The following is a 144,179-nucleotide window of genomic DNA, read 5'->3' as shown; positions in this document are numbered from 1 at the left end:
TTATCCATTTTCTTACCTGTTCACCACTTTTGTTCCATTTCTTGCATTGTTGGGGGAGGGGTTTTAGTCATTTCAAATCTATTAGACGTATGACCACCGGTTAGCCCTTTTCTGCATGTTTACAATTGTCTTTTTGCATATGAAATTCCCCTTTTATCTGCAGGAATAACTCGTGTTTCTAGAGAAAAAATCCAAAGAACAAATTTGTCTAAATTTGTTAAAGGGATTCTATCATTAGAAGCCCTTTTTTCAGTACAACCACATCGGAATAACCTTAAGAAAGGCTATTCTTACCCTACCTTTAATACTCTGATTCGCGCTGCCGTTCCAATAATATTCCCAATTTTCTCCATATGCAAATGAGTCTCCATACATCACAGGGGGCAGTCCTATGTGCTGCCTGCAGAGTCTCCAGCGACGCCCTCCATCTTCTTCTCGACACCGTCTCTTCTCCGCGTCTTCATCCAAAAGTGCTGACTGTGCATGTCCATGGGCCATTTTTCTGTGGCTGAACAGACAAATGTGTAAGAGGTCATAGGGAAATGGCTGATGGACATGTGCAGTCGACACTTTCGGATGAAGACACGGAAAAGAGGCGGTCTTGAGAAGAAGATAGAGGGCGTCACTGGAGAGTCTTCAGGCAGCACAAGGGACACCCCATGTGCTGTTTTAGTGCAGGGGGACCTCCCCCAGTGCTGTCTGGAGACTCATTTGCATACAGAGAAAACTGGGAATATCACCAGAATGGCGGTGCGGAGAAGAATTCTTAAGGCAGAGGAAAAATACCCTTTCTTAAGGCTATTCAGAAGTGGTAGGCCTGAAAAAAGGAATTCTAATGATAGAATCCCTTAAATATAGTATGTAGAGTCAAATGTAAAGTCTGCTGGAGGAGGAATTATAATCTGGGGCTGTTGCACAATGAAAAAAATTAAGTGAATTATGTGTTTTCCACTTTTTGGCAGAATTTAGGGAAATCCTGTTTTAATATTACAATATACCCCCATGTACAATGTAAATTTAATGCCCAGAAAATGGTTAACAGGGTGGGTTGTGGAAGAAATATACTGAGTTGAACAAAGGACATCATATTTGAAGATATACTGCATATAGGAGACAACCAGGTCTGCTGTGACAGCTGTGGTAGATCCATTTTGAGGCCTTGACATATTCCATTGGCTTACAATAAGGTCTGTCAGCTTTTGGCCAAAGCTTTGGGTATTTTTGAAATAAAAAAAAAGAAAGTGCTGAGGACTGAATTAATATTGCTATAAAATATTCAGAGGCTTTTACCCATCACAATGCAGAGGTGAGCAGGCACTTTGAAAATTCTGCTTTGTGATATTGTAATATGTTATTGTATATACAAGGTTGCATTGTGTATCCTTAGACATTTATTGCAATACAATAAAAATACATGATAATAGCCTTCCAAAGAGTGTAATGGCAAATTTATTGTTGCAACATCTGTAAAATAAATGAGTTGGTGCCACAGTGTGTAAAACAAGCAGCCTGGGAATATCATGATGACTGCAACCATTAAAATAAAATTGCAGTGAAGTTCTTCTAGCCCTGGGTGTGTGGTCAAATGCTCCCAGTACAATGCTATTTAAGAACAATCCATGTGGAAGCCAGGGTAAGTATAAAAAAAATACAGAAGCCATTGTAAGAAATGCTGAAGAATGCAAGATCTATTTATCAAAGACGACAAATTTCTTATTATATTTCTGCAAAATTCAATTCTGCTCACTTTACTGCTTTTTGATAGATTGGAAGGTTGTTTTATTGCAAAACTTAAAACATCTTGATTCCACAATACTTTTCCTTGTCAAGATTATTAAAAAGTACTCTCTGTTCTCTATGCCTTAGTGAAGACAGAAGACAAATTCTAAGAAGTGACTAACTAGGGATGTTTTTATTTAAAGGAGACCTACACATTTCTGAATTGTAACTACTGTACTTAAATGGTCCCAACAAATGTGCAGTCACACCCCAGAAGGGGTTGGTATATCAAATGAAGAAACAGTACGTATGCAGATTAGCTATCCCCTATACAGATGAGTTAATTAAAAAAAACAACAGATGGATGAAGGAACACAAACATCTAGCACAAAAAGCTTCAGTTTATTTGTGTTTGTATGCTGCAAATGTATCCATCAATGTCAATAGAAAATATACACACATAATATTCTGTTCTGAAAATAAGGACAGAGATGTATATTTACTTTTTTTTACCATTAAAGAGATTGTCCAGTTTCAGACCAATATTGAAAGACAAATGTTATTGTTTGTATAATAAAAAAGTTGTACAATTTTCCAATATACTTTCTGTATCAATTCCTCACAGTTTTCTAGATTTCGGCTTGCTGTCATTCATTCTGTTACTTCTAGAGGATAAAACTCTGACCATGGTCATGTGATTTACGGTCCATGGTCATGTGATGAGCACACAGGTGCTGCTCGTTATAGTCACAGCACAATAATCAGACATCTGCCTGGTAATCAGCTGTGCACCTGTGTACATCACATGACCATGGACTGTAAATCACATGACCATGGTCAGAGCTTTATCCACTAGAAGTAACAGAATGAATGACGGCAAGCAGAGATCTAGAAACTGTGAGGAATTTATACAGAAAGTATATTGGAAAATTGTACAAACAATAACATTAATCTCTTAATATTGGTCTGAAAGTGTACAACCCCTTTAAGGTCTATGTAAAACAAATGCAAACATACAGTATGTTCTTTCTTTGGTAGTTGTTTGGATCCATTTTCTTGGCATATTTTTAATACAATGGAAGGATATTGTAAATCCAGTCTAAGCTGGACATGTACATATATGTGTGTTGTGAGAACAGCTTTACAAAACAACATACAGTATATTTTGTGATATTCTTCCACAAACAACATCCTATATGTGTCTATAGGTGGTCACCTAGTGGTTGTGTTGTAAATTGTAGTTGCATCATAATATTATATTGATTGAGTTTAACGAGAAATTTGAGTCCTTAAAGAATTTCCCATCTCAGTGTTTCACCTTTATCTGACTTCTCTACCCTTCACTTTCATTAACAATTGGTGGGTGGACTTTATACAGCTTAAGCTGAGACTAAGGCCACGACTCATGTGGGTTATGTGGAAACACCACTGCAAAAATGACAGCGTTTTAGAGTACCTGTAGGAAATCCTATCCACACATTGCAGAAAAATATGGACAATGGAAATGCGTAGCAGCTTATCAATTATACCTATGGAAACATAGGTGGTTTCCCTATAGGTATAATGGAAGCAGAAAGTCTGCAGAGGAAACCTTTAAGGGCTAGTTCACACATGGGCAAAGGGGTGGATTTTGACAGCGGATTTTGCTTCAAAATCCGCCCCTTACAATGGTGGTCTATGCAGACCGCCAGGCTTCTTTTTTCCGCTAGCTGCGGGCTGCCGCTAGCGGAGAAAAGAAGCGACCTGACCTATCTTCAGGCGGAAGCCACGCGAGCTCAGCCGCGTGGCTTCCGCCCCCGGCAGCACCCTCCTATGTCGGCTCATTCATTTGAGCTGACAGCGGAAGGGAAAGCCGCGACCGCGATGGTCGCGGCAGGCGGGTTTTGACCAGAGAGAGACGTGGCTCGCCGCGGCTCTCTCGGTGTCAAAACCCGCGCGGGCAGTTCACGTGTGAACTAGCCCTAAGGACTTTCAGTAAAATGCACTGTTTCTGCTGCTGTTTTCCTGCAGCGTTTTTTCAATGAGGCCCGCTATGTGGGGCCTTAACCTTTATCAGTACTCGACAGCTTAGAGCACTTTACACAGAGAGAGAATGAGAAGAGAATACAGTGGTGAGCAAAAGGGTAATAATGAGCCATAAACACTCAGGACACTTATTCAGTTGTTTCTGACAAACAGAGCAAGATAGATAAGGCGATGTATAAGGTAAAAGCTTAAAAGGATTCTACCACTAAATCACTTTTTTGTGTGTTTTAGACATCGGAATAGCCTTTAGAAAGGCTATATATCTCTTACCTTTAGACGTGATCTCCGTGGCGCTGTTCCTTAGAAATATCGGTTTTAACCAGTATGCAAATGAGTTCTCTGTAGCAATGGGGGCGGGCCTTAGCACTCAAACGGCGTCCCCACTGCTGCAAGAGAGCTCTCTCCAGCGACGCCTCCATCTTCAGTTGCAACCCCGCCTCTTCTGTCTTCCCTCTCGGTCCAACCTCCGACGCCTGTGCAGTACGCTCCTTGTAAGTCAATACAAGAGCGTACTGCCGCTGGCAGCCATTTTTGGGAGGCCGCTCTTGCTCTTGTAGTTCAATACAGGAGCGTACTGTGAAGGCGTCGGAGGTTAGACCGAGACGGCCCACCGCCATTGCTGCGGAGAACTCATTTGCATACCGGTTAAAACCGGTATTTATGAGGAACGGCACCGCGGAGACCACGTCTAAAGGTATGAGATGAATAGCCTTTCTAAAGGCTATTCTGACGTCTAAAGCACGAAAAAAAGCGATTTAGTGGTAGAATCCCTTTAAGCTATAAGTTTATAAATGATCCAAGAGATGGGAATATCCTTTTCTGAGCTAAACTGATCGCTGCAGTTTTATAAATCTTTGCAATAATTATTTAGACTCCTCGTAGGAAATAATGTATGATCCTCATGTAGGAAAATACAGCTAGAGGGGCATACAGGATCTGGAAGGTGGTATCTAGAAGGTAAGTAGTTAGAGGGGATTCCAGGAGTTTTTTGTTTTTTTTATAATTTATTTATAATTTAAATACAAATAGACAAATAATACAAAAATAGAACAGGCCGAAAGCATGAAGGATCAGTAAACATATCAAATAATTGAGAACAGCAGCAATGCAATGTAAAACATGTCCTTGAATTTTTTGAGTAATATGTAGTATGCCCATATATCAGTTAGATGACAACCTACTGTATACACCGCTATATGTCATTTCCATTGTAATGTCTGCTTCTTGAAAGTTACACAGCTGCATTGAGTTTTAGCTTACTTCCCCTCGCAAGGAAGCAAATCTATTACACCTACTGTACACATAAAATGTAGTTTTTCCTCAGCACGCAGATCTCATCATGCACAAATCTTCTGACTTAGTTGTAATACAAGAAATGTGTCTTATCTTCTCAGATGAATCTATCTAATACTAGCACTGCATGACACTCATACCTATATAACCAGAAATAAATGCCCAAGTCCTCTCCTGCTGGCATTCCATATCTTCCTGTTCTTTGCATTATTGAATTCTGTCACAAATGTTTGAAGTCTCCTGAATCTTTCTTATAATTCATTGCTACAAAGATTGTTTAATCTTTAATAGAGACAGAGTGAATGCAGACCTTTCCACTAGTTATATATTACAGTTATATTTCACTTGCTGAATATTCATCTGAAGTATTCCGGGGTCAATAAGAACCCATAGCAAAAAGTACATTTCTTATAGTTCTTTATAACTGTACTAAGAGAAACTTCATTCACTTTCTTGACTTAAAGGGGTTGTCCAAGATCATATATTGATGACCTATCCTTAGAACATGATTAAGAAAAAACAAAACACACATAGCACACTCGCAGATGGTTCCTTCCAGGCATAGTCCACTTCAAACTTCTGATGTACGGATGTACCTCCTCGATATGAGGCAATAATGGTATAGAAAAATCACTATGTACTCCAGCTACCAGGCGAGTCAAGAGGAAAAATAAAACTTAACTTTCAATCCATCCATAAAACAGAGAAAAAAAGATTACAAAAACCTTTATGGTACAGGTGCAAAAAAACCCAAAAAAAACGCTTACATGTTTTGGGGGTTTCAGCCCCTTAGTCACAGCTATTAGAGATGAGCGAACAGTAAAATGTTTGATATTTGATATTCGTTTCGAGTAGCCGCTCAATATTCGACTACTTGAATCGAATATCGAATCCTATTATAGTCTATGGGGGGAAAATGCTCGTTTCAGGGGTAGGCAATATTCGATCAAATTACACTTAACAAGTCCATGAACGAGGGTCGGGATGGATCCTCCGAGAAGTCTTCTCCGTGCAGCGTCCCCGCAGCATCTTCCGCCTATGAATTCACTATGCCAGGCATCGGGCCTGGGCAGAGACGACTGTGCATTTCCGCACTACAAGAAAATGGCCACTTACAGTCAAAGCGGCCATTTTCTTGTAGCGCGGGCATGCGCAGTCGGCTCTGCCCAGGCCCGATGCCTGGCAGAGTGAATGAAGAGCCGGAAGATGCCGTGGGGACGCTGCACGGAGAAGACTTCTAAAGGTAGGAGAAGAACCAGCGTTGATTGGCCGACTGTATAGCATTCGGCCAATCAATGCTGGTTCTACATCAAACTTTTCCATTCGAATAGCGAGTGGTACTCGATCGAGAACGAGTATATCGAATACCGTAATATTCGATCGAATACCTACTCGATCGAATACTACTTGCTCATCTCTAATAGCTATGCTTTGCATGTCATTTCCCTTTTTTGGTGATATTTATAACTTTTTCCTATATAATTGTGTATCATATTGGGATTGGGCAGCTGGGCTATTTGCTGGAGACCGCCCCTTGCCTATATAAGGGGGCTAGTCTGGACGCCCGGCGCTCTAAGATCAAATCCCAAATCTAATCTGAGACCTGAATTGATGTGTGTGTGTGTGCGCTTGGGTTCCAGCCTGTAATTACTCAGTGGCCCTAGTTAGAAATATCCCCAGAGACAGCAATGCCATTTGTAGTTGGGCAGCATGCTGCCTGCTGTGTCAGTCACTGTTCACACTGACAGGTTGCTGGCTGTAGTTGCTTTGGGGGGTTAGGTGGAACCAGTAGCACACAGGGTTTGTTGGTCTCTGGCTAGTCCAGGAGTTCTGGCTAGCCAGTTAGTTTATTTGTGCGGCTGCTCTGACTGCACAGGGCTCTGTGAATGGTAACAGAATACACCTGCTGATTTAATTTAGCTGGCAGTGACTTAAACTGTCAGACAGTATTCACACTTAGGTGTTAGCAGTCAGTAGCCCAGAGGGCTCCGTAGGGTTTAGTTGTTTTTTTTTTAAATAAACCCTGCTGACCATAACACTGGCACAGTGGGGTAGAGGGCCCTGCCCGCGAGGGCTTGAGGCCAGGTTCACATCTGCACCCCGGCCTCCGTTATACAGGTTTCCGTTTCCTACCCGAAACCGGCAGTCAGTTTTCAAACCCATTCATTTGAATGGGTTTGGAAAGTGTCCAGCCGTGAGCATCTGGGAGCGTTTTATGCTCTCCGTGGAGAAATGTTTTTTTGTTAAAAGGACACAAAGTCGGACATGCAGGACTTTGTGTCTGGTTAAAAAAAAAATGGTTTCACTGTGAAGAGCACAAAACGCTTCCCGGCGCTCACAGCCGGACTCCGTCTTTCGGATTTCCGGCTTCTGTCTGCAGAAGACGGAAACCCGACAGACAGAGATTGGGTGCAGATGTGAACGAGCCGTAAATATGAATAAATGTTGTTTTTCTATTCTATCACAGGTGTCCACATACTTATTGGTAGACAGTGTATAGGTCAAGGGGTCAAAGGGCAAGATGGGGACCCAAACAGGCCCTGTAGCCTATTTAGTCTGCCACTGCTGGGGAATACTAATAGAACTATAGAACATATACATGGCCTGTGATGAATTCCAATATATACTAACGGAAAAGGATTGAAATATAAGTGCTTATGGGAGTAAGTAAAAGTTATTATATCTCAAAGACTACTATTCATATTTATAATACCTTCACAACAGAAACCATACAAACTGTCTTCTAATTCTCCTTGTCTGCAGCTACAACCACTTACTAACTGCTAGACAGCAACAGGTTTAAACTTCTCAGGCACATATTACATAGCATCCTATCCTGTGGTAAATGCAGCTTTTATGCCAGACTCATCCAAAGAGATAACATGTGGCTATGCTCTTATGGTCTAAAGTTCTGTTATTACTGGAACATATACTGTCTACTAACCTGGCACTTCATAAAACCTAGAATGTGAACCTTAGAGTAAAACACAGAGGAGAGCAGAGGCTGTCTGTCCCACATGATAGGCCACATTAATTTGATAGATGGAAGTTTCTCATGAACCTTTCTCAAAATGATGGATGAAGTCCCAGAATATACATCTTTAATGCTCCTGTAGTTAATACTGATACAGTCATCCAATGTCACCTAACAACACCAAAGTGCATGACACAAGTGATGACAGCACTCCATAAAGATATATATATATATATATATATATATATATATATATATATATATTTATATATCCTATTAATATTATAAATGTGAAAGTTTGTGGGTTTGTGAGTTTGTGTGTTGGTTTGGATGTTCGGATGTTTGTTCCTCAATCACGCAAAACCAGCTCGACCTATTTGGCTGAAATTTTCCACAAACATAGTTAATACACCCGATTGCGCAATAGGCTACTTTTCGTCACAATAGCGCACATACGTTTGTGCCAGGAACCCCACAAAATCCAAACTCACACCACCATCTCTGCAATCTCACACACTTTGGACCATAGCAAGCCACAAAATTCATATTGCCCTCTACAGCCTCGCCCCTAACCCCACACAAACACATATACATATACTTTACCACTTTGCCCCTCACCTTAACGATACTCCAGGAGGCGCTCTATAACGCTCCGGAGCAGCCATGTTTGCCGACCCCCACCACTCTGACAATCCGCGACACCGCCCACCCATGTCAATACCCCTAGGCAGTCTAATAAATGCAAAAAAAAAGTTTAAAAAAAAGTAAAAAAAAAAAAAATAAAAAAAATAAAATGGATTACAAATTCAAATCATCCCCCTTTCCCTAGAACACATATAAAAGTAGTTAAAACCTGTGAAACACATACATGTTAGGTATCCCCACGTCCGAAATCGCCCACTCTACAAAGCTATACAAATATTTTTCCTGTTCGGTAAACGCCGTAGCGGGAAAAATGGTCAAAAGTGCCAAACCGCCGTTTTTTCACTGTTTTGATTCTGATAAAAATTTGAATAAAAAGTGATCAAAGCAATAACATTTCCCGAAAATGGTAGAACTACAAAGTACACCCAGTCCCGCAAAAAAAAAAGCCCTATACATCCCCGGACACGGACGTATAAAAAAGTTACGGCTGTCGGAATATGGCGACTTTTCAAAAAAAAAATTTTTAACACAGTTTTGGATTTTTTAAAAGGGTCAAAATGTAAATAAAACCATATAAATTTGGTATCCCCGGAATCATAACGAAACACAGAATACAGGGGACATGTCATTTTGGTTGCACAGTGAACGCCGTAAAACCAAAGCCCGTAAGAAAGTCGCAGAAATGCATTTTTTCTTTAAATCCACCCCATTCTGAATTTTTTCCCAGCTTCCCAGTACATTATATAGAATAAATAATGGTGGCATCATGAAGAAAAATTTGTCCCAGAAAAATTAAGACCTCATATGACTCTGGGAGCGGAGAAATAAAAAAGTTATGGGGTTTAGAAGGAGGGGAGTCAAAAACGAAAAACCAAAATCAAAAAATGCCATCGGCAGGAAGGGGTTAACTTCAAATACTTCTGTCCCAAAGTCACTATGTAAAGTTTCTCACAACACCGTATATATAGCAGCTCAAACACAAATTAACTTCAACATAAAAGTCTCACGTATTCTCTGAATTATAGCAAAAACAAGATACAAAGTTACATTTCATATCCCATACCTTATACACAGGGCCAGCTCCAGGTTTTTATGGGCCCTTGGGCGACAGAGTAAAGGAGGCGGGGGAGTCGAGACACTGTGCATCGCAGATGAAGCGAGTGACGTCATGCAGGAGTATGGCGTCACCAACGCCATACCTCCCAATTTTTAAAGAGAAGAAAGAGGAGCAAAATGTGCGGAGCGCTCTGCGCGCCGCAGCAAATTTGGCTCCACCCACTTTTGTTGATTCCACCCATTCTCATTCATTTATCATGTGCTCCCACACAGTATAATCCTCCTACAGTCACCCGTAAATTATATGCCCCCCCTCCATCTCTCCCCCAGTTTCATATAAACCCTTCCTTTGCCCCCAGTTTCATGTCCCCCCTCCATCTCTGTCCCCAGTTTCATCACGTTCTCCCCCTTCATCTGCCCACAGTTTCATGTCCCCCGTCTCTGCCTCAGTTTCATGCTGTTCTCTCCCCACCCCCTTCATCTGCCCCAGTGTCATGCCGTTCCCCCTCCCCTTCATTTGCCCCCCAGTTTCATTGGGCCCCCTCCATCTTTGTCCCCAGTTTCATGCCGTTCTCTCCCCACCCCCTTCCTCTTCCCCAGTGTCATGCCGTTCCCCCCGTCCCCTTCATTTGCCCCCCAGTTTCAATGGGCCCCCTCCATCTTTGTCACCAGTTTCATGCCGTTCTCTCCCCACCACCTTCATGTTCTCCAGTGTCATGCCATTCCTCCCCTCCCCTTCATTTGCCCCCCAGTTTCATGGGCCCCCTTCATTATGTTCCACCTTTATATTTAATACAAAACAAACACACTCACCTTCTATCACTCACCTTCCATCGATCCCCCGACGCTCCTCTCTCCAGTCACATACGCGATTAAAGCAGGAGCTGTGAGTTCAGCTCCTGCTTAGCTGCGGCCCGGCTTGCGTGTGTAGGCGTGATGACGTCATTGCGCCTACACACGCAAGCCGGGCCGGAGCTTTAAAGTAGGAGCTGAACTCACAGCTCCTGCTTTAATCGCGTATGTATTCCAGCTCATCGGCGGATGGACGCCGATGAGCTGAAATCGTGACAGGCAAGTGCCGGGGGGCCCCCAGAGGCTCTGTGGGCCCCGGCACTTGCCCGACTATGCCGTGCGCTGACGCCAGCCCTGCTTATACACAGTACAAAAACCTTACCCACGCCTGTATATACCCACTTCTACAATCACCGCAGACGAAGTCGCGGGTACCAGCTAGTATATATATATATATATATATATATATATATATATATATATATATATATTCTTGTGTATATACACTCATCACTCATTAACTAAAAAATATATTACCGAGAAGGAATTGTTGGAATCATTAAAGAGAAAGGATAAGTTTATTGGGGAAAATCATACACTGGGATGGAGACTCCAGTTCCCTGTTGGGCCACCTCTAGCCTTGATATAGGATGACATACTGTTGGCCATGGAGGCATGGAGGTTCCATATGGTATCCTGCAGAACATTTGCTCAACGATGTTGCAGCTGGGCCTGTAGATCCTGCACACCTGTAGGCTGATGAAGCTGGCATTCCACAAATGCTCAATTGGGAATAAATCTGGTGATAAAGCAGGTCATGGAAGTACTGCAATCTGGTGGAGATATTCCTAGCAATAGGCTAGAAATGCTAGTTGGAAGCCCTGCCATGACAGACAACATGTTGTCACAGGATGTCCTGAAAATATCTCTGAGCAGTTAGTTTCGCTCATATTAATTATAATATAACTGTAGTATGTAATGGCTCTCCAGATGATCACACCAGCAAGTGGGGCAACAATAGCAGGATTGATCACTCGCAAAAAGGATTGACTGCTCCATACTTGAACCTGCCATCGGATCCCAATCAGAATCTAGATTAATCACTGAAGACAATGCAGTTCCAGTCAATAACAGTCTAGATGTCTTATTCCTGAAATGACTGTAAATGGTAAGAATAGCTGGCCAGACACATAACAGGTGCAGTGACACCACATCTTCTACTAGGCACCTGGAAACTGTTTGGGCAGACACAGGGTTGTGTAATGAAGGTTCCACCTTTGTATGGGTGGTGGACTAGGAAATTATGGTGTCTACTCTTGCCAGCTGGCAGATTAAATCATCCTCTCTATTGGAGGTCTGCCTGGGCTGTCCATTGCCTGTTTGCTGTTTTTGCATGCCCTCAAGTAACCCCCCCACTCCCAACGTTTTCTAACAGCTAGGTCAGAACGACCTATATGGTGGACAATCCTTTGAAAGAACCATCATTCTTCTTTCATTCCAATGATGCACCTCAAAGTCTGTGAAGTGGGCAAAATGTCTTCAAGGACATCATTGAGATGTCTAGCATTCATTTATCTTTCACCAAGAGGTACGCTACCCAGGCAAGCCACAGTTTCTAAGCACTGTATTTTTGTATCATAGAGGCACAGCTAGTAAGGAACAGAAATTTGCAACATAACAAATTTTGTACGATAATTTAGATGTATTTTCCTAGAGAAAGATTCCTTTCTATTGATTTAAAATGTGAACATCCTGAAAAGGACTGGATGTGTGGAATGGAAAGAAAAGAGAAGATGCCATTCTGTTTTTAGGACAGTCCAGGGATTGGGAGGCTAAGGCGTCTCATAATCTGCAAGCTGTAAGGACTCATGAGGTGTGGACTTCTAACACATAGTTCCAAGCGTGTGAAAGAACTGGTGATGCTAGACCATGTGAGTTATTAGACTGGTATAGACAAGTATCTTTGTTTAGAGGTCCTGAGCCATAAACCTGTCACCTGTATAGCCAAAAAAACCTATGATATATAGTTAGTGTTGTGTTACTTTTATTTTACTTATTTTTATTCACATTTTGGCATATGTTGGACCAGTTATCTTCCATAGCTAGTTCACAACAGTTTTATTACAGCTTTGTCACAAGTCACATCAGGCTGTATGGCCCTCCAGCTGGTTTTCACTCTAGCAGAAAGATACTGATCTTGTTATTCAACGGCTCTTGCAGAGATCTATCATAATTGTCTGCCTACGGGAATGGTTTTGAATTGAAACAAATAACCAATTTCTAATGTATTTATGTACGAAGCCAAAGTAATACAGAAACTCTTTCTTACTGTTTAGTGACAACATTGTATTTAAATACTACATATTAGAGATGAGTGAACCAGTTCAGATCAAATCAGATTCGACCCAAACTTTTCAAAAGTTTTGGGCTCAGAAATGTTTGGGATTGGCACCCATCAAACACTGTTACACTTTGGAGTCTCTTTGGAGACCAAGAATATAATAAGTGGAGGCCCAAGGGAGGTACAGCAACATAACAAAAGGATGTTATGACATTGGCATGCCCCATGTGACCAATTAAGCCCAATCACAGGCCTCAAAGTGACCCTAGGGGGCATCACATCAGCCAGAGGCCAGAAAGGGACTTTGAGGGGATGTGAGGTGCTGACAGACACTGCAAAAATGCCTAGGAGAGGTGAGGCAGGTTGAGAAGAACCGTTATGTACCTTAGAGTATAATAATAATAGCACTTCTGCTTCATGCCAAAATAGTTAAATTTGAAATTATCTGAATAGCCAATTTTTTTTAAAAAAAAAAGCATACTCACATGTTCCAAGTGCTCCGGTGACTGCTGCAGTGTCTTTATGGGCTTGAGTCTGTGCATTGATGCTGGAAATCTTCAGCCTCATATATCCACTGATACCAATCAGCGGCCTCAGCAGTTGCTGAAGAATGACTAGTGACATCACTCATGTACTTCACCATTTTTTTTCCAGAGACCAGTCAGTGGTCTCTACTTCCCACAGATCTATCGCTAAATGCTGTCCATAACTCCAGACACCACTAACACAGACGGCCCTATCTAAAAGCCCTAATCTTCATTGCTTGTAAACCAGTACATACCTAGTGTTGCTTTTAGCTTAGATATGCTACATGTTCTGCAAAACTGTACAATATTGCATACACTGCACTAAGGGCTCGTTCACATCTGCGCCCGGTCTCCGTTCTGCAAGTTTCCATTTCCTGCACAAAAGAGAGGCAGGAGACGGAAACCTGCAGGACTCTTTCATACCCGTGCGCGCCGGTGAGCGTTTTATGCTCTCCGCCGCAAAACCATTTTTTTAAAACCGGACACAGAGTCGGACATGCAGTACTCTGTGTCCGATTTTAAAAAAATGGTTTCGCGGTGGAGAGCATAAAACGCTCACCTCCGCTCACGGCCAGACCCGATCTGACAGGTTTCCATCTTCTGCATGCAGAAGATGGAAATCACAGAATGGAGACCCGAATGCTAGTCTGAACATAGCGTAGGTTTGTTATTATTCACAACTCTGTAGATTTTTGTAATGTTATTTTTTTTTTGATCTTCAAGATCGAGAAAATAAGATCTTACTGTAGTACTTGGTAACCACAGCTTCTTAATACTGGAATATTAGGCATTGTGTAGGCCATGCAGTCCAGATTGTGGAGATCATTGGAATATCGGGTTCCTCAGTTCAATTGAAGGAATACAGGACAAAAACACTACCATCCTAAACTATAGAGATGGTTTGCTACATTTCGCTTAAAATGGGTGCTAATATAAATGAGGGTTAGGTATATTCATATCAATAGTCCTCAGCTTTTCAACCAGTTTTCTCATGGAATAGAATAAGTTGTCGAGATGATCTGGCAAATACATCTGTATCAAATGGAAAGCAAACCAAGGAAGATTTACTGCTTTCTTACATTTGATGCAAACATTAACTGATGTAATAAGAATTTTTTGATGCGCTGTAAGGCACACATTTCCTGAGCTAGAAACATAGCCTCCATTGTGCTTGCTGGGAAAATCCATAACTGTTCTGCATTCTATAATCTCTACTTTAGACAGAAACCATTCATCACACCAAATCTGACTGAAACCACAGAAGCTGTAAATGGTTGTATCCTCTTGACAATTCCTTTTCCACATACTATGGAAGTCATATTCACTTTCTTCTTAGATTTATTTTAAAAAGAACATGGTCGACTTGGCATCATTTTTCCATCAGTGTCAGTCATGAGAATACTGTTTGATCGTCGGTACCATCCACTTTTACGGATCCAACCTCTGTTTGTTGATGTCTAAATTTTAAAAACAAGTACTTTGTAGTTTTCTCAAATGTACTTCACAGATCTTACTTTCAACACTTTGTAATCTGACCATTATTTTAAAGGGATGTAGTATTTTATATCAATTTAGCTCTTGTAAATCATAATAATTGCTTTTACACATATACAGAAGGAATGATAGCATCTGAGTCCTTTGTGCTCATATGCAGCTGCCAAGCATTTTTGGCAGCCCTTAGGTTTCTATTGGCTATGAAATTAAAGGAAAACTCCAGTCAAAAAATAAGTCAAAAGGCTTTAAGTGTGTTTTTACCTGCATATCCTTAAGGCTTTGTATTTGCTCCATCCATAGCAGTGGTTTCTATATTTTCATTATTACCTAGTTTTCCCATCCCAGCCAATTTGTGACATACTGTCCCCATTTTATTATGTTCCATTACCTACCAAAGGCTTTAGCTACAAGAACTAGCAGTCATGTGACAGCCATGTATTAAAAAGGGAGGCCATCTGTACTAAAATATATGAAATCTTGTGTTTTCCATTGGAGTTGTTTATCTAAGTTTTATTGTTATATCCTGTATACAGGATAGGGAACATCATGCTGATCACAAAAACAGGGGTACCGCTTCCCAATCTGAATGGCACTGCAGGTTGGGTATACACACTGCCATTCTATTCACTCAATGGCTATGCCAGAAAAAGCCAAATGCAGTACTTGGCTATGTCCAGCAGTCCTATAGATAGTCCAAGGTGTGGCAGTGTATATGCTTGGTCTATCACTTCATTTGGATACTTCTGGTTTTGTGATTGGTGGGGCTCCCAGAAGTTATACCTTCACCACTCAGCATTGTATCCACTATTTTGCAGAAGGTGATAATATTAAAATGTGGGCCTTTAAGGACTTAAAAAAAAACCCTAAGAAATTTATTTTACCTTTATGGTACACAAAGAGTTGTGTTTAACAGGTAAAGCTGTATTGTTCCTGACTGCACAAACTAAGGCACATGATGCTGTGCTACAAAGTAAAACACATTCTATATACTGCATTATGCTGCTTTTGTAATATGGAAATTAAAGTATCATTATTTAATTTCTTACCTTACCTTAGCCCTTACCTCAGCCATCAGATCAGATAGCATGCAGATGCTTGTATAGAATAGACTCAGTGTTATCTGTGTGTTTACATAGAATGATAACAGACTCTATCAGCAAACTGCAATTAGTTGAACTGATTGTCATATGATGTCTTTTGCCCTATCTCCTAGGTCTGGGGTTATAGCAAAGCTCTGTAAATAATGGGAGGAATAAGTTCACATAGTAGGCAAACAACAGCATTTCTAAAGCAATATAATTAGGAAAAGTCTTCAATTTACATAAACTACCAGTATAGATAGGATCCTTGAGATGGGACAACCCATCTCAATTTCAAGTAATCTCAAGTAATCTACCCAGTATACTATACAGACACATAGAATAACATAGTTGCTGTACATTGAATATCTGTATAATGTACAATGATTGTATTGTACAGTGTGAGGGTGAACTAGGGGTGCAACTTGCAAATTCAATTAAAGGGTCATCCAAGCCCTGTTGTAGCTACTGAAAACAACTTGGAAAAGCCAATGGATTTAATAATACTACCAGTATAATAACATTACGAATGGTATTTTTCATCATACAATATTATCTGTTACATCAGGAAACTCAGAAACATTTTTTAAGATAATTTTTGTTTAAATGGCTCCTGGTACTGTTTTTATTCCTTCCTAATATGGCCAGTGCTGGTAAGAAGAAATCTCTAACTGGCAAGTATGCACAATACTAGGTATTACTTGTCCATCTATAAGAAGTAGAAGCAGCAGTTGCACTGATCTACTGAGCATGTGTGAGTACTAGAACTGGGCACATTTGGGAGACATTTTGAGTAGAGAATCAAAATACACCAAGAGTACTATAAAAATTATATAACAATTTTTTTTCATAAATTGCTCAAATTGAAAAAAGAAACAGTGGTCTGATATATATCGTTTTTGTCTCAGGCTATTGAAGAAAGTAAAATTTTCAGAATACAGTACATAGGTAGAAGTTGCATAACATCCCCACAAATGAATCAAATTTGACGATATACAGTTTTATGTTTGTGTAATGACAGGAACTCTATTACAAAATTGTCTGTCCACTGTATAAGCAATGCCGCCTCTGTTACCTCTTGTGTCACTCTCTCTACCTCATAGATTGTAAGCTCTTGCGAGCAGGGCCCTCAGTCCTATTATGTGAATTGAGTATTTTTCTGTAATACATCTTTTTGTCTGTACTTGAACCCTACAAATTGTACAGTGCTATGGAATATGTTGGCCCTATATAAATAACATGGATTATTATTATTATTATTAAAGTTACTGTATATGGACACTCATGTTGCTTGCGAATAGTGGTTTCAATTCTTTTACTTTTTAACCTTGAAATATTAGTTGAATGTTACAGCATAAAAGCAATACACACATGCACAATTTTCTTTTGCTTGAATGCTGTTAAATTCAGCATATTTATAAGAAAGTTCTTTATACTATGCCAAAAATGAGCCATATTTCTCCACACTTATGGTACCATCTGGATATCATTGAACCAGTAGAATTTTTCTTACCAAAGTACTGCCCAGAGTTCTATTCTGCTGTTTTTCTTTATATTGAGTTTTTATACTCTTATAACAATGCAGAATATTTCCTAAGTAAAAGCAGTCCAACTGAGCCTGGTTCACGTTCTTCATACTTCTCTCATTAAGTTCACATGCTTTTAATTATTTGTTTCTTCGCTGCCTGTTAAATCACAGTGCAAATACCAAATGACTGCTGGCCTAAGGGTCCACTCGGAAGCATAACAAACAAATCATTGTCTGCCCTATGGATTTCAATGGTTGGTGCTGTGAAGATTGCCCGAGGAGCACTTAGGTCTGTAGTGTGAAATACAGTATTAACATTTATTATAGTCAATATGCTTAAGTGATTGTTTTCACTTCCTTCTTTTAATTTTACATGGCATTTTCATAATTCACTGTAGGCAACTTTGTTAATATGGCTTGGCCTGAATATACAGAAGAAAGGGTTGATGTATAAAGGGGAGCTATAATACTAATCTGTAACACTGTATGAAACAAAGAAGAAACTTTAATCATTAAATATTTGTTTCCCTGTTAGACAATAAAGGGCTTTTCCTCCCACATCTGATTCTAAATATCTATCTATGTGATAGATGATAATTGTGGGATTACTGGAGGACCCCACCACTGGGAATCCCATCACACACCCCAAAACACTGAGGGCAGAAGAAGTTGAAGAAGTGGTCAAAAAAGTGGTGATGCTACATTCAACGTCTATTTAAATAAGAGGTGACGGATCCTAGGGCTAAATCGAATCACAGATAAGTGCATAGGTCTAAGTGAAAAAGATGTATCAAGAAAATGAATAAAAATTAACCTTTATTAATAGTGTTTAAAAATGTTTCAACATTGTTATCCCATAAAGGTATAGTAACCACAACGGGTGGTATAAAGTACTGGTGTCCACCACAAGGACACCAGGTACTCCAGATTTTACTGTATCTTTTATGAACTTCACCTTTTATCCATCTTCATCATCACTTTATGAACCCAATAGGGAGAAACACCTGGAGATAGAGTAAATTCAACAGATAAAATATATCTAATCCATAACAACATAAGAATGCATCAGCTATAGCTCTCTACTGAGTAATGCACTGCAAACAAAGTGAAAAAGCTTGTCTCTGTAAAATGTAAGTGGCTTTATGTGGGTCCAATCCACTAGCAAGGCTGGTGAATCATTCCGGCCATTTGTTAAGATTGGGATGGTGTTTGTACCCTTTTCTAATTTCAGGACACCAGCAGTGTTTTTCATTTGACTCATTGATTTAAAGGGATTCTATCACTAAATAGCTATTTTTTCTTCTTTAGACATTGGAATAGCCTTTAGAAAGGCTATTTGTCTCTTACCTTTAGACGTGGTCTCCGCGGTGCTGTTCCTTAGAAATCCCGGTTTTTACTGTTATGCAAATGAGTTATCTGACAGCAATGGGGGCGGGCCCCAGTGCTCAAACAGTGATTGGGGCATCCCCACTGCTGCCCGAGACCATGTCTAAAGGTAAGAAACGAATAGACTTTCTAAAGGCTATTCCAACGTGTAAAGCAGAAAAAAAATAGCTATTTAGTGGTAGAATCCCTTTAAAGGGAGTGCATCATTGGGAGAAGTGGTTTTGAGCTAAACACATGTCTGAATAGCCTTTAAAAACCTACTCCTTTTTAAACCACTTTATTTCTTTATGCTAATTAACCCATTTCTTTATGCTAATTCACCAGAGCTCATCAGAGGCTCTGATGAACATCTTTGGGGGGTCAAGTTTGGTGCAGTTCGGAGTGCGCAGGATGCTCAGCGCAGTTTTATGCCATTTGATAAGTCTTCCTGGTGCTAGGACTCACTATTTTGCTCGGTGCTGCATCTGTTTCCTCACAAATCTGCTCTATAATTGTCTCTCTTTCACACATCCCACCTTGCACACATGATGTCACAAGTGCTTTGAAGTACACAAACATACAGCTGCTCTACCAACACGTCAGAAGTTTCCGACTACCTTTGTTAGGGAAGGATAAAAAAAAGTTGGAGGAGCTGTATTTTTGTGTACTTGTGACATCATGTGTACTTGTGACATCATGTGTACTGGATGAGGCTATCTGGAAGAGTGCAGTTGAAGGATCCTGCTGGCCAAAGCACCTCCTTACTGTTTTTTACACAATGCGTGCGAAATAACTTATGTACAATTGGACTCCACTGGATAAATACCACTTTGAGCTGACTGTATTGGGAGAAGAGAAAATCTGACCAAATATAATGTTTATTCACACACTTTTAGTAAGCCAATTAATTAAACATTTTCATCCACTTTAAATTTCATAGAGAATACAATCTTTTTGATAGGCCTAGAGTAAATGTGATCAAAGCTGCATTGAAGTGAAAAAGGAATATGAACTATGTTATTTGAGCGCTGCAGTCGTAATACGGCCTCCACCCAGTTTTAATATCAGTCTATAAAAATTTGGACAATGTTCCTGCCAAAATTAGTTTCATTTTAAATTCAAATAACCATCTGTACAGCCTCTTAAATTTTTTAGCAATTGACTTGGATGAGAATTTCAGTAAATGACATATAACTTACACTACATTTATTGCATAAGTTGCAAAAATTATTAGCACTGTATGGTATTTTAGAGGTAAAAAAGTAAGGTTTTTTACAAGGAGCAAAGATCAGAACACCTGTGATTTGCCAGGTCTCAAAACCAGTGTATAAGTTTTCAAAAAAAAAAAAAAAAAAAGGTATATTTATTATATTAGCTCATAGCATTTATTTTGTAATGATTAACTTGAAATATTTTTTATATTACTGTACATATCTTGCAGACTAATAGCATAGTAAAACATTATGATCTTACAATGACCTTATGTAGAAAAGCAAGGGTTTAGTATAATATTGTTTGGCAGTTCTCTGGTTTACAAAGCGTGAATACCCATGTGTAATATATTCTTTCAATTACAGAACATTGGGGCTTTATACAGTATAAAAATAATTCATGTTCATGTTTGATGGTTTATTTTGATCTGCTGTTTAACAATGATTGTGTAAGGGAATTGCCAGTTGAGCAATTTCTAAGTGCTGATGCTGAAACCAGGTAGGAAGGTAAAGACAGAGACAGTGAGTCCTAAATTTGGCCCAGTCCCTTTCCCTACATACTTGTCTCACTGTCCTAATGACAGGGACTACTGGGTGGCAGTCCCTTCTCTAGGTAAGTGTAAACACAAAACGCAGACAAGACAACACACCACAGAAGAGGAGTCAGCAAGCCAAGGGTCAAAGCCCAAGAGACAAAGCAGTACCAAATCACAATCCAAAAGAGTAGTCACAAGAAAAGCCAAAGGTCAGAAGTCAGTAAATATAATGCAATAAAGAAAGTAGAAATGCTTAACAAGGACAGAGTCACAAGAGCCAGAAAATATGTGTAGGCTAATGACCTGTATATAGGAAGTCCAGAACAGAGGGAAACAAAGGTATAAGAGATGGGTGTGGTGGAAAATTAATACAGAGATGAGGGAATAGAGCAGTATTCAGACAAAGCAACAAGAACCAAAAGCAAGAAATCATCACTAAACACTCCTCCTGCACTGCAGCGTGCAAGCGGAGGGTGATGCAGAGACCCAAACAGGTTACAGATTGTTTTTGCCTTATGTTGTTAGGAGAAAAAAGAAGACCCATTTCTAATTGATATCCGCATTTATGTATTATTTGCTAGTTAATATACACCAGTGTACCAAAACATTTTTTGTGTCAGTCTAACAACACTCGCAACTCTCAAAATTTGTTTTGAAAAATATTAATGAAGTTCATCCCTCTGTTTTTTTTAGGGGAACTTCTTTGGCATATGATTGGGCCCATGACATCAGCCAAAGACCATAAGAGGCAAGAAAAAGATGCCAAGAGACTACCGGATGCTATAAGGTTGTTCAGGAGTGAATGAAGGTGAGTATAATAGTTTAATATTTTTACTCACCTCTCCTGGGCCTCCACATATTATACTCTGGGGGGCCTGAAGAGACCCTAGAGTATAATAGTAATTTATGGGTGACAAACCCCAACTGCTTCCCAACTATCAGAGGAACCTGAAGCTTTTGGAAAATTTGTGTTCATTAAGTTCTATCTGAATTGGATCGCTCATCCTATTCTTAACCCTACCTCCTGGATGGACATGTCCCTAATGCATTTTTTTGCAAGATATAACAAAGTGCAATGCTGTTTCAATTTGATATGTTACCTTGATATGCCTTCATGATTGTTTATTTTGTGCCTGCTATACTACTCTTGTCTTTTACCTTTCGATCCATTCCTATGTTCCTGCCTCCCCTGGCATGTTCTATTCTGTTTGGTCTCCTGGTGACAATCGTTGGCTCCAGTCCTGGCTATGCTTCTGTTTTGTGGCCTGTCACCTCCTGACCACTCTCCTGTTTTTGACTCTTGGCTCCATTTTTGAGTATGTTACTAAAACCTCAGCACTAGTGACATCAATTTGTTACTATTCTAGGTAACACGTGAATCTTGAGGATACCAAGTACCAGCAATGGGTTATGATTTAGAGAATATTTGGTATGTAACCATAACAAGTCTAGAACTCCTATTCATTGACTCTACATATATATTCTCTTATATTTTTTAAACTATTAAGAAAAATATAATCAAACCTCTATTCACACATACAGGTAGAGATGTGGTGCTGCCCTGAATCATCATAGGACTGTTAACATGGAATGAGTAACAAGAAAAAAGTAAATACAATATGCATACACCGGTGAGCAAAAGGGTAACAATGTTTTGAACTTGTGACTTTCAGGCTCCATATATCCCCATCCACTACAGCTTCAAACCTTAGACATTTCATTTTATAGACAATCATCTTAGATATCTCATATACAAATTTGACTTACAACTATGTCCAGCACTTTGTTCGTAACATGGCAGCATACCTTACACACTGCTTGATTCTGGGTTTTTGCTCCCACTTGGACATAAAAGGGACAGTTCCCCAACCATCGTATTCTCTGATGAGGATTCTCAGAAGGGATCTTTTTTAAGATACTTTCCTGACAATTTGCATTCTACAGTATATAAAAATGTATCAATGTTTTTTTTTTCATATTCACTTTCTTCTTTGCTGTAGTGAACACAACTTATTAGCTATTAGACTGTGATGTTATATTTTAGAACACGGTTTCTTGCTGAGAATTAATGGGATGTCTTTGAGGTATCAGTCTCATCTGGATTGGCCCTGGACTTTGTAATGAAGTGCTGTTTTGAAAGCTGTCAGTGCATAGAGAAAATACTATTTGGGTTAGCTGAGGATAATGTAATTTTGTGTATGTTAATCATCAGTTTTCTACCGGAGACATAAATAATTACATTTACAGCATCCACATAGAAATAGCTAATCTCCAGACTTGTATACATTATCACTACTAGGTCTCATTTAGAATATATTGTGTTACGGAACACCTCATATATCTGGGTGGCAGCTTATTACAAAATATTTATTTTCTTAAATGTGTGATGATGGGAAAGTTTAGAAAACAAGTTCAATACTTTAGGAAATAGCAGCATTTCCAATATCACGTTCCCAGGCATTAGGTATAATCTTCATATAAATTAAAATATACATGCGAAAGAGCATTGTAAGTAAACAATAGTAAAATGCTAAGTAGTACCCGCTATTTGTGTGTGAGGCCACACATATGTTTTCCATGCTGACTGATGTAACAATTCAGCTAATAACAGCAATGCTGTATCTAATGAAAAGATATTTATGAAGTACAATAAAAAAAACAACTACAGTCCCTTTGGTGCTATAGAAACTCATTGTAAGAACGGTAAACTGTTTTTGATAGAAATGAACCTCTGGCTCACGTCTTTTTAACCCCTATTAGGACATGAATACCAATGGTTACATAGTTAATAAGATTGAACAAAGAAGAAAGTTCTATCAAGTTCAACCTAAGAAACTACAGTACTGTGTCAATAAATTCTCAATGTTTTACATCTCCCTTATTCACTCTTTGTTTATAATTAGAGATGAGCGAATTGAAGCTGACGAAGTGGAATTTGATCCAAATTTCAGGAAATATTTGATTCATATCGAATCTGGATTTCTAGTAACAAATTGCATTTTTTCATAAAAATGGTTGCTGCCTGTTAGGACATAGAGCAAGGAACTCTGGGAACGCAGGATCACCCACAAATCTATGTACGCAGCCAATCAGCTGCCAGCTGGTCCTTTAACCCCTTTGTGACCGCCCACAGAATCAGGAGCGGGTATTATCTGTAACTAACAGCTAACACCCTGCTCCATAACCCATGGTCATAACATAGCTCCGATCGCAGCTTTTAACCCCTTGGATGCCGCAGTCAAACATGACTGCGGCATCCAAGGGGTTCCGTCATGCTACATGTTCCCCTTGGCACTCCCCGTGGCAAGATCGATGATTGCCAATATTCATCTTCTGATGCCAGGGGTCTGGCCAATGACCCTGGGCTGCTAGTACCTTTTAAACATATATGTAAATGAGCCCTCCATGCACCATGGGCGTTCCTGTGCACCCCTCATGTCATACTCTGTTCATGCCCTCTTCTCTTGGTTCTTCTATGTAAGTCCCTCCTCCTGCTTTCGATTCACTGCCTCACAACTGTCTCTTCTCTGCTTCTGGAAAAGGACCTGTGATGACGTCACTACTGCTCTGTGATTGGCTTGTCCTTGTGATGACGTCACTACAAGGCCATTCGTCGTCTTCTAAGTAGTGATCTAGGCAGAGCAGGGGCTGCAGCTCCCTGTGTCTATCATAGATCTTCATGTGCACAGTAGATCTATGCTATGATAGACACAGGGAGCTGCAGCCCCTGCTTTGCATAGATCACTACTTAGAAGCAGCGCCGCACCTCCCATGAGGTGACCTGAAGTGAGTGCTTCAGGCGACGCTATGTCAGGACCCCAGGGAGGGCGGCATTTTTGATTATCTAAGCCAGTCCAGGACAAGCTGTCCTGGACTGGCTTAGCACCGAGCGATGGTTTGGGGAGGCCACTGGAGCAGCCTCCCAGCTCCAGCAGCCTCCCCTCACGCTCAAGCAGAGAGCAGGTCTTCTTCGTGCCTGCTCTCTGCCTGCGAATGGTGCTAAGCCCCACCCCCTTCACGCTGCCACGCCCCCTTCGATCCACCCCCTCCTCCGGGGGGGGGGGGGGCGGCTTTCTGTAGTTTGCCTTGGGCGGCGAAAGGGGTAGGTTCACCCCTGCTTAGAAGACAACAAAGGACCTTGTAGTGACGTCATCACAGGGACAAGCCAATCACAGAACAGTAGTGACATCATGACAGGTCCTTTTCCAGAAGCAGAGAAGAGACAGTTGTGAGGCAGTGAATCGAAAGCAGGAGGAGGGACTTGCATAGCAGAACCAACAGAGGAGGGCGTGAACAGAGTATGATGTGAGGGGTGCACGGAAATACCCACGGTGCACGGAGGGCTCATTTAAATATACGTTTTAAAAGGTAATTCATTAAAACGGGGGGGGGAGTCTTTTAACAAAGATTAGCAGGACTTGAATAGCCTAGTAGGCTATTCAGGCATATGTTTATCTAAAATAGCGAAAATCCAGTAATAGAGCACCTTTAATTTTTGCTTGTTGCCTAATATTTTTTATCCTACCTATAGATGAGGACCTTTATTAAAAAATAATCAATGTTATTCACTTCATCTGTGGTTTCATGAAAAAACCCAGTTTGTTCTGAAGTGGTTTGCTCATCTCTAAGCTTTAATTCTTCTCCCATTTCTTCTGTGTAACTTGGCCCTATGTATAGGGCCAAGCTAATGTATAGTTTTAGTCTGGGATTGCTATAAATGCTAAAAATATAAATCTTATAGATTAAGCGAGAAGAGGAGACAGATTATGTTTTGTCCTTGATTGTTACATTTCTTAAAATGCCTTTGTGCTTACTTCAGTGTCATAAAATGAATAGGGATGTAAAAATAGGATTTTTCAGGGAAACAGTGCAGTAACTTCAGTAATAGACCGTAGTTGCGTGAAGAAAAGAAACCTAATACTTGAGCAGAGGTTTCTAAGTTGCTGGAAAATAGATTTACAAAGCAAACCTGCTAGCAAAACCAGTCGCCACCTGAAACCTAATTTTTCAAAAAGGAAGACCTGTGAAACTTCAACCCCTAATAAAACCTGACCCAAGGCAGAAGTAGCTGTTTTCTTTTACATGAGTTATTTCCACTTGAGTGTGGAAAGAAAGGTAAACACTGGGTGACATTTCTTTCTCTTTTTCATCTGGTATAAAATGTACATAAAGTATCATGCAACATTCCTGAACAATGGTGGGATCAGACATAGACCCGGACAGCAAGTGGGAAAAATTATGCAAGTATATAATGCCGTCTCTTGTACTGTGTATGACCAAACCAGCTATAATGTACTATAATCTCTGATCAAAGCCATCAGGATTTTTCTACAATGCATCTACTGTATTACACTGAGTATAGGAAAGTTTCTATAGTTAGAGTTTACTGTATTACATGGGTGTGCTATGGACATATGCTATACATATCTAAAAAGGTTAGTTGGGGAAATAAAACACACTGTATTCGCTATACTGCATTTACCGCACTGAGCATTGTGTTTTTTCTGAATGTCTTGAGTTTATTTCCAACCTTCATCAGATTCAATGTAACAATCACTTTATACATCTACTATTGTACAAGGAATTTCTGGCCTCAAACTAACTATTAAGAACAATTGTTTCTTAATCTTTACAGTACGAATACAGCCACAAACAACCTCCTTTATTTCACTCAGAAATAACTGTGGGAGAAATGTATTATTCCATCTATAGTAATTTTCTGGTGCAGATGTATAATATTGTGGTGCACGTTTGGCTCAAGGACCTTGAATGTACATTCTCTGTTGTGCACCCTGTTCAGAGCAGCCCAACTTATATATTGTAACTACAACTCCACCAGGTCTTGTCTGGCATAGATTACCATTCTGGCACACCGAGCCTTTTGATAAATCAGATGTGCTTTGCTCCTGCTGGACCTTCATTAAAATTAATGAGCAAAACTGTACCACTGTCTTTCTTTATTCTGCTTTTACTTTCTCAATAAGTCACAATGATCACAGTGTGGCCTATCTTTTTTCTAAGCATGGATATTATTGACAACAACCATGTGACCTCAGAGTCATCAAAGTTCCACTCCCTGTTCTTGTTCCCTACTTCTATCAAAATGTCTCCCTCTCCTCCTCTGTCTCAAATAATCTCTCCTTATACCCCCTCCTTTTCTAACACTCTGTTCGTAGTTCCTCATTTCGCATGGTCAGGTCACTTTGCTCCCATTGCTTACCCCAATGTTATCAGCAGTAGTAGGTGCAGCTTCCAGGACCATTGGTGATGTCATTATCATAGTCCTGGAAGGTGAATTTTAACACTAGACTACATATACAAATTGTTGATTAAAGAGCAGACATTTTCTCTCACTGAAGGAATCAGAAGCCGCATCTGTCTGTGGAAATTGTTTGTGCAAAATTGAATAACAGGCTGAATCCCCTCTATAAGGTATTAGGATTAGGTTTACTGCTAATACACTGTCTACCAATAAGTATTTGGACACCTGCGGTAGAATAGAAAAACAACATTTATTCATATTCAATAGTTGGTAGAACCCAGCAGATGATTCCTTACAGATGGTATTGATCGATACAATACTTCCAGATGCCTGTTGTAACTCCTGGTGTATGTGAGCCATGCGGTTGGGTGCGGTTTCTCTGTCCAGCACTCATCGGTCTCTATCTCCCAGTTTCAGGGGTCTGCCAACTTGGGGCACATTCCGACAATCTCCGTTCACCTTCCACTTCATAAGCACAAAGGCCACTGATTTTAGGTAATTCAGTTCGCTTGCTGTGTCCCTTAAGGATCAATCATTTCTGTGGTACTCCACAATTACCCCTTTCTCGAAATCGGACAACTCTGCACTTCGTGGCATCTTGCATGCGACTAATGCCAACGGTGTTTCTTATTCAACGGCGGAAGGCGTGACGTACATCATGACCATAGATACTGTATCTTCATTGCATGGGTGTCAAAATACGTTTTGGTAGACAGTTTTACGGTAGACAGTGTAGACTCCCTATAACCGGCTGGCAGGCCTGTCTCAGATGATTGTGATGAAAGTCATGTTTCATCCATACATCACTTCATTTCCACTGTAGGGTGATATGAAGTCACGTTGGGACTTTCAATCCATGTATTCTGTTTCTTTGTTTTTATATGTTTTAATCTGATTTATGGCTTTCTGGTGTTCTTCGATTACAGTGAAGATTTATATTCTTCTTATTTTGGTGTGCACAGTTTATGAACGTGAGGTTTGTTTCTTCTCACTGCAACAGTATACAATATATACGTAGCAGTCAACTCCTCATTTGTGCTAGAACCCTACTATCCGAAGAAACGCAGACAAGTACTTTAACAATAAACCCATAAGCTTTTACTATATAATCAGTCCTGATTTCGTCTATAATACCACTACAATAAATGTGTTTATGTCTAAGACTGGATCCTTCCTTTCTTTCCATATTTTGATTTCACCCAATTTCATTTTTTAAAGAGGACCTTTCACCATATCTGGGCACAGGCAGTGTTATATACTGCCAGAAAGCTGACAGTGCGCTGAATTCAGCGCACTGTCGGCTTTCCCGATCTGTGCCCGGTGTAAAGCGCTATCGGTCCCGGTACCGTAGCGCTTTACAGTCAGAAGGGCGTTTCTGACCATTAGCCAGGAACGTCCTTCTGCCTCGCGGCGCCTATCGCGCTGTGCTGTGGAGCAGGGAGGAACGCCCCCTCCCTCTCCTGATAATACTTGTCTATGGACGAGCTGTGTGAGCAGAGGGAGGGGGCGTTCCTCCCGGCTCCACAGCACAGCGCGATAGGCGCCGCGAGGCAGAAGGACGTCTCTGGCTAATGGTCAGAAACGCCCTTCTGACCATAGAAGAGCTACGGTACTGGGCCGTAAGCTCTTCACACCGGGCACAGATCGGGAAAGCCAGCAGTATATAACACTGCATGTGCCCAAAAGTGGTGAAAGGTCCTCTTTAAGTATGTTTTTCTCCTTTAGTATTGCCCTGGGCATCTGTAATATAAATGCAATAATCAGGAAGGTTCTGTCTGATTTTATGGTATAATACAATTAAAATAACATTTTAATGATATGCCTTTGTCATCTTTAGACATGTTTTCATTTTCCCATATTTCTGGGAACAATTACATTGTGTAAACTGAAAGTAATATGGAATGAAGCACAAGTCTGTCCAATAATAAAATAGTGTTTTACATAAGCCAGTGTAAATTATGTGAACAATGCTTCTCCTACTTGTAAGTGATCTGTTCTGCGCCACCCTGGAAGTTCTGCTTTATGTTCCATGTCACTTTAAGGAAAAATACAAATTTGTAATACATAAAAAGACCGGGGTCGTTCAAAATAACTAAATACAGTAAATTGCTCTTACTTATGGATTTAAGAAAAAGACTAGATTTTGATAGAAAAATTTATGGTCCAATGCCTTCCCATATGTCTGTATCCTTGGCAGAAGAGAAAAACTCAATAACTATATTAAATGCTTGATTTTTTTTTGTAAATCTATATATAGTTGCTACATATGTATGATATATACTGTACAGATTTATTTTTATGTTTTTTAAACAATCTATGGGGGAGGGGGGCAATTTAAACTTTACATAATTTTTTATTGCAGATTTTTTGTGGTCGACATACTGTTACAGGGAAAGTTTAGCTTTTGCAGAGCTGATCTAGGTCCACTGGTGCCAAACAGCTCCTGTAGGTACCAGACATGCAGTGATCATGTGATTCCTAGGACTCTGCTTCCTGAGGTGTATATACAAAGGTAGAGCATAGTTTCTGCGTCATCGTGACAGCAACAGTCTTTGATACTTGTGACTTGTGACTGTTTCTAAAGCCTGCATCATGACTCTGTGCAATGTTCAAGAACCGTACTTAGACTGTTAGAAGAGTCTGTGGGTACTCCCCTATCGTGGCAATTTTGTGACTCATCCTCATCTGCCTTACACTCAACTCACTCTTTTTAATAGGTAGCACAGAATATGCTAAAAGCATTGGAAGTGCTTTAATTTCATTTAAAGGGCACGTCCAGTTCCTATTTTTATTCTTTAATACTGCTGACAATGGACATATAAACATAACAAACACATAATCACCTCTTGGCGGACTTCCATTTTCACAATGAGTTCATTTGTATACAGTTCTCATGCTATTTGTGTGATGGGACCACTGCAGCCAATCACAGGGTGTCACAGCAGTCATGTGCCATTTATAAAGAAATGGCCACTGAAGTCTGTAGTTGACTACAGCAGTCCCTTTGCAAAAATGGAAAAACACGTAAAACACGTTCAAAATCAGCGGCGTATAAAGCAGTTCCCATTCATTTTTATGGGATCCGGCATACGAGCGCTCCCCATAGAAATGAATGGACTGCTTTTTTCACTATGAGCACTCCCATTGAAGTGAATGGGAAGTGCTTTATACGCCGTTGATTTTGAACGTGTTTTACATTCAGAATAAGCTGGCATATACTCAGTGTGAACTCACCCTAATACAGTATGTATGATGTCACTCCTTACATGCTATATTTATGGTCTGTTGTAGGAGCGTGTTATTATTTTCCCTGCATTCTTTTTCCTTTCCTGTATTTGAAAAAAAAATTCTCAATAAAAACTAAATTTTAAATAAATAAAAATACTTACTACACCCTTTGGATAAAGTCTTTGAGGGGTACAGTTTCCTAAATAGGGTCACATGTACGGCTGTATGAGCAGAGCTAGCCGTACACACAGGCACTTCCCATTCACTTCAATGGGAGTGCTCGTAGTGGAAAAAGTAGCCCATTCATTTCTATGGGGAGCGCTCGTATGCCGGCTCCCATAGAAATGAATGGGAACTGCTTTATACGTCGCTGATTCTGAAAGTGTTTTACGTTCAGAATAAGCTGGCGTATACTCGTTGTGAACTCACCCTTAAACAGATATACAATACCAGTGAACAGTTGAAGAATAAGAACAACCGCACACCACATGAGTAAGTACGACTCCTTCTGTCGACAAATCAAGGTCGCTTCAACTGGATCTGGGAGCCGGGCAAAAAGAAAGGGAGTGAAGAGAAGGAGGGGGCAGGGAGGATGTGAGAAAACAGTAAAATAACAACAACCGCAACAACATAATAGAAATAACACTTATCTACGTCCAACTCAGCTTCACAGCATATAAAATTTAAGTCTCAGTCAAGAGGATAAGGAGGTGCCCAGCGGTACAGTCACTACTAACTCAATTAAGAAAAGCTGCTATCAAGGAGCTACAGAGGAAGGAGGCAAAATCCGGGGTTGGGAGTCCCTTTTGTTCCTTACATAAAAAGACCAAAGGGTCCATTTGGTCTGAAATTTAGAAAAAGTGTGCCCTTTACTAGCCAGCATACGCTCTAGTAGAAAAGCTAGGTTGACATGATGGAACAACTCGTTTAAAGTCAAACATAATGCTGATTTCCATTGTCGGGCAATCATGGACCTAGCAGCTAGGATTATTTGGCCCAAGACAACCTGCATACCCATTGGAAAAGAGCCAGGACCCAAGAAACACAGTACTAACCATGGGGAGGGAGGAATAGGGACATGACATGAAACATTGCTACCCAAAATGCCTGAATTGGGGGACACTCCCACCACGTTTGAATAAATGAGCCTACACAACTGCAGCCCCGCCAAGATAGCCTTGAGGTAGAGGAATTCATATGATCCAATTGAACAGGAGTCCTATACCAGCGCAGCATAATTTTTTGCGCCATCTCCCAATGGGAAGCACCCCTGGACACCTTCTTAACAAATCCAAAGGCCTCATGCCACTCTGTCAGGGGAATCGTTCTGGCTAAATCAGTTTCCCAACGCAATAGGCAAAAGGGTCTGACCTGTGTAGATGGAGTCGAGAGAAAACTATAGAATGCAGAGGTGCCACCTCGGGCAGGAGGAGACTGTCTCCATAATAAAAAGGCTAGTCTTGGGAAAACAAGTCTCTAGGCTCCAAGAGTTTGTAGAAGGTGCCGAATTTGGAGGTACTTAAAAAAAATCATTGCTAGGGAGATTAAAAAAGATAAAAAAGATTTGATGCAGTCATTATCATATAATTGTGAAATCCTATAGAGACTAGAGATGAGCGAACAGTGTTCTATCGAACACATGTTCGATCGGATATCAGGGTGTTCGCCATGTTCGAATCGAATCGAACACCACGTGGTAAAGTGCGCCAAAATTCGATTCCCCTCCCACCTTCCCTGGCGCCTTTTTTGCACCAATAACAGCGCAGGGGAGGTGGGACAGGAACTACGACACTGGGGGCATTGAAAAAAATTGGAAAAAGTCATTGGCTGCCGAAATCAGGTGACCTCCATTTTAGACGAATAGTGGATTTCAAATCCGGGTCATATGAGAATGTGAACTTTGTGACTATGAGACAGGGATAGCTGTACAGGCAGGGATAGCTAGGGATAACCTTTATTTAGGGGGGAATGTTATTAAAAATAACTTTTTGGGGCTCTATCGGGTGTGTAATTGTGATTTTTGTGAGATAAACTTTTTCCCATAGGGATGCATTGGCCAGCGCTGATTGGCCGAATTCCGTACTCTGGCCAATCAGTGCTGGCCAATGCATTCTATTAGCTTGATGAAGCAGAGTGTGCACAAGGGTTCAAGCGCACCCTCGGCTCTGATGTAGGAGAGCCGAGGGTGCACTTGAACCCTTGTGCACCCTCAGCTCTGCTACATCAGAGCCGAGGGTGCGCTTGAACCCTTGTGCACACTCTGCTTCATCAAGCTAATAGAATGCATTGGCCAGCGCTGATTGGCCAATGTATTCTATTAGCCTGATGAAGTAGAGCTGAATGTGTGTGCTAAGCACACACATTCAGCTCTACTTCATCGGGCTAATAGAATGCATTGGCCAGCGCTGATTGGCCAGAGTACGGAACTCGACCAATCAGCGCTGGCTCTGCTGGAGGAGGCGGAGTCTAAGATCGCTCCACACCAGTCTCCATTCAGGTCCGACCTTAGACTCCGCCTCCTCCGGCAGAGCCAGCGCTGATTGGCCGAAGGCTGGCCAATGCATTCCTATGCGAATGCAGAGACTTAGCAGTGCTGAGTCAGTTTTGCTCAACTACACATCTGATGCACACTCGGCACTGCTACATCAGATGTAGCAATCTGATGTAGCAGAGCCGAGGGTGCACTAGAACCCCTGTGCAAACTCAGTTCACGCTAATAGAATGCATTGGCCAGCGCTGATTGGCCAATGCATTCTATTAGCCCGATGAAGTAGAGCTGAATGTGTGTGCTAAGCACACACATTCAGCACTGCTTCATCACGCCAATACAATGCATTAGCCAGTGCTGATTGGCCAGAGTACGGAATTCGGCCAATCAGCGCTGGCTCTGCTGGAGGAGGCGGAGTCTAAGATCGCTCCACACCAGTCTCCATTCAGGTCCGACCTTAGACTCCGCCTCCTCCAGCAGAGCCAGCGCTGATTGGCCGAATTCCGTACTCTGGCCAATCAGCACTGGCTAATGCATTGTATTGGCTTGATGAAGCAGTGCTGAATGTGTGTGCTTAGCACACACATTCAGCTCTACTTCATCGGGCTAATAGAATGCATTGGCCAGCGCTGATTGGCCGAATTCCGTACTCTGGCCAATCAGCACTGGCTAATGCATTGTATTGGCTTGATGAAGCAGTGCTGAATGTGTGTGCTTAGCACACACATTCAGCTCTACTTCATCGGGCTAATAGAATGCATTGGCCAATCAGCGCTGGCCAATGCATTCTATTAGCGTGAACTGAGTTTGCACAGGGGTTCTAGTGCACCCTCGGCTCTGCTACATCAGATTGCTACATCTGATGTAGCAGTGCCGAGTGTGCATCAGATGTGTAGTTGAGCAAAACTGACTCAGCACTGCTAAGTCTGCATTCGCATAGGAATGCATTGGCCAGCCTTCGGCCAATCAGCGCTGGCTCTGCCGGAGGAGGCGGAGTCTAAGGTCGGACCTGAATGGAGACTGGTGTGGAGCGATCTTAGACTCCGCCTCCTCCAGCAGAGCCAGCGCTGATTGGCCGAATTCCGTACTCTGGCCAATCAGCACTGGCTAATGCATTGTATTGGCTTGATGAAGCAGTGCTGAATGTGTGTGCTTAGCACACACATTCAGCTCTACTTCATCGGGCTAATAGAATGCATTGGCCAATCAGCGCTGGCCAATGCATTCTATTAGCGTGAACTGAGTTTGCACAGGGGTTCTAGTGCACCCTCGGCTCTGCTACATCAGATTGCTACATCTGATGTAGCAGTGCCGAGTGTGCATCAGATGTGTAGTTGAGCAAAACTGACTCAGCACTGCTAAGTCTGCATTCGCATAGGAATGCATTGGCCAGCCTTCGGCCAATCAGCGCTGGCTCTGCCGGAGGAGGCGGAGTCTAAGGTCGGACCTGAATGGAGACTGGTGTGGAGCTATCTTAGACTCCGCCTCCTCCAGCAGAGCCAGCGCTGATTGGTCGAGTTCCGTACTCTGGCCAATCAGCACTGGCCAATGCATTTCTATGGGGAAAAGTTAGCTTGCGAAAATCGCAAACTGACAGGGATTTCCATGAAATAAAGTGACTTTTATGCCCCCAGACATGCTTCCCCTGCTGTCCCAGTGTCATTCCAGGGTGTTGGTATCATTTCCTGGGGTGTCATAGTGGACTTGGTGACCCTCCAGACACGAATTTGGGTTTCCCCCTTAACGAGTTTATGTTCCCCATAGACTATAATGGGGTTCGAAACCCATTCGAACACTCGAACAGTGAGCGGCTGTTCGAATCGAATTTCGAACCTCGAACATTTTAGTGTTCGCTCATCTCTAATAGAGACCTCTATCAATCCAAACACGGACTTTCAGCTGGTGAAGGAATGCGGTCATGTAAAGCAGAGGCATTTTTATCAAGGGAACCAGGTCCTCAATGGCAGTGTGTGACAGGAGATATCTCCAAGCCCAAGTAGAGGCTTTAATGCTCAACAGAGGGGCCTGGATACAGGAAGGACTGGAGTCCCTGGAGTGAAGAAGACTCATGAGTGGGGCTTCCAACAACTTTTCCTCTATCTCTGCCCATCTCCAATCAGACGACTCAGTCCAGCTAACTTTAAGGACCGTTGCTGCACAATATTTTTTAAGATCCGGGACTCCCGCTCCACCACAAGACCAGAGCCTGTGCATGACATGGAGGTGGATTCTGGACCTTTTACCCTCCCAAATAAAGTGAGATAAAATACACTGGAGTTTCGTTAAGTAGGAGTCAGGAAGGGGGATTGCCACCGTTTGAAACATGTACAATATCAGGGGCAATACCATCATTTTGACAATGGCTATTCGGCTTGCCCAAGTCAACATGAGTTTGGAGAATGATGCCAGAAGGGAAGATACCTTATTCAAAAGTGGAACAAAATTCATAGAATATAAATGAGAGCTCGGGACAGTCAGAGCAATACCCAAATATGTGACACTGTCTCCTTTCCATTGACTGGGAAAGTCGCGGCGGAGGTCCTCCCGTAGGGAGGGGGGCACTACAATAGGCAGGATCTGGAATTTAGTGGGGTTCACCTTGTAATAGGATATTCTCCCAAAAAGTTCCAGGGCGTTCGTATCAACGCGCAGGGAGGGACCAGGAGAGGACAACGCTAAAATGACGTCATCCGCATACAAACCAATTTTGTGTTTTTGCGGCGAACAGAGACACCCTCAATGCGATTATCAGATCTAATATACTCACCCAGCGGTTCTATCACCAAAGTGAATATGATAGAAGATAGGGGGCAGCCCTGGCGAGTGCCATTAGAGATGAGGAAAAGGTCGGACAGGAACCCCGAGGAGAGCACGCGATCATGCAGATCATAAGATATTACTTGTAAATATACCTGTGTGGTTGTTCAGAGCAGAGCATGTGTAGTATATTTGCTACTCAAATCGAATATCGAATCCTATTATAGTCTATGGGGGGAAATGCTTGTTTCAGGGGTAGGCAACATTCAATCAAATTACACTTACCAAGTCCACGAGTGAGGGTCGGGCTGGATCCTCCGAGAAGTCTTCTCCGTGCAGCGTCCCCGCAGCATCTTCCAGCTCTGAGTTCACTCTGCCAGGCATCGGACCTGGGCAGAGTCGACTGCACATGCCCGCACTACAAGAAAATGTAGTGCGGGCATGCGCAGTCGGCTCTGCCCAGGCCCGATGTCTGGCAGAGTGAATTCAGAGCTGGAAGACGCCGCGGGGAAGCTGCACGAAGAAGACTTCTAAAGGTAGGAGAAGAACCAGTGTTGATTGGCTGACTGTATAGCATTCAGCCAATCAATGCTGGTTCTGCATCGAACTTTTCCATTCGAATAGCGAGTGGTACTCGATCGAGTACGAGTATTTAAAATACCGTAGTATTCGATCGAATACCTACTCGATCAAATACTACTCACTCATCTCTATTATAGATGATTAGCCAGGACACTTTTCTGGCTTGGCAACGCCCAGAAGGCGCTTGCCATATAGCTATGAACAGTCACATTTCTTGTTAGGTTTTAAGTAACCTAACCTAGTAATTGTGTAGGATTTTGGCAGACCCCCTTTAATTTATAAAAATGTTATTGCCTCGGTGTAGCATAATGACAGATTATGTATGGATATAGATTTTTTTTTATTGCTGGGTACAGTATGAACAACCAGAATATTGCAGTTTGCATCCAGTTGGTTCATATGCCAAAACTATAGCTACTTCATTACGAAACCAAGCCATGAAGACATGGACAAGTGCTTATTTTGGAAGAATGCAGCTATGTCTTTCTAATCTCTTACAAGCCCCTTAAATATTAGTAATTTTACTAATTTGCTCTATTCTCTCGAAGAGAGGTCTGTCATGTGCTCATAAACATCACAGACTCCTTTGTCTACTGATTCACAGACCACAAGCAAAATAAGTTTGTATTACATTAACAGCGCTGATGTGAACAACCGCAGGGCATCTCATATACAGTACCCTTCATTTTACAGTGTGTACACCAATGTTTCATCAAAACACTCGAAACCACTTGGGTTCACTTTTATCTTAAACTTCTTCTGACAACCAGGCCTATGAGTTCACCTTATCAATCATGTATAAGTAGAAACACACCATATATGTCCATGTTCATCTCGTAATTACGCCACATAACAATTTGATTTTTGATTTTATTTTTGTTATTTTCTTTACATAATTTTATTGATCACGTGATTGAAATTCAATATTCTATGCTGTAATATATTACCCACTTATAGCATGTCACCTAATTTTACATTGAACTTGACAGGTCCTGAAAGCCATAGCTATCAAATAACAGAGTATCAGTAGAGGACTGTAGTCAGGTCTAGCAACAGGTTCAAAGTTCAAGCACATAAAATTCAGTAGTCATCTGGTGACCAATAGAAAATAAACAACTTGTATGACCTGTCCTTCTGGTTTTGTTTAGGGGCTATCAAATGAGCCTAATTGTGCGAGACTTCAATGTTTGCAGTTGTACATATCATGTACAATACTACTTTCCCTCTTAAGTCTTTTATCTCCGGACTCTATAAACATTGTGGAAACCTTGGACCAATCTCAAGATGCTTCTTTTTCCATCCGCTAACATTTCAGCTCTAATCAATTGTAAATGTTTGGTTAAATTGACTTAAATTAGTGATAGGGTAAGGGTTACTTGGTAATGTTTATTTTACTTTTCCATTCAAGGAGTCTGATGGAAAGTTGTATTTTGATCATCAATCCCATGGGAGACTTAAGATGTTAAAAGCCTAGTTTAGAAACCAAGCCGTTTCTCTTAGTGCTGTATCACGTGTCCACCGAGAGGTGACATCATGAAACACAAATCATCAATGAGAAACAGATACCCAGGCAATATGGCAGCCATGTGGAATTCTCACTCGTCAGTATTTCCTAACTAAATTATCATTAATTCTGACAGCAAAAGATTCTTTTTATTTATAAAAGAGATAGAGAATTTTTTTTTTTAAAAAAAAACTAATATGGTTATCACAGACAGGAGACAGAGAGCTAGAAAATACTGTATATGGCTGACAAGAACTTATTGTATTGAAGGCGAATGACGTCAACGATGATGAACAAAAATTATTGTGTATTCAAAAGGAATTTGTTCCATTGCCTCAAGCATTGCAAAAATACATGAGGGAAATGCGTAAAACATAAGGAGCTAGAGATACATGGAGGCGGCTATATTTGTTTTTTTTTTAGTTTCGTACAGATGGCATCATTTGACCTTAATGCAAATCTAAACATCTTGAGAGTATTTAAGACTACTGAAGACATGCTGATCCTCTCATGTATTTTTAAGTCTAGTTAATAAATTCTACCTCTATAGGACATGTTAAATCAGAAAAGCCAGTTAGGTTTTTGCTCTTTACTAGAGATGAGCGAACAGTGTTCTATCGAACTCATGTTCGATCGGATATTAGGCTGTTCGGCATGTTCGAATCGAATCGAACACCGCGTGGTAAAGTGCGCCATTACTCGATTCCCCTCCCACCTTCCCTGGCGCCTTTTTTGCTCCAATAACAGCGCAGGGTAGGTGGGACAGGAACTACGACACCGGTGACGTTGAGAAAAGTAGGCAAAACCCATTGGCTGACGAAAACATGTGACCTCTAATTTAAAAGAACAGCGCCGCCCAGGTTCGCGTCATTCTGAGCTTGCAATTCACCGAGGACGGAGGTTTCCGTCCAGCTAGCTAGGGCTTAGAATCTGGGTAGGCAGGGACAGGCTAGGATAGGAAGGAGAAGACAACCAACAGCTCTTGTAAGAGCTAAATTCCAGGGAGAAGCTTGTCAGTGTAACGTGGCACTGACGGGCTCAATCGCCGCAACCCAGCTTTCCCAGGATCCTGAATGGAATACACTGTCAGTGTATTCCCGTATACCCGATATATACCCCGATACCCGTTCCAACGGTGTGCCCCCCCACCTTCACCCCAGAAATACCCTGCAAGTCCCCTAGCAATAGAATTGGGGCTATATACACCCAAAATTTTTACTACTGGTATACAGTGCCATTGTCTGACTGGGAATTCAAAGAATATATTGGGAATACAAATACCCTCATTTCTTGCTACTGCCATATAGTGCCAGTGTCTGACTGGGAATTCAAAGAATATATTGGGGTTACGTGCACCCACAATTTTTACTACTGGTATACAGTGCCATTGTCTGACTGGGAATTCAAAGAATATATTGGGAATACAAATACCCTCATTTCTTGCTACTGCCATATAGTGCCAGTGTCTGACTGGGAATTCAAAGAATATATTGGGGTTACGTGCACCCACAATTTTTACTACTGGTATACAGTGCCATTGTCTGACTGGGAATTCAAAGAATATATTGGGAATACAAATACCCTCATTTCTTGCTACTGCCATATAGTGCCAGTGTCTGACTGGGAATTCAAAGAATATATTGGGGTTACGTGCACCCACAATTTTTACTACTGGTATACAGTGCCATTGTCTGACTGGGAATTCAAAGAATATATTGGGGTTATAAATACCCTCATTTCTTGCTACTGCCATATAGTGCCAGTTTCTGACTGGTAATTCAAAGAATATATTGGGGTTACGTGCACCCACAATTTTTACTACTGGTATACAGTGCCATTGTCTGACTGGGAATTCAAAGAATATATTGGGAATACAAATACCCTCATTTCTTGCTACTGCCATATAGTGCCAGTGTCTGACTGGGAATTCAAAGAATATATTGGGAATACAAATACCCTCATTTCTTGCTACTGCCATATAGTGCCAGTTTCTGACTGGTAATTCAAAGAATATATTGGGGTTACGTGCACCCACAATTTTTACTACTGGTATACAGTGCCATTGTCTGACTGGGAATTCAAAGAATATATTGGGGTTATAAATACCCTCATTTCTTGCTACTGCCATATAGTGCCAGTTTCTGACTGGTAATTCAAAGAATATATTGTGGTTACGTGCACCCACAATTTTTACTACTGGTATACAGTGCCATTGTCTGACTGGGAATTCAAAGAATATATTGGGGTTATAAATACCCTCATTTCTTGCTACTGCCATATAGTGCCAGTTTCCGACTGGTAATTCAAAGAATATATTGGGGTTACGTGCACCCACAATTTTTACTACTGGTATACAGTGCCAGTGTCTGACTGGGAATTCAAAGAATATATTGGGAATACAAATACCCTCATTTCTTGCTACTGCCATATAGTGCCAGTTTCTGACTGGTAATTCAAAGAATATATTGGGGTTACGTGCACCCACAATTTTTACTACTGGTATACAGTGCCATTGTCTGACTGGGAATTCAAAGAATATATTGGGAATACAAATACCCTCATTTCTTGCTACTGCCATATAGTGCCAGTTTCTGACTGGTAATTCAAAGAATATATTGGGGTTACGTGCACCCACAATTTTTACTACTGGTATACAGTGCCATTGTCTGACTGGGAATTCAAAGAATATATTGGGGTTATAAATACCCTCATTTCTTGCTACTGCCATATAGTGCCAGTTTCTGACTGGTAATTCAAAGAATATATTGGGGTTACGTGCACCCACAATTTTTACTACTGGTATACAGTGCCATTGTCTGACTGGGAATTCAAAGAGTATATTGGGAATACAAATACCCTCATTTCTTGCTACTGCCATATAGTGCCAGTGTCTGACTGGGAATTCAAAGAATATATTGGGGTTACGTGCACCCACAATTTTTACTACTGGTATACAGTGCCATTGTCTGACTGGGAATTCAAAGAATATATTGGGGTTATAAATACCCTCATTTCTTGCTACTGCCATATAGTGCCAGTTTCTGACTGGTAATTCAAAGAATATATTGGGGTTACGTGCACCCACAATTTTTACTACTGGTATACAGTGCCATTGTCTGACTGGGAATTCAAAGAATATATTGGGAATACAAATACCCTCATTTCTTGCTACTGCCATATAGTGCCAGTGTCTGACTGGGAATTCAAAGAATATATTGGGGTTACGTGCACCCACAATTTTTACTACTGGTATACAGTGCCATTGTCTGACTGGGAATTCAAAGAATATATTGGGAATACAAATACCCTCATTTCTTGCTACTGCCATATAGTGCCAGTGTCTGACTGGTAATTCAAAGAATATATTGGGGTTACGTGCACCCACAATTTTTACTACTGGTATACAGTGCCATTGTCTGACTGGGAATTCAAAGAATATATTGGGAATACAAATACCCTCATTTCTTGCTACTGCCATATAGTGCCAGTTTCTGACTGGTAATTCAAAGAATATATTGGGGTTTCGTGCACCCACAATTTTTACTACTGGTATACAGTGCCATTGTCTGACTGGGAATTCAAAGAATATATTGGGAATACAAATACCCTCATTTCTTGCTACTGCCATATAGTGCCAGTGTCTGACTGGGAATTCAAAGAATATATTGGGGTTACGTGCACCCACAATTTTTACTACTGGTATACAGTGCCAATTTCTAACTAGGAATTCAAAATGCGCAAGGCTCCCGGAAAGGGACGTGGACGAGGCCGTGGGCGAGGTCGGGGGAATGGTTCTGGGGAGCAAGGTAGCAGTGAAGCCACAGGGCGTCCCGTGCCTACTCCTGTGGGGCAGCAAGCATTGCGCCACTCCACAGTGCCAGGGTTGCTTGCCACATTAACTAAACTGCAGGGTACAAACCTTAGTAGGCCCGAGAACCAGGAACAGGTCTTGCAATGGCTGTCAGAGAACGCTTACAGCACATTGTCCAGCAGCCAGTCAGACTCTGCCTCCTCTCCTCCTATTACCCAACAGTCTTGTCTTCCTTCCTCCCAAAATTCCGAAGCTTTACAGAACAATAACCCAAACTGTCCCTGCTCCCCAGAGCTGTTCTCCGCTCCTTTCATTGTCCCTCAACCTGCCTCTCCACGTCACGATTCCACGAACCTAACAGAGGAGCATCTGTGTCCAGATGCTCAAACACTAGAGTCTCCTCCATCTCCGTTCGATTTGGTGGTGGATGACCAGCAACCCACCCTCATCGACGATGATGTGACGCAGTTGCCGTCAGGGCATCCAGTTGACCGGCGCATTGTGCGGGAGGAGGAGATGAGACAGGAGTTGGAAGAGGAAGTGGTGGATGATGAGGACACTGACCCGACCTGGACAGGGGGGATGTCAAGCGGGGAAAGTAGTGTGGATGTTGAGGCAGGTGCAGCACCAAAAAGGGTAGCTAGAGGCAGAGGCAGAGGTCAGCAGCTTAGGCGAAGCCAGGCCACACCCGGAATCTCCCAAGATGTTCCAGTTCGTACCCAGCCCCGAAAAACTCCCACCTCGAGGGCACGTTTCTCGAAGGTGTGGAGTTTTTTCAAGGAATGCGCCGAGGACAGATATAGTGTTGTCTGCACAATTTGCCTCTCGAAATTGATTAGGGGCTCTGAGAAGAGCAACCTGTCCACCACTTCAATGCGCCGTCATTTGGAATCCAAGCACTGGAATCAGTGGCAGGCAGCAACGGCAGGACAAAGGCCGCCTGCCGTTCACGCCACTGCCACTGCCTCTGCCACTGCCTCTGCCTCTGCCACTGCCACTGCTGACTGTGCTGGCGATGCACTCCAGAGGACGAGCCAGGACACCACTTCATCTGCCTCCGCCACTTTGTTGACTTCTACCTCATCCTCCCCTGGTCCTGTCTTATCTCCTTCTCCTGCACCATCAAAGGCACCATCAGGCGTTTCTTTACAACAACCCACCATCTCTCAGACATTGGAGCGGCGGCAGAAATACACTGCTAACCACCCACACGCGCAAGCCTTGAACGCCAACATCGCTAAACTGCTGGCCCAGGAGATGTTGGCGTTCCGGCTTGTTGAAACTCCCGCCTTCCTGGACCTGATGGCAACTGCGGCACCTCGCTATGCCATCCCTAGCCGTCACTACTTCTCCCGGTGTGCCGTCCCCGCCTTGCACCAGCACGTGTCACTCAACATCAGGCGGGCCCTTAGTTCCGCGCTTTGCACAAAGGTCCACTTGACCACCGACGCGTGGACAAGTGCATGCGGACAGGGACGCTACATTTCACTGACGGCACACTGGGTGAATGTAGTTGAGGCTGGGACTGCTTCCCAAACTGGCCCGGTGTACCTCGTCTCCCCGCCTAACATTCCTGGCAGGGACACGAGAAGAACACCCCCCTCCTCCTCCTCCTCTACCGCCTCCTCCTCCGCCACCGCCTCCTCCTCCGCCACCGCCTCCTCCTCCGCTGTTAGATTGACCCCAGCTACGAGTTGGAAACGTTGCAGCACTGGCGTTGGTAGACGTCAGCAGGCTGTGCTGAAGCTGATCAGCTTGGGGGACAGACAGCACACTGCCTCCGAGGTGAGGGATGCCCTCCTCGATGAGACGGCAATATGGTTTGAGCCGCTGCACCTGGGCCCAGGCATGGTCGTTTGTGATAACGGCCGGAACCTGGTAGCAGCTCTGGAGCTTGCCGGACTCCAACATGTTCCATGCCTGGCCCACGTCTTCAACCTAGTGGTGCAACGTTTCCTAAAGAGCTACCCCAATGTTCCAGAGCTACTGGTGAAAGTGCGGCGCATGTGCGCCCACTTTCGCAAGTCGACAGTAGCCGCTGCTAGCTTAAAATCTCTCCAGCAACGCCTGCATGTGCCACAACACCGGCTTTTGTGCGACGTCCCCACACGCTGGAACTCAACGTTTCAGATGTTGAATAGAGTGGTTGAGCAGCAGAGACCTTTGATGGAATACCAGCTACAAAACCCTAGGGTGCCACAAAGTCAGCTGCCTCAGTTTCACATCCATGAGTGGCCATGGATGAGAGACCTTTGTGACATCCTACGGGTCTTTGAGGAGTCCACAAGGAGGGTGAGCTCTGAGGATGCGATGGTGAGCCTTACAATCCCGCTCTTGTGTGTTCTGAGAGAATCCCTGATTGACATCAGGGATAACTCAGATCACACAGAGGAGTTAGGGATAGCATCCGATCCGTCACAGCTGGAGAGTAGGTCCACACATCTGTCCGCTTCACTGCGTTTAATGGAGGAGGAGGAGGAGGAGGAGGAGGAAGAAGAGTTGTCCGATGATGTGATGGTGATACAGGAGGCTTCCGGGCAACTTCAAATCGTCCCATTGTTGCAGCGCGGATGGGTAGACATGGAGGATGAGGAGGAAATGGAGATTGAACTTTCCGGTGGGGCCAGAGGAGTCATGCCAACTAACACTGTGGCAGACATGGCTGAGTTCATGTTGGGGTGCTTTACAACCGACAAGCGTATTGTCAAAATCATGGAGGACAACCAGTACTGGATCTTTGCTATCCTTGACCCCCGGTATAAAAACAACATCTCGTCTTTTATTCTGGTAGAGGGGAGGGCCAATCGCATCAATGCTTGCCACAGGCAATTGGTGCAGAATATGATGGAGATGTTTCCAGCATGTGACGTTGGCGGCAGGGAGGGCAGTTCCTCCAGTAGGCAACCAAGTTCTCACCGGTCCACACAAACGAGGGGCACACTGTCTAAGGTCTGGGACACCTTGATGGCACCCCCTCGCCAAAGTGCCGCCACGGAGGGTCCTAGTGTCACCAGGCGTGAGAAGTATAGGCGCATGTTGCGGGAATACCTTTCCGACCACAGCCCTGTCCTCTCCGACCCCTCTGCGCCCTACACGTATTGGGTGTCGAAGTTGGACCTGTGGCTTGAACTTGCCCTATATGCCTTGGAGGTGCTGTCCTGTCCTGCCGCCAGCGTCCTATCTGAGAGGGTGTTCAGTGCAGCCGGTGGCATCATCACTGACAAGCGCACCCGTCTGTCAGCTGAGAGTGCCGACCGGCTCACTTTGATAAAAATGAACCACCACTGGATAGAGCCTTCATTTTTGTGCCCACCTGTGTAAAGCACCCCAACATGAAACTCCATGTCTGTACTCAACCTCTCCAATTCCTCCGCATCCTCATACTCATCCACCATAAGCGTTGCACAATTCTGCTAATACTAGGCTCCCTCCAACATGATTTCCCCCAACTCTGCTGGTTAGAGGCTCCCTCCACCCTGATTTCCACCAACTCTGCTGGTTAGAGGCTCCCTCCACCCTGCTTTCCCACAACTCTGCTGGTTAGAGGCTCCCTCCACCATGAATTTGCCCAAACTGGGCTGTTTAGAGGCTCCCTCCACCATGAATTGGTCCAAACTGGGTTTTTTAGAGGCTCCCTCCACCATGAATTGGTCCAAACTGGGCTGTTTAGAGGCTCCCTCCACCATGAATTTGCCCAAACTGGGCTGTTTAGCGGCTCCCTCCACCATTAATTGGTCCAAACTGGGCTGGTTAGAGGCTCCCTCCACCATGAATTTGCCCAAACTGGGCTGTTTAGAGGCTCCCTCCACCATGAATTTGCCCAAACTGGGCTGGTTAGAGGCTCCCTCCACCATGAATTGGTCCAAACTGGGTTTTTTAGAGGCTCCCTCCACCATGAATTTGCCCAAACTGGGCTGTTTAGAGGCTCCCTCCACCATGAATTGGTCCAAACTGGGCTGTTTAGAGGCTCCCTCCACCATTAATTGGTCCAAACTGGGCTGGTTAGAGGCTCCCTCCACCATGAATTTCCCAAAACTTGGCTGTTTAGAGGCTCCCTCCACCATTAATTGGTCCAAACTGGGCTGGTTAGAGGCTCCCTCCACCATGAATTTGCCCAAACTGGGCTGTTTAGAGGCTCCCTCCACCATGAATTGGTCCAAACTGGGTTTTTTAGAGGCTCCCTCCACCATGAATTGGTCCAAACTGGGCTGTTTAGAGGCTCCCTCCACCATGAATTTGCCCAAACTGGGCTGTTTAGCGGCTCCCTCCACCATTAATTGGTCCAAACTGGGGTTTTTAGAGGCTCCCTCCACCATGAATTTGCCCAAACTGGGCTGTTTAGAGGCTCCCTCCACCATGAATTTGCCCAAACTGGGCTGGTTAGAGGCTCCCTCCACCATGAATTGGTCCAAACTGGGGTTTTTAGAGGCTCCCTCCACCATGAATTGGTCCAAACTTGGCTGTTTAGAGGCTCCCTCCACCATGAATTGGTCCAAACTGGGGTGGTTAGAGGCTCCCTCCACCATTAATTGGTCCAAACTGGGCTGGTTAGAGGCTCCCTCCACCATTAATTGGTCCAAACTGGGCTGGTTAGAGGCTCCCTCCACCATGAATTGGTCCAAACTGGGGTTTTTAGAGGCTCCCTCCACCATGAATTGGTCCAAACTTGGCTGTTTAGAGGCTCCCTCCACCATTAATTGGTCCAAACTGGGCTGGTTAGAGGCTCCCTCCACCATGAATTGGTCCAAACTGGGTTTTTTAGAGGCTCCCTCCACCATGAATTGGTCCAAACTGGGGTTTTTAGAGGCTCCCTCCACCATGAATTGGTCCAAACTGGGCTGTTTAGCGGCTCCCTCCACCATTAATTGGTCCAAACTGGGCTGGTTAGAGGCTCCCTCCACCATGAATTTGCCCAAACTGGGCTGTTTAGAGGCTCCCTCCACCATGAATTTGCCCAAACTGGGCTGGTTAGAGGCTCCCTCCACCATGAATTGGTCCAAACTGGGGTTTTTAGAGGCTCCCTCCACCATGAATTGGTCCAAACTTGGCTGTTTAGAGGCTCCCTCCACCATTAATTGGTCCAAACTGGGCTGGTTAGAGGCTCCCTCCACCATGAATTGGTCCAAACTGGGTTTTTTAGAGGCTCCCTCCACCATGAATTTGCCCAAACTGGGCTGTTTAGAGGCTCCCTCCACCATGAATTGGTCCAAACTGGGCTGGTTAGAGGCTCCCTCCACCATGAATTTCCCAAAACTTGGCTGTTTAGAGGCTCCCTCCACCATTAATTGGTCCAAACTGGGCTGGTTAGAGGCTCCCTCCACCATGAATTTGCCCAAACTGGGCTGTTTAGAGGCTCCCTCCACCATGAATTTGCCCAAACTGGGCTGTTTAGAGGCTCCCTCCACCATGAATTGGTCCAAACTGGGCTGTTTAGAGGCTCCCTCCACCATGAATTTGCCCAAACTGGGCTGTTTAGCGGCTCCCTCCACCATTAATTGGTCCAAACTGGGCTGGTTAGAGGCTCCCTCCACCATGAATTTGCCCAAACTGGGCTGTTTAGAGGCTCCCTCCACCATGAATTTGCCCAAACTGGGCTGGTTAGAGGCTCCCTCCACCATGAATTGGTCCAAACTGGGGTTTTTAGAGGCTCCCTCCACCATGAATTTGCCCAAACTGGGGTGTTTAGAGGCTCCCTCCACCATGAATTTGCCCAAACTCTGCTGGTTAGAGGCTCAATCCACCCTGATTTTCAAAACAAATGTTGGTGCCAACCTCAACTTACTACAAGGGCCAAATTCACTGCTGGTGACAAGCTCTCCTCACTGCAAGTGCCAAATACACATGTTTCAAGGTGTTTTCCTACTGTCAGAGAGGTGGTATTGAGTGTGTAAAGTGTGTAGTTGTTAGGCTGTGATGTTGGGGTAATAGAGGGTCTTTGGTGTGTTAGATGCCCCCAGACATGCTTCCCCTGCTGTCCCAGTGTCATTCCAGAGGTGTTGGCATCATTTCCTGGGGTGTCATAGTGGACTTGGTGACCCTCCAGACACGGATTTGGGTTTCCCCCTTAACGAGTATCTGTTCCCCATAGACTATAATGGGGTTCGAAACCCGTTCGAACACACGAACATTGAGCGGCTGTTCGAATCGAATTTCGAACCTCGAACATTTTAGTGTTCGCTCATCTCTACTCTTTACACATATGGTATGCAATTTATATATGCTAATGTTACTTTTCATGCTGTGTTGAATGTGAAAAAGATATGCTGTAAAAATGTAACCAAATGATCGACAATCATATTGCTTCCTGATAGATATGAATAAAATTATATATAGGGTTCTAGATAGTTGTATTTGGCATCAATATTTATTCAGCCATGAGAAGATCTAGAATGAGATAATCTATTTTATATAGAATTAGTAGTATATATTTTTTCTTCAATCTGCTGCAAATTTCCAATATGCATACATATCTCCAAACTTTCAAAGGACTGAAAGAGGACAAAATCTACGGTGCACCACAGAGAATTTAGAAATCTTAAGCCATGCCTTCATCCCTGCTCATGCCCACTGTGGCTCCACCCTTTACCACCTATGTCCCTTTGTGCCCTACACAGCATAATGCCCCTTTATTGACCCTGAAATTGTATCATGTTACTTGTGGTCTCCAAACAATATAATGTCTCCTTGTAGCCCCCACAATAGAATATCCCTCCTAATATGGCCCCTACAGTATAATGTCCTCCTTAATTTGGTTCCCATTGTATATTGTCCCCTTAATATGGTCACCAGAGTACAACACCCCCTTAATGTGGTTTCCACTGTATAATGTCCACTTAATGACCCTTATAGTATAATTCCCCTTTAATATGGCCTGTTATCCTGCATTCTTCTGGCACCTTGGGAGCATCAGGTGTGGTGTAGTGACATCAATACATCACCCCTGCTTGCTTTCAAACTGCCAGGAGTAGAGACTGCTCCCTACTTCATCATTGCACTCAATTCATCTGCATCCTCTGTATGCAAGATGAGTTAGTGCATGAACATTCCTCCTGCCATTTAGGACAACGAGACGGCACACTGGAACTGTCCTGCTGCATCTGGGATACTTGGGAGGTATGCATATGTGAAAAGAACTTATTAATATCCTCACTCTTCTGGTTGATACCCAATAAAAAAAACTGAAAAATAAAAAATTAGAATGATAATAAATAAGTACTCACCTTCCATTACCACTCTTGGGCTCTCTTGCGGCATTCAGCACCCCATGGTGGTTGTCTTCAGTTGTCATCTGGCCTCTTGAGTGATATCATAGGCCCCAGAGGACCACTGAAGGTTACCACTGAGACCCAGTCACAATCCTCAGTGGTACCCTGGGGCCCATAACATTAGAAAAGACTGGACGATGACTGAAGATTACCACAATGGAGTGATGGAGGGCCACACACCATGAGTAAGCCCACCAGGTGATGGAAGTTATATTTCTGCCGCTCCCCTGGGCCTCTATCTAATATGATTCCCCTCCCCACAAATCACTCTTATACTTTGGGGTCTCTTCATTGTTATGGAGACCTGGAATAAAGCTGTGTGTTGGTGGCCTTGTGTAACAGTGTCATCCACAGCGCCCTCCCCCTATAAAGCTGACCTTCAGCAGTGAAGAAAAATGGCTGGATTGTTATGGAAACCTAGAGTAAAGCTGTGTGCATGTGGAGACTAAGTGCCTGCGACCTTCTATTGGCTGATAAGTGACATGTGACCGTGTGTATGGCAGTTGGAATATGAGTGAAAGACTTGCAGGCTTCTGTTGGCTAATGCATGTCATTTTTTTGGGAATACCGTTTCTCAGGAACGGTAAATCCTAGAGAGCTGAGACCCAGTCTCAAACCTTCCTGGACACCTGATATACCTGTGTGCCAAATTTGGTGAAGATCGGACCAGTCATTTGGTCATGCATAAAGAATAGACTGAGGGACAGAAACTTATATATATATATATATATATATATATATATATATATATATATATATATATATATATTACACATTGAGGTAAATGAAGTAGAAAGAAATTATGCTAAGGATGCTAATAAAAGCGAGCAGACATGGGCATTTACTTTCTGTATGGCATATTTATCAGTATGCTTTCCAATTATATCGACTTTAGTTTTGACTAAACATTGATTTTTTTCTTTCATCTTCTGGTGGTGCATGCATGATTAGGTCTTGTAGTAAGCGGTCTTCCTGTAATTGTATACAGGGAAACACTGGCCCCGTGGCAGCTCTCAAATGTCATGTAACTTCCTACAGAATTTCCTTAATTCATCATGTTTTGTATTTTATTCAAAAATGAACTCAACAGGAAAAGAAAGTTGTTTCTACATTAGGAGAGAACTCTGACTGTGGCCTTGTAGAGCTGCCAGGACATACATGATACCAGCTGACCTTTTAAAGTTCTCACACAGAAATAAACATCATAGCAAAGGATTGGTAGGAATAAAAATGTTTAAAATATTTTTTAAATAAAAAAACTAAAGAAATAAAAATTAATATCATCTGCTTTTCTCATTTTACAAACCAAAATATGTATAATATATATATATATATATATATATATATATATATATATATATATATATATATATATAAGATAATCAGTCTGAAGATGCCCAAACTTCGAAAATATAAGACTTTCCTCCATATGGTGAATATCATAATGAAAAAAATGTCTAAATGCCAGCGTCAATTTAGCACCTTGCCTTAAAGGAAAACTCTCCCTGGCGCTACTGGCTGACTAGGCCCTGCCTGCGGGTGTTGGTCGGCTGTTCCCAAGCTAAGCTTGGCCCCGACAACTTCTGGCTCTCTAAACACGAAGACCTAACAGACAGGTGGGGTGAGAGCTGAAAGAGGCTAGGGACTGGGATACTAAAGATGGTCACCCCTAATGAAAGAATAGGTGCAGCTGCCAACGGTAATAAATAGGATGGGGCGTGCTGAAAAACAAACAACAATTTTCCAAACAACTCAGATCCTGACAGTTAACCAGTTAGAAAGGACTTTTAGTGCAGAGTGGAAAGGCTACATTAGGAGACATAAACAAGACACTACAGCTGAGCTGTTCAGCCATTCCCATCTTTACTTCCAATGTGAGATTTATCAGTGTCTTCTTGTGCAAGCAGCTACACATCCCACACATGGCTGTGCTGTCTCTCTCCCCCCCTGGAAAAAAAAACAAACCAAACAAACAAAAACAAAACAAAAACCTTCTAATGCAGCAAGCAAATGTGACGTCAGAGAAATGAACTTTAACACAATTTAATGTACGTGGACTGGACCTGAGGAAAAATAACATTTAATTTCAATATTCATTAGCAATGGCTTTTGGTCATCTGTTTTTTTTTTTTCCCCAAAAAATTACTTCATGTTCTGTGAGAGAGATATACAGAGTCTCTGCAAGGTCAAAGCTAGACAATACAAGAAGAGCCAGTATTATCTTATCATGCCGCATAGCTGCCTATCCCACTCATAGCTGCGGCTGGGTATCCCCCCCTGCATCTCATAGCTGTGTCTTGTGTAGGACTACAGACTTCAGCAATCTCTCTCTTAAAGAAACAGAAACACATTTGTACAATCTCATAATATCAATACAATAAGGTTAGGTACATATTCAGAATATATATATATACTAGCTGGTACCCGCGACTTCGTCTGCGGTGATTGTAGCAGTGGGTATATACAGGCGCGGGTAAGGTTTTCATACTGTGTATAAGGTATGGGATATGAAATGTAACTTTGTATCTTGTTTTTTCTGTAATTCAGAGAATACGTGAAACTTTTGTTTTGAAGTTAATTTGTATTTGAGCTGCTATATATACGGTGTTGTGAGAAACTTTACATAGTGACTTTGGGACAGAAGTATTTGAAGTTAACCCTTTCCCGCCGATGGCATTTTTTGATGTTCGTTTTTGACTCCCCTCCTTCTAAACCCCATAACTTTTTTATTTCTCCGCTCCAAGAGTCATATGAGGTCTTAATTTTTCCTGGGACAAATTTTTCTTCATGATGCCGCCATTATTTATTCTATATAATGTACTGGGAAGCAGGGAAAAAATTCTGAATGGGGTGGATTTGAAGAAAAAATGCATTTCTGCGACTTTCTTACGGGCTTTGGTTTTACGGCGTTCAACATGCAACCAAAATGACATGTCCCCTGTATTCTGTGTTTCCTTACGATTCTGGGGATAACAAATTTATATGGTTTTATTTACATTTTGACCACTTAAAAAAAATCCAAAACTGTGTTTAAATTTTTTTTTTGAAAAGTCGCCATATTCCAACAGCCGTAACTTTTTTATACGTGCGTGTACGGGGATGTATAGGGCGTCTTTTTTTGCGTGACCGGGTGTACTTTGTAGTTCTACCATTTTCGGGAAATGTTATTGCTTTGATCACTTTTTATTCAAATTTTTATCAGAATCAAAACAGTGAAAAAACAGCAGATTGGCACTTTTGACCATTTTTCCCGCTACAGCGTTTACCGAACAGAAAAAATATTTGTATAGCTTTGTAGAGCGGGCGATTTCGGACGTGGGGATACCTAATATGTATGTGTTTCACAGTTTTTAAGTACTTTTATATGTGTTCTAGAGAAAATGGGGTGATTTGAATTTTTAATCCTTTTTATTTTTTTTTATATTTTGTTTACTTTTTTAAAAAAATTTTTTTTTTGCATTTTTTAGACTGCCTAGGGGTATTGACATGGGTGGGGGGTGTCGCGGATTGTCAGAACGGTGGGGGTCGGCAAACATGGCTGCTCCGGAGCGTTAAAGAGAGCCTCCTGGAGTATCGTTAAGGTGAGGGGCAAAGTGGTAAAGTATATGTATATGACATTGTGTGGGGTTAGGGGCGAGGCTGTAGAGGGCAATATGAATTTTGTGGCTTGCTATGGTCCAAAGTGTGTGAGATTGCAGAGATGGTGGTGTGAGTTTGGGTTTTGTGGGGGTCCTGGCACAAACGTATGTGCGCTATTGTGACGAAAAGTAGCCTATTGTTTAATCGGGTGTATTAACTATGTTTGTGGAAAATTTCAGCCAAATCGGTGGAGCGGTTTTTCCGTGATTGAGGAACAAACATCCGAACATGCAAACATCCAAACACACAAACCCACAAACCCACAAACTCACAAACTTTCACATTTATAATATTAATAGGATATATATATATATATATATATATATATATATATATATATATATATATATATATATCAGCAGAGAAGGCAGAAACATTACTGAGGGATCAAATCAATCTCCTGGTCACACAACAAAATCATACACAGGGGACATTACACAACAGATATGGGAGTGACTTCTAATTCACTTAGTATAGAACAAAGGAATTTTTCTCTCTCTTTTTTCTTTTTCCTAAAACCAAACATCATTACAAAGATAATCTGTTCTACGTTTTTTATCAATCAACATACATATACACGTTTTCAAATTCGGACACCTTACTGAGTTTCTAAGTTTTAATAACGGTTTTCCTACAATGGGGGACGATCCTGGTTTCAATCAGCTTATCTCAACCTATGTTCACTTTCTTGCACAATCCTTTCACTTGCTGGGGCAAACTATCACTTGCTGGAGCAATCCTTTCTCTTGCTTTGACTCAAAATCTGATAACCATCCTATTATGTGCATATTATCACATCACTTTATGTTTCAACATTCTAAGTTCCATCTTTTTGACATCCTGAACTTAGGCAACATACTTAAACCTCCTGTTTCATGCCACTTTCTGGCACCTCTTCATTACATCAACATCTTCCAACTATCATTCCATGATTCACATAATCGAACACATTGTGACCATCATTGACCAAAATACATAGGGAGCCCGCTGGAATGTCAACAAATGTATTTCCAACCTCTTTCTTTTTAAAGATATACATGTTTAGCACAATCTCACACTATATTCCGGATTATCGGATGGACGTCTCAAAATTCCAGATTATCAGAATTTCTCTAAAATTTTACTTTTAAAGTCAAAATGTTGCTAACAACACAGTCCTAACAAGAAAACCTTCTACCGTACCCCACTTCTGATACCATATGTTTTCCCAATTATCTTAAGGGGTCGGGTACGGCTTTAAAGAAGGCAACACCAAATGCTTTACTAAGACAATTCTATGTCGAATCAGTGACTACATAAGAAGAGAACGGAAGCTAGTGTGATATTGTGCACACTTCTGTATGATACAAATTATAAAGATTAATATGCAAAGATTAAAATACGGCACAGACCAGATGAGTTACCTTCCCTCACACCCGTGATCTGAGTCAGCTCAGGAAAATATACAATCACTAGGTACAAATATGTAACAAATAATAAGGATTCCGGTCTCTAATGGTAAATTCTTAGACAAAAAGAAGATACGTTTAGGATAATTATCATAACGTGACTGGGTATAAAGTTACAACATAAGCTCCAACACATAACTATTGGATAACACACAGAAAAGAAGTTCCATCTCATTATAGATAACAGTTTCCAGCACGGGAGAGGGAGTGAACACTGGGCAGCGCCAGTGAATGGAATCTAAGATGGAGACGGTCACATATGACATCCCTCTATTCCCCTAGATTTCACATAGATACAAAAACAAACAAGTAAAAATCAGCACTGTCAACAGTTTAAGTTACAAAAACCATAATGACCATAACATCATATGTTTAGATATCCCTGCACACATTGTCATTATACGTTAGTTAGGTTAACTCTTTTGTACCGAATCATTTTCCTTTGGACAGAAACAGATAACACACATAGACTGTGGACTCTTGTGGTGGCACAAAGCCAAGTTTCAACTCCTCAGTGTTCCCCAGTAATCTTATCAGATAAAACAACCTTGAAACTCTTCGCAGTCAGTTAAATGCTTTGATTGCTCTCTACAGAAATACAGAAATATAGGAAGACAATTCAAGCAGATAGAAGTTAATACTGACACCAAAATTACATATTAATATTTTTGTGCAATTTTTGAATATTTTCATGGCAAACCTCACTCTAATTATCACAGATGTTCAGAACCTCTTAAACTATACTTGAAGTTGCTTTGAGAGCAAACTGCTAGACTTTAAAATTTTCTTTACCAGATTCTAATCAAAGTCTAATCCTTTGTGAAACGTCACATTCTCCTTACAAAGGCATAAAAGTCAAATACTGACATTGCTTATTAACATAATGGACATTACAATTACAAATTGAACCATATATGCAGAATTTTTCAAACATCATACCAGTGATGTTACACTCAATCACTTATAGCTGACATCTTAGTTACTCATCTCCAATCTGGGTTTTTCTCATCACATCAGGGACAGGTCCATACACCTTCTCCTTTTCCCTCATAAGGAGGGGGCTTCATGGAATGGGCTAGCTTTGCCCTGTCACGCATCATCTCAGAGCACCCTTTGTGGGCCAGTTCTCTTTCCTGACTCTCTCACTATGATCTATGATACTATGGATGCCTTGTTGCAAATTCTTTGCCCTTAGGTCGCCTGCATGGTCTTATCTAAATTGTTCCCAAAATTCTCTATTCAAAATGCCATCCTTTTTCACCCCAGCCTTTTTGAAAACTTTCTAAGCTAATTCAGCTATTTCTTTCCCTTCCCCTTCCTCTATTAATTTCAGTGGGGTGAACCATATCTTTGTAGGTCCCACCCCCATTTCGGCTGTTAGCTACGCAGCCGCTGTCCGGGCCGTCTACGGAGAGTTATCGGGGTCTCTTAAGACACAAACTCTGGTCCCGGAAATACGGAGATCACGGAGAGCTACGGAGAGTTATTGGGGTCTGCTAAGACACAAACTCTGGCTCTGGACTCCTGGAGTTGAGTCACGGAGAGTTATCGGGGTCACTTAGGACACGAACTCTAGCTCCAAACTCCTTTCTTTCTCTTTCTTTCTGAGGGGAGGGGTCTAGGGCAATTTAACTCTTAGGGATCAAGGGGTGACCAAGGCTTCGGGGAACTCTTATAGATTCGAACACAAACATATGCCAAGAATATTGCTAAACCCACCATGCAAGCGCCTATCAGGACCAGTTCGATGCTCTCTACAGACAACATAACCCCTCATAGGGTTCTTCCGTCTATGTACAAAGGTACAGGGCACAAGGTGTTATACAAAACATGCAGCGACTAACCTCCCATCGACACAGGAACAAGATCACGTAGGAGCCCAGATAATATAATGGCAAGACAATGGTTTACCTCAGCGCTGTTTTATCTGGGGTCCTCCAGTTCTCGATCCTAATCGGTCGGTGGGTGGATGGTCCCTCTATCGGCTGCACATCGAACAACCTCGAGCCCCACGTTGTTGCGCCAGAAATGTTAGGAGCAAATCAGCTCTGGATATGTTACCCTAGTCCTAATTAATCAATATATGAGTATTGGTGACATCACAGCAATTGCTCAGAGAACACACAGTCAGACACACAAGTATCGTGATCAGGATGTTCCAAAGTTTATTACATATTACTTAGCTTTTATAGAGAAATAATCGTTGTATGCTAATTTAGGCATAACAAACTACATCATATAGAAATATGAATGATCATTGGTCAAAGTACAAAATGGGCGTTTACAAACTATGAATACGTATATAAATAATACATGAGTTAACACATGGTTGTCCGTGTCATCCATTTTAGTGTGTAGCAGAGTCTGATGAAATGGATGCCATGACCTTCCAGGTTTCATGCTAGTGGATGACAGACAAAACAAGAGATTAGAACTGACTTCATAGCTTGTGAACTTTATGCGTCTTGTTATGGCCATCACTTATTGCGATGTACAAATATGGTAACTTACATCCGCCAGCATGTAGTACGAAGGGGCAGTGAATAACTGGTTTTAACTAGATATATTCTAATACGCACATAGACACAAAGATCAGCACATTTAGTCAAAATATAAGGCTCAGGGTTACTGGGAAGCATCTTATCTGTTACTCCTGGCTATACGCTCAGGGTTAGTGGTCAGCTTATTTTTCTCTATTTTTCAAGTTACAGTTTTAGGAACTGGAATTAACCCCTCACAGGATCCTATCATTCAATCAGTTTTTTTTTCTCCATAACACATCGGAATAGCCTTAAGAAAGGCTATTCGTCTCCTACCTTTCGTTGTCTTCTCCACACCCAAGGCAGAAGAAGACGTGGTGAAGACCTCATTCCAGAAGAAGAAGGAGGTGGCGCTGTAGAGTTCTCTGGCAGCATTGGGGCCACCCCCAGTGCTGTTTGAGCACTGAGGACCGCCCCCAGTGCTGCGAAAGAACTAATTTGCATACCGAGAAAAAACGGGATCTTAGGCGCACGGCAGCGCGGAGAAGACAACGACAGGCTATTTCGGTGTGTTAGGGAGAAAAAAAACTGATTGAATGATAGGATACCTTTAAAAAAAGTTTCCGTGTATAGCTCCATAGACAAAAATATAAAAAAGTTATATGTGTCAGAAGATGGCAATTCAAAGAAAAATTTTTTTTTCATTTTTATTTAAAAAAAAATATCAGTATCTATATACATTTGGTAGGACCCACAGAATTATAGTAACCCAAAGAATAAAAACAGTGTTCACTTTTCTAATTCCAACCTATTATTTTTTTACAACTTCATAAACTGGATGAAAGATTAAATGATACCATTAGAAAGTATAAAATGCCCCTAAAAAGTAAGATCCCATACAGCTATGTCAGCAATAAAATAAGAAAGGTTATGACTTCTAGAAGGCAAAAAGTTGCAATGTAAAATTGTGAAATGGTGTCAGAAAGGGGTTAATTCAGAATTCCCTAATATATGAAAATGTGTTTTCTAAAATGGACAAACCATTAATTGAAAAAGACAAAGAATGAAATGTTGGCAATGTTCTTATCATTGGATTTGAGTCTTTAGTACGTTTCTTTGTAATACTAGTTGTTTTTATGTTTCATATCACCATATTAGCAGACATTTGGCAATAAACACTAACAAGAGCAAGTCATTACAGTGGAAGTAACACTTTATCATTCAGTGTTTATTCTGAAATATTGGTAATCCTTGGTTCTATGTCATCTTTATACTATAAATCTGGTGTCACTGCTGATTGTTACACGTAATTTGATGTAGTGATGGAGAGCAAATAGGTATTATCACTTGTGCACGGCTTATGGCAACACTTGTGACACATTCCTGCTAATTTCAATGTTGAATTGGATGCTTGGATGAATTCAGTTTTGGACCTCAAATCAAAATCACAGCTTTAGATTTGGCCTCATAAACTTGTATTACAAGAGAACAGAGGACGGAACTAATTAGTCACTTTCAGGGAATTGGCTCCAGGGTAGTTTTTCTTCAGTTTTTTTTTATCTCAATATTTTTTTTAGTAATTTGGAACGTTATGTTTTTCAAGACATGTTGAATAATACACCACAACCCATATATAAAACTGAGTGGTTCAGATATGTAAGTGTGGCACATATTGTAAAATAATTAGATTCTTGATCCTGTATTCATTAAAAGACACAGACCTTTGAATATTGCCTTCAAATGGTTTTGGCACATGGTGCCTAGAGGATTAAATGGCTCTCCTCATATGTCTACATTAGTGGATACTTGTATTCTTTATCAAATAAAAAATTATAGAGTATCTTTTTATATATTTCTATTATGTGCTGCTCCTCTGTTTTTCCTTCTGCAATTTTGTAGATACATTGACAACTGGGTGTGATTAGTTTATGCTCTGTCCCTGCTAGAAATGGAGAGCCAGTTTGTTAGGATTGGGGTTTGTTGCAAATTTTCCAAAAGGTTCAGTTTTAGACAAACATTAAATTTTTTTGTTTCACCAACTACTACTCAGGACTAATAATTAGAAGGTCGGGAAAGATAAGGAATAAAGATGAGCGAACAGTAAAATGTTCGAGATTCGAGATTCGTTTCGAGTAGCCCCTCAATATTCGACTACTTAAATCGAATATCGAACCCTATTATAGTCTATGGGGGGGGGGAATGCTCGCTTCAGGGGTAGGCAATGTTCGATCAAATTGCACTTACCAAGTCCACGAGTGAGGGTTGGGCTGGATCCTCCGAGAAGTCTTCTCCGTGCAGCGTCCCCGCGGCATCTTCCGGCTCTGAATTCACTCTGCCAGGCATCGGGCCTGGGCAGAGCCGACTGCGCATGCCCGCACTACAAGTGGGCATGGGCAGTTGGCTCTGCCCAGGCCCGATACCTGGCAGAGTGACTTCAGAGCCGGAAGACGCCGCGGGGAAGCTGCAAGGAGAAGACTTCTAAAGGTAGGAGAAGAACCAGCGTTGATTGGCCGACTGTATAGCATTCAGCCAATCAATGCTGGTTCTGCATTGAACTTTTCCATTCGAATAGCGAGTGGTACTCGATCGAGTACGAGTATTTCGAATACCGTAGTATTCGACCGAATACCTACTCGATCGAATACTACTCGCTCATCTCTAATAAGGAACAAAATTATGACCTTCCTTCACCCCTCTTCGGCTAACTTACAGCATGTGTTGTTCTTTCCTGAGGGTCTTCTAGCCTCTTCTGACCTCCTGGGTGACACTACTGAAGTCTGTGACTGGGCCACAGTGGTTACGTGTGGTGTGTCAACATCCTGATGCAATCAAGGGGCAAAATGGTGGCTCAGCGGTTAGCCTTGCAGCGCTGGAGTCCTGTGTTCAAATCTAGCCAGAGACAACATCTGCAAGGGGTTTGTATGTTCTCACCGTGTTTGCATGGATTTCCTCCCATACTCCAAAATTATACTGTTAGGGAAAAAATGTACAATCTACATAAAAAAACAAACCATCCTGATGCAACCTAGAAAGTTGGAAAACTGAGACCACTCAGGAAGCTTGAAGATGCCAGGAAAAGATGCTGTTAGGGAAACCAAGAGAGGTGAAAGAAGGTGCTTATTAATTTTCTAGGCCTCTGATCATTATATTCTGGTATAATAGCACCTACGATTGGACTGAGCGAGATTGGACTGAAACAAATGGGGGCGAACCTTGCAAATATTTATGAACTTTCACCCATCTCTAGTCCCTACACTGTGTTATACTGTCTAACCAGCCTTTGTAGTTTTAGACTGTACAGGAACATACTCATTTGACAAAGGGAATGGTGACACCGAGTTGTCAATTTATTTATAAATGGTCAAGGAGGAATAACAGAAGAGCTACTGAAAAGTGAATTATAATAAAGATTAGAGATGACAGTAAAATGTTCAAGGTTCGAGATTTGTTTCGAGGAGCCCCTCAATATTCGACTACTCAATTCGAATATCGAACCCTATTATAGTCTATGGGGGGAAAATGCTCGTTTCAGGGGTAGGCAACATTCCATCAAATTATACTTACCAAGTCCACGAGTGAGGGTCAGGCTGGATCCTCCGAGCAGTCTTCTCCGTGCAGCGTCCCCATAGTATCTTCCGGCTCTTGATTCACTCTGCCAGGCATCGGGCCTGGGCAGAGCCGACTGCGCATGCCCGCACTATAAGCAGACATGAGCAGTCAGCTCTGCCCAGGCCCGATGCCTGGCAGAGTGAATTCAGAGCCGGAAGATGCCGCGGGGAAGCTGCACGGAGAAGACTTCTAAAGGTAGGAGAAGAACCAGCGTTGATTGGCCGACTGTATAGCATTCGGCCAATCAATGCTGGTTCTGCATCGAACTTTTACATTCGAATAGTGAGTGGTACTTGATCGAGTACGAGTATTTCGAATACCGTAGTATTCGATCGAATACCTACTCGATCGAGTACTACTCGCTCATCTCTAGTAAAGATGTTCCACAAATTTTATTTCACATAGAATACAAAATTTAGTAAAACAGACACGTCAGGATTAGTTACATGTCCTTCTCAATGTCTATGACCGTATATTTTATCTTAAAGAAGTGTCATGTGAAATAGTGAAATAAAGGAGAACATTCAGTGTAATATAACTTATTTCATCATCTTTTTGTGCTTAGTTTATTTTCAAGGGTAAAATAGTATAACTGTGTGAAAGGAATTTCTTTACAGTATTCATAGCACAGAATGTTTAGCATGCTTGAAAGGCTATCTGAAATAAATCTCTATTGATGCTCTACTCTCCCAACACTACTGAGATTTCTTATAAAATGCTACCATATGAGTTTATAGACCCACATAAATCAAACAGGTAATCCTTTACAATGTAGTCTGCTTGAATTTCCAATGGTAGCCCATTTGCTACAATAACAGCTTCTTCTACTACACTTAATGTTGATGCCACCGCTGCTTCTACCGCTACTCATCATCATTGTCATCAAAAATATTCACCAGCATCTAAAATGATAAGAACATTCCCTGCAACGATGTAAACATCTGTTCAGCTTAACCTTTTAGCTTCTAAATTGGTTTGGTTGCTGTATTTTCCCTGTAGCGGCATTGGACAGCATTCCTTACAATATGTTCCCTGTGATGTGTGCTGGGGTTCCCTGCGGTGCTTCTTCATGGTTTCTCACATGCTCATTCCGAGGAATTTATATCCGTTTCACATTTTAATCTTCTTTGTGTCTAAGCATCCTGAGCATGTTATGGGACCTGCTGCTGCTTTATAATGAGTGCACTTGGAAAGATCAGGAAAAACCTTCAAAACCAAACAATGTCTTCAATTCTTTTTTTTTTTTTTTGCAATATTTAGATTCATTCTTTTAACCCCTTTGGCTTTCAAGACAGTCTTGGTTTTCAGGATATGGCATTTTTCAATTTTTTTCATTGACTTGTTCCTAGAGTCTGATTTTTTAAAAAAATTTTTGTCATCAATGTAGCTGTTTAGGGGCTTGTTTTTTGCCAAATGAGTTGTATAAGGACATCATTTTGGGGTGACTATAAATAAAAGTACATTTTATTAACTTGTTCTAGGGCAATGAAAAAAAACACCAATTTTGCCATATTATTTTAAATTCGTAAAATGAATGCTGTTTATCATATTGAATAAATAACATGTTACATGTATTGTGCAGGTCAGTATAATAACCAATTTATAGTTGCTTAATCGTTTGCTTTTGCTATACAATAAAAACATTATTAGGCCTGGGTCCCACACTGCATAAACGTAGCAATTTGGACGCTGCAAAAATGCCATGGCAAAAAATGCTGCATTTTACATTACCTAGTTACACTACTATGGCACGGCTCGGAGCAGTGGCGTAACTAGGAATGGCGGGGCCCCGTGGCGGACTTCTGACATGCCCCCCCCCCTCCAACTGACACCGACGTTGAAGACCTTGACCGGCCCCCTCCTCCGCACCCTATTATGTCCCTTAGTGGCCCCTGCACACAGTATTATGCCTCATAGTGGCCCCTGCACACAGTATTTGGTCCCTTACTGGCCCCTGCACACAGTATTATGTCCCTTACTGGCCCCTGCACACAGTATTATCCCCCATAGTGGCCCCTGCACACAGTATTAGATCCCTTACTGGCCCCTGCACACAGCATTAGGTCCCTTACTGGCCCCTACACACTATTATGCCCCTTACTGGACCCTGCACACAGTATTATCCCCCATAGCGGCCCCTGCATACACTACTATGTCCCTTACTGGCCCCTGCACACAGTATTATCCCCCATAGTGGCCCCTGCACACAGTATTATGTCCCATAGTGGCCCCTGCACACAGTATTATCCCCCATAGTGGCCCCTGCACACAGTATTATCCCCCACAGTGGACCCTGCACACAGTATTATCCCCCACAGTGGACACCCATATACAATTATTGTACTCTGGGGTCTTTTCAGACCCCAGAGTATAATAATCGGAGACCCGGGGGAATAAAAACATAAAAAATTACTGTTTCTTACCTGTCCCCGGCTCCTACTCTGTCTTCTCCGCTGTCTTCTGAAAAGACGTCAGACGTCACATGACCCGGGACGCAGGCCGGGTTCATGTGACATCAGAGACGTCAGAAAGGACATCTGGACGGAGGCCTGGCAGGATCGTGGAGAGGTAAGTAACAGTGTTTTTTTATGTTTCTTACCTCTCCCGGTCCGCCGATCATTGTACTCGGGGGTCTGCAAAGACCCCTGAGTATAATGATAGTATTTGTGATGCCCGTAACGGCCAATTAAAAAAAAAATAAAAAATGTAGCGGTAGCGGCTAATGACCCGGCGGCCCTGTGGCAGCCGCCTCCGCTGCCTCTATGGTAGTTATGCCCCTGGCTCGGAGCCTTCTGAAGGCTCCCAGCTTCTATGTAACGGACAGCTCCTGCCTTGTGCTGTTACTGAACATGAAAGTGAACATTATGAAAGTGAAAATAACCACTGAGATGCCGTGGTGGCATTTGATCATGGCATCTGAGAGGTTAAATGACTAGACAATGTTGCCAGATCCATACAAATACGGCAATACCATATTTATATTGGTTCTATTATGTGATATCACTTTTATGTAGGGTTCACACTACTATGATTTAGTGATCACTTTTTATTTCTATTTTTTGGGGACAGTGAGGGGACCAAAATATGTTATTTTCAACATTGCAGTATATGTTATGGTGTTCACTGTGCAGGATAAATAACGCTCTTTTTTGGATAGTACTTATTTATACGCAGTGTCGTAACTAAAATCTTGTAGGCTCGGGTGCAATCTTTTGTCCTGGGCTCGCTATCTCATCCCTACAGCGAATTCTTGATAGTGATAGGGGGCTAAGGAGTTTAATCCACCTTAGTGTGGTTAGGGTAATCTGTGGGTCTCCTTGGTTTATGGGCCAAATGGAAGCTGCAATCTCAATACTGATGCCAGTTCTTATAGGCCCCCTAAGACTCCTGGGCCCCCGTGTGACTGCACCCTCTGCACCCTCTCAAATTACGTCCTTGCTTATATGCACATGGGAATACCTAAAAAAAAAATTATTACATGCAAAATATCTTCAATACAGAACAGTTTATATGAATTACAGTAAATTGTCCAGAAATATTTGTCTAAAAGTCAGCAGCATTCAGTGAGCGAATACAAAGAGAAAATACCTTGACATACATAGAGAATGATACATCAACTATCTACATTCCTATCGTAATAATATAGCAATTATTATAGGTCACATCTGCAGTAGTTTATTCCTCATGTATTATACAACATGATATTAACATATGAATGTACACTTTATACTAAAATATGCTACAGAACAATAAGAACCATACTCTTCTATCCAAACTATTCTGCAGATCTGTTACATGACGTACCATGAGTAACAACAGTCACCTGTAAAAACAGACACAAGGCAGGTTGCAGCAATTATAGAATCCTGTGGTTAGTAAAGGAGGTAAGCGCAAGAAACCTCTTCACCTACAAATGTATGAAATATGAAAATAATTGCAAATATTAACTAATGTTACGCTGGGTTCACACCTGCGTCTGGGTCTCCGTACTATGGTTTCCGTCTTCTGCATGGCATGGCATGGCATGGCCGTGCGCGGCGGTGAGCGTTTTAGGCTCTCCGCCGCGAAACCGGATTTTTTTATCCGGACACAGAGTAGTGCATGTCCGACTCTGTGTCCGGATTATAAAACCCGGTTTCGCGGCGGAGAGCGCAAAACGCTCACTGCCGCGCACGGCCGGACAGCTTTCTCACCCATTCAAATGAATGGGTGAGAAAGTCTCCTGCAGGTTTCCGTATCCTGCCTGTGTTTTAGGCAGGAAACGGAAACCTAAGTACGGAGACCGGGCCGCAGATGTGAACGAGCCCTTAGTCTGCAAATGGAGAAAAACGGCAGACAGTTATAAGCATATCCTCTTGACAGACACAAATGAACAATATATTTTATCCTCTGTTATTTCTTGCTGGGTTTTAGTTGCATAATGCATTATAATGTGAATGGAAGAAAACTCTGTGTCCTATATTTTCAGTTGTGCCCTGAAAATTCAGCTTCAGGAATCTTTCCTATCTGAAAAATTCAGCGTCAGGAATTTGAAGCTGAATTTTTCGCTTGTCCAAATTCTGTTTCAAATTCTGCATCAAAAGTCGCACCTGCCAAGTGGTATTTTCTGCACCTCATTCACTTTAATGGCAGTTATCAGGTGGAATCTGTCTATCACTAGACAAAACATTCCGAGAAAACACGTTTATTAAATTAATAATAGTGACATAGAGACAGATGCAATAATTTTACACTTATGTCAAATATTTGCAACCCCCAATAGCCTACAGTAACATGTTATTGCAATTCCTATGTTAGTGGTGGTGCTTCTTTTTCTGATTTTGAGATTGCCATACCTCTGACGCCTGGTTCACATCTGCGTTTGGTAATCCGTATGGGGAGTGCACATGGGGAGCCCCAAACGGACTACCAAATGCACTGGCAAGTGGTGTGCAGTGAAAGCACACAGACTCCATAGACTATAATGGGGTCCGTGTGCCCTCCGCGTGGTGTCCGCACGAATCATGCGGATATGAAAGTAGATCATGAAGTACTTTTCTGTCTGCATTTTCTGTGCGGACGCCGTGTGGAGAGCACACAGACCCCATTATAGTCTATGGGGGTCCATGTGCTTTCACTGCATACTGCTTGCCAGTGCGTCCGGTAGTCCGTTTGGAGGGGTCCACATGCAGACTCCCCTGAACGGAATATCGATGCAGATGTGAACGAGTCTTTGGCCTGAAGCCAAAATTCAAAAAGAGATCAAGAAATGTTAAACGACAAAAACACAGTATTCTTGAAACTGGAGTAGGGAGTATCACAGGGTATAGGCTGTCAAAATAACATTTATAACATGATTTGGATACAGCAGAGATCCTGTTTGGGACCCTTTTCTCACCAGTAGAAAGATGTTCCAAAAAGAGACAATCCTCTATGATGTCTATATGCTTTTTAGTAAACAGCATCTTTAAAATACAGTAATTTTATATTCCATGAAAATTTAGATTAACTTTAGTTGCCTTAGTTCATACTATAAAGTTAATGCTTTAAACTTTCATGCTTCATCTATAGCAGTCAACATATATTGCCTTCTTGTCAAGCATTTAGAAATATTCTTGCTGTTTATATAAAGTGTCTCCCATATGTCGTTTCGAGACACTGACTATTTAATTAAGTGAACATTAAGGCATGTCAACCACATGTCTTCTAGTGAAAGCACATGAAAGTTTTTGGATGGAAAATTAATGAAAAGCAGAAAGTACACATTTTGTGTACCAACCAAGATGCTGGAACATTTAAAAGAATGAAAAAGCTTAAAAAAAAAAAAAAAAAAAAAAAAAAAAAATCACTCCTGAAACTAACAGGGTGTTTTTTAGGAGTTTGCTATTGATGACTTATCCTTAGAATAAATCAACAACAGATTGCTGGGGGTCCAACTCTGGGTACCCACACCAGTCAGGTGGTGGCAGGTCCCACTGCACACCAGAAGAGCCTGCACAGTGTCCCAGCCAGAAGCACAATGCCATGTACTGTGTAGTGTACTGGTTATTCTTGGTTACTGCAGGTCTATCCAACGTAATAACCAGGAACCGTCATAGGAGCAACAGGCCTTGCAATCAACCTAACCAAAGTGCTCCCCCCCATAAAAAAACAAAACTTTAAATTAAACCTACAAGAAAGAACCTGCACCTACTGTATGTCAATAGCAGGGACCCATTTTGCATATTGGCTATCGCCTGTAAGAGTTGTCGATGAAAACAGATGATGTATTTATGTAATGAGGTGTCACGAGTTTTGATCAACTCTCCATCACTACAATAAAGGGACACAAGTGGTCAGCTGAGCACAGCCCTCCCTTAATTTCTGATTAACTCTGCAGGATTCTTCTGAGAATAAGCAGTATACAGATCCATAGGGTATATAGACGATCTATGGATCCATACACTCCAATCTCCAAGAACAGCAGATCATAAAAAAAGTGCTTCCAACACTTATCTGAGCTCTTCTGAGTCTTCGTATTAGCTGTTGGAAGGAATCTCATCACCAGGACTTCATGCAATCAAAACTTGGGACTTTTTTTTAAATGACAGGCATCCTTTACATGTCTCTCTGCAAAACAATTTTCCTTTTTTTTTCGGAAATGAAAGCTGAATGAGAGTACAGGTACAGATGTTATGCTATTTCCCAGATGCTTGCATAGTAAGCCTGCATATTTAAGTAGTGCTAGGAAAAGGGGGTGCTAGTGTACTAGCAGAGAAGTCCTATATAATGTCTAATTGTAATGTTATATTAAACTAGCCTGAATAAGGGGGTATTCACAGAATCCCATTGAGTTCAATTGGTTCTGTTTTACGAGCAGTGCACATTGAAATCAATGGGTAAAAAAGCCTCCCGTGTGTGCCCCTTTAGACAACTCATTGTACTGTATAATCCAGGGGATTTTTTTTAAGTTTATTTAAAGTTTTTATTTCATTACTGTGAGATACTCACTGTTACTATTTTGACAACTATTCCTTCAGGTCTTACAAAGAAATGTGACATAAATGCATTACCATATTTTTAGGTCTTTTATAGCTATCCTTTCACATATTGCCATTTTTAGCTTGCCTATAATTATAGTGCCTTTTACATGCTTTTTTTAAACTAGTCCAAGAATCTGCAAAGAATAATTTCTTTCGGGATCTTTCTGGCTGTCTGAACTTGATGAGTAGCCAGAGTACTTGGTTTTCATTTTTCATCTGGCATATAGCCCTTGTTTTCCAGTAGAGACGAAGACAAACAAGCAGTCACGTCCAATGGCAACATGACTGACTTCACGTGTCTCTGTATTTTTAAATCTTAATGTCTATGACAGCGTAACATAAAATTCTTCTTTAGAATAATCAGCTAGAGAATAAGATATTAAAAACTCTTTCCCAGTTCATAAACAAATATCAACCCAACATGATGAGGACATTGGTAATAAACTCGGTGAACTTAATTCTTTCATTGTAAAAAGCAACATTAACTACGCAGCCAAACAATGAAAATGTTATCAATTTGTATAGAACGCTGACAATGAGCTAGTACAATTAGTTTACTTTTCATTTCATTACCTAGCTGTTTACACTTAATGGACCTTTAACTGGCCGCGAATCCTCATAGAACCAAGAAACAATTACTTTACTTGGATCAATATTTTTGCAAATAAATAATGTGAACAAATTAAATGCAAAAATAGATGATAGCTAAATAGATGATAGATCGATAGATAAATAGATAAATGGCTAGATAGATACATAAATGGATAGATACATAGATGGATGGATGGATAGATACAGTCTTATGAAAAAGTTTGGGCACCCCTATTAATCTTAATCATTTTTAGTTCTAAATATTTTGGTGTTTGCAGCAGCCATTTCAGTTTGATATATCTAATAACTGATGGACACAGTAATATTTCAGGATTGAAATGAGGTTTATTGTACTAACAGAAAATGTGCAATATGCATTAAACAAAAATTTGACCAGTGCAAAAGTATGGGCACCCTTATCATTTTATTGATTTGAATACTCCTAACTACTTTTTACTGACTTACTGAAGCACAAAATTGGTTTTGTAAGCTCACTGAGCTTTGAACTTCATAACCAGGAGTATCCAATCATGAGAAAAGATATTTAAGGTGGCCAATTGCAAGTTGATCTCCTATTTGAATCTCCTCTGAAGAGTGGCATCATGGGCTACTCAAAACAACTCTCAAATGATCTGAAAACAAAGATTGTTCAACATAGTTGTTCAGGGGAAGGATACAAAAAGTTGTCTCAGAGATTTAATCTGTCAGTTTCCACTGTGAGGAACATAGTAAGGAAATGGAAGACCACAGGGACAGTTCTTGTTAAGCCCAGAAGTGGCAGGCCAAGAAAAATATCAGAAAGGCAGGGAAGAAGAATGGTGAGAACAGTCAAGGACAATCCACAGACCACCTCCAAAGAGCTGCAGCATCATCTTGCTGCAGATGGTGTCACTGTGCATCGGTCAACAATAGAGCACACTTTGCACAATCAGAAGCTGTATGGGAGAGTGATGAGAAAGAAGCTGTTTCTGCAAGCACGCCACAAACAGAGTCACCTGAGGTATGCAAATGCACATTTTGACAAGCCAGCTTCATTTTGGAAGAAGGTCCTGTGGACTGATGAAACAAAGATTGAGTTTTTTGGTCATACAAAAAGGCGTTATGCATGGCATCCAAAAAAAAACAGCATTACACGAAAAACACTTGCTACCCACTGTAAAATTTGGTGGAGGTTCCATCATGCTTTGGGGCTGTGTGGCCAATGCCGGCACCAGGAATCTTGTTAAAGTTGAGAGTCGCATGGATTCCACTCAGTATCAGCAGATTCTTGAGAATAATGTTCAAGAATCAGTGACGAAGTTGAAGTTACGCCGGGGATGGATATTTCAGCAAGACAATGATCCAAAACACCGCTCCAAATCGACTCTGCATTCATGCAGAGGAACAATTACAATGTTCTGGAATGGCCATCCCAGTCCCCAGACCTGAATATCATTGAACATCTGTGGGATGATTTGAAGCGGGTTGTCCATGCTCAGCGACCATCAAACTTAACTGAACTTGAATTGTTTTGTAAAGAGGAATGGTCCAAAATCCCTTCATCCAGGATCCAGGAACTGATTAAGAGCTACAGGAAGCGACTAGAGGCTGTTATCTTTGCAAAAGGAGGATCTACTAAATATTAATGTCATTTTTCTGTTGAGGTGCCCATACTTTTGCACCAGTCAAATTTTGGTTTGATGCATATTGCACATTTTCTGTTAGTACAATAAACCTCATTTCAATCCTGAAATATTACTGTGTCCATCAGTTATTAGATATATCAAACTGAAATGGCTGCTGCAAACACCAAAATATTTAGAACTAAAAATGATTAAGATTAATAGGGGTGCCCAAACTTTTTCATAGGACTGTAGATAGATAGATAGATAGATAGATAGATAGATAGATAGACAGATGGGTAGATAGATGGCATGGGGGAGGTGCAAAAACAGTTGAGATGGCTGATCAGAGAGGGGAAAGCCAACTACAGGCAGGAGATGGAACTACAGATGGGGGAAGGAAGGGTCACCAAAGTGTGGAATAGCCTTAAGGCAATATCTTGCCACAAGCAGAAGCCAGTTCTCCAGATAGAAGGTGGCATTAAGTTGCCTAGTAAGCTGAATCTATTCTTCAACAGATTCGACTCCACCCCAACTTTCCCTTCACCAGCATGTCAGTCAACCCCCCTCCCCTCACACACCAAGACCCCACCCCCATCGACTTGCAGCCAATTGTCATCTGGCTATCTGATCCTCAATGAGTCTCAAGTGTATAGGGAAATCAAGAGGATTAAATCAGACATGGTCGGAAGATCCGATTGGGATAAGAGCAAGAGTTCTTAAAATGTGCAGATACAGCTGTGTATTGTTATTACGCACATGTACAATATGAGTCTAAAGCTGAGAGTGGTATCTCAACTGTGGAAAACATCTTGTGTGGTACCAGCCCAAAAGAAACCCAACCCGATGGACTACAACGACTACCGACCTGTAGCACTGACATCTCAACTGATGAAGGATTAATGCAGGGAAGACCAAAGAGATGGTGGTGGACTTTAGTAAACGGAGAAGTACTATGATCCTGGTGGACATCCAGGTCACGGGCATTGAGATAGTCAAGACCTATAAGTACCTGGGTGTGCTCCTCAATAATAAACTGGACTTGGCTGATCACCTGGGCGCGCTGCACAGAAAAAGTCACAGCAGACTCTACCTGTTCAGAAGGCTGAGGGCTTTTGAAGTCCAGTGGCCACTTCTTAGGGCCTTTTTCATCTTTGTGGTTGCTTCAGCCATTTTTTTTGGTGTAGCCTGCTGGGGGAGTATATCAATCAGGAACAAAAATAGACTTGACAGGCTGATAAGAAGGGACAGCTCTGTCCTGGGGAGCCCCCTGGACTCAGTACAAGTAGCGGGTGACAGGATACTGTCTGTGGTGAGCTCCATGCGGGAGAATAAATCCCACTCCATGTGTGAGACCTTGATGGCACTTGGCAGCACTTTAAATGACCAACTGCTTCACTCCAAATGTGAGAAGAAGAGGTATCAGAGGTCCTTCCTCCCAACCGCGGTCAGGCTACATAATCTACATCAGACCAAGCGAAGATCACTCCACACAGAGAACTAAATGACCCTGAAGTCGTCCTTCTTTCTTCTCTTACTTAGCTGCTATGGACTCCTAGTATATCTTCTTTTCTCAGCATATGTGTGTCTACTTCTGTAATATATTACTGTTTTATTATCCTGTATCTGTATTACTATGCTGCTGTTACATACTGAAATTTCCCCACTGTGGGACTATTAAAGGACTATCTTATCATATATATATATAATGGCCAGCAAAATAATGGAAGGGGTGTACATCTCGCCCAGACTACTTAGGTGGGCAAGATGAGAGAAAGTCCAGGAATGACTTGTTCTCAGCAGACAGCTTTTGTCTACTGAGCATTTTGTTACATGCTCAGTATTGGGCTGGATTTTTTAGGAATGTCAGGTAGGATTGGCAGTGGGATCTGTCATTCCACACCCCCTCCAGTCCACACATTAAGGATGTTTCTGCAGTGTGTCAGCTGCTGTGGATTGTCCTCATCAGTGAGGTTTAAAAGGTCAGCTCCAGCAGCAAGACTTTGGACAGAGCTGGGCTGAAGGGCCAACTGGAAGGTCACACTGTGGGAGCCGAGTCTTGTACCATTCAATTTTGCTATTGAAACTGCTATTATATGTGAGGTAACCTATTTATGTGTTCAGTTAGAGCTTAGCCGGACAGGTATTTATTTATTTATTTTTCTTTTTGTTGCTGCACTGTTTCTTGTGGAGAAAAATAAAACTCTACCTTTTTGGACTAAGAATCTGGACTTGTGTGTCTATGCCACCCCACCTAGCAACCTCAGACCCATAGGAATGCATTGACCAGCGTTGATTGGCCAGTGTACAGCATTCGGCCAATCAACTTTGGTTCTGCTGGAGGCTCGTCTGTGAAGAGGCAGAGTCTAAGATCGGACCACAGCAGTCTCCATTGTGGTCCAATCTTAGACTCCGCCTCCTCACAGGCGAGCCTCCAGAAGAACCAAAGTTGATTGGCCGAATGCTGTACACTGGCCAATCAACGCTGGTCAATGCATTCCTATGACAAAAAAGTCATCTCCCTCGTAACAGCAAGCTGCCAGCTCGCCCGACTAGCAAGGACGAGCCTGCTGCAGAACCAGCATTGATTTGCCGCAGGCTCATCTTTGCTAGTCGGGAGAGCTGGCAACTTGCGATTACAAGGGAGCTTACTTTTTATCAGCGCAACTACAAGCACTATGCAGTTAAAGCGCACAGACCCCATAGACTATAATGGGGTCTGTGCACTTAAACTGGACAGCTCTCCTCCTAAACACTCTCCTCCTGCTACTCATGGACTTGGTGACTCTCCTTTAGTCGAATAGTCGAGCATTTTTCCCATAGACTATAATGGAATTCGATATTCAATTGAGTAGTCGAATATCGAGGCTCTACTCGAAACGAATATCGAATCTCGAATATTTCACTGTTTGCTCATCTCTAGTGTCTAAAATAGAAGGATCCAAGCAGACTTAAATCATATTTCTTATTAATAAGATTAATAATTTTACCTACAATAAAATCTATAACTTGAAAATAATTTTTCTGCTGCTGGACAACCACTTTAATGTACTTAACTGAAATATCATATACTTAAGGAGGTAAATAATAGGAAGTCTATGGACTCCAACTCTCAGAAGAACTGTATTATCATTACACAAAACACATTTGTCACAACTGTCTCGAATAACATTGCAAGACGTATCAATACAAGAGAGCATGTATCATATTATAACATGATTCTGAGAATGTGAAATTCCAGAAAACCCTGTTAAAATCATTTCTTTTATATGTATTAATTTCACAGCATTCTCACCATGGTTGACCTCTGTGCGGTTCTACATATTGTACATTTATGAAAGGTTGGTTCATTAAATCTATTTATGGTGTGAGCTTAATTGGAAAGCCAATAACTTGTTTAATAAGATCCCTAAACTATTGTATATTATTTATACTGCAAAGTATTTACACCATGTGTGGAAAATAGTACTTCAATAAGTGCAAGCTCTAAAACACCCCAGATGCTTGAGTATAAAACTGCAATGTGCATTTTCAAGGCTGTAAATGGAAATGACCAAACTCAGTTTTTAGGCAAATTTGAACACAAAAAAACCTGTAAATTTGACTAAACTGCCTATAATAAGGTCTTTCACTAACATATATGGTATATTTAGACTAGGGAACACAGGGGCACAGAACAGGATCAGTGATGTCAACCTGGTAGAGCCCTTCACGGCAACCCTACAGATATAGACCTCATATAATAATAGTACACCCCAAATAAAATAAACAATTGTGACATTTTTATTTATACCATTTAATGTTAATGTAAAAAAATGTATTCATTTTGGTGTGTGATTCGTAATGGTTACAGTGATATCAACTCTGTCCACGTTAATTCCTAGATTGTGTGAAGGCCATTTAATAAAATGTAGAGATGAGTGAACGGTGTTCGATCTAATTGATATTCGATCGAATATCAGGCCGTTCGAGGTATTCCATTACAATCGAATACCACGAGGCAAACGCACTAAAAATTTGTATCCCCTCCCACCTTCCCTGGTGCTTTTTTTGCACCAATAACTGTGCAGGGGAGGTGGGACAGGAACTATGACAACGGAGGCATCGGAAAAAAAATCGGAAAAAGTAATTGCCTGGCTAAATCAGGTGACCTCCACTTTATACGAATGGTGGATTTTAGATTCAGGTCATAAGAGACTGTGAACTATGTGACTGTGAGACAGGGATAGATTTACTGGCAGGTTTAGCTAGGGATTACCTTTATTTAGGTGGGAATGCTACTCAAACAGCTCTTTGGGGCTCTATCTCGTCGGGATCCCTGTCAGCTTGCGATATGCGGGAGCTGACTTTTTCCCATAGGAATGCATTGACTAGCATTGATTGGCCGAATGCCATACAGAGTACAGCATTTGGCCAATCAACGCTGGTTCTACCGGAGGAGGCGGAGTCTAAGATCGGTCCACAGTAATCTCCATTGTGGTCCGATCTCAGATGTAGCAGTGTTGAGTGCACAGGTGCAGCAGAGGTGGCCGTGCGCTGAGCTCTGCTACACCCGAGATGTAGAAGAGCTGGCCGTACACTGAGCTCTGCTACACCAGAGATGTAGCATAGCTAAGTGCCGGAAGAGGTGGAGTCTAAGATCGGTCCACAGTCCAATCTCAGATGTAGCAGTGTTGAGCAGACAGCCCTGCTAAACCTGAGATGTAGGAGAGCTGGCCATGTGCTGAGCTCTGCTACACCCAAAATGTAGCAGAGCTGAGTGTGCGCTGAGCTCTGCTACACCAGAGATGTAGCAGAGCTGAGTGCCGGAGGAGGCGGAGTCTAAGATCGGTCCACAGTATGATCTCAGATGTAGCAGTGTTGAGCACACAGCTGTGCTACACCTGAGATGTAGCAGAGCTGGCCGTGCGCTGATCTCTGCTACACCTGAGATGTAGCAGGGCTGAGTGTGTGCTGAGCTCTGCTACACCAGAGATGTAGCAGAGCTGAGTGTGCGCTGAGCTCTGCTACACCAGAGATGCATCCACCGGTGCCCCTGTGTGTACATCACATGACCATGGACTGTACATCACATGACCATGAACTGTTCATCACATAACCATGAACTGTCCATCACGTGATCATGGATTGATTTTTTTTTCATTGAAAGTAAACATGATCAATGGCAGTAAACACAGTTCTGATACAGGAATTGATACAAAAAGTGGATTGAAAAATTGTACAACTTTTCATTACAGAAACAATAATATTTGTCCTTCAACACTGATCTTAAACTGGGCCTCTCCTTTAATGATTTCTATTTTGCCACCTTGATAATCTGCAGCATAAGCAAAGAATAGATAAATCAATAAAATTTAGCTCTATAAACAACTGTAAAATGTGTTTCATTGTCTCCATTATGTGATGCATACAAGCAAGTTGTGCTGGAACAAACAATATTGGAAATCCTTAGAGCGCAATTTGTTTACTCAATACTAGAATTGATCAAGTATTTGATCCCATTTTCTGTTTCAGCAGTTTAATCTGAAATACTCAATAAGGTAAAATTTTACAGGCGTCCTGCCAGGTCTCATATTCAAAACTGTAAACTGCCTAACCTTGCATTCACACAACGTAGCATAATAGTTATCTATGATGCTAGAGGTTCCTGCCACCCAGCAACATACTGCCCCCTACTGATTACAGTACAGGACAGCATGCTGCTGGGAGGAATAGTATGCTGCTAGTAGTATAGATAACTGTATTATGTACTAATAAATGTACTAATTGCTAGGACTCCTCCTACTGTCATACTGTTCAGACCAGAAAATTTGGTCCTACAAGAACAAGGGTCCCTTTGTGAAGAGTGGTAGTGTGAATGGAAAGATATTATACATGCACATGTATGCATGAGTGGCACTCCTGCAATCCCCCAGCTATCAGCCATTTACCCCTATGTGTAGATATGAGAAAGCTCTTTAATTATTACTGATTAGAGATGAGCGAGTAGTGTTCGATCGAGTAGGTATTCGATCGAATACTACGGAATTCGAGATACTCGTACTCGATCGAACACTACTAGCTGTTCGAAGTTTAAGGTTCGATGCAGAACCAGCGTTGATTGGCAGAATGCTATACATGCTGCCAATCAACGCTGGTTCTTCTCTTACCTTTAGAAGTCTTCTCCGTGCAGCGTCCCCGCGGCGTCTTCCGGCTGGAATTCACTCTGCCTAGGCATCCGGCCTAGGCAGAGCCGACTGCGCATGCACATGCGCAGTCGACTCTGCCTAGGCCCCGATGTCTAGGCAGAGTGAATTCCAGCTGGAAGAAGACGCGGGAACGCTGCGCCAGGAGAAGACTTCAAGGAGAATCCAGCCCGACCGTCACTCGTGGACTTGGTAAGTATAATGTTATCGAATTTTGCCTACCCCTGAAACGAGCATTTCCCCCCATAGACTATAATGGGGTTCGAAATCTGTTCGCTCATCTCTATTATTGATGCAGCCCATAGTATGTATACATATAGGGCTTTTTAGAAAGATCACAATGAGTTGTTTTTTTACTGATTTCGTTAAACAATGTACAGTATAGTTTATCAAGTATGTTGTGATAGGGGCCTTATTCAGTCAATGTTAGTGAACATGTATGGTAAATATAAATTATATTTTATCATTCTTGTCCTTTTTTCATGTGTGAATGGCAACAACACATTTTGTAGTGCAGTACACAGATTATGAATACTATCAGTTCCTGAAATTACTGTCTGTATAGTAAAGTTTAATGAAAACCTGTTACTAGGAAAATAGTTTCATGGGAAAAGCTTCAACATAAGTTTACCCATTTCTATCTCTTCTTTATTAGAGATGAGCGAACACTAAAATGTTCGAGGTTCGAAATTCGATTCGAACAGCCGCTCACTGTTCGAGTGTTCGAATGGGTTTCGAACCCCATTATAGTCTATGGGGAACATAAACTCGTTAAGGGGGAAACCCAAATTCGTGTCTGGAGGGTCACCAAGTCCACTATGACACCCCAGGAAATGATACCAACACCCTGGAATGACACTGGGACAGCAGGGGAAGCATGTCTGGGGGCATAAAAGTCACTTTATTTCATGGAAATCCCTGTCAGTTTGCGATTTTCGCAAGCTAACTTTTCCCCATAGAAATGCATTGGCCAGTGCTGATTGGCCAGAGTACGGAACTCGACCAATCAGCGCTGGCTCTGCTGGAGGAGGCGGAGTCTAAGATAGCTCCACACCAGTCTCCATTCAGGTCCGACCTTAGACTCCGCCTCCTCCGGCAGAGCCAGCGCTGATTGGCCGAAGGCTGGCCAATGCATTCCTATGCGAATGCAGACTTAGCAGTGCTGAGTCAGTTTTGCTCAACTACACATCTGATGCACACTCGGCACTGCTACATCAGATGTAGCAATCTGATGTAGCAGAGCCGAGGGTGCACTAGAACCCCTGTGCAAACTCAGTTCACGCTAATAGAATGCATTGGCCAGCGCTGATTGGCCAATGCATTCTATTAGCCCGATGAAGTAGAGCTGAATGTGTGTGCTAAGCACACACATTCAGCACTGCTTCATCAAGCCAATACAATGCATTAGCCAGTGCTGATTGGCCAGAGTACGGAATTCGGCCAATCAGCGCTGGCCAATGCATTCTATTAGCCCGATGAAGTAGAGCTGAATGTGTGTGCTAAGCACACACATTCAGCACTGCTTCATCAAGCCAATACAATGCATTAGCCAGTGCTGATTGGCCAGAGTACGGAATTCGGCCAATCAGCGCTGGCTCTGCTGGAGGAGGCGGAGTCTAAGATCGCTCCACACCAGTCTCCATTCAGGTCCGACCTTAGACTCCGCCTCCTCCGGCAGAGCCAGCGCTGATTGGCCGAAGGCTGGCCAATGCATTCCTATGCGAATGCAGACTTAGCAGTGCTGAGTCAGTTTTGCTCAACTACACATCTGATGCACACTCGGCACTGCTACATCAGATGTAGCAATCTGATGTAGCAGAGCCGAGGGTGCACTAGAACCCCTGTGCAAACTCAGTTCACGCTAATAGAATGCATTGGCCAGCGCTGATTGGCCAATGCATTCTATTAGCCCGATGAAGTAGAGCTGAATGTGTGTGCTAAGCACACACATTCAGCACTGCTTCATCAAGCCAATACAATGCATTAGCCAGTGCTGATTGGCCAGAGTACGGAATTCGGCCAATCAGCGCTGGCTCTGCTGGAGGAGGCGGAGTCTAAGGTCGGACCTGAATGGAGACTGGTGTGGAGCGATCTTAGACTCCGCCTCCTCCAGCAGAGCCAGCGCTGATTGGCCGAATTCCGTACTCTGGCCAATCAGCACTGGCTAATGCATTGTATTGGCGTGATGAAGCAGTGCTGAATGTGTGTGCTTAGCACACACATTCAGCTCTACTTCATCGGGCTAATAGAATGCATTGGCCAGCGCTGATTGGCCGAATTCCGTACTCTGGCCAATCAGTGCTGGCCAATGCATTCTATTAGCTTGATGAAGCAGAGTGTGCACAAGGGTTCAAGCGCACCCTCGGCTCTGATGTAGCAGAGCCGAGGCTGCACAAGGGTTCAAGCGCACCCTCGGCTCTGATGTAGGAGAGCCGAGGGTGCACTTGAACCCTTGTGCAGCCTCGGCTCTGCTACATCAGAGCCGAGGGTGCGCTTGAACCCTTGTGCACACTCTGCTTCATCAAGCTAATAGAATGCATTGGCCAGCGCTGATTGGCCAATGTATTCTATTAGCCTGATGAAGTAGAGCTGAATGTGTGTGCTAAGCACACACATTCAGCTCTACTTCATCGGGCTAATAGAATGCATTGGCCAGCGCTGATTGGCCAGAGTACGGAACTCGACCAATCAGCGCTGGCTCTGCTGGAGGAGGCGGAGTCTAAGATCGCTCCACACCAGTCTCCATTCAGGTCCGACCTTAGACTCCGCCTCCTCCAGCAGAGCCAGCGCTGATTGGCCGAATTCCGTACTCTGGCCAATCAGCACTGGCTAATGCATTGTATTGGCGTGATGAAGCAGTGCTGAATGTGTGTGCTTAGCACACACATTCAGCTCTACTTCATCGGGCTAATAGAATGCATTGGCCAATCAGCGCTGGCCAATGCATTCTATTAGCGTGAACTGAGTTTGCACAGGGGTTCTAGTGCACCCTCGGCTCTGCTACATCAGATTGCTACATCTGATGTAGCAGTGCCGAGTGTGCATCAGATGTGTAGTTGAGCAAAACTGACTCAGCACTGCTAAGTCTCTGCATTCGCATAGGAATGCATTGGCCAGCCTTCGGCCAATCAGCGCTGGCTCTGCCGGAGGAGGCGGAGTCTAAGGTCGGACCTGAATGGAGACTGGTGTGGAGCGATCTTAGACTCCGCCTCCTCCAGCAGAGCCAGCGCTGATTGGTCGAGTTCCGTACTCTGGCCAATCAGCGCTGGCCAATGCATTCTATTAGCCCGATGAAGTAGAGCTGAATGTGTGTGCTTAGCACACACATTCAGCTCTACTTCATCAGGCTAATAGAATACATTGGCCAATCAGCGCTGGCCAATGCATTCTATTAGCTTGATGAAGCAGAGTGTGCACAAGAGTTCAAGCGCACCCTCGGCTCTGATGTAGCAGAGCTGAGGGTGCACAAGGGTTCAAGTGCACCCTCGGCTCTCCTACATCAGAGCCGAGGGTGCGCTTGAACCCTTGTGCAGCCTCGGCTCTGCTACATCAGAGCCGAGGGTGCGCTTGAACCCTTGTGCACACTCTGCTTCATCAAGCTAATAGAATGCATTGGCCAGCACTGATTGGCCAGAGTACGGAATTCGGCCAATCAGCGCTGGCCAATGCATCCCTATGGGAAAAAGTTTATCTCACAAAAATCACAATTACACACCCGATAGAGCCCCAAAAAGTTATTTTTAATAACATTCCCCCCTAAATAAAGGTTATCCCTAGCTATCCCTGCCTGTACAGCTATCCCTGTCTCATAGTCACAAAGTTCACATTCTCATATGACCCGGATTTGAAATCCACTATTCGTCTAAAATGGAGGTCACCTGATTTCGGCAGCCAATGACTTTTTCCAATTTTTTTCAATGCCCCCAGTGTCGTAGTTCCTGTCCCACCTCCCCTGCGCTGTTATTGGTGCAAAAAAGGCGCCAGGGAAGGTGGGAGGGGAATCGAATTTTGGCGCACTTTACCACGTGGTGTTCGATTCGATTCGAACATGGCGAACACCCTGATATCCGATCGAACATGTGTTCGATAGAACACTGTTCGCTCATCTCTATTCTTTATCTATGCTGCAAAGTCAAGCAGGTAGTCCTATCAGTAATAGCCAGTCTCTATATGACAGCCAATCGCTGATAGGATCGCCTCCTTGAGATTTCAATAAATAAAACATACAGTTTCCTCCTACAAGCATATACAGTACATCAATCTGCTGAGCTCCTTCAGCTCTATAACATGCTGCCTGCAGATCGCGTCACTTTCTCCTGGGGACAGGTCCTCTTTAACTTTACTCTGATTATTTTTTCAACAAAAGCCATTGAAGAGATTGAACTAAAGTTCTGTACCACAGCATAGTTAAGCTGTTGTATCAAGTTAAACTTTTCTACATCTTTAAACATGGGAAAACACACAACTCCATGTGAAAGAATCTTCACTCAGTTTCAAAGCCAGACCCCTGGTGTTTCAATGACAATAGTAAAAATGCTACCTCTTCTTATTTTTCCACCTTTCTTTCTGACTTATTACCTCTATGCATGACTTTAAAGCAAGTCCAGTCCTATCACAGTGACTATTTACTTACAGCATGTCTTGTCTTCATTTCCTAGTTATAACAAATCTTTCTCCTTGTACGTGTTCTGGATTATACTTCTGTCCCTGATTATTCTTTGCTGCTCTATTTTTTAATTGTACAACTTCCTCGATGCCCTAGTGTACACACAAAAAATGAAAACCTTCTGAATTTAGTGTAATGCTAATGTAGCCCATCCTGCCTTCCTGGAAGCTCCTTAAAAAATCATTTCCAGTGATTATTCAGCCAAGGGCAGCATCAGTAACGGTGCTCTGAAACAATGGGCATAGCTCCCTGTGGCTGGACTACTATACCACAGTAATTTGCATTGCTTAGGAAATTAACTTAGACAAGGACCGTGTACCATGATTCTTCTTCGCATTCATATGCTTTCAATATGCTTATGTTTAATTCTTCAGAGGTTGAAAGGTCGCTCTTGTTTTTCTCTATTTTGTGACGAGACTATGTTTATCATAACCAATATAGTGTATTTAGCTAAAATATCAACAACTACATTTACCATAATACAAACTGGCATATAACAATGGCCTATTACTACCATTGAATACTGTCAATTGTTTATTTAAAGGGTTTCTCCATGATCATACAAAAACCATTATATTATACGAGTACAGGATGTATACAAATCATGCCAAGTTTTCAGTATATATATTATGGATACCATTGTTTGTTTACGTATAAAAACGACGATGGGCAAGAAAACAGGTAAGAGAGATATTACTAGTACTCCTCCCCCTGATAAATACTCTACCTTTTCTTCCTTTCTGTTGTATAATATTGAATGCGTCTCATCAATAGGCATCATTTAGGATGTTTACACATGAAAGATGGCTGTTACACAACACATAATCCTTCCTATGGAAACAGTATTTTTCCTGAACAAACCCCACCCCACATATACATACCCACACCCATCCACACACACACACTCACATTGAATCAGCTGCAGAATTCATGGCAAGATCAAGCAGCATGCTTATTTTTTCATCATCTGGCACTGATCTTTGCCTCCTACCATAGGCGTAGCTAGTGGGGGCAAAGTGACTGACTCTGTAGGAGAAAACCCCAGGACTACCATTAATAAATCCTTTATTTCTAACTAGATTCATGTCTGCAGACACCAATCTAGTTAAAACGTATCCTGCAGCTTAACAGTCTTGTAAACTACAAGCCAGGCCTGTGGTTTACAAGACTCAGAGACCACAGACATATAGCTGCTTCTCAGCACAGGCAACGCGATGACGTCACAACTTTGGACCTCCTGCGCAGAGGCATGACCTGTCTGTGGATAGGGAGGAGGCAGTGACTCCATTGATCAGGAGTGCAGGTAGGTGAGCATAAAATTTTTTTGGTCACCTGTAAGTCGCTAAATTTTACTGAACTGTATTTACCTAAATTGTCTGCAGAGCCCTGTGTACAGCCGCTATAGAGCCGATGCTCATTGTACACTGATAGTATCGGTATACAAACATGTCCAAGTTGGAGGCCCACTTAGACATGTTGCCCCCCCCCCCCCCCTCTCCGTTTTGAGCCCCCAGCTGCGATTCTGTCTCCTATTGAATTCAATGGGAGGTAGAACCAGGGCAGAATCAGCTGCTGATTTTTTAGAAGAATCAGGGCCCTTATCGTAGGTATAAGTAGCATACTTACAGATTTAGCTAAATTTTATTTGATGCTAAATGCATTACCTATATCTGCAGCAGAAAAACATCTTTTCTGCAATGTGGAGTCTTAGGCTTGGTGATCCAGTACAGACCTGATGTAGTATAATAATATGTTCCATTAGCATTTTTATTTCTATATACTGTATATTAGAGATGCAACACACCTAAATGTATATCCTACTGTTATATGTGCAGGTATCATAATCACAACGTACAATTATAAATAATGTGGTGTCATGTTACACTTAAAACTTTATGTTATGTAAATTAAATTAAATGTAAATTTTATTTTTATTATTTTTCATATATTTCAATATCCAAATGACATATTACACTAGTGTGAACCTTTAAATGTATATGGCATTACACAGGTTTGTAGAGAACACATACATTCTATCAGGACTTGCTTTAAACTCAATATTATTTTTATTTACATAGAGAGATCAACACTGTCCAAGCCTTTATCAGCAAACTGTAATTGGCTGAACTGATTGTCTTGCCAGCAGAGCTGTAAAGAGCCGCAAGATAACTCAGCCCTCAAGAGAATAGTGAGTCACGTCATTAAACCTGATGACTTGATTCCTTGACAACGATGTGCAAACAATGGGTGGAATAATTTCACGTAGCAGGTAAACAAAGCAGAATTTCTAAAGCAATATATTTAGGAAAAGTCTTCAATTTACATAAGCTACCAGCATAGATAGGAACTTTGAGATGGGAATACCCCTTTTAACTTGCCTTATAATGGGACCTATGTGCTCTGAAAGCTTGCAAAATTTGTGGTTACCCAATAAAGACATTTTTCCTATAATAATTTTGAGTTTTTTGACAAAGGTATTATACATCAAATGCAACAACACATAAAATAAAAAGAAAACACAATTTTATTACTTAGCCACTGACTGGTTTTGTATTCTTTTGTATTTGTAGCAGGTTTGTTGTAACATGGCTATCTAACATACCAGGTGATCACTGGAAATAATTCATTTTATGAAGAGGTATATGTCACAATTTTATATTACATCCTTTCTTTCACTGCGTCTTGCTAGAGGCAAAAACATCACAATTCAAGTCAGTTCATTCTTCATGAGTGGACACACTTATTGAAACCACTGACAGGCAAACCCCATAGGCATGTTTGTATATAAGTGTAGGGTCTTTTTTATTGGAGTTATTGCTTTGCCATTACATTTCTTTGTCTTACTTGTCAGGAAACTGTATATCTTTCTCTGGGGTATTGTACTAATCTAATTCTTTTGGATTTACCAGCTGGTCTCATTAAATCACAACAGGATCAACACATATATACAATATACATGTATATGTCCTTTCTCAATTTATGTATACATTTCACACTGTAAGATAATTATATGTACATTTTTACACCGGAAATAAAGAACACACATGAATATAATTCTGCATTTATTAGTAAAGGAATTCATTATTTTTCAAAATAACAATTCTAATACAAATAACTATAAAATATGGTTTATTAAAATGTACAACTTGGAAGTGAAGAATACGGAACATGTATGATAACATTTTAAAGCCACATACACTCACCGGTCACTTTATTAGGTACACCATGCTAGTAACGGGTTGGACCCCCTTTTGCCTTCAGAACTGCCTCAATTCTTCGTGGCATAGATTCAACAAGGTGCTGGCAGCATTCCTCAGAGATTTTGTCCATATTGACATGATGTCATCACACAGTTGCCGCAGATTTGTCGGCTGCACATCCATGATGCGAATCTCCCGTTCCACCACATCCCAAAGATGCTCTATTGGATTGAGATCTGGTGACTGTGGAGGCCATTGGAGTACAGTGAACTCATTGTCATGTTCAAGAAACCAGTCTGAGATGATTCCAGCTTTATGACATGGCGCATTATCCTGCTGAAAGTAGCCATCAGATGTTGGGTACATTGTGGTCATAAATAGAGATGAGCGAACAGTGTTCTATCGAACTCATGTTCGATCGGATATTAGGCTGTTCGGCATGTTCGAATCGAATCGAACACCGCGTGGTAAAGTGCGCCATTACTCGATTCCCCTCCCACCTTCCCTGGCGCCTTTTTTGCTCCAATAACAGCGCAGGGTAGGTGGGACAGGAACTACGACTAGAGATGAGCGAACACTAAAATGTTCGAGGTTCGAAATTCGATTCGAACAGCCGCTCACTGTTCGAGTGTTCGAATGGGTTTCGAACCCCATTATAGTCTATGGGGAACATAAACTCGTTAAGGGGGAAACCCAAATTCGTGTCTGGAGGGTCACCAAGTCCACTATGACACCCCAGGAAATGATACCAACACCCTGGAATGACACTGGGACAGCAGGGGAAGCATGTCTGGGGGCATAAAAGTCACTTTATTTCATGGAAATCCCTGTCAGTTTGCGATTTTCGCAAGCTAACTTTTCCCCATAGAAATGCATTGGCCAGTGCTGATTGGCCAGAGTACGGAACTCGACCAATCAGCGCTGGCTCTGCTGGAGGAGGCGGAGTCTAAGATCGCCCCACACCAGTCTCCATTCAGGTCCGACCTTAGACTCCGCCTCCTCCGGCAGAGCCAGCGCTGATTGGCCGAAGGCTGGCCAATGCATTCCTATGCGAATGCAGACTTAGCAGTGCTGAGTCAGTTTTGCTCAACTACACATCTGATGCACACTCGGCACTGCTACATCAGATGTAGCAATCTGATGTAGCAATCTGATGTAGCAGAGCCGAGGGTGCACTAGAACCCCTGTGCAAACTCAGTTCACGCTAATAGAATGCATTGGCCAGCGCTGATTGGCCAATGCATTCTATTAGCCCGATGAAGTAGAGCTGAATGTGTGTGCTAAGCACACACATTCAGCACTGCTTCATCACGCCAATACAATGCATTAGCCAGTGCTGATTGGCCAGAGTACGGAATTCGGCCAATCAGCGCTGGCCAATGCATTCTATTAGCCCGATGAAGTAGAGCTGAATGTGTGTGCTAAGCACACACATTCAGCACTGCTTCATCACGCCAATACAATGCATTAGCCAGTGCTGATTGGCCAGAGTACGGAATTCGGCCAATCAGCGCTGGCTCTGCTGGAGGAGGCGGAGTCTAAGATCGCTCCACACCAGTCTCCATTCAGGTCCGACCTTAGACTCCGCCTCCTCCGGCAGAGCCAGCGCTGATTGGCCGAAGGCTGGCCAATGCATTCCTATGCGAATGCAGACTTAGCAGTGCTGAGTCAGTTTTGCTCAACTACACATCTGATGCACACTCGGCACTGCTACATCAGATGTAGCAATCTGATGTAGCAGAGCCGAGGGTGCACTAGAACCCCTGTGCAAACTCAGTTCACGCTAATAGAATGCATTGGCCAGCGCTGATTGGCCAATGCATTCTATTAGCCCGATGAAGTAGAGCTGAATGTGTGTGCTAAGCACACTCATTCAGCACTGCTTCATCACGCCAATACAATGCATTAGCCAGTGCTGATTGGCCAGAGTACGGAATTCGGCCAATCAGCGCTGGCTCTGCTGGAGGAGGCGGAGTCTAAGGTCGGACCTGAATGGAGACTGGTGTGGAGCGATCTTAGACTCCGCCTCCTCCAGCAGAGCCAGCGCTGATTGGCCGAATTCCGTACTCTGGCCAATCAGCGCTGGCCAATGCATTCTATTAGCCCGATGAAGTAGAGCTGAATGTGTGTGCTTAGCACACACATTCAGCTCTACTTCATCAGGCTAATAGAATACATTGGCCAATCAGCGCTGGCCAATGCATTCTATTAGCTTGATGAAGCAGAGTGTGCACAAGGGTTCAAGCGCACCCTCGGCTCTGATGTAGCAGAGCTGAGGGTGCACAAGGGTTCAAGTGCACCCTCGGCTCTCCTACATCAGAGCCGAGGGTGCGCTTGAACCCTTGTGCAGCCTCGGCTCTGCTACATCAGAGCCGAGGGTGCGCTTGAACCCTTGTGCACACTCTGCTTCATCAAGCTAATAGAATGCATTGGCCAGCACTGATTGGCCAGAGTACGGAATTCGGCCAATCAGCGCTGGCCAATGCATCCCTATGGGAAAAAGTTTATCTCACAAAAATCACAATTACACACCCGATAGAGCCCCAAAAAGTTATTTTTAATAACATTCCCCCCTAAATAAAGGTTATCCCTAGCTATCCCTGCCTGTACAGCTATCCCTGTCTCATAGTCACAAAGTTCACATTCTCATATGACCCGGATTTGAAATCCACTATTCGTCTAAAATGGAGGTCACCTGATTTCGGCAGCCAATGACTTTTTCCAATTTTTTTCAATGCCCCCAGTGTCGTAGTTCCTGTCCCACCTCCCCTGCGCTGTTATTGGTGCAAAAAAGGCGCCAGGGAAGGTGGGAGGGGAATCGAATTTTGGCGCACTTTACCACGTGGTGTTCGATTCGATTCGAACATGGCGAACACCCTGATATCCGATCGAACATGTGTTCGATAGAACACTGTTCGCTCATCTCTAACTACGACACCGGTGACGTTGAAAAAAGTAGGCAAAACCCATTGGCTGCCGAAAACATGTGACCTCTAATTTAAAAGAACAGCGACGCCCAGCTTCGCGTCATTCTGAGCTTGCAATTCACCGGTGACGGAGGTTTCCGTCCAGTTAGCTAGGGCTTAGATTCTGGGTAGGCAGGGACAGGCTAGGATAGGAAGGAGAAGACAACCAACAGCTCTTATAAGAGCTAAATTCCAGGGAGAAGCTTGTCAGTGTAACGTGGCACTGACGGGCTCAATCGCCGCAACCCAGCTTTCCCAGGATCCTGAATGGAATACACTGTCAGTGTATTCCCGTATACCCGATATATACCCCCGATACCCGTTCCAACAGTGTGCCCCCCCACCTTCACCCCAGAAATACCCTGCAAGTCCCCTAGCAATAGAATTGGGGCTATATACACCCACTATTTTTGCTACTGCCATATAGTGCCATTGTCTGACTGGGAATTCAAAGAATATATTGGGCTTACATATAACTTCAATTCCAGGGAGAAGCTTGTCAGTGTAACGTGGCACTGACGGGCTCAATCTCCGCAACCCAGCTTTCCCAGGATCCTGAATGGAACACACTGACAGTGTATTCCCGTATACCCCATATATACACCCCAAATCCCCGTTCCAACGGTGTGCCCCCCCACCTTCACCTCAGAAATACCCTGCAAGTCCCCTAGCAATAGAATTGGGGCTATATACACCCACTATTTTTGCTACTGGTATATAGTGCCATTGTCTCACTGGGAATTCAAAGAATATATTGGGGTTATGTGCACCCACAATTTTTACTACTGGTATACAGTGCCATTGTCTGACTGGGAATTCAAAGAATATATTGGGGTTACGTGCACCCACAATTTTTGCTACTGCTATACAGTGCCATTGTCTCACTGGGAATTCAAAGAATATATTGGGGTTATGTGCACCCACAATTTTTACTACTGGTATATAGTGCCATTGTCTGACTGGGAATTCAAAGAATATATTGGGGTTACGTGCACCCACAATTTTTGCTACTGCTATACAGTGCCATTGTCTCACTGGGAATTCAAAGAATATATTGGGGTTATGTGCACCCACAATTTTTACTACTGGTATATAGTGCCATTGTCTGACTGGGAATTCAAAGAATATATGGGGGTTACGTGCACCCACAATTTTTGCTACTGCTATACAGTGCCATTGTCTCACTGGGAATTCAAAGAATATATTGGGGTTATGTGCACCCACAATTTTTACTACTGGTATATAGTGCCATTGTCTGACTGGGAATTCAAAGAATATATGGGGGTTACGTGCACCCACAATTTTTGCTACTGCTATACAGTGCCATTGTCTCACTGGGAATTCAAAGAATATATGGGGGTTACGTGCACCCACAATTTTTGCTACTGCTATACAGTGCCATTGTCTCACTGGAAATTCAAAGATTATATTGGGGTTATGTGCACCCACAATTTTTACTACTGGTATACAGTGCCATTGTCTGACTGGGAATTCAAAGAATATATGGGGGTTACGTGCACCCACAATTTTTGCTACTGCTATACAGTGCCATTGTCTCACTGGGAATTCAAAGAATATATTGGGGTTATGTGCACCCACAATTTTTACTACTGGTATATAGTGCCATTGTCTGACTGGGAATTCAAAGAATATATGGGGGTTACGTGCACCCACAATTTTTGCTACTGCTATACAGTGCCATTGTCTCACTGGGAATTCAAAGATTATATTGGGGTTACGTGCACCCACAATTTTTACTACTGGTATATAGTGCCATTGTCTGACTGGGAATTCAAAGAATATATGGGGGTTACGTGCACCCACAATTTTTGCTACTGCTATACAGTGCCATTGTCTCACTGGGAATTCAAAGAATATATTGGGGTTATGTGCACCCACAATTTTTGCTACTGCTATACAGTGCCATTGTCTCACTGGGAATTCAAAGATTATATTGGGGTTATGTGCACCCACAATTTTTGCTACTGGTATACAGTGCCATTGTCTGACTGGGAATTCAAAGAATATATGGGGGTTACGTGCACCCACAATTTTTGCTACTGCTATACAGTGCCATTGTCTCACTGGGAATTCAAAGAATATATGGGGTTACGTGCACCCACAATTTTTGCTACTGCTATACAGTGCCAATGTCTCACTGGGAATTCAAAGATTATATTGGGGTTATGTGCACCCACAATTTTTACTACTGGTATACAGTGCCATTGTCTGACTGGGAATTCAAAGAATATATGGGGGTTACGTGCACCCACAATTTTTGCTACTGCTATACAGTGCCATTGTCTCACTGGGAATTCAAAGAATATATTGGGGTTATGTGCACCCACAATTTTTACTACTGGTATATAGTGCCATTGTCTGACTGGGAATTCAAAGAATATATTGGGGTTACGTGCACCCACAATTTTTGCTACTGCTATACAGTGCCATTGTCTCACTGGGAATTCAAAGAATATATTGGGGTTATGTGCACCCACAATTTTTACTACTGGTATATAGTGCCATTGTCTGACTGGGAATTCAAAGAATATATGGGGGTTACGTGCACCCACAATTTTTGCTACTGCTATACAGTGCCATTGTCTCACTGGGAATTCAAAGAATATATTGGGGTTATGTGCACCCACAATTTTTACTACTGGTATATAGTGCCATTGTCTGACTGGGAATTCAAAGAATATATGGGGGTTACGTGCACCCACAATTTTTGCTACTGCTATACAGTGCCATTGTCTCACTGGGAATTCAAAGAATATATGGGGGTTACGTGCACCCACAATTTTTGCTACTGCTATACAGTGCCATTGTCTCACTGGAAATTCAAAGATTATATTGGGGTTATGTGCACCCACAATTTTTACTACTGGTATACAGTGCCATTGTCTGACTGGGAATTCAAAGAATATATCGGGGTTACGTGCACCCACAATTTTTGCTACTGCTATACAGTGCCATTGTCTCACTGGGAATTCAAAGAATATATTGGGGTTATGTGCACCCACAATTTTTACTACTGGTATATAGTGCCATTGTCTGACTGGGAATTCAAAGAATATATGGGGGTTACGTGCACCCACAATTTTTGCTACTGCTATACAGTGCCATTGTCTCACTGGGAATTCAAAGATTATATTGGGGTTACGTGCACCCACAATTTTTACTACTGGTATATAGTGCCATTGTCTGACTGGGAATTCAAAGAATATATGGGGGTTACGTGCACCCACAATTTTTGCTACTGCTATACAGTGCCATTGTCTCACTGGGAATTCAAAGAATATATTGGGGTTATGTGCACCCACAATTTTTGCTACTGCTATACAGTGCCATTGTCTCACTGGGAATTCAAAGATTATATTGGGGTTATGTGCACCCACAATTTTTGCTACTGGTATACAGTGCCATTGTCTGACTGGGAATTCAAAGAATATATGGGGGTTACGTGCACCCACAATTTTTGCTACTGCTATACAGTGCCATTGTCTCACTGGGAATTCAAAGAATATATGGGGGTTACGTGCACCCACAATTTTTGCTACTGCTATACAGTGCCAATGTCTCACTGGGAATTCAAAGATTATATTGGGGTTATGTGCACCCACAATTTTTACTACTGGTATACAGTGCCATTGTCTGACTGGGAATTCAAAGAATATATGGGGGTTACGTGCACCCACAATTTTTGCTACTGCTATACAGTGCCATTGTCTCACTGGGAATTCAAAGAATATATTGGGGTTATGTGCACCCACAATTTTTACTACTGGTATACAGTGCCATTGTCTGACTGGGAATTCAAAGAATATATGGGGGTTACGTGCACCCACAATTTTTGCTACTGCTATACAGTGCCATTGTCTCACTGGGAATTCAAAGAATATATTGGGGTTATGTGCACCCACAATTTTTACTACTGGTATATAGTGCCATTGTCTGACTGGGAATTCAAAGAATATATGGGGGTTATGTGCACCCACAATTTTTACTACTGGTATATAGTGCCATTGTCTGACTGGGAATTCAAAGAATATATGGGGGTTACGTGCACCCACAATTTTTGCTACTGGTATATAGTGCCATTGTCTGACTGGGAATTCAAAGAATATATGGGGGTTACGTGCACCCACAATTTTTGCTACTGGTAGATAGTGCCATTGTCTCACTGGGAATTCCACAAATAATTTGGGGATTCATTCACCCTACATCTCAGGCTCTTGCCATATTCACCCAGGTTGTCAGTGCTGCACCAGCTCGTTCCCAGACAGCTCGGCCCGAAAAACACGTTACCTATATAGAGGATTTGGACAATGAAGACAACATGTTCTAAATCTAATGTCTGCACCTTCTCCAGAATTAAAATAAAGGCAGCGTTTAACTTTCAAATAGCACTGCACAAAGGAAGAGCTTATCAGCTTGTCTCATGACATGCTACTGAAAAGTGTTATTTGTGTATCTTAATGTAAATATAGTTGTATAAGCTTTTTGGGTTTTAGGCACTGCCAAGTTATTTATTACCACCCGCTCCCTTATAATGATGATGACGCCAAAGTCACTGTGGGTGTTCAGAGCTCACAGCTTTGGTTGACATTTGTCTTGCTCTCTGTCGGTACCAGCTGTCTTTTTGGATACCGTAAAGTTATGTTGACTTTATTAACAGCTATAGAAGCTTTAGCCAGGTTGTGACGGTGTGTAACCCTAACAACACTAAGTGGGATACACATTAATAGTCAGTCTATGTACGCTAAACGTATCACTGAAGTAATTTTTTTTCCCTCTCCCCTAATATAAGAAAGGAACAGACATTAGACCTAGACCGGGGTTCGAGGCTTGTAAAAATCCAGTATTATTTGTTCTTCATGATGTGAAATATGTGTTGAAAAGCAACCCAAGATGAAGTCAGCCATGTGTGCCAGTGTGTTACTTGGCATGCCTTTGCTGGCCCCAACTGTAAGGGTCACTCTCCATTTCCTCCATTTTCCACTCCCCTTCACACCATTTGTGGTGAAGCAATGGGATGCACTGAAGTGTACCCTCTAGCCTCGTGTGGGATAGGGACATCAGATGCCACTCCAACCCCCTCGTCTTCCTCTGCCAGCCAACGGTGCGAAGATGAGAGGAGTGTGCTCTGAATGTTTTCTGCCTAGCAGAGGCTAGTTCTCACTTACGAAAATGGCCCCACTTTGACCTGTATATCAGGCACAATGGTGTAGGTTTCAAAGAAACATGGCACCAACAAGTTGGAAAACGTGGGCCATGCGTGGACCGTGTTTGAGTCTGGCAAGCTCCAGATCTGCTACCAGGTTCCAGCCATTATCACAGGCGCAAAAATGCCAGGCCCCAGGTGTAGCAGGGAAAAAAAAATGCCATCTCAGCCAGGATGGCATCCCTGACCTCGGAGGCACTGTGCTGTCTGTCCCCCAAGCTGATGAGCTTCAGCACCGCCTGCTGACGTCTCCCCACGCCAGTGTTTTAGCATTTGCCGCTAGTAGCTGTGGTGGAGGTTGCAGCGTCGTAGGGTTTCAGTCTACTCCTGCCATGGCCTGGGAGAGGAGATAGGCCACCCCAGTTTGCACCCGGGGAACAGACTCCACCACATTCACCCTGCCTGTCATTAAAGATAAGCACTGCAGCATCCCTGACCACAGGTGCTTGTCCAAGTGTCGGTGGTCAAGTGGACCTTGCAGCAAAGCGCAGAACTAAGGGCCCACCTGATGTTGAGTGACACGTGCTGGTGCAAGGCGGGGACGCCACACCGGGAGAAGTTGAGACGCTAGGGACGGCATAGTGAGGTGCCACAGTTGCCATCAGGTCCGGGAAGGCGGGAGTTTCAACAAGCCGGAACACCAACCTCTCCTGGGCCAGCAGTTTAGCGATGTTGGCGTTCTAGGCTTGCGTGGGTGGGTGGTTAGCGGTGTATTTCTGCCGGCGCTCCAATGTCTGAGAGATGGTGGGTTGTTGTAAAGAAGTGCCTGATGGTGCCTTTGATGGTGCAGGAGAAGGAGATAAGACAGAAACAGGGGAGGATGAGGGAGAAGTCAACAAAGTGGCGGAGGCAGATGAAGTGATGTCCTGGCTCGTCCTCTGGAGTGCATCGCCAGCACTGTGAGCAGAGGCAGTGGCATGAACGGCGGGCGACGTTTGTCCTGCCGTTGCTGCCTGCCACTGATTCCATTGCTTGGATTCCAAATGACGGTGCATTGAAGTGGTGGACAGGTTGCTCTTCTCAGGGCCCCTACTCGATTTCGAGAGGCAAATTGTGTAGACGACACTATATCTGTCCTCGGCGCATTCCTTGAAAAAACTCTACACCTTCAAGAAACGTGCCCTCGATGGGGGAGTTTTTCTGGGCTGGGTACAAAAGGGAACATCTTCGGACATTCCGGGTCTGGCCTGGCTTCGGCAAAGCAGCTGACCTCTGCCTCTGGACATGTCTCTGCCTCTAGCTACCCTTTTTGGTGCTGCACCTGCCTCAACATCCACACTACTTTCCCAGCTTGACATCCGCCTTGTCCAGGTGGGGTCGGTGTCCTCGTCGTCCACCACCTCCTCTTCCAACTCCTGTCTCGCCTCCTCCTCCTGCACAATGCGCATGTCAACTGGCTGCCCTGACAGCAACTGCGTCTCATCGTCGTCGATGAGGGTGGGTTGCTGGTCATCCGTCACCAAATCGACCGGAGATGGAATGGAGGAGACTCTAGTGTTTGAGCATCTGGACACAGATACTCGTCTGTTAGGTCCGTGGAATCGCGAAATGGAGGGGCAGGTTGCGGTACAGTCAAAGGAAGGGAGAACAGCTCTGGGGAGCAGGGACAGTTGGGGTTATTGTTCTGGGAAGATTGGGAATTTTGGGTGGAAGGAGGACAAGACTGTTGGGTAAGAGGAGGTAGAGGCTGCCTGGCTGGTGGACAATGTGCTTTAAGCGTTATCCGACAGCCATTGCAAGACCTGTTCCTGGTTCTCGGGCCTACTAATCTTTGTACCATTCAGCCTAGTTAATGTGGAACTTTTGTGCAAAGCGCAGAACTTAGGGCCCGCCTGATGTTAAGGGACACACGCTGGTACAAGGCTCAACTCACCCTAAGTGCCAAAAACACTGCTGGTGCAAGGCTCTACTCATGCCAAGGGCCTCAATCTCTGCTGGTAGCTCAGCTTAAGGTCCTGTAACTTTGTTTGGAAGGGCTCATGTTAAGGGCTAGAAAAGTGAATTTTGGAAGGTCTTACCACATCACACACACACACACACACACACACTCAAAATGACAGTTAAGGGTGAGGGCTTTTGGAATTCCCATTGCCTGTTCCATTTGTGGTTGTCATGGGGAACGTGATTTAAAGGGGTGGTTGTTACTGTTTGTTGAGCTTAAATTGGGGTTTGTGTCCATCCATTTGGGGAGTAAAGAAGGTTTCCAGGTATTTTCCCACTTTGATAGAGGTTTTTTTGAATGTGTAAAGTGTGTAGTTGTTAGGCTGTGATGTTGGGGTAATAGAGGGTCTTTGGTGTGTTAGATGCCCCCAGACATGCTTCCCCTGCTGTCCCAGTGTCATTCCAGAGGTGTTGGCATCATTTCCTGGGGTGTCATAGTGGACTTGGTGACCCTCCAGACACGGATTTGGGTTTCCCCCTTAACGAGTATCTGTTCCCCATAGACTATAATGGGGTTCGAAACCCGTTCGAACACACGAACATTGAGCGGCTGTTCGAATCGAATTTCGAACCTCGAACATTTTAGTGTTCGCTCATCTCTAGTCATAAAGGGATGGACATGGTCAGCAACAATACTCAGGTAGGCTTTGGCGTTGCAACGATGCTCAATTGGTACCAAGGGGCCCAAAGAGTGCCAAGAAAATATTCCCCACACCATGACACCACCACCACCAGCCTGAACCGTTGATACAAGGCAGGATGGATCCATGCTTTCATGTTGTTGATGCCAAATTCTGACCCTACCATCCGAATGTCGCAGCAGAAATCGAGACTCATCAGACCAGGCAACGTTTTTCCAATCTTCAATTGTCCAATTTCGATGAGCTTGTGCAAATTGTAGCCTCAGTTTCCTGTTCTTAGCTGAAAAGAGTGGCACCCGGTGTGGTCTTCTGCTGCTGTAGCCCATCTGCCTCAAAGTTCGACGTACTGTGCGTTCAGAGATGCTCTTCTGGCTACCTTGGTTGTAACGGGTGGCTATTTGAGTCACTGTTGCCTTTCTATCAGCTCGAACCAGTCTGGCCATTCTCCTCTGACCTCTGGCATCAACAACGCATTTCCGCCCACAGAACTGCCGCTCACTGGATGTTTTTTCTTTTTCGGACCATTCTCTGTAAACCCTAGAGATGGTTGTGCGTGAAAATCCCAGTAGATCAGCAGTTTCTGAAATACTCAGACCAGCCCTTCTGGCACCAACAACCATGCCACGTTCAAAGGCACTCAAATCACCTTTCTTCCCCATACTGATGCTCGGTTTGAACTGCAGGAGATTGTCTTGACCATGTCTACATGCCTAAATGCACTGAGTTGCCGCCATGTGATTGGCTGATTAGAAATTAAGTGTTAACGAGCAGTTGGACAGGTGTACCTAATAAAGTGGCCGGTGAGTGTATACCGTAGTAAGAGTTGGGTCATAAAGAGCATTAACAATGCTGAGTAATATACATATGGTATATATGGTATGCTAAGAGTCTACCACGATACCATGATACATATGGATATGTGGGCAGTAGTTTTATTGGTTTCAATGTCAAGTTTGCAAATTATGTAAATTCAGAGCAACCCCCCACCCTTCCCTCCTGCAACCATTCTGAGAGTTGATTCTACCTATCACATAGTTGAGCAGCAACAGCAGTGCTCCAAGGGCATGGTAGACTCCCTTTAAGAATTTGCTCATATATGTTGATATTGATGGCCAATCCTTAGGATAGGTTGTAAACATCATATTGGTTCCATTCAGATAGCTGGCATCGTCAACAACTTCTCCAGATACAGGATCTGCACAGAATATATGGCCAGGAGCCACCAAACCCAAATACAATGGCCATGCTGGGTTCTTGCTGCTCAAATCCTATTTGAATGAATCAGAGCTGATCTGCATTTAGCTGAATGTGCTTTCTGGCAGATTTTTTTTTTTGTTGTTCTATTTTCTGAACACAATTATTAGTGGCAGCCATCTTGCTTGAGCTGTCACTATGTTTTATTAAGATCATTAACTGATGTTTTACAACAGCCACATGGACATAGGAAACTGCAGGCTAAATACAGTATGTTTGTTGGTTTCTAGGAAAAAAGTTTTCTAGGTATGAGCTGTGACTTGTACAGATATATCATTGTACAGAAAAGGGAGAATGTGAGCTGTGACATCACCTATTATTAATGATTAATCCTGTAATACTTAGTTTTCCTAGCAGTGGCACAGTTGGAAAATTGAACATTTGCTGTAGATTTCCCATATATGACAGTAGATAGAGTTAGACTGTTAGGTTTCCTAAAAAAACAATTTGTGATCAACTTATTATCAAGAGACCCTTCTGACAAATAGGCATTGTACAAAGCAGAGAACCTCTTTTTCATGCAGATTTGATTAGAGACCAAAAAATATTATAATGTGTGGTCCTCATCACGAAGCCCAGGTGGAAGACAACCTGACTACTTCAGGAAGGCAACAGGACTAGAGATGAGCGAACACTAAAATGTTCTGGGTTCGAAATCCGATTCGAACAGCCGCACAACGTTCAACTGTTCGAACGGGTTTTGAACCCCATTATAGTCTATGGGGGGGAAATGCTTGTTTCAGGGGTACGCAACATTCGATCAAATTGTACTTACCAACTCAATGAGTGAGGGTTGGGCTGGATTCTTCTCCCTGCACAGCGTCCCCGTGTCCTCTTCCGGCCTTGAATTCACTCTGCTAGACATCGGGCTTGGGCAGAGCCGACTGCGTATGCCCACACTACAAGCAGACATGCGCAGTCGGCTCTGCCCAGGCCTGATGCCTGGCAAAGTGAATGCAGAGCCGGGAGAGGACGCGGGAGCGCTGTGCAGGGAGAAGATTTCTAAAGGTAAGAGTAGAACCAATGTTGATTGGCAATGTATAGCATTCTGCCAATCAACGCTGGTTCTGCATCGAATCTTAACTTCGAACAGCTAGTAGTACTCGATCGAGTACGAGTATTTCGAATACCGTAGTATTCGATCGAACACCTACTCGATTGAGTACTACTCGCTCATCTCTAAACAGGACTATTAAAGCATTCTGCAAGAACATACAAGCCTATTTTGTTTGTGTTTAGTTTTCTGATGCTAGGCTCACACTAGCTTTCGGCTCCCCAATGTTCTGGTCATATGGGGACCCGGAAGACCGAAACCCTGTCTGCCGCAAAAGTGGTTACCTGTGGACACATGTGGACCCCATAGCCTATAATGGGCATGCCAGGTTTCTGCCCAGTTTCTGCCAGCGGAGAGAAAAATCCTCCTTGTAGGAGATGGGATAAAATCAGTTTGTCTACTTTCTTCCAGAAACAGTACCATGGATTATATCAGGTATTGTAGCTCCACAGGTATTGTAGACTGTCTTTGGAAGAAAGCAGGCATGTTTTTTTTTCTATCCCAGTACAAATCCAGTAATAGTTATATTCTTACGCTAGGTTCATGCTACCGTTTATCTCTCTGTTGTTCGGTCTGCATGGGGACCACAAAAGATGGAGAGCCCATCCACTAAAAAAGAAGTTACTCTCAGAAACCCGCAGACTTCATATACTAGAATGCAATGGCTTTGGCTTGCAGGACTTTTCTCTCCGATTTTAGACAGAATCTGTGGAAGAGTCCTACAGAGACTCCAACACAGATGTGAACCTAGCCTTGTAAATTAATTTCCAAAAGAAAACCTATGTAGAACAATAAACCTTGTGTTAGAACTATTTGATATACATGTGTGTGTGTGTGTGTATATATATATATATATATATATATATATATATATATATGAACAAGATCATTCTCATTCTGGATGTATATATGTATATTGCAAATGTAACCCAGTTACGTATTCTTGCCATAAATGATTTCTAAAAATCCAATGTAATAGAGGTGTTGAACTGCAGTACTTGGCAGCCAAGCTTAACTCCTATTCAATTTCACTTGTTATTACTTGAGCATTTTCCATGACGGAAAGTTGCCAATTTTCACACCTTGGAGCTGAGTACCTCGTTTTTAGTTCCCTTAGTAAAATTCCAGTGCAACTTCCAACTCTATACCTTTCTCTGGAGATTGTTCCATATAACTGAATGTAAAACCTCACATGTGATTGTTTCACAAGTCCTTCGGAAAGAGTATGAGATCTTTTCATCTCTTCCACAAATCCTGCTACTGAATCTTGTAGGAAGAATAACACCAGATACTTTTTTTCTAAATCCATGATTTAGATGTTTAGAAAAAACCTCTTATGATTTTCATCATGTAGATGTTTTATTCTGCTTTGTACTGATATGGACAGCAAGCAATATAACAAGGAAGAAATTGTGTTACAGTAAATGAAAAATGTTGATATTAAATGTTGAATTCTTTTTGTGGAAGAATATAAGAAACCTTAGATGATCCATGACTTCTACTGTTGCTTGTGAGCCTTTTGTGAAACTTTTTTTTTTACACACTTCTTATTGACAATCACTAGAGAGAATCTAGTCCTGACCTAATGATCCATCTGTAAACTTCTTTTTATCTAATGGTGAGTGCACTGTGTCCGATATATACAATGAAGAGGAGCTAGAAGATTTGATGATCGCTTGCCTCTCTGTGTACATATACACTCTCCGAGTGGACCATTCAAAAATCAAAAGAGTTGTCCAGGATTATATATATATATATATATATATATATATATATATATATATATATATATATATATATAGTGAGAGAGTGAAGGGTATGGTCCGGGAAGACAGGTACATTCCAGCCAGGCACCTAAAGGGAAAAGGCTGACTAATCAGGCCCTAATAACAGTCTGTGTGTGAAGACTAGCAGGGTGGAACGACACTGACAGAGTTGAACTGTCCAGACCGGACCTCCAGAGCAGGTACTGTGCCACCCGTTGTTGTTTCCAAGGTGGGAGACTGGTAGCCAATCTCCTGTATAGTCAGGGAGAAGTTTAATTACGTTTAAGTTCGTTTTCTCAGCCGAGAAGGGTTTTGTTTTTGTTTGTCCTGTGGCTTTGCAAGAGCAGTGTATGCGTTACATGTGAATAAAGCCTGAATTTTTGTGCAGTACAGTGTCTGTGTCCCTGTTTCCTTCTCTACCCTTGATCTCACTAAGGGATATTGGCAGGTACCTCTGACAGATAGCACCAAAGAAAAGACTCCAACAGTTAATGGACATAGTGTTGAAACCTCATAGAAAGTACGCCTCAGCATATTTGGATGACCTCATCGTTTTCAGCAATGACTGGGAGAGTCATTTGTCTAAGGTACAAGCTGTAGTGGATTCTTTGAGAGCAGCCGGTCTGACTGCCAACCCCAAAAAGTGTGCTTTGGGGATGGAGGAGACACACTATTTGGGGTATCTGATTGGCCATGGTATAATCAAACCCCAGGTCAACAAGGTCGACGCTATCCGGGAATGGCCTCGACCTCTGAGCACCAAACAAGTTAGGTCATTCCTGGGCATTGTTGGGTGTTACAGGTGGTTTATACCCAATTTTGCCACAGTATATGCTCCCCTGACAGACCTTCTAAAGGGTAATTGTTGGGTGTTACAGGTGGTTTATACCCAATTTTGCCACAGTATATGCTCCCCTGACGGACCTTCTAAAGGGTAAGAAGTCCGTTATGGTGCAGTGGAATGACCAGGACGAAAGTGCTTTTCAGGCGCTAAAGGTGGCCTTGTGTGGATCACCTGTCCTAATTACGCCCAACTTCAGGAGGGAGTTTGTGGTCCAGATGGATGCATCAGATGTAGGGCTGGGAGCTGTCCTGTCTCAGGAGGTGAATGGAGAAGAACATTCGGTTACCTACCTGAGCAGGAAACTCACGCCAGCAGAAAAGAACTACAGCATAGTGGAGAAGGAGAGTCTGGCCATGAAATGGGCATTAGATGCCCTGAGGTACTATCTGCTTGGGAGGCAGTTCCGTTTAGTGACCAACCACTTGCCCCACACTTGGATGAGCAGGACCAAGGACAAGAATGCCGGGGTGACTAGGTGGTTCTTGTCACTTCAGGTTCACAGTGGAGCACAGAGCCGGGAAACTGCAAGGCAATGCGGATGCCTTGTCCCGAACTTATTGTTTGGTGGCTGGAGTTTGCCCCGAGGGGTCAGAACTGAAGGGGGGGTATGCGAGAGAGTGAAGGGAGTGGTCTGGGAAGACAGGTACATTCCAGCCAGGCACCTAAAGGGTGTATGTTAAAGGTTCAAACCAGGGGGGTCAGTTGACTAATCAGGCCTTAATAACAGTCTGAGTGTGAAGATTAGCAGGGTGGCACCACACTGACAGAGCTGAACTGTCCATACCAAACCTACAGAGCAGGTATTGTGCCACCCATTGTTGTTGCCAAGGTGGGAGACTGGTAGCCAATCTCCTGTATAGTCAGGGAGAAGTTTCCTTACGTTTAAGTTAGTTTTCTCAGTTGAGAAGGAGTTTGTTTTTGTTTTTGCTTATCCTGTGGCTTTGCAAGAGCAGTGTATGCGCTACATGTGAATAAAGCCTGAATTTGTGTGCAATCCAGTGTCTATGTCCCTGTTTCCTGCACTGCTACGAGCATCTACCTGAGCGATTCCCCACAATATATATATATATATATATATATATATATATATATATATATATATATATATATATAGAGAGAGAGAGAGAGAGAGAGAGAGAGAGAGAGAGAGAAAGGAATAAGGCTGGATTCACATCTGTACGCGGTCTCCATTGGGGCTTTCAGTCCCCCACTCCGCTTAGAAAATGTGGAGAAAAAAGTCCTGCAAGCAAGACTGCAAGTCCTGCAAGTGGAAAGCCCGCAGACCCCATTATAGTTTATGGAGTTTGCAGGTAACTGCTTTTTAAGCGGACTAGGTTTCCATATCTGGGGTCCCCAAGTAGACGCGAAGAATGGAAAGCTGAATGCAGGTGTGAACCTAGTGTAACTTATACTCCATTGTTTATTCTCTCACTATCCTAGTACTGATGCTGCAGGCTATTTTACTTGTCCTAGAGTGATGACTATAAATGGGTGAACCTCTCAGGATTCAGAGAAGATGAATATAACGATTTATAGTTTTTTTACATCTCCACTGTTCCTCGACTAATTAATTAAAATACACAATAATTAGTGATAGGGGAACTTCACGAGATTAAAGGGGTTGGCTGAAAAAACCAAAGTGCCCCAGGCAACTCAGAAAGATGGTTATAGGACAAATGTGCTGTAAAAACGAAATTTATTTTACCTGTTCCCCATTAAAATGAGATATTGCAGTGTGAGCTCAGCCAGCTTGTGTGGGCGGGATATCAAGAAACTGAAAGTAAAACTCCTGGCCTACATTCCAGGCTGAGGCGCATCACAGCGCTGCCCACACATAGGATGTGATCACACAGCTTCATTCACCTCAGCACCTCTGGCTAGCAGAATGCGCTCACAATGGCTGTCACTGTCACAACACTGGGCTGAATCCTAGGGGTCCTGCACAACTAATAGCTGCTGAGGGCCGCTATGATTCATCCAATTTGAATGGAGCCCCCAAACACCTTCTTTAGCGCTAAATTCAATAAAATGCCACCAAACACCATCGATTACAATAGGGTTGTGACTAAATACTATACTCAGTAGGGACCTGGTCCATATCACTTACAGTATTAGCCGCCTCAGTATGATCTATTTCACATTACTGGTCAGGACCTTTTTCCCCCCTAGTAGTCAGGATCTGAACTGAAGTAGTATTTAGCCAGCTCACAGTAAAATGGCCAAATCCCCTACTCCAGAAGGACTAGATCCTCACCAGTGACATATATATATATATATGTACACAGCCAGGTCCTCACCAGTCCAAATTCCAGAGAAGAGTCCAAATTCTTATGACCCCCCTTGCAAGATATAGTAAATGAAATTCCCGGCACTCTAAGTATGCTTCCAAAGTGAAATTTTATTCCGACAAATAAACGTTTCGGTCTACAAGACCTTCCTCAGTGTGTCGGTAGGAAGAAGGAGGTATAGGAAGCCAAACAAAATGGATAGGGAGTCCTGGTGGATGAGTGCCCAGGACTCCCTATCCATTTAGTTTGGCTTCCTATACCTCCTTCTTCCTACCGACACACTGAGGATGGTCTTGTAGACCGAAATGTTTATTTGTCGGAATAAAATTTCACTTTGGAAGCATACTTAGAGTCCCGGGAATTTCATTTACTATATCATGATGGCCGTGAGACGCCATTTCCGAGCACCAGCCTAATCACCAAGTGACGGTTCATTATTCACAAGATATACGCCCCCTTGCAAGATACCCAGAGAGGAGGGGATAACCCCTGTAAGTCTACCCCCGCACTGCTAGCAGTTATTTCACCAATAGCCATATATTTCCTGTGCACCCCCAGACAAGCATTCTATATCTTTCTAGTGCACCCCCCATAGTGTTAATAAGCACTCCACAGCTCAGAACACTCCAAACAAGTTTCACACAGCTCCCCATGTGTCTTTTATGGCCGAAGCCCAATGTGGTGGTAAAAGCATGGCAAAAACTGCAGCATATTCGAGTTTCTTTGTGCCTCTCATGCAAACCTAAGGCTTAGTTCACACGTAAATAACGTGTGGCTTATTCTGGCATCGGAAAAAACGCTTCCTAATTAGGAAGTGTTTTTTGGGACCTTGGCCCGCTTTTTGTGGATTTCTTTTTTTTTTTGTAAAAACCGCTTCCAACAAGGCCAGGCGGTTTTCCCATCCCTTAAAAAAGAACAGGCTGCAAGAAATGCATCGCGTTTTTACCGCACTTTTTTTGTAAAAAAACGTGACGCATTTTTATGCAAAAAAAACGTGTGGTAAAAAATGCGCATTTTGTGCTTCCCATTCACTTCTATTGCTTTCTTCAGGCGGAAAACAATATGCACCCAAGATATCCCCCCCACCATACTCCATGCACCCTACATCTCTCACCCCCACTACACAATGCACCGCAAATCTGCCCCCCACAGTACACTGTGCACCCCATATCTCTCCCCATTAGACAATGCACCCCACATTATACAATTCACCCCACATCTCTCCACCTCCACACTACAACATGCATCCTACACTCTTACCCCATAGTACACCATGCACCTACATCTCTCAGCTCCACTACACAATGCAGCCTAGATCTATCCCCCAGATTTGTCCTCCCCTCCATACCATGCATCCTACATCTCACCCACACTACACAATAAATCCCACATCTTTCACATCCCCACATTACACCAGGCACCTCACATCTCTGCATGTTCCTCCACTGCAACCGCATGGTCGTGACTAGAGTGGAGTTGTTCCTGGTAGGTATGATGTCAAAGGAAGGGGCGTGGCCTCTCAGAGGAGGGCGGAGTTTCGGCCATCACTGCTCTGTGCTGTATAGAGGAAGCCGGAGCAGAGCACATGGAGCTGGAGAACAGAAAGCAGAAGGGATTGTAGCATGGTAATGGAGGATGGAAGGGGAGAGACAGGTTTGTTTTACATGAGACGGCATGTTGGATGAGGCTGAGGGGAGTGAGTGATGTAGTTACATGGGACTGCACGTTGGATGAGGCTGAGGTAAGGAGTGATGTAGCTACATGGGACTGCACGTTGGATGAGGCTGAGGGGAGAGAGTGATGTAGTTACATAGGACTGCACGTTAGATTAGGCTGAGGGGGTAGAGAGTGATGTAGTTACATGGGCCTGCACGTTGGATGAGGCTGAGGTAAGGAGTGATGTAGTTACATGGGACTGCATGTTGGATGAGGCTGAGGGAAGGGTTGATGTAGTTGCATGGGACTGCATGTTGGATGAGGCTGAGGGGAGAGAGTGATGTAGTTACATGGGACTGCACGTTGGATGAGGCTGAAGTAAGGAGTGATGTAGTTACATGGGACTGCACGTTGGATGAGGCTGAGGGGAGAGAGTGATGTAGTTACATAGGACTGCACGTTAGATTAGGCTGAGGGGGTAGAGAGTGATGTAGTTACATGGGCCTGCACGTTGGATGAGGCTGAGGTAAGGAGTGATGTAGTTACATGGGACTGCATGTTGGATGAGGCTGAGGGAAGGATTGATGTAGTTACTTGGGACTGCAAGTTAGATTAGGCTGAGGGGAGAGAGTGATGTAGTTACATGGGACTGCACGTTTGATGAGGCTAAGGGGAGAGAGTGATGTAGTGACATAGGACTGCATGTTCGACGAGGCTGAGGGAAGCAAGTGATGTAGTTACATGGGACTGCACGTTGGATGAGGCTGAGGGGGGGAGTGATGTAGTTACATGGGACTGCACGTTGGATGAGGCTGAGGGGGGAGTGGTGTAGTTACATGGGACTGAACATTGGATGAGGCTGAGGGGGGAGTGAGTTAGTTACATGGGGCTGCACGTTGGGTAAGGCTGGGGGGGTGAGTTATGTAGTTATACGGGACTGCATGTTGGATGAGGCTGAAAAGAGAGTGATGTTTTATATGGGACTGTATCCCGGAGGGTCTGGGGGATTGGATTGATGTTTAGGGTGGTATAGGAGTCGTTGGCATGGAGGGAGACAGGGTTCTTTGGGTGTTTCTGGCATTTAAGGGGGAGCAGGAGATCTTTGGGGGTACTGTATTACATGCCCAGCAGTGTCCCCCCCCCCCACACACACACACAGTATTTCATGCCCAGCAGTGTGTCCCCCCACAGTATTATATGCCCAGCAGTGTGTCCCCCCACAGTATAGCAAGCCCAGCAGTGCTCCCCTATACAGTATAACATGCCAATGCTGTGACCTGTGTCCTTGTTTGGAGGTCCCTGGGGTGCGTTTACTATATGGAGGTCTTCCCAAAGATAATTAATATTTTTGTACTATGATAATTCTTTTTTTTTTTTTTTTTAATGTAGATTGTGAGCTCCACATAGAGCTCACAATGTACATTTTTCCCTATCAGTATGTATTTTTTGGAATATGGGATGGAAATCCATGCAAACACGGGGAGAACATACAAACTCCTTGCAGATGGTTTTTTGCCCTTGGCGGGATTTGAACACCAGGACCCAGCGCTGCAAGGCTGCAGTGCTAGCCACTGAGCCACCGTGTGGCCCCGTACTATGATAATTCTATGTTGTATTTGCACTCTAAAAATTATGGATATTGTATATATCCTTATATGTATGCAATTTGAGTGTCATTTACTTACTAATATATAGTATTATCTAAATTGGGCCTCCATTTATTGTATGGTTGTACAACCTCATTATCTCTTTTCTTATACAGTCCTATGAAAAAGTTTGGGCACCCCTATTAATCTTAATCATTTTTAGTTCTAAATATTTTGGTGTTTATAACAGCCATTTCAGTTTGATATATCTAATAACTGATGGACACAGTAATATTTCAGGATTGAAATTAGGTTTATTGTACTAACAGAAAATGTGCAATATGCATTAAACCAAAATTTGACCGGTGCAAAAGTATGGGCACCTCAACAGAAAAGTGACATTAATATTTAGTAGATCCTCCTTTTGCAAAGATAACAGCCTCTAGTCGCTTCCTGTAGCTTTTAATCAGTTCCTGGATCCTGGATAAAGGTATTTTGGACAAACAATTCAAGTTCAGTTAAGTTAGATGGTCGCCGAGCATGGACAGCCCGCTTCAAATCATCCCACAGATGTTCAATGATATTCAGGTCTGGGGACTGGGATGGCCATTCCAGAACATTGTAATTGTTCCTCTGCATGAATGCCTGAGGATTTGGAGCGGTGTTTTGGATCATTGTCTTGCTGAAATATCCATCCCCGGCGTAACTTCAACTTCGTCACTGATTCTTGAACATTATTCTCAAGAATCTGCTGATACTGAGTGGAATCCATGCGACTCTCAACTTTAACAAGATTCCCGATGCCGGCATTGGCCACAAAACCCCAAAGCATGATGGAACCTCCACCAAATTTTACAGTGGGTAGCATGTGTTTTTCTTGGAATGCTGTTTCTTTTTGGACGCCATGCATAACGCCTTTTTTTATAACCAAACAACTCAATTTTTGTTTCCAAAATGAAGCTGCCTTGTCCAAATGTGCTTTTTCATACCTCAGGCAACTCTATTTGTGGCGTACGTGCAGAAACGGCTTCTTTCTCATCACTCTCCCATACAGCTTCTATTTGTGCAAAGTGTGCTGTATAGTTGACCGATGCACAGTGACACCATCTGCAGCAAGATGATGCTGCAGCTCTTTGGAGGTGGTCTGTGGATTGTCCTTGACTGTTCTCACCATTCTTCTTCTCTGCCTTTCTGATATTTTTCTTGGCCTGCCACTTCTGGGCTTAACAAGAACTGTCCCTGTGGTCTTCCATTTCCTTACTATGTTCCTCACAGTGGAAACTGACAGGTTAAATCTCTGAGACAACTTTTTGTATCCTTCCCCTGAACAACTATGTTGAACAATCTTTGTTTTCAGATCATTTGAGAGTTGTTTTGAGTAGCCCATGATGCCACTCTTCAGAGGAGATTCAAATAGGAGATCAACTTGCAATTGGCCACCTTAAATACCTTTTCTTATGATTGGATACATCTGGCTATGAAGTTCAAAGCTCACTGAGGTTACAAAACCAATTTTGTGCTTCAGTAAGTCAGTAAAAAGTAGTTAGGGGAATTCAAATCAATAAAATGATAAGGGTGCCCATACTTTTGCACCGGTCAAATTTTGGTTTAATGCATATTGCACATTTTCTGTTAGTACAATAAACCTCATTTCAATCCTGAAATATTACTGTGTCCATCAGTTATTAGATATATCAAACTGAAATGGCTGTTGCAAACACCAAAATATTTAGAACAAAAAATGATTAAGATTAATAGGGGTGCCCAAACTTTTTCATAGGACTGTATATGTTTTAACATGTATTTAAATAAAGTCTGATATATTTTTGTTAAACATTTTTTGTGGCATTGCGCTTTTTTAGCATAGTGTTTCAAGATAGAAAGAAGGTAGTATGACTATAGCCTGATATAAATGGTGTCTCTTTGTATTAATATTCCACCAATATCCCCTGATACCCCCATGATATAACCAATCCCCCCAATGTGCTCTAAGACCATCAATGTCACCTGCTGCCACCATGTTTTTATACCCTCCTGTAATGTAACCTGATTCCCCCAATAATATAATCCCCCATAATGTCCCCTTATTATAACCCCCCCCCCCCCCCCCCGATGTGTGAATATTATACTCACCTCCGTCATCCCGCGGTGATGCTGCTTCTTCTTCCAGATTGTGAGCCACATACAAGGTACCGGGAGTTCTGAGAGGACATGAGTGACCCGACACGGGGGACACAAGGCAGTGATTATTCCACCACCTGCACCAGGACACGTAACTTGTCTGTTTTCCTCGCACCTTGTAGACCGCAGGGTACTTTTAACCTATATATCAGAGTGGTAGGGCGGGAGGCCTATGGCTTCCTGCTCTATCGGAGGCTCAGAATCACATCGGTGGAACCTTTTATCACTGTCTTTGCAAACCTGCCAAATATTTAACAAGTAGATCAACAGAACTGGGGAGAAGCGGCTTCATCCCACCCCTACAGGTGACTCTATAGGCCGTTTTTGGCGGTGTCAGGATCACCACTTCCACCCAGGGATCTCCAAATAAGTGCAGTGTCTCTGCTGTCGTTGCCTCTGGTCTTCAACCCACGGCCTACAAGCTGGTCTCTTATGTTACAAGGACAAACCCAGGTTTGTCCTCCAGGTTCCAGGCCAACTCAGTCTCTTGATAAGATGACGTCTTCCATGTTGTTGAGGGTTCACAACTGGATCTGTACTGTACCCATCCCAACTAGCAACATGGACTTTTCCATTTTTCTGTCTGCAACATTGTCTAGCCTCTCCAATGGTAGTTCTGTGGCTCAGCCCCATTGTCTACGTACTGGACCCTACTCGGTTCACAGGTGCCATACTGAAGACCCTGCCTCTGTCCTACGGAGACATCTTGGGGCTGTTTGGATCTATGGAACCAGCTACCCCCAATGGCCAGGGGTGAGACTTCTGCACTAAAAATACAGGAGGAAAGTACTGAAGTACATTTAACCTCATAAATAATGATTCTGGAAGGGGGCAAATACTTTTTTTATAATGCTTACATTGGACGTGACTAGAAAGAAATAATAATAATTGTGGCTCCTGCTGGGTTGTCGATATAATTGGGTGATGGTTCTGCTGCGGATTGTGTCCTCTGGGAGGTAGAACGCCGAGCATGTACTGGGAGATGGTATGTGTGTGTAACAAAGAATTGACTGAATGAGACACGTGCGGCACCGCAGCATCACACAAACCCCTGACAGATGCACTCCATGAAGGTTATATGAAAGTCTGCTCTGTCACTTTAAGCCGTCAGCATAGAATCGGTGCAGAATATGGATAATAACATTCCTATGGGGTCTGACAGATGTAGCAGTGCTGACTACTGAGTCCCCGCTGTGTGAGGCTAGGGATAATGCATGCTCAAAACACTCTGACTATAGATAATATTAGATCAGGAGTATACGGAGCCCAAGACTAAGAAGCATCCAAAGACCAGGCTAAACAGAGCCCTAGGTCAGAACTAGATACAGCCCAAGACAGGACTAGACACAATACAGGACAAAGCCAGACACAGCCCAAGGATAGGTCTAGACACGGCCCAAAAGAAGGCTACACCAGGCCAATACAGGACTAGATACAGTCCAAGACAGGACTAGATACAGTCCAAGACAGGACTAGATACAGTCCAAGACAGGACTAGATACAGCCCAAGACAGGACAAGGCCAGGACTAGATACAGTCCAAGGACAGGACTAGACTCAATCCAGGACAAGGTCAGACACAGCCCAAGACCAGGACTAGATACAGTCCAAGACAGGACTAGACCCGATCCAGGACAGGGTCAGACACAGCCCAAGAATAGGGCTACACACAGCCCAATACAGGACTAAATACAGCCCAAGGACAGGAATAGACACAATCCAGGACAAGGCCAGAGACAATCTAGGACAAGGCTAGACACAACCCAAGACCAGGACTAAACACAATCCAAGACAGGCGAGGACTTCAGCGAAGACTAGGACCAGATCAGGACAACCAAGAACTTCCATCATATTAAACCTCAAAGAGAACACAAAACAAAACAGCACCGAGCAAAAACCGATGATAGTGTAGTAATATTTAAAATATGGTTGGTACAAAAAAAGTATAAAAAGTAATAATATCTATTTAGATCCGATGGTCTCTCACCTGTTCAGGTTGTGAAACTGACCTGCACAACCACGTGTAAGGGAACATTCACACAGAGTAACGCCGAGCGTGTATCACAGGCGTACACGCCAGCGCTACGGCAGGCTGCCGAACACTTCCCTTTAACTTCAATAGGAGCGCTCATAATGGGTTCAGTCTGTAAAGAAAGAATAAATAATTGAGTTATCAGCTGCTAAAATGTGTATACATTTCTTTGAGACACCCTGTATATGCGTGTGCATATATATGCGAGACCCTGTATATGTGCATGTATATATATGAGACACCCGCGCCCATGTCCACGCGCATTCTTTTTGGACACCCTGTATTTGCGAGCGCATATATATGCGCTCGCATATATATCTCAGACTGAATCTGGCTCTGACCTCTCATACTGATTCCGGTTCTGACCTTTAATATTGCTTCTGGCTCTGACCTCTCAGACTGATTCTGGCTCTGACCTCTCAGACTGATTCTGGCTCTGATCTCTCATACTGATTATGGCTGTGACCTCTTATATTGCTTCTTGCTCTGACCTCTCAGACTGCTTCTAGCTTTGACGTCTCATACTAATTCTTGCTCTGACCTCTCAGACTGCTTCTAGCTCTGATGTCTCATACTAATTCTTGCTCTGACCTCTCAGACTGATTCTGGCTCTGACCTCTCATAATGATTCTGACTCTGACCTCTCAGAATGATTCTGGCACTGATCTCTCATACTGATTCTGGCTCTGACCTCTCATACTGATCCCAGTTCTGACCTTTCATACTACTTCTGGCTCTGACCTCTCAGACTGATTCTGGCTCTGACCTCTCATACTGATTCTGGCTCTGACCTCTCATACTGATTCTGGCTCTGACCTCTCAGACTGATTCTGGCTCTGACCTCTCAGTCTGATTCCGGCTCTGACTAATCAGACTGATTCTGGTTCTGAGCTCTCAGACTGCTTCTGGCTCCGATGTCTCATACTGATTCTGGCTCTGACCTCTCATACTGATTCCGGCTCTGACCTTTCATACTGCTTCTGGCTCTGACCTCTCATACTGATTCTGGCACTGATCTCTCATACTGATTCTGGCTCTGACCTCTCAGACTGATTCTGGCTCTGACCTCTCAGACTGATTCTGGCTCTGACCTCTCAGACTGATTCTGGCTCTAACCTCTCAGACTAATTCTGGCTCTGATGTCTCATACTGCTTCTGGCTCTGACCTCTCATACTGATTCCGGCTCTGATCTTTCATACTGCTTCTGACTCTGACCTCTCATACTGATTCTGGCACTGATCTCTCATACTGATTCTATCTCTGACCTCTCATACTGATTCCAGTTCTGACCTTTCATACTACTTCTGGCTCTGACCTCTCAGACTGATTCTGGCTCTGACCTCTCAAACTGATTCTGGCTCTGACCTCTCATACTGATTCTGGCTCTGACCTCTCAGACTGATTCTGGCTCTGACCTCTCAGACTGCATCTGGCTGACATCTCATACTTCTTCTGGCTCTGACCTCTCAGACTGATTTTGGCTCTGACTTCTCAGACTGCTTCTGGCTCTGACCTCTCAGACTATTTCTGGCTCTGAGCTCTCAGACTATTTCTGGCTCTGACCTCTCGTACTGAATCCAGTTCTGACCTTTCATACTACTTCTGGCTCTGACCTCTCAGACTGCTTCTGGCTCTGACATCTCATACTTCTTCTGGCTCTGACCTCTCAGACTGCTTCTGGCTCTGACATCTCATACTTCTTCTGGCTCTGACCTCTCATACTGATTCTGGCTCTTAACTCTCATACTGATTCTGGCTCTGACCTCTCATACTAATTCCGGTTCTGACATTTCATACTGCTTCTGGCTCTGACCTCTCATACTGATTCTGGCTCTGACCTCTCAGACTGCTTCTAGCTCTGACGTTTCATACTACTTCTGGCTCTGACTTCTCATACTTCTTCTGGCTCTGATCTCTCAGACTGATTTTGGATCTGACCTTTTTTACTGTTTCTGGCTTTGACCTCTCATACTGATTCTGGCTCTGACCTCTCTTACTAATTCTGGCTCTGACCTCTCATACTGATTCCGGCTCTGACCTCTCATACTGATTCTGGCTCGGATCTCTCAGTCTGATTCTGGCTCTGACCTCTCAGACTGATTCTGGCTCTGACCTATCATACTGATTCTGGCTCTGACCTCTCAGACTGATTCTGGCTCTGACCTCTCATACTGATTCTGGCTCTGACCTCTCAGAATGATTTTGGCTCTGACCTCTCTGACTGATTCTGGCTCTGACCTCTCTGACTGATTCTGGCTCTGACCTCTCAGACTGATTCTGGCTCTGACCTCTCATACTGATCCCGGCTCTGACCTCTCATACTGATTATGGCTCTGATCTTTCATACTGATTCTGGCTCTGACCTATCATACTGATTCTGGCTCTGATCTTTCATACTGATTCTGGCTCTGACCTCTCAATCTGATTCCGGCTCTGATCTCTCAGACTGATTCTGGCTCTGACCTCTCAGTCTGATTCTGGCTCTGTCGTCTCAGACTGATTCTGGCTCTGACCTATCATGCTGATTCTGGCTCTGACCTCTCAGACTGATTCTGGCTCTGACCTCTCATACTGATTCTGGCTCTGACCTCTCAGACTGATTTTGGGTCTGACCTCTCTGACTGATTCTGGCTCTGACCTCTCTGACTGATTCTGGCTCTGACCTCTCAGACTGATTCTGGCTCTGACCTCTCATACTGATTCCGGCTCTGACCTCTCATACTGATTCTGGCTCTGTCCTCTCAGACTGATTCTGGCTCTGACCTTTCATACTGATTCTGGCTCTGATCTCTTATACTGATTCTGGCTCTGACCTATCATACTGATTCTGGCTCTAACCTCTCAGACTGATTCTGGCTCTGACCTCTCAGTCTGATTCTGGCTCTGACCTCTCTGACTACTTCTGGCTCTGACCTCTCTGACTGATTCTGGCTCTGATCTCTCTGACTGATTCTGGCTCTCACCTCTCAGACTGATTCTGGCTCTGACCTCTCAGACTGATTCTGGCTCTGACCTCTCAGACTGATTCTGGCTCTGACCTCTCATACTGATTCTGGCTCTGACCTCTCATACTGATTCTGGCTCTGACCTCTCAGACTGATTCGGCTCTAACATCTCATACTGCTTCTGGCTCTGACCTCTCATACTGATTCCGGCTCTGTCGTCTCAGACTGATTCCGGCTCTGACCTCTCAGTCTGATTCCGGCTCTGACCTCTCATACTGATTCTGGCTCTGACCTCTCATACTGATTCTGGCTCTGATCTCTCATACTGACTCTGACCTCTCATACTGATTCTGGCTCTGACCTCTCATACTGATTCCGGCTCTGTCGTCTCAGACTGATTCTGGCTCTGACCTCTCATACTGATTCCGGCTCTGATCTCTCATACTGATTCTGACTCTGACCTCTCATACTGATTCTTGCTCTGACCTTTTAGACTGATTCCGGCTCTGACCTCTCATACTGATTCCGGCTCTGACCTCTCATACTGATTCCGGCTCTGACCTCTCATACTGATTCCGGCTCTGACCTCTCATACTGATTCTGGCTCTGATCTCTCATACTGCTTCTGGCTCTGACCTTTCATACTGATTCTGGCTCTGATCTCTCATACTAATTCCGGTTCTGACATTTCATACTGCTTCTGGCTCTGACCTCTCATACTGATTCTGGCTCTGACCTCTCAGACTGCTTCTGGCTCTGACGTTTCATACTACTTCTGGCTCTGACTTCTCATACTTCTTCTGGCTCTGATCTCTCAGACTGATTTTGGATCTGACCTTTTTTACTGATTCTGGCTCTGACCTTTCATACTGATTCTGGCTCTGACCTTTCATACTGATTCTGGCTCTGACCTCTCAGACTGATTCTGGCACTGACCTTTCATATTGATTCTGGCTCTGACCTTTCATACTGATTCTGGCTCTGACCTCTCATACTGATTCTGGCTCTGACCTCTCAGACTGATTCTGGCTCTGACCTCTCATACTGTTACTGGCTCTGACCTCTCATACTGATTCTGGCTCTGACCTCTCAGACTGATTCTGGCTCTGACCTCTCAGACTGATTCAGCTCTGACATCTCATACTGCTTCTGGCTCTGACCTCTCAGACTGATTCTGGCTCTGACCTCTCTGACTGATTCTGGCTCTAACCTCTCTGACTGATTCTGGCTCTGACCTCTCAGACTGATTCTGGCTCTGACCTCTCAGACTGATTCTGGCTCTAACCTCTCAGTCTGATTCTGGCTCTGACCTCTCAGACTGAGTCTGGCTCTGACCTCTCAGAATGATTCTGGCTCTGACCTCTCACAATGATTCTGGCTCTGACCTCTCAGACTGATTCTGGCTCTGACCTCCCAGTCTGATTCTGGCTCTGACCTCTCAGACTGATTCTGGCTCTGATCTTTCATACTGATTCTGGCTCTGATCTTTCATACTGATTCTGGCTCTGACCTCTCAATCTGATTCCGGCTCTGATCTCTCATACTGATTCTGGCTCTGTCCTCTCAGACTGATTCTGGCTCTGACCTCTCAGACTGATTCTGGCTCTGACCTCTCAGACTGATTCTGGATCTGACGTCTCATACTGATTCTGGCTCTGATCTTTCATACTGATTCTGGCTCTGACCTCTCAGACTGATTCTGGCTCTGACCTCTCAGTCTGATTCTGGCTCTGTCCTCTCAGACTGATTCTGGCTCTGACCTATCATACTGATTCTGGCTCTGACCTTTCATACTGATTCTGGCTCTGATCTCTCATACTGATTCTGACTCTGACCTATCATACTGATTCTGGCTCTGACCTCTCAGACTGATTCTGGATCTGACGTCTCATACTGATTCTGGCTCTGATCTTTCATACTGATTCTGGCTCTGACCTCTCAGACTGATTCTGGCTCTGACCTCTCAGTCTGATTCTGGCTCTGTCCTCTCAGACTGATTCTGGCTCTGACCTCTCATACTGATTCTGGCTCTGACATTTCATACTGATTCTGGCTCTGATCTCTCATACTGATTCTGTCTCTGACCTATCATACTGATTCTGGCTCTGACCTCTCAGACTGATTCTGGCTCTGACCTCTCAGTCTGATTCTGGCTCTGTCCTCTCAGACTGATTCTGGCTCTGACATATCATACTGATTCTGGCTCTTACCTCTCAGACTGATTCTGGCTCTGACCTCTCATACTGATTCTGGCTCTGACCTCTCAGACTGATTTTGGGTCTGACCTCTCTGACTGATTCTGGCTCTGACCTCTCTGACTGATTCTGGCTCTGACCTCTCAGACTGATTCTGGCTCTGACCTCTCATACTGATTCCGGCTCTGACCTCTCATACTGATTCTGGCTCTGATCTTTCATACTGATTCTGGCTCTGACCTCTCAATCTGATTCCGGCTCTGATCTCTCATATTGATTCTGGCTCTGTCCTCTCAGACTGATTCTGGCTCTGACCTTTCATACTGATTCTGGCTCTGATCTCTTATACTGATTCTGGCTCTGACCTATCATACTGATTCTGGCTCTGACCTCTCAGACTGATTCTGGCTCTGACCTCTCAGTCTGATTCTGGCTCTGACCTCTCTGACTGATTCTGGCTCTGACCTCTCTGACTGATTCTGGCTCTGATCTCTCTGACTGATTCTGGCTCTGACCTCTCAGACTAATTCTGGCTCTGACCTCTCAGACTGATTCTGGCTCTGACCTCTCAGACTGATTCTGGCTCTGACCTCTCAGACTGATTCTGGCTCTGACCTCTCAGACTGATTCGGCTCTAACATCTCATACTGCTTCTGGCTCTGACCTCTCATACTGATTCCGGCTCTGTCGTCTCAGACTGATTCCGGCTCTGTTGTCTCAGACTGATTCTGGCTCTGACCTCTCATACTGATTCTGGCTCTGACCTCTCATACTGATTCTGGCTCTGACCTCTCAGACTGATTCTGGCTCTGACCTCTCAGTCTGATTCTGGCTCTGTCCTCTCAGACTGATTCTGGCTCTGACCTATCATACTGATTCTGGCTCTGACCTTTCATACTGATTCTGGCTCTGATCTCTCATACTGATTCTGGCTCTGACCTCTCAGACTGATTTTGGGTCTGACCTCTCTGACTGATTCTGGCTCTGACCTCTCTGACTGATTCTGGCTCTGACCTCTCAGACTGATTCTGGCTCTGACCTCTCATACTGATTCCGGCTCTGACCTCTCATACTGATTCTGGCTCTGATCTTTCATACTGATTCTGGCTCTGACCTCTCAATCTGATTCCGGCTCTGATCTCTCATATTGATTCTGGCTCTGTCCTCTCAGACTGATTCTGGCTCTGACCTTTCATACTGATTCTGGCTCTGATCTCTTATACTGATTCTGGCTCTGACCTATCATACTGATTCTGGCTCTGACCTCTCAGACTGATTCTGGCTCTGACCTCTCAGTCTGATTCTGGCTCTGACCTCTCTGACTGATTCTGGCTCTGACCTCTCTGACTGATTCTGGCTCTGATCTCTCTGACTGATTCTGGCTCTCACCTCTCAGACTGATTCTGGCTCTGACCTCTCAGACTGATTCTGGCTCTGACCTCTCAGACTGATTCTGGCTCTGACCTCTCAGACTGATTCTGGCTCTGACCTCTCAGACTGATTCTGGCTCTGACCTCTCAGACTGATTCTGGCTCTGACCTCTCAGACTGATTCGGCTCTAACATCTCATACTGCTTCTGGCTCTGACCTCTCATACTGATTCCGGCTCTGTCGTCTCAGACTGATTCCGGCTCTGTTGTCTCAGACTGATTCTGGCTCTGACCTCTCATACTGATTCTGGCTCTGACCTCTCATACTGATTCTGGCTCTGACCTCTCAGACTGATTCTGGCTCTGACCTCTCAGTCTGATTCTGGCTCTGTCCTCTCAGACTGATTCTGGCTCTGACCTATCATACTGATTCTGGCTCTGACCTTTCATACTGATTCTGGCTCTGATCTCTCATACTGATTCTGGCTCTGATCTTTCATACTGATTCTGGCTCTGACCTCTCAATCTGATTCCAGCTCTGATCTCTAATACTGATTCTGGCTCTGTCCTCTCAGACTGATTCTGGCTCTGACCTCTCATACTGATTCTGGCTCTGACATTTCATACTGATTCTGGCTCTGATCTCTCATACTGATTCTGGCTCTGACCTATCATACTGATTCTGGCTCTGACCTCTCAGACTGATTCTGGCTCTGACCTCTCAGTCTGATTCTGGCTCTGTCCTCTCAGACTGATTCTGGCTCTGACCTATCATACTGATTCTGGCTCTTACCTCTCAGACTGATTCTGGCTCTTACCTCTCAGACTGATTCTGGCTCTGACCTCTCATACTGATTCTGGCTCTGACCTCTCAGACTGATTTTGGGTCTGACCTCTCTGACTGATTCTGGCTCTGACCTCTCTGACTGATTCTGGCTCTGACCTCTCAGACTGATTCTGGCTCTGACCTCTCATACTGATTCCGGCTCTGACCTCTCATACTGATTCTGGCTCTGATCTTTCATACTGATTCTGGCTCTGACCTCTCAATCTGATTCCGGCTCTGATCTCTCATATTGATTCTGGCTCTGTCCTCTCAGACTGATTCTGGCTCTGACCTTTCATACTGATTCTGGCTCTGACCTCTCTGACTGATTCTGGCTCTGACCTCTCTGACTGATTCTGGCTCTGATCTCTCTGACTGATTCTGGCTCTCACCTCTCAGACTGATTCTGGCTCTCACCTCTCAGACTGATTCTGGCTCTGACCTCTCAGACTGATTCTGGCTCTGACCTCTCAGACTGATTCTGGCTCTGACCTCTCATACTGATTCTGGCTCTGACCTCTCATACTGATTCTGGCTCTGACCTCTCAGACTGATTCGGCTCTAACATCTCATACTGCTTCTGGCTCTGACCTCTCATACTGATTCCGGCTCTGTCGTCTCAGACTGATTCCGGCTCTGTCGTCTCAGACTGATTCTGGCTCTGACCTCTCACACTGATTCCGGCTCTGACCTCTCATACTGCTTCTGGCTCTGACCTTTCATACTGATTCTGGCTCTGACCTCTCATACTGATTCTGGCTCTGACCTCTCAGACTGCTTCTAGCTCTGACGTTTCATACTACTTCTGGCTCTGACTTCTCATACTTCTTCTGGTTCTGATCTTTTAGACTGATTTTGGATCTGACCTTTTTTACTGTTTCTGGCTCTGACCTCTCATACTGATTCTGGCTCTGACCTCTCTTACTAATTCTGGCTCTGACCTCTCATACCGATTCTGGCTCTGATCTCTCAAACTGATTCTGGCTCTGACCTCTCAGACTGATTATGGCTCTTATCTCTCATACTGATTCTGGCTCCGACCTCTCATTCTGATTCCGGCTCAGTCCTCTCATACTGATTCTGGCTCTGATCTTTCATACTGATTCTGGCTCTGACCTCTCAATCTGATTCCGGCTCTGATCTCTCATACTGATTCTGGCTCTGTCCTCTCAGACTGATTCTGGCTCTGACCTTTCATACTGATTCTGGCTCTGACCTTTCATACTGATTCTGGCTCTGATCTCTCATACTGATTCTGGCTCTGACCTATCATACTGATTCTGGCTCTGACCTCTCAGACTGATTCTGGCACTGACCTCTCAGTCTGATTCTGGCTCTGACCTCTCTGACTGATTCTGGCTCTGACCTCTCAGACTGATTCTGGCACTGACCTCTCAGTCTGATTCTGGCTCTGACCTCTCTGACTGATTCTGGCTCTGACCTCTCTGACTGATTCTGGCTCTGATCTCTCTGACTGATTCTGGCTCTGACCTCTCATACTGCTTCTGGCTCTGACCTCTCAGACTGATTCCGGCTCTGACCTCTCAGTCTGATTCTGGCTCTTACCTCTCACACTGATTCCGGCTCTGACCTCTCATACTGATTCTGGCTCTGATCTCTCATACTGATTCTGACTCTGACCTCTCATACTGATTCTGGCTCTGACCTCTCATACTGATTCCGGCTCTGTCGTCTCAGACTGATTCTGGCTCTGACCTCTCATACTGATTCTGGCTCTGACCTCTCATACTGATTCTGGCTCTGACCTCTCATACTGATTCTGGCTCTGACCTCTCATACTGATTCTGGCTCTGACCTCTCATACTGATTCTGGCTCTGACCTCTCAGACTGATTCGGCTCTGACATCTCATACTGCTTCTGGCTCTGACCTCTCAGACTGATTCCGGCTCTGACCTCTCAGACGGATTCCGGCTCTGACCTCTCAGTCTGATTCCGGCTCTGACCTCTCACACTGATTCCAGCTCTGACCTCTCATACTGATTCTGGCTCTGATCTCTCATACTGATTCTGAATCTGACCTCTAATACTGATTCTGGCTCTGACCTCTCATACTGATTCCGGCTCTGACCTCTCAGACTGATTCCGGCTCTGACCTCTCATACTGATTCCGGCTCTGACCTCTCATACTGATTCCGGCTCTGACCTCTCATACTGATTCCGGCTCTGACCTCTCATACTGATTCCGGCTCTGACCTCTCATACTGATTCTGGCTCTGATCTCTCATACTGCTTCTGGCTCTGACCTTTCATAGTGATTCCGGCTCTGACCTCTCATACTGATTCTGGCTCTGACCTCTCATACTGATTCTGGCTCTGACCTCTCATACTGATTCTGGCTCTGACCTCTCATACTGATTCTGACTCTGACCTCTAATACTGATTCGGCTCTGACATCTCATACTGCTTCTGGCTCTGACCTCTCAGACTGATTCCGGCTCTGACCTCTCAGTCTGATTCCGGCTCTGACCTCTCACACTGATTCCAGCTCTGACCTCTCATACTGATTCTGGCTCTGATCTCTCATACTGATTCTGACTCTGACCTCTAATACTGATTCTGGCTCTGACCTCTCATACTGATTCCGGCTCTGACCTCTCATACTGATTCCGGCTCTGACCTCTCATACTGATTCCGGCTCTGACCTCTCATACTGATTCCGGCTCTGACCTCTCATACTGATTCCGGCTCTGACCTCTCATACTGATTCCGGCTCTGACCTCTCATACTGATTCCGGCTCTGACCTCTCATACTGATTCTGGCTCTGATCTCTCATACTGCTTCTGGCTCTGACCTCTCATACTGATTCCGGCTCTGACCTTTCATACTGATTCTGGCTCTGACCTCTCATACTAATTCCGGTTCTGACCTTTCATACTGCTTCTGACTCTGACCTCTCATACTGATTCTGGCTCTGACCTCTCAGACTGCTTCTGGCTCTGACGTTTCATACTACTTCTGGCTCTAACTTCTCATACTTCTTCTGGCTCTGATCTCTCAGACTGATTTTGGATCTGACCTCTCATACTGATTCTGGCTCTGACCTCTTATACTGATTCTGGCTGTGACCTCTCTTACTAATTCTGGCTCTGACCTCTCATACTGATTCCGGCTCTGACCTCTCATACTGATTCTGGCTCGGATCTCTCATACTGATTCTGGCTCTGACCTCTCATACTGATTCTGGCTCTAATCTCTCATACTGATTCTGGCTCCGACCTCTCAGTCTGATTCCGGCTCTGTCCTCTCATACTGATTCTGGCTCTGATCTCTCATACTGATTCTGGCTCTGACCTCTCAGACTGATTCTGGCTCTGACCTCTCAGTCTGATTCTGGCTCTGACCTCTCTGACTGATTCTGGCTCTGACCTCTCTGACTGATTCTGGCTCTGATCTCTCTGACTGATTCTGGCTCTCACCTCTCATACTGATGCCGGCTCTGATCTCTCATACTGATTCTGGCTCTGTCCTCTCAGACTGATTCTGGCTCTGACCTCTCATACTGATTCTGGCTCTGACCTCTCATACTGATTCTGGCTCTGACCTCTCAGACTGATTCGGCTCTGACATCTCATACTGCTTCTGGCTCTGACCTCTCAGACTGATTCCGGCTATGACCTCTCAGTCTGATTCCGTCTCTGACCTCTCACACTGATTCCAGCTCTGACCTCTCATACTGATTCTGGCTCTGATCTCTCATACTGATTCTGACTCTGATCTCTCATACTGATTCTGGCTCTGACCTCTCATACTGATTCCGGCTCTGTCGTCTCAGACTGATTCTGGCTCTGACCTCTCATACTGATTCTTGCTCTGACCTTTTAGACAGATTCCGGCTCTGACCTCTCATACTGATCCTGGCTCTGACCTCTCATACTGATTCCGGCTCTGACCTCTCATACTGATTCCGGTTCTGACCTTTCATACTGCTTCTGACTCTGACCTCTCATACTGATTCTGGCTCTGACCTCTCAGACTGCTTCTGGCTCTGACGTTTCATACTACTTCTGGCTCTAACTTCTCATACTTCTTCTGGCTCTGATCTCTCAGACTGATTTTGGATCTGACCTCTCATACTGATTCTGGCTCTGACCTCTCATACTGATTCTGGCTGTGACCTCTCTTACTAATTCTGGCTCTGACCTCTCATACTGATTCCGGCTCTGACCTCTCATACTGATTCTGGCTCGGATCTCTCATACTGATTCTGGCTCTGACCTCTCATACTGATTCTGGCTCTAATCTCTCATACTGATTCTGGCTCCGACCTCTCAGTCTGATTCCGGCTCTGTCCTCTCATACTGATTCTGGCTCTGATCTCTCATACTGATTCTGGCTCTGACCTCTCAGACTGATTCTGGCTCTGACCTCTCAGTCTGATTCTGGCTCTGACCTCTCTGACTGATTCTGGCTCTGACCTCTCTGACTGATTCTGGCTCTGATCTCTCTGACTGATTCTGGCTCTCACCTCTCATACTGATGCCGGCTCTGATCTCTCATACTGATTCTGGCTCTGTCCTCTCAGACTGATTCTGGCTCTGACCTCTCATACTGATTCTGGCTCTGACCTCTCATACTGATTCTGGCTCTGACCTCTCAGACTGATTCGGCTCTGACATCTCATACTGCTTCTGGCTCTGACCTCTCAGACTGATTCCGGCTATGACCTCTCAGTCTGATTCCGTCTCTGACCTCTCACACTGATTCCAGCTCTGACCTCTCATACTGATTCTGGCTCTGATCTCTCATACTGATTCTGAATCTGACCTCTAATACTGATTCTGGCTCTGACCTCTCATACTGATTCCGGCTCTGACCTCTCAGACTGATTCCGGCTCTGACCTCTCATACTGATTCCGGCTCTGACCTCTCATACTGATTCCGGCTCTGACCTCTCATACTGATTCCGGCTCTGACCTCTCATACTGATTCCGGCTCTGACCTCTCATACTGATTCTGGCTCTGATCTCTCATACTGCTTCTGGCTCTGACCTTTCATACTGATTCCGGCTCTGACCTCTCATACTGATTCTGGCTCTGACCTCTCATACTGATTCTGGCTCTGACCTCTCATACTGATTCTGGCTCTGACCTCTCATACTGATTCTGACTCTGACCTCTAATACTGATTCGGCTCTGACATCTCATACTGCTTCTGGCTCTGACCTCTCAGACTGATTCCGGCTCTGACCTCTCAGTCTGATTCCGGCTCTGACCTCTCACACTGATTCCAGCTCTGACCTCTCATACTGATTCTGGCTCTGATCTCTCATACTGATTCTGACTCTGACCTCTAATACTGATTCTGGCTCTGACCTCTCATACTGATTCCGGATCTGACCTCTCATACTGATTCCGGCTCTGACCTCTCATACTGATTCCGGCTCTGACCTCTCATACTGATTCCGGCTCTGACCTCTCATACTGATTCCGGCTCTGACCTCTCATACTGATTCCGGCTCTGACCTCTCATACTGATTCCGGCTCTGACCTCTCATACTGATTCTGGCTCTGATCTCACATACTGCTTCTGGCTCTGACCTCTCATACTGATTCCGGCTCTGACCTTTCATACTGATTCTGGCTCTGACCTCTCATACTAATTCCGGTTCTGACCTTTCATACTGCTTCTGACTCTGACCTCTCATACTGATTCTGGCTCTGACCTCTCAGACTGCTTCTGGCTCTGACGTTTCATACTACTTCTGGCTCTAACTTCTCATACTTCTTCTGGCTCTGATCTCTCAGACTGATTTTGGATCTGACCTCTCATACTGATTCTGGCTCTGACCTCTCATACTGATTCTGGCTGTGACCTCTCTTACTAATTCTGGCTCTGACCTCTCATACTGATTCCGGCTCTGACCTCTCATACTGATTCTGGCTCGGATCTCTCATACTGATTCTGGCTCTGACCTCTCATACTGATTCTGGCTCTAATCTCTCATACTGATTCTGGCTCCGACCTCTCAGTCTGATTCCGGCTCTGTCCTCTCATACTGATTCTGGCTCTGATCTCTCATACTGATTCTGGCTCTGACCTCTCAGACTGATTCTGGCTCTGACCTCTCAGTCTGATTCTGGCTCTGACCTCTCTGACTGATTCTGGCTCTGATCTCTCTGACTGATTCTGGCTCTCACCTCTCATACTGATGCCGGCTCTGATCTCTCATACTGATTCTGGCTCTGTCCTCTCAGACTGATTCTGGCTCTGACCTCTCATACTGATTCTGGCTCTGACCTCTCATACTGATTCTGGCTCTGACCTCTCAGACTGATTCGGCTCTGACATCTCATACTGCTTCTGGCTCTGACCTCTCAGACTGATTCCGGCTATGACCTCTCAGTCTGATTCCGTCTCTGACCTCTCACACTGATTCCAGCTCTGACCTCTCATACTGATTCTGGCTCTGATCTCTCATACTGATTCTGACTCTGATCTCTCATACTGATTCTGGCTCTGACCTCTCATACTGATTCCGGCTCTGTCGTCTCAGACTGATTCTGGCTCTGACCTCTCATACTGATTCTTGCTCTGACCTTTTAGACAGATTCCGGCTCTGACCTCTCATACTGATCCTGGCTCTGACCTCTCATACTGATTCCGGCTCTGACCTCTCATACTGATTCCGGCTCTGACCTCTCATACTGATTCTGGCTCTGATCTCTCATACTGATTCTGGCTATGACCTCTCATACTGATTCTGGCTCTGACCTCTCATACTGATTCTTGCTCTGACCTCTCATACTGATTCTGGCTCTCACCTCTCAGACTGATTCCGGCTCTGACCTCTCAGACTGATTCCGGCTCTGACCTCTCAGACTGATTCCGGCTCTGACCTCTCAGTCTGATTCCGGCTCTGACCTCTCACACTGATTCCGGCTCTGACCTCTCACACTGATTCTGGCTCTGATCTCTCATACTGATTCTGACTCTGACCTCTAATACTGATTCCGGCTCTGACCTCTCATACTGATTCCGGCTCTGACCTCTCATACTGATTCCGGCTCTGACCTCTCATACTGATTCCGGCTCTGACCTCTCATACTGATTCCGGCTCTGACCTCTCATACTGATTCCGGCTCTGACCTCTCATACTGATTCCGGCTCTGACCTCTCATACTGATTCCGGCTCTGACCTCTCATACTGATTCCGGCTCTGACCTCTCATACTGATTCCGGCTCTGATCTCTCATACTGCTTCTGGCTCTGACCTTTCATACTGATTCTGGCTCTGACCTCTCATACTAATTCCGGTTCTGACCTTTCATACTGCTTCTGGCTCTGACCTCTCATACTGATTCTGGCTCTGACCTCTCAGACTGCTTCTGGCTCTGACGTTTCATACTACTTCTGGCTCTAACTTCTCAAACTTCTTCTGGCTCTGATCTCTCAGACTGATTTTGGATCTGACCTCTCATACTGATTCTGGCTCTGACCTCTCATACTGATTCTGGCTCTGACCTCTCATACTGATTCTGGCTCTGATCTCTCTGACTGATTCTGGCTCTCACCTCTCATACTGATTCCGGCTCTGATCTCTCATACTGATTTTGGCTCTGTCCTCTCAGACTGATTCTGGCTCTGACCTCTCATACTGATTCTGGCTCTGACCTCTCATACTGATTCTGGCTCTGACCTCTCAGACTGATTCGGCTCTGACATCTCATACTGCTTCTGGCTCTGACCTCTCAGACTGATTCCGGCTCTGACCTCTCAGTCTGATTCCGGCTCTGACCTCTCACACTGATTCCAGCTCTGACCTCTCATACTGATTCTGGCTCTGATCTTTCATACTGATTCTGACTCTGACCTCTCATACTGATTCTGGCTCTGACCTCTCATACTGATTCCGGCTCTGTCGTCTCAGACTGATTCTGGCTCTGACCTCTCATACTGATTCTTGCTCTGACCTTTTAGACAGATTCCGGCTCTGACCTCTCATACTGATTCCGGCTCTGACCTCTCATACTGATTCCGGCTCTGACTTCTCATACTGATTCTGGCTCTGATCTCTCATACTGATTCTGGCTCTGACCTCTCAGACTGATTTTGGCTCTGACCTCTCTGACTGATTCCGGCTCTGTCGTCTCAGACTGATTCTGGCTCTGACCTCTCATACTGATTCTTGCTCTGACCTTTTAGACAGATTCCGGCTCTGACCTCTCATACTGATTCCGGCTCTGACCTCTCATACTGATTCCGGCTCTGACCTCTCATACTGATTCTGGCTCTGATCTCTCATACTGATTCTGGCTCTGACCTCTGAGACTGATTTTGGCTCTGACCTCTCATACTGATTCTGGCTCTGATCTCTCATACTGATTCTGACTCTGACCTCTAATACTGATTCTGGCTCCGACCTCTCATACTGATTCCGGCTCTGACCTCTCATACTGATTCCGGCTCTTACCTCTCATACTGATTCCGGCTCTGACCTCTTATACTGATTCCGGCTCTGACCTCTCATACTGATTCCGGCTCTGACCTCTCATACTGATTCCGGCTCTGACCTCTCATACTGATTCTGGCTCTGATCTCTCATACTGCTTCTGACTCTGACCTTTCATACTGATTCTGGCTCTGACCTCTCATACTAATTCCGGTTCTGACCTTTCATACTGCTTCTGACTCTGACCTCTCATACTGATTCTGGCTCTGACCTCTCAGACTGCTTCTGGCTCTGACGTATTATACTTCTTCTGGCTCTGATCTCTCAGACTGATTTTGGATCTGACCTCTCATACTGATTCTGGCTCTGACCTCTCATACTGATTGTGGCTCTGACCTCTCTTACTAATTCTTGCTCTGACCTCTCATACTGATTCCGGCTCTGACCTCTCATACTGATTCTGGCTCGGATCTCTCATACTAATTCTGGCTCTGACCTCTCATACTGATTCTGGCTCTGATCTCTCATACTGATTCTGACTCTGACCTCTCATACTGATTCTGGCTCTGACCTCTCAGTCTTATTCCGGCTCTGTCCTCTCATACTGATTCTGGCTCTGATCTCTCATACTGATTCTGGCTCTGACCTCTCAGACTGATTCTGGCTCTGACCTCTCAGTCTGATTCTGGCTCTGACCTCTCTGACTGATTCTGGCTCTGACCTCTCATACTGATTCTGGCTCTTACCTCTCATACTAATTCCGGTTCTGACCTTTCATACTGATTCTGGCTCTGTCCTCTCAGACTGATTCTGGCTCTGACCTATCATACTGATTCTGGCTCTGACCTCTCAGACTGATTCTGGCACTGACCTCTCAGTCTGATTCTGGCTCTGACCTCTCTGACTGATTCTGGCTCTGACCTCTCAGACTGATTCTGGCACTGACCTCTCAGTCTGATTCTGGCTCTGACCTCTCTGACTGATTCTGGCTCTGACCTCTCTGACTGATTCTGGCTCTGATCTCTCTGACTGATTCTGGCTCTGACCTCTCATACTGCTTCTGGCTCTGACCTCTCAGACTGATTCCGGCTCTGAACTCTCAGTCTGATTCCGGCTCTTACCTCTCACACTGATTCCAGCTCTGACCTCTCATACTGATTCTGGCTCTGATCTCTCATACTGATTCTGACTCTGACCTCTCATACTGATTCTGGCTCTGACCTCTCATACTGATTCCGGCTCTGTCGTCTCAGACTGATTCTGGCTCTGACCTCTCATACTGATTCTGGCTCTGACCTCTCATACTGATTCTGGCTCTGACCTCTCATACTGATTCTGGCTCTGACCTCTCATACTGATTCTGGCTCTGACCTCTCATACTGATTCTGGCTCTGACCTCTCAGACTGATTCGGCTCTGACATCTCATACTGCTTCTGGCTCTGACCTCTCAGACTGATTCCGGCTCTGACCTCTCAGACTGATTCCGGCTCTGACCTCTCAGTCTGATTCCGGCTCTGACCTCTCACACTGATTCCGGCTCTGACTTCTCATACTGATTCTGGCTCTGATCTCTCATACTGATTCTGACTCTGACCTCTAATACTGATTCTGGCTCTGACCTCTCATACTGATTCCGGCTCTGACCTCTCATACTGATTCCGGCTCTGACCTCTCATACTGATTCCGGCTCTGACCTCTCATACTGATTCCGGCTCTGACCTCTCATACTGATTCCGGCTCTGACCTCTCATACTGATTCCGGCTCTGACCTCTCATACTGATTCCGGCTCTGACCTCTCATACTGATTCTGGCTCTGATCTCTCATACTGCTTCTGGCTCTGACCTTTCATACTGATTCCGGCTCTGACCTCTCATACTGATTCTGGCTCTGACCTCTCATACTGATTCTGGCTCTGACCTCTCATACTGATTCTGGATCTGACCTCTCAGACTGATTCTGGATCTGACCTCTCAGAATGATTTTGGCTCTGACCTCTCTGACTGATTCTGGCTCTGACCTCTCTGACTGATTCTGGATCTGACCTCTCAGACTGATTCTGGCTCTGACCTCTCATACTGATTCCGGCTCTGACCTCTCATACTGATTCTGGCTCTGATCTTTCATACTGATTCTGGCTCTGACCTCTCAATCTGATTCCGGCTCTGATCTCTCATACTGATTCTGGCTCTGTCCTCTCAGACTGATTCTGGCTCTGACCTTTCATACTGATTCTGGCTCTGACCTTTCATACTGATTCTGGCTCTGACCTCTCATACTGATTCTGGCTCTGACCTATCATACTGATTCTGGCTCTGACCTCTCAGACTGATTCTGGCACTGACCTCTCAGTCTGATTCTGGCTCTGACCTCTCTGACTGATTCTGGCTCTGACCTCTCAGACTGATTCTGGCACTGACCTCTCAGTCTGATTCTGGCTCTGACCTCTCTGACTGATTCTGGCTCTGACCTCTCTGACTGATTCTGGCTCTGATCTCTCTGACTGATTCTGGCTCTGACCTCTCATACTGCTTCTGGCTCTGACCTCTCAGACTGATTCCGGCTCTGACCTCTCAGTCTGATTCCGGCTCTTACCTCTCACACTGATTCCGGCTCTGACCTCTCATACTGATTCTGGCTCTGATCTCTCATACTGATTCTGACTCTGACCTCTCATACTGATTCTGGCTCTGACCTCTCATACTGATTCCGGCTCTGTCGTCTCAGACTGATTCTGGCTCTGACCTCTCATACTGATTCTGGCTCTGACCTCTCATACTGATTCTGGCTCTGACCTCTCATACTGATTCTGGCTCTGACCTCTCATACTGATTCTGGCTCTGACCTCTCATACTGATTCTGGCTCTGACCTCTCAGACTGATTCGGCTCTGACATCTCATACTGCTTCTGGCTCTGACCTCTCAGACTGATTCCGGCTCTGACCTCTCAGACGGATTCCGGCTCTGACCTCTCAGTCTGATTCCGGCTCTGACCTCTCACACTGATTCCAGCTCTGACCTCTCATACTGATTCTGGCTCTGATCTCTCATACTGATTCTGAATCTGACCTCTAATACTGATTCTGGCTCTGACCTCTCATACTGATTCCGGCTCTGACCTCTCAGACTGATTCCGGCTCTGACCTCTCATACTGATTCCGGCTCTGACCTCTCATACTGATTCCGGCTCTGACCTCTCATACTGATTCCGGCTCTGACCTCTCATACTGATTCCGGCTCTGACCTCTCATACTGATTCTGGCTCTGATCTCTCATACTGCTTCTGGCTCTGACCTTTCATACTGATTCCGGCTCTGACCTCTCATACTGATTCTGGCTCTGACCTCTCATACTGATTCTGGCTCTGACCTCTCATACTGATTCTGGCTCTGACCTCTCATACTGATTCTGACTCTGACCTCTAATACTGATTCGGCTCTGACATCTCATACTGCTTCTGGCTCTGACCTCTCAGACTGATTCCGGCTCTGACCTCTCAGTCTGATTCCGGCTCTGACCTCTCACACTGATTCCAGCTCTGACCTCTCATACTGATTCTGGCTCTGATCTCTCATACTGATTCTGACTCTGACCTCTAATACTGATTCTGGCTCTGACCTCTCATACTGATTCCGGATCTGACCTCTCATACTGATTCCGGCTCTGACCTCTCATACTGATTCCGGCTCTGACCTCTCATACTGATTCCGGCTCTGACCTCTCATACTGATTCCGGCTCTGACCTCTCATACTGATTCCGGCTCTGACCTCTCATACTGATTCCGGCTCTGACCTCTCATACTGATTCTGGCTCTGATCTCTCATACTGCTTCTGGCTCTGACCTCTCATACTGATTCCGGCTCTGACCTTTCATACTGATTCTGGCTCTGACCTCTCATACTAATTCCGGTTCTGACCTTTCATACTGCTTTTGACTCTGACCTCTCATACTGATTCTGGCTCTGACCTCTCAGACTGCTTCTGGCTCTGACGTTTCATACTACTTCTGGCTCTAACTTCTCATACTTCTTCTGGCTCTGATCTCTCAGACTGATTTTGGATCTGACCTCTCATACTGATTCTGGCTCTGACCTCTCATACTGATTCTGGCTGTGACCTCTCTTACTAATTCTGGCTCTGACCTCTCATACTGATTCCGGCTCTGACCTCTCATACTGATTCTGGCTCGGATCTCTCATACTGATTCTGGCTCTGACCTCTCATACTGATTCTGGCTCTAATCTCTCATACTGATTCTGGCTCCGACCTCTCAGTCTGATTCCGGCTCTGTCCTCTCATACTGATTCTGGCTCTGATCTCTCATACTGATTCTGGCTCTGACCTCTCAGACTGATTCTGGCTCTGACCTCTCAGTCTGATTCTGGCTCTGACCTCTCTGACTGATTCTGGCTCTGACCTCTCTGACTGATTCTGGCTCTGATCTCTCTGACTGATTCTGGCTCTCACCTCTCATACTGATGCCGGCTCTGATCTCTCATACTGATTCTGGCTCTGTCCTCTCAGACTGATTCTGGCTCTGACCTCTCATACTGATTCTGGCTCTGACCTCTCATACTGATTCTGGCTCTGACCTCTCAGACTGATTCGGCTCTGACATCTCATACTGCTTCTGGCTCTGACCTCTCAGACTGATTCCGGCTATGACCTCTCAGTCTGATTCCGTCTCTGACCTCTCACACTGATTCCAGCTCTGACCTCTCATACTGATTCTGGCTCTGATCTCTCATACTGATTCTGACTCTGATCTCTCATACTGATTCTGGCTCTGACCTCTCATACTGATTCCGGCTCTGTCGTCTCAGACTGATTCTGGCTCTGACCTCTCATACTGATTCTTGCTCTGACCTTTTAGACAGATTCCGGCTCTGACCTCTCATACTGATCCTGGCTCTGACCTCTCATACTGATTCCGGCTCTGACCTCTCATACTGATTCCGGCTCTGACCTCTCATACTGATTCTGGCTCTGATCTCTCATACTGATTCTGGCTATGACCTCTCATACTGATTCTGGCTCTGACCTCTCATACTGATTCTTGCTCTGACCTCTCATACTGATTCTGGCTCTGACCTCTCATACTGATTCTGGCTCTGACCTCTCATACTGATTCTGGCTCTGACCTCTCAGACTGATTCGGCTCTGACATCTCATACTGCTTCTGGCTCTCACCTCTCAGACTGATTCCGGCTCTGACCTCTCAGACTGATTCCGGCTCTGACCTCTCAGTCTGATTCCGGCTCTGACCTCTCACACTGATTCCGGCTCTGACCTCTCACACTGATTCTGGCTCTGATCTCTCATACTGATTCTGACTCTGACCTCTAATACTGATTCCGGCTCTGACCTCTCATACTGATTCCGGCTCTGACCTCTCATACTGATTCCGGCTCTGACCTCTCATACTGATTCCGGCTCTGACCTCTCATACTGATTCCGGCTCTGACCTCTCATACTGATTCCGGCTCTGACCTCTCATACTGATTCCGGCTCTGACCTCTCATACTGATTCCGGCTCTGACCTCTCATACTGATTCCGGCTCTGACCTCTCATACTGATTCCGGCTCTGATCTCTCATACTGCTTCTGGCTCTGACCTTTCATACTGATTCTGGCTCTGACCTCTCATACTAATTCCGGTTCTGACCTTTCATACTGCTTCTGGCTCTGACCTCTCATACTGATTCTGGCTCTGACCTCTCAGACTGCTTCTGGCTCTGACGTTTCATACTACTTCTGGCTCTAACTTCTCAAACTTCTTCTGGCTCTGATCTCTCAGACTGATTTTGGATCTGACCTCTCATACTGATTCTGGCTCTGACCTCTCATACTGATTCTGGCTCTGACCTCTCATACTGATTCTGGCTCTGATCTCTCTGACTGATTCTGGCTCTCACCTCTCATACTGATTCCGGCTCTGATCTCTCATACTGATTCTGGCTCTGATCTCTCTGACTGATTCTGGCTGTCACCTCTCATACTGATTCCGGCTCTGATCTCTCATACTGATTTTGGCTCTGTCCTCTCAGACTGATTCTGGCTCTGACCTCTCATACTGATTCTGGCTCTGACCTCTCATACTGATTCTGGCTCTGACCTCTCAGACTGATTCGGCTCTGACATCTCATACTGCTTCTGGCTCTGACCTCTCAGACTGATTCCGGCTCTGACCTCTCAGTCTGATTCCGGCTCTGACCTCTCACACTGATTCCAGCTCTGACCTCTCATACTGATTCTGGCTCTGATCTTTCATACTGATTCTGACTCTGACCTCTCATACTGATTCTGGCTCTGACCTCTCATACTGATTCCGGCTCTGTCGTCTCAGACTGATTCTGGCTCTGACCTCTCATACTGATTCTTGCTCTGACCTTTTAGACAGATTCCGGCTCTGACCTCTCATACTGATTCCGGCTCTGACCTCTCATACTGATTCCGGCTCTGACTTCTCATACTGATTCTGGCTCTGATCTCTCATACTGATTCTGGCTCTGACCTCTCAGACTGATTTTGGCTCTGACCTCTCTGACTGATTCCGGCTCTGTCGTCTCAGACTGATTCTGGCTCTGACCTCTCATACTGATTCTTGCTCTGACCTTTTAGACAGATTCCGGCTCTGACCTCTCATACTGATTCCGGCTCTGACCTCTCATACTGATTCCGGCTCTGACCTCTCATACTGATTCTGGCTCTGATCTCTCATACTGATTCTGGCTCTGACCTCTGAGACTGATTTTGGCTCTGACCTCTCATACTGATTCTGGCTCTGATCTCTCATACTGATTCTGACTCTGACCTCTAATACTGATTCTGGCTCCGACCTCTCATACTGATTCCGGCTCTGACCTCTCATACTGATTCCGGCTCTTACCTCTCATACTGATTCCGGCTCTGACCTCTTATACTGATTCCGGCTCTGACCTCTCATACTGATTCCGGCTCTGACCTCTCATACTGATTCCGGCTCTGACCTCTCATACTGATTCTGGCTCTGATCTCTCATACTGCTTCTGACTCTGACCTTTCATACTGATTCTGGCTCTGACCTCTCATACTAATTCCGGTTCTGACCTTTCATACTGCTTCTGACTCTGACCTCTCATACTGATTCTGGCTCTGACCTCTCAGACTGCTTCTGGCTCTGACGTATTATACTTCTTCTGGCTCTGATCTCTCAGACTGATTTTGGATCTGACCTCTCATACTGATTCTGGCTCTGACCTCTCATACTGATTCTGGCTCTGACCTCTCTTACTAATTCTTGCTCTGACCTCTCATACTGATTCCGGCTCTGACCTCTCATACTGATTCTGGCTCGGATCTCTCATACTAATTCTGGCTCTGACCTCTCATACTGATTCTGGCTCTGATCTCTCATACTGATTCTGACTCTGACCTCTCATACTGATTCTGGCTCCGACCTCTCAGTCTTATTCCGGCTCTGTCCTCTCATACTGATTCTGGCTCTGATCTCTCATACTGATTCTGGCTCTGACCTCTCAGACTGATTCTGGCTCTGACCTCTCAGTCTGATTCTGGCTCTGACCTCTCTGACTGATTCTGGCTCTGACCTCTCATACTGATTCTGGCTCTTACCTCTCATACTAATTCCGGTTCTGACCTTTCATACTGATTCTGGCTCTGTCCTCTCAGACTGATTCTGGCTCTGACCTCTCATACTGATTCTGGCTCTGACCTCTCATACTGATTCTGGCTCTGACCTCTCAGACTGATTCGGCTCTGACATCTCATACTGCTTCTGGCTCTGACCTCTCAGACTGATTCCGCCTCTGACCTCTCAGTCTGATTCCGGCTCTGACCTCTCACACTGATTCTAGCTCTGACCTCTCATACTGATTCTGGCTCTGACCTCTCATACTGATTCCGGCTCTGTCGTCTCAGACTGATTCTGGCTCTGACCTCTCATACTGATTCTTGCTCTGACCTTTTAGACAGATTCCGGCTCTGACCTCTCATACTGATTCCGGCTCTGAACTCTCATACTCATTCCGGCTCTGACCTCTCATACTGATTCCGGCTCTGACCTCTCATACTGATTCTGGCTCTGATCTCTCATACTGATTCTGACTCTGACCTCTAATACTGATTCCGGCTCTGACCTCTCATACTGATTCCGGCTCTGACCTCTCATACTGATTCCGGCTCTGACCTCTCATACTGATTCCGGCTCTGACCTCTCATACTGATTCCGGCTCTGACCTCTCATACTGATTCCGGCTCTGACCTCTCATACTGATTCCGGCTCTGACCTCTCATACTGATTCCGGCTCTGACCTCTCTTACTGATTCTGGCTCTGATCTCTCATACTGCTTCTGGCTCTGACCTTTCATACTGATTCTGGCTCTGACCTCTCATACTAATTCCGGTTCTGACCTTTCATACTGCTTCTGGCTCTGACCTCTCATACTGATTCTGGCTCTGACCTCTCAGACTGCTTCTGGCTCTGACGTTTCATGCTACTTCTGGCTCTAACTTCTCATACTTCTTCTGGCTCTGATCTCTCAGACTGATTTTGGATCTGACCTCTCATACTGATTCTGGCTCTGACCTCTCATACTGATTTTGGCTCTGACCTCTCTTACTAATTCTGGCTCTGACCTCTCATACTGATTCCGGCTCTGACCTCTCATACTGATTCTGGCTCGGATCTCTCATACTGATTCTGACTCTGACCTCTCATACTGATTCTGGCTCCGACCTCTCATTCTGATTCTGGCTCTGACCTCTCAGACTGCTTCTGGCTCTGACGTTTCATACTACTTCTGGCTCTGACTTCTCATACTTCTTCTGGCTCTGATCTCTCAGACTGATTTTGGATCTAACCTTTTTTACTGTTTCTGGCTCTGACCTCTCATACTGATTCTGGCTCTGACCTCTCTTACTAATTCTGGCTCTGACCTCTCAAATACTGATTCCGGCTCTGACCTCTCATACTGATTCTGGCTCTGATCTCTCATACTGATTCTGGCTCTGACCTCTCAGACTGATTCTGGCTCTGACCTCTTAGTCTGATTCTGGCTCTGACCTCTCTGACTGATTCTGGCTCTGACCTCTCTGACTGATTCTGGCTCTGATCTCTCTGACTGATTCTGGCTCTGACCTCTCAGACTGATTCTGGCTCTGACCTCTCAGTCTGATTCTGGCTCTGACCTCTCATACTGAGTCTGGCTCTGACCTCTCAGACTGATTCTGGCTCTGAACTCTCAGACCGATTTTGGCTCTGACCTCTCAGACTGATTCTGGCTCTGACCTCTCATACTGATTCCGGCTCTGACCTCTCAATCTGATTCCGGCTCTGATCTCTCATACTGATTCTGGCTCTGATCTCTCATACTGATTCTGGCTCTGATCTCTCATACTGATTCTGGCTCTGACCTCTCAGACTGATTCTGGCTCTGACCTCTCAGTCTGATTCTGGCTCTGACCTCTCTGACTGATTCTGGCTCTGACCTCTCTGACTGATTCTGGCTCTGATCTTTTGACTGATTCCGGCTCTGATCTCTCATACTGATTCTGGCTCTGATCTCTCATACTGATTCTGGCTCTGTCCTCTCATACTGATTCTGGCTCTGACCTCTCATACTGATTCTGGCTCTGACCTCTCAGACTGATTCGGCTCTGACCTCTCATACTGATTCTGGCTCTGATCTCTCATACTGATTCTGACTCTGACCTCTAATACTGATTCTGGCTCTGACCTCTCATACTGATTCTGGCTCTGACCTCTCAGACTGATTCCGGCTCTGACCTCTCAGTCTGATTCCGGCTCTGACCTCTCAGTCTGATTCCGGCTCTGACCTCTCACACTGATTCCAGCTCTGACCTCTCATACTGATTCTGGCTCTGATCTCTCATACTGATTCTGACTCTGACCTCTCATACTGATTCTGGCTCTGACCTCTCATACTGATTCCGGCTCTGTCGTCTCAGACTGATTCTGGCTCTGACCTCTCATACTGATTCTTGCTCTGACCTTTTAGACTGATTCCGGCTCTGACCTCTCATTCTGATTCCGAATCTGACCTCTCATACTGATTCCGGCTCTGACCTCTCATACTGATTCCGTCTCTGACCTCTCATACTGATTCTGGCTCTGACCTTTCATACTGATTCTGGCTCTGACCTCTCATACTAATTCCGGTTCTGCCCTTTCATACTGCTTCTGGCTCTGACCTCTCATTCTGATTCTGGCTCTGACCTCTCAGACTGCTTCTGGCTCTGACGTTTCATAATACTTCTGGCTCTGACTTCTCATACTTCTTCTGGCTCTGATCTCTCAGACTGATTTTGGATCTGACCTCTCATACTGATTCTGGCTCTGACCTCTCATACTGATTCTGGCTCTGACCTCTCTTACTAATTCTGGCTCTGACCTCTCATACTGATTCCGGCTCTGACCTCTCATACTGATTCTGACTCTGACCTCTCATACTGATTCTGACTCTGACCTCTCATACTGATTCTGGCTCCGACCTCTCATTCTGATTCTGGCTCTGACCTCTCAGACTGCTTCTGGCTCTGACGTTTCATACTACTTCTGGCTCTGACTTCTCATACTTCTTCTGGCTCTGATCTCTCAGACTGATTTTGGATCTGACCTTTTTTACTGTTTCTGGCTCTGACCTCTCATACTGATTCTGGCTCTGACCTCTCTTACTAATTCTGGCTCTGACCTCTCAAATACTGATTCCGGCTCTGACCTCTCATACTGATTCTGGCTCGGATCTCTCAAACTGATTCTGGCTCTGACCTCTCAGACTGATTATGGCTCCGACCTCTCATACTGATTCTGGCTCTGATCGCTCATACTGATTCTGACTCTGACCTCTCATACTGATTCTGGCTCCGACCTCTCAGTCTGATTCCGGCTCTGTCCTCTCATACTGATTCTGGCTCTGATCTCTCATACTGATTCTGGCTCTGACCTCTCAGACTGATTCTGGCTCTGACCTCTCATACTGAGTCTGGCTCTGACCTCTCAGACTGATTCTGGCTCTGAACTCTCAGACCGATTTTGGCTCTGACCTCTCAGACTGATTCTGGCTCTGACCTCTCATACTGATTCCGGCTCTGACCTCTCAGTCTGATTCTGGCTCTGACCTCTCATACTGAGTCTGGCTCTGACCTCTCAGACTGATTCTGGCTCTGAACTCTCAGACCGATTTTGGCTCTGACCTCTCAGACTGATTCTGGCTCTGACCTCTCATACTGATTCCGGCTCTGACCTCTCAATCTGATTCCGGCTCTGATCTCTCATACTGATTCTGGCTCTGATCTCTCATACTGATTCTGGCTCTGATCTCTCATACTGATTCTGGCTCTGACCTCTCAGACTGATTCTGGCTCTGACCTCTCAGTCTGATTCTGGCTCTGACCTCTCTGACTGATTCTGGCTCTGACCTCTCTGACTGATTCTGGCTCTGATCTTTTGACTGATTCCGGCTCTGATCTCTCATACTGATTCTGGCTCTGATCTCTCATATTGATTCCGGCTCTGATCTCTCATACTGATTCTGGCTCTGACCTCTCAGTCTGATTCCGGCTCTGACCTCTCACACTGATTCCAGCTCTGACCTCTCATACTGATTCTGGCTCTGATCTCTCATACTGATTCTGACTCTGACCTCTCATACTGATTCTGGCTCTGACCTCTCATACTGATTCCGGCTCTGTCGTCTCAGACTGATTCTGGCTCTGACCTCTCATACTGATTCTTGCTCTGACCTTTTAGACTGATTCCGGCTCTGACCTCTCATTCTGATTCCGAATCTGACCTCTCATACTGATTCCGGCTCTGACCTCTCATACTGATTCCGTCTCTGACCTCTCATACTGATTCTGGCTCTGATCTCTCATACTGATTCTGACTCTGACCTCTAATACTGATTCTGGCTCTGACCTCTCATACTGATTCTGGCTCTGACCTCTCAGACTGATTCCGGCTCTGACCTCTCAGTCTGATTCCGGCTCTGACGTTTCATACTACTTCTGGCTCTGACTTCTCATACTTCTTCTGGCTCTGATCTCTCAGACTGATTTTGGATCTGACCTCTCATACTGATTCTGACTCTGACCTCTCATACTGATTCTGGCTCTGACCTCTCTTACTAATTCTGGCTCTGACCTCTCATACTGATTCCGGCTCTGACCTCTCATACTGATTCTGACTCGGATCTCTCATACTGATTCTGACTCTGACCTCTCATACTGATTCTGGCTCCGACCTCTCATTCTGTTTCTGGCTCTGACCTCTCAGACTGCTTCTGGCTCTGACGTTTCATACTACTTCTGGCTCTGACTTCTCATACTTCTTCTGGCTCTGATCTCTCAGACTGATTTTGGATCTGACCTTTTTTACTGTTTCTGGCTCTGACCTCTCATACTGATTCTGGCTCTGACCTCTCTTACTAATTCTGGCTCTGACCTCTCAAATACTGATTCCGGCTCTGACCTCTCATACTGATTCTGGCTCGGATCTCTCAAACTGATTCTGGCTCTGACCTCTCAGACTGATTATGGCTCCGACTTCTCATACTGATTCTGGCTCTGATCGCTCATACTGATTCTGACTCTGACCTCTCATACTGATTCTGGCTCCGACCTCTCAGTCTGATTCCGGCTCTGTCCTCTCATACTGATTCTGGCTCTGATCTCTCATACTGATTCTGGCTCTGACCTCTCAGACTGATTCTGGCTCTGACCTCTTAGTCTGATTCTGGCTCTGACCTCTCTGACTGATTCTGGCTCTGATCTCTCTGACTGATTCTGGCTCTGACCTCTCAGACTGATTCTGGCTCTGACCTCTCAGTCTGATTCTGGCTCTGACCTCTCATACTGAGTCTGGCTCTGACCTCTCAGACTGATTCTGGCTCTGAACTCTCAGACCGATTTTGGCTCTGACCTCTCAGACTGATTCTGGCTCTGACCTCTCATACTGATTCCGGCTCTGACCTCTCAATCTGATTCCGGCTCTGATCTCTCATACTGATTCTGGCTCTGATCTCTCATACTGATTCTGGCTCTGATCTCTCATACTGATTCTGGCTCTGACCTCTCAGACTGATTCTGGCTCTGACCTCTCAGTCTGATTCTGGCTCTGACCTCTCTGACTGATTCTGGCTCTGACCTCTCTGACTGATTCTGGCTCTGATCTTTTGACTGATTCCGGCTCTGATCTCTCATACTGATTCTGGCTCTGATCTCTCATACTGATTCTGGCTCTGTCCTCTCATACTGATTCTGGCTCTGACCTCTCATACTGATTCTGGCTCTGACCTCTCAGACTGATTCGACTCTGACCTCTCATACTGATTCTGGCTCTGATCTCTTAGTCTGATTCTGGCTCTGACCTCTCTGACTGATTCTGGCTCTGACCTCTCTGACTGATTCTGGCTCTGATCTCTCTGACTGATTCTGGCTCTGACCTCTCAGACTGATTCTGGCTCTGACCTCTCAGTCTGATTCTGGCTCTGACCTCTCATACTGAGTCTGGCTCTGACCTCTCAGACTGATTCTGGCTCTGAACTCTCAGACCGATTTTGGATCTGACCTCTCAGACTGATTCTGGCTCTGACCTCTCATACTGATTCCGGCTCTGACCTCTCAATCTGATTCCGGCTCTGATCTCTCATACTGATTCTGGCTCTGATCTCTCATACTGATTCTGGCTCTGATCTCTCATACTGATTCTGGCTCTGACCTCTCAGACTGATTCTGGCTCTGACCTCTCAGTCTGATTCTGGCTCTGACCTCTCTGACTGATTCTGGCTCTGACCTCTCTGACTGATTCTGGCTCTGATCTTTTGACTGATTCCGGCTCTGATCTCTCATATTGATTCTGGCTCTGATCTCTCATACTGATTCTGGCTCTGTCCTCTCATACTGATTCTGGCTCTGACCTCTCATACTGATTCTGGCTCTGACCTCTCAGACTGATTCGGCTCTGACCTCTCATACTGATTCTGGCTCTGATCTCTCATACTGATTCTGACTCTGACCTCTAATACTGATTCTGGCTCTGACCTCTCATACTGATTCTGGCTCTGACCTCTCAGACTGATTCCGGCTCTGACCTCTCAGTCTGATTCCGGCTCTGACCTCTCAGTCTGATTCCGGCTCTGACCTCTCACACTGATTCCAGCTCTGACCTCTCATACTGATTCTGGCTCTGATCTCTCATACTGATTCTGACTCTGACCTCTCATACTGATTCTGGCTCTGACCTCTCATACTGATTCCGGCTCTGTCGTCTCAGACTGATTCTGGCTCTGACCTCTCATACTGATTCTTGCTCTGACCTTTTAGACTGATTCCGGCTCTGACCTCTCATTCTGATTCCGAATCTGACCTCTCATACTGATTCCGGCTCTGACCTCTCATACTGATTCCGTCTCTGACCTCTCATACTGATTCTGGCTCTGATCTCTCATACTGATTCTGACTCTGACCTCTAATACTGATTCTGGCTCTGACCTCTCATACTGATTCTGGCTCTGACCTCTCAGACTGATTCCGGCTCTGACGTTTCATACTACTTCTGGCTCTGACTTCTCATACTTCTTCTGGCTCTGATCTCTCAGACTGATTTTGGATCTGACCTCTCATACTGATTCTGGCTCTGACCTCTCATACTGATTCTGGCTCTGACCTCTCTTACTAATTCTGGCTCTGACCTCTCATACTGATTCCGGCTCTGACCTCTCATACTGATTCTGGCTCGGATCTCTCATACTGATTCTGACTCTGACCTCTCATACTGATTCTGGCTCCGACCTCTCATTCTGATTCTGGCTCTGACCTCTCAGACTGCTTCTGGCTCTGACGTTTCATACTACTTCTGGCTCTGACTTCTCATACTTCTTCTGGCTCTGATCTCTCAGACTGATTTTGGATCTGACCTTTTTTACTGTTTCTGGCTCTGACCTCTCATACTGATTCTGGCTCTGACCTCTCTTACTAATTCTGGCTCTGACCTCTCAAATACTGATTCCGGCTCTGACCTCTCATACTGATTCTGGCTCGGATCTCTCAAACTGATTCTGGCTCTGACCTCTCAGACTGATTATGGCTCCGACCTCTCATACTGATTCTGGCTCTGATCGCTCATACTGATTCTGACTCTGACCTCTCATACTGATTCTGGCTCCGACCTCTCAGTCTGATTCCGGCTCTGTCCTCTCATACTGATTCTGGCTCTGATCTCTCATACTGATTCTGGCTCTGACCTCTCAGACTGATTCTGGCTCTGACCTCTTAGTCTGATTCTGGCTCTGACCTCTCTGACTGATTCTGGCTCTGACCTCTCTGACTGATTCTGGCTCTGATCTCTCTGACTGATTCTGGCTCTGACCTCTCAGACTGATTCTGGCTCTGACCTCTCAGTCTGATTCTGGCTCTGACCTCTCATACTGAGTCTGGCTCTGACCTCTCAGACTGATTCTGGCTCTGAACTCTCAGACCGATTTTGGCTCTGACCTCTCAGACTGATTCTGGCTCTGACCTCTCATACTGATTCCGGCTCTGACCTCTCAATCTGATTCCGGCTCTGATCTCTCATACTGATTCTGGCTCTGATCTCTCATACTGATTCTGGCTCTGATCTCTCATACTGATTCTGGCTCTGACCTCTCAGACTGATTCTGGCTCTGACCTCTCAGTCTGATTCTGGCTCTGACCTCTCTGACTGATTCTGGCTCTGACCTCTCTGACTGATTCTGGCTCTGATCTTTTGACTGATTCCGGCTCTGATCTCTCATACTGATTCTGGCTCTGATCTCTCATACTGATTCTGGCTCTGTCCTCTCATACTGATTCTGGCTCTGACCTCTCATACTGATTCTGGCTCTGACCTCTCAGACTGATTCGGCTCTGACCTCTCATACTGATTCTGGCTCTGATCTCTCATACTGATTCTGACTCTGACCTCTAATACTGATTCTGGCTCTGACCTCTCATACTGATTCTGGCTCTGACCTCTCAGACTGATTCCGGCTCTGACCTCTCAGTCTGATTCCGGCTCTGACCTCTCAGTCTGATTCCGGCTCTGACCTCTCACACTGATTCCAGCTCTGACCTCTCATACTGATTCTGGCTCTGATCTCTCATACTGATTCTGACTCTGACCTCTCATACTGATTCTGGCTCTGACCTCTCATACTGATTCCGGCTCTGTCGTCTCAGACTGATTCTGGCTCTGACCTCTCATACTGATTCTTGCTCTGACCTTTTAGACTGATTCCGGCTCTGACCTCTCATTCTGATTCCGAATCTGACCTCTCATACTGATTCCGGCTCTGACCTCTCATACTGATTCCGTCTCTGACCTCTCATACTGATTCTGGCTCTGACCTTTCATACTGATTCTGGCTCTGACCTCTCATACTAATTCCGGTTCTGCCCTTTCATACTGCTTCTGGCTCTGACCTCTCATTCTGATTCTGGCTCTGACCTCTCAGACTGCTTCTGGCTCTGACGTTTCATACTACTTCTGGCTCTGACTTCTCATACTTCTTCTGGCTCTGATCTCTCAGACTGATTTTGGATCTGACCTTTTTTACTGTTTCTGGCTCTGACCTCTCATACTGGTTCTGGCTCTGACCTCTCTTACTAATTCTGGCTCTGACCTCTCATACTGATTCCGGCTCTGACCTCTCATACTGATTCTGGCTCGGATCTCTCAAACTGATTCTGGCTCTGACCTCTCAGACTGATTCTGGCTCTGACCTCTCATACTGATTCTGGCTCTGATCGCTCATACTGATTCTGACTCTGACCTCTCATACTGATTCTGGCTCCGACCTCTCAGTCTGATTCCGGCTCTGTCCTCTCATACTGATTCTGGCTCTGATGTCTCAGACTGATTCTGGCTCTGACCTCTCTGACTGATTCTGGTTCTGACCTCTCTGACTGATTCTGGCTCTGACCTCTCATACTGATTCCGGCTCTGACCTTTCATACTGATTCTGGCTCTGACCTTTCATGCTGATTCTGGCTCTGATCTCTCATACTGCTTCTGGCTCTGACCTCTCATACTGATTCTGGCTCTGACCTCTCATACTGATTCTGGCTCTGACCTCTCATACTGATTCTGGCTCTGACCTCTCAGTCTGATTCGGTTCTGACATCTCATACTGCTTCTGGCTCTGACCTCTCACACTGATTCCAGCTCTGACCTCTCATACTGATTCTGGCTATGATCTCTCATACTGATTCTGGCTCTGACCTATCATACTGATTCTGGCTCTGACCTCTCATACTGATTCCAGCTCTGTCATCTCAGACTGATTCTGGCTCTGACCTCTCATACTGATTCTTACTCTGACCTATTAGACTGATTCCGGCTCTGACCTCTCATACTGATTCCTGCTCTGACCTCTCATACTAATTCCGGCTCTGACTTCTCATACTGATTCCGGCTCTGACCTCTCAGTCTGATTCTGGCTCTGACCTCTCTTACTAATTCTGGCTCTGACATCTCATACTGATTCCGGCTCTGACCTCTCATACTGATTCTGGCTCGGATCTCTCATACTGATTATGGCTCTGACCTCTCAAACTGATTCTGGCTCTGACCTCTCAGTCTGATTCCGGCTCTGTCCTCTCATACTGATTCTGGCTCTGATCTCTCATACTGATTCTGGCTCTGACCTCTCAGACTGATTCTGACTCTGACCTCTCAGACTGATTCTGGCTCTGACCTCTCAGTCTGATTTTGGCTCTGACCTCTCAGTCTGATTTTGGCTCTGACCTCTCTGACTGATTCTGGCTCTGACCTCTCTGACTGATTCTGGCTCTGATCTCTCTGACTGATTCTGGCTCTGACCTCTCAGACTGATTCTGGCTCTGACCTCTCATACTGATTCCGGCTCTGACCTCTCATACTGATTCTGGCTCTGATCTTTCATACTGATTCTGGCTCTGACCTCTCAATCTGATTCCGGCTCTGATCTCTCATACTGATTCTGGCTCTGTCCTCTCAGACTGATTCTGGCTCTGATCTCTCATACTGATTCTGGCTCTGACCTCTCAGACTGATTCTGGCTCTGACCTCTTAGTCTGATTCTGGCTCTGACCTCTCTGACTGATTCTGGTTCTGACCTCTCTGACTGATTCTGGCTCTGATCTCTCTGACTGATTCTGGCTCTGACCTCTCAGACTGATTCTGGCTCTGACCTCTTAGTCTGATTCTGGCTCTGACCTCTCTGACTGATTCTGGTTCTGACCTCTCTGACTGATTCTGGCTCTGATCTCTCTGACTGATTCTGGCTCTGACCTCTCAGACTGATTCTGGCTCTGACCTCTCAGTCTGATTCTGGCTCTGACCTCTCATACTGAGTCTGGCTCTGACCTTTCAGAATGATTCTGGCTCTGACCTCTCAGACTGATTCTGGCTCTGTCCTCTCAAACTGATTCTGGCTCTGACCTCTCATACTGATTCTGGCTCTGACCTTTCATACTGATTCTGGCTCTGATCTCTCATACTGATTCTGGCTCTGACCTTTCATACTGATTCTGGCTCTGACCTTTCATGCTGATTCTGGCCCTGATCTCTCATACTGCTTCTGGCTCTGACCTCTCAGACTGATTCTGGCTCTGACCTCTCATACTGATTCTGGCTCTGACCTCTCATACTGATTCTGGCTCTGACCTCTCATACTGATTCTGGCTCTGACCTCTCATACTGATTCTGGCTCTGACCTCTCAGTCTGATTCGGCTCTGACATCTCATACTGCTTCTGGCTCTGACCTCTCAGACTGATTCCGGCTCTGACCTCTCACACTGATTCCAGCTCTGACCTCTCATACTGATTCTGGCTCTGATCTCTCATACTGATTCTGACTCTGACCTCTCATACTGATTCTGGCTCTGACATCTCATACTGATTCTTGCTCTGACCTTTTAGACTGATTCCGGCTCTGACCTCTCATACTGATTCCGGCTCTGACCTCTCATACTGATTCTGGCTCGGATCTCTCATACTGATTATGGCTCTGACCTCTCAAACTGATTCTGGCTCTGACCTCTCAGTCTGATTCCGGCTCTGTCCTCTCATACTGATTCTGGCTCTGATCTCTCATACTGATTCTGGCTCTGTCTTCTCAGACTGATTCTGGCTCTGACCTCTCATACTGATTCTGGCTCTGACCTCTCATACTGATTCTGGCTCTGACCTCTCAGACTGATTCGGCTCTGACATCTCATACTGCTTCTGGCTCTGACCTCTCAGACTGATTCCGGCTCTGACCTCTCAGTCTGATTCCGGCTCTGACCTCTCACACTGATTCCGGCTCTGACCTCTCATACTGATTCTGGCTCTGACCTCTCATACTGATTCCGGTTCTGACCTTTCATACTGCTTCTGGCTCTGACCTCTCATACTGATTCTGGCTCTGATCTCTCATACTGCTTCTGGCTCTGACCTTTCATACTGATTCTGGCTCTGACCTCTCATACTAATTCCGGTTCTGACCTCTCGTACTGCTTCTGGCTCTGACCTCTCATACTGATTCTGGCTCTGACCTCTCAGACTGCTTCTGGCTCTGACGTTTCATACTACTTCTGGCTCTAACTTCTCATACTTCTTCTGGCTCTGATCTCTCAGACTGATTTTGGATCTGACCTCTCATACTGATTCTGGCTCTGACCTCTCATACTGATTCTGGCTCTGACCTCTCTTACTAATTCTGGCTCTGACCTCTCATACTGATTCCGGCTCTGACCTCTCATACTGATTCTGGCTCGGATCTCTCATACTGATTCTGGCTCCGACCTCTCAGTCTGATTCCGGCTCTGTCCTCTCATACTGATTCTGGCTCTGATTTCTCATACTGATTCTGGCTCTGACCTCTCAGACTGATTCTGGCTCTGACCTCTCAGTCTGATTCTGGCTCTGACCTCTCTGACTGATTCTGGCTCTGACCTCTCTGACTGATTCTGGCTCTGATCTCTCTGACTGATTCTGGCTCTCACCTCTCATACTGATTCCGGCTCTGATCTCTCATACTGATTCTGGCTCTGTCCTCTCAGACTGATTCTGGCTCTGACCTCTCATACT

This window comes from Leptodactylus fuscus, chromosome 1 (assembly GCF_031893055.1).
Source record: "Leptodactylus fuscus isolate aLepFus1 chromosome 1, aLepFus1.hap2, whole genome shotgun sequence".
NCBI classification, from domain to species: Eukaryota; Metazoa; Chordata; class Amphibia; order Anura; family Leptodactylidae; genus Leptodactylus; species Leptodactylus fuscus.
This window is presented reverse-complemented; position numbering follows the sequence as displayed.